Genomic DNA, 122,674 nt, shown 5'->3' with positions numbered 1-122,674 from the left:
AAAAAAGCTCAAAAGGGGCGATATTCGCCAAAAAACGCAATAAAGGGCGGGAGAAACGGGCTTTGCCAAAAAGGGCCAAAAAGGGCGAAAAAAGGGCGAGCACCTTTGGGAAAGGGCTAGAGGTTGCTCATACATGTACTTCCGAAGTAGTCCCATACTGGGCCATAGGTTCACCATGTGGCTGAGCAACATGAGTTACATGACCACAACAGATGCACTTGCAGCATTATGATGCAATTCGAGTCGGTTCAGAACTGTATCGGGCAGATGTTATTACTACAGGCGATACACTTTTTACTAATCTGGCATGTTTTGCTACACAAAGTCCATTCTTAGGACCGATATATTCTATTACACGATAACATTGCTTGTAAGAACAAATATACACATGAAACCCATGTTATGATTATGAAAATAGGAGAGTTCATTCTTGTAGGCAGTATATTCTTTTACACGACCACACTATAACCGATACGCACTGTACATGTAAATGATTCAGCATTACTAGAACATGTATGGCTAATCGACTGTGGTTAAATGGACAACAGCAGCTGATGGCATACCAGTCGACAAAGGCATCTGCCTTTCTAACAGCTAGATCAACATCCATAGTAACAATACAGAATATTTTCTTGCTTTGTAACAATGAATATTAAATTATTCCACTGTCACAAAGTAATAAATGAAGGTAAAGGTCACTGCCCAACCATCGTGCTCACAGTAGGCATGGGCGGGTAATGCTAGCATTATGGTCCCTTTTTCCAGGTGGCATAATGCTGGCATTACAACACTATTTCGCATGCAAAATTGGCATTACAAGCATAATTGCCGGTCGACAACTGTGTCATGCATGAAGCTGGCTGGCGGCAGTTCCGAGATTCGTGCATCTGAACCCCGTCCGGCTTCGTCCCGAGGCTTGACGTTGCGAATTAACCTTCTCAGTGGATTGTTTCAGACAACATGCTCACTGCTGTTGAAGTTTTGTTCTTCTACGCTTTGGCCTTGATCCAAGACGGCCTCCTTAAATCGACTTTTCCAACTTCCAAACTGGCATAATGGAGTAGTGTGAGCATTATAAGTGGCATTATATCCTCATATTATGAGCATTGCCATTAGCATTATCGCAGCAAATAACTAGCATTACCCGCCCATGCCTAGCTCAAAGTAGGCTTTTCATATCTGCACAGAAAGCATACAGAAACTATCTTGAATGGAGTTGGTATTGTGTGCAGATTGTCAAGGTTCCTGTTCTATATATTTAATTTTTTTGCTTGTTTTTGTTTTGCTTTTTCGGTAGTTGTTGTGTTAGGCCAGTTATCATGTTCTGTGATTGCCCCTATAAGAGGCTTATTCCAATACCCAAGGTCAAAAGACTGCGACCTACTGTGTGATGCAGGGTTGTCAAAATTGCTCTTCATATTCCATAGTATTGTTGAGTTCGAAACAGGACGACTGACAACGGGAACAAGTTAGTGGGAACGACATTTATTATAGACGACGAGACAAGAGACCAAGACGAACGAAACGACTACATGGTGATTATTGACGAGTGAGAAAAGAGAGAGAGAGAGATCAAGTCTAAACGGCAAGATAAAGGGCCTGGGTAGCTATGGCAAATATGGGCGCGCAAGTAGCTACCCAGGCCAACGGAGCAAAAGGAGACAAAAGGTGCGTACGCAAGTGCATGCAGGCCAGCTAGAAAAGGTACGGGAGGAGGTACCTAACATACCACCCCTCCATGAAAAAAAATCCCGCGTCCTCGCGGAGAGAAAAAAAAGAGAGAAAAAGATTTAAAAAAATGAACTGGAGGAGAAAACACACACACACACACACATACTGCACGCGCGCATGGATCTCACGAAAGTGTGTACTAAAAATGCACTCGTACACATCATTCCTGTACTACTTATTGTGTGTAATAACTATTGGAGTTTGACGAGGAACGTGAATTACTAGTATTTTGCACGGCTAATACAGCCTAGTTACACTTTTGCTAAACATCCAAAAATTAGAGCGTGGCTCACCATGATCGGACCCCTAACTTGGTTATGTTTTACGAACACACGCGCGCGCACACACTGCAAAAAAATTCACGAAAATAAATTTGACGAAGAAGCATACAAAAAAAGAAAGAGAGCAAAAAGGTAGCTGACCTGCATGGCTTGAACGAGAATAGACGAGGTAAGGTTGGCGTAGGAGAGACGAGGTTGATAGAGACGAGACGAGGTTGGCGTAGGAGAGACGAGACTGACATGGACGAGACGAGGTTGACATAGACGAGACGAATGGTGGTTGAGGACGGCTGGGCATGGGATGATCTCAGGGTCGTGGGTCGATCAATAATCGGGCGCCAATGTTGACTTCGAAACAGGACGACTGACAACGGGAACAAGTTAGTGGGAACGACATTTATTATAGACGACGAGACAAGAGACCAAGACGAACGAAACGACTACATGGTGATTATTGACGAGTGAGAAAAGAGAGAGAGAGAGAGATCAAGTCTAAACGGCAAGATAAAGGGCCTGGGTAGCTATGGCAAATATGGGCGCGCAAGTAGCTACCCAGGCCAACGGAGCAAAAGGAGACAAAAGGTGCGTACGCAAGTGCATGCAGGCCAGCTAGAAAAGGTACGGGAGGAGGTACCTAACAGTATGTCATAGCCAATCATGGCAATGTACTTTTTACCGAAGTTTCAATGTACGCTTGTACAGCCAACTATGGCATCAGTGCAGCAACTACGATTGTCACCAGCAATACCACTGAGTATGGAAGTACATTTTTTTGGAAATTAGAGGCCACATGCCATGTACTGCTCTTTTCTCTCCGAAACTGAACAATTGCAAGCCAGATATGAAAGAAAGAAAAAATCGTCAGTCAGTCACTTTGAAATTCTCCGTTAAGTCCAAATTTGAAATTGCAATATGGAAGTACATGTACGATTTAGAGAGCAAAACATATGTGACAGTGTGAAAGAACCCAATATTTCGGATAGAGCCACTGGAAGAAGAACATACAGTGCAACGCTGCTATCAGCATAGGAATGCAGTGCAAGTCAAATTTCGATGTGTTTGCTGCACGACTGAAATTATCGCTGTCAAAATGGACATAAACCTCATAACTGTTAGGTTCGGTAGACAAGAGACAAGTAGTTTATTGGTTAGAATATACGAAGTAGAAAAACTGACAAGATTCAATCTGTAAACGACAGAGAAGACCTTCAAAGATATGCGTGCGTGCAACCACAGTAGAGCTAAAGTTGTACGGCATTACGTCATAACATAACACGCCCCTTCGAAGATAAAATTCCATGGGTGTCAACCGGACACAAAATAACAAACACAGTACAGGTCAGACCTCGCTATAACGTAATCTCTGGGGGATGGGAGAAATTATGTTATAGCGAGGTTTATGTTATAGTGAGTTGGGCACACCAATTATGTATGTCAAAATGACACTCTTCACTTACCGATTACAACTGTACTGTTTTACATACAAGTATGATGATGACTAGCAAAGATGTGTACATGTGTACAGGCTTGTCAGCAAAGGGGCGACAAGAGCGTGTACTTGTACATGTGAGTCGTGATGTGACAAGATTAGAGCCTAAAAAAGTAATGGGAGTAGTAAAATACCGGTATTTTACTACTCCTGCTTCCGAGGTGGACGGCTCAGTCTCGAATTCGTCGCGAGAAGGCATGCATGCCGTGTACATAGTCATTTTTATACGAGTTTTTACGTTATGCTGAGGTCTCCGTGCGCGGGACCCAGCAAACAGTGCGTGATAGCGAACATTACGCTATAGCGGATTATGTTATAGCGAGGAAATTTTGTACAGAAGTGATGCGGTTTCGGCAGGGACATTCACATTTGTACGTTATGGTGAGGTTTATGTTATAGCGGGGGTCGTTATAGCGAGGTCTGACCTGTAACATAATTATTATACTCTCACGCCCCTTCTGAGATAAAACCTGGTTTTGTCTCAACAAAATTAAATAAATAAATAAAGTCATAACAGACGAGATGAAATGACATAGGCATGACAAGATGAGACCAAATGCTACAGACAAACATTGTCACACATATGACTGTCCAGACGTAGATGTAATGGTGAGACGGTCAGGCGTCTTGGCAACTCTTGCGAATACGAGTGCTACGACGAACAAGCTGGGTAGCGGCGTCAGTAGGTACACGTACTGATGAAGTTGGGGAAGGGGTATGACTAGCGGAGTCAACACATGGGGGAACGTACGGACGAAGAAAGCGGCGGTTACGCCAGAGGACACGGCCACTAGGCATCTTGACGAAGTAGTAGCGCCGACTGCCAATTGCTACAATGACGCCACGCATGGACCAGAGCTTGGTCTAGTGGTGCTGAACATCAACATGGGTGCCAATCCGTAGAGAATGGAGAGAGCTTGCCGATTTGTCATAATGTGTTTTCGGATCTACAGAGTCCACAGCTTCAGCAGACGCAATCCAGTGTCGATCAAAGCTGGCACGGGGGGGGGGGGGGGGGGGCGAACACAAACGACTGGAGGGACTGACCGAACAACACTTGGGCGGGGCTGCTGCCATTAGGGCGGGGAGTATTGCGCCACTCCAACAGGCCGCGTTGGAAGGAGTCTACATCCAGATCTCCATTCCGGGTCGTCTTCTCAATGAGCAGTTTCACTGCTTTCACTGCTGATTCCGCGTGGCCATTGGATTGAGGGTAGTGTGGGGTGGAAAAGCACTGTTCTACACCCCAACGCTCACAGAACTCACGTACACGGGAAGCGGCAAACTGCGGGCCTCCATCAGTGAATATCTTGCGCGTTTTTTTTTTTTTTTTTTTTTTACTATTGAACACTCACTGCATGATGAACTAAAATGAGGAGAAGAACTCGACACAATGGTACATATCCAGCAGGACGGAGTGGGTGGGACCTGTGAAGCTCAGCCCACCAAGGGTCTCGGCATCACAGCTGCACATGTGCACCAAAGGAAACAAAATGGGGAGTGGAAGGGCGGGGAGGGGAGCAGGAGAGCAAGAACTCTAAGGGTAGGAAAGAGAGGAGGGGGGGGGGGGGGGTAGGAAACCAGGAAACTTGTTATTCCAAGATATGAGTGCAAACAAGTACGCAAACAAGTACAAATATAGCAGTATCAAGATCATGATGCTGAGGCGAAAGTAGAGGCTGATTGCCGTGCAGATTTGACGAAAGATTAGAGTTAGAATGGAGGAGAGTTAGAGAGAGATAAAGACAGATGGATTGGGAGTGCTCCGAGAACATGAACAGGGTCGTACTGGCAGTAGCCTAGGGGGCGATGTCCGTGGCCAATGACCAACCCGACCGTTTCAGGTAGCGGTAGGTCTGAACCTTGAACTGCTGCATCCCTTTGGCAGACGGTGCATCGCGGAGGAGAGTGGCTGGCAGTTCATTCCAGGCTTCGATGAGGCACTCCGGGAAAGAGCGCAGCGCAACATTGCACGATCTGGCAGGTAGGGCTGTCTGGAGTTGAAGCTCGTGCGTAAGGTTGGCTGCCGAGCGGCGACGTGTGGCAGGCGCGATGGCGGGTGCGATAGCTCTGGCTGGGCGTGTCGCAGCTCCCATCCATACAAGTGGACAGTATTCCATTAGAGGCCGAATAAACCCCCGGTATGCTGTGGCCCGGCCCGGTGGGTCCAGGACATGGCACGCCTTCCGGAAGAAACCAATTCGCTGTGTGGCACGCACTGCAGTTCCTCGAAGATGCTCCGAGTATGTAAGATGGGCATCAAACGTCACTCCAAGGAGCTTCAGCTGCGAGCATTCCGGGACCGCTGTGCCGTTGAACCTGATGGGTGGTGTCTCCCAGGGTCTGCGGTGGCGGGACACAGTCATGGCCTGTGATTTCGTTGGCTCAAAAGTGACGCACCACTGAGCACCCCATTCAGCAAGTGCATCCACACCAGCTTGGAGGTTGCTGTACACTTCTGTCACAGCATGTGGCGTTGGGATGTGGGCATAAAGCGTGGTGTCATCTGCGTAAACAGCCGGAGAGATCCCTTCCGGTAGGACGTCGCAGGCGTCATTCACGTACAGCAAAAACAGTGTGGGCCCAAGGATGCTCCCTTGTGGGACCCCAGCATCAATCTTGTATGGTTCTGAAGATGCTCCGCCGACTACTGCCTGCAACTTCCTGTCATACAGGTAGTCAGACAGCCAGTTGAGGAGGGGACCAGTGATGCCATATGACGCAGCCTTGTGGAGCACGCCTCGGTGTGAAACTTTGTCGAATGCTCCTGCTATGTCGACAGCCAGCACGCGGACTGCGCCACCACGGTTGACTTCGGAGACCCAGGAGTGGTTGGGAGACGTGAGAAGGTCAGATGTGCTGAGCCCCTGCCGGAATCCGTACTGGTGGATGGACAGAGCCTTTTCATGCTCAAGATGATTGATTATGGCAGTGTTGACAATCTTTTCCATGACTTTGGAGACAACAGATAACAAGGACACAGGTCGGTAGTTCTTAACAGCAGAATGAGATTGCTTCTTGTGTATCGGGACCATACGGGCTACTTTCCAGAAAGAGGGCTGGACATGACACCAAAAACAGAGTGAGAACAGCTTGGCAAGTGGTGCAGCCAAAACTTTTGAGCACTGCTTCAGAACTCTGGCAGGGATGCCATCGGGTCCGGTAGCCTTGGTTGGATCCAGCTGGCGGAGCTGGCGCTGGACTGTCGCTTCCCGAAATCAGACAGTTGTCAGGGCAGATGTACACCTAGGAGGAAGGTCAGGAAGGTCGGAGTGCTGTAGATCTTGATCACCTAGACTGCATTTGCTCGCAAAGAATTCTCCAAAGCAAGTAGCCTTTTCCTGGTTGGTGACATATTCTCTGCCCTGGGCATTGCGTAGGACAGGGATAGACGAGCTGCGGCCAGAGCCTGCAGCTTGCTTCAGGAGTGACCACCATTGCTTGTTTCGCAGTGATCCATGTTTGAGCCGATCTCGGATGCGGGCAGATTCTGCCTGCTTTGCGAGACGAAGGCAATTGGCAGAGGCTCGGACTTTGGCATTGTAGTCAATGAGTTGCTGGTAGCAGGTGGGGTGTCTCCTGAGACGGTTCCATGCATTCTTCTTTGCCTGGGTAGCGGCTGAGCATTCCGGCGTCCACCAGGATGGATCTGTTGGTTTCGTCGAAAGTTCTTTGTGTGGAATGAAGCGATTCATGCCTTCCATGACAACAGCGGTTACTACGGTACGCCAACATCTGCGAACCAACGGCGGAAGTGACAAATGATGTCATGGGAGGTAGCGGTACGGCCAATTCGAGCTACACACGGCCAGCCGGACAGACGGTCAGAATATACCAGGAACTGCCAGCCTTGACAGGAGAAGAGATCTGCGCTGGCATACTCGAATGGAAATGTCGGCTGTGGCTCGCGCATCAATGGCTCCTTCTGCTGCGAACGTTGGAGCTCACGACAGACAGGGCAGGCACAGATCAGGGCTGTGATGTCATCACTCATCCTCGGCCAGTAAACCACTTGACGCGCACGACGCTTGGTACGTTCCAGGCCCTGGTGAGACGAATGCAGGTCAGTCAGTACACGGCGTTGTAGAGACTTGGGCACAACAAGACGAGAGCCACGGAGGACGGTGCCGTTATCCAGGGTGAGGTGCTCACGGCCATTCCAATACGGAGCGAGAGCAGGTGGCATGTGACGTCTGGCAGAAGGGAAGCCGTCACAAATATAGGAGACTAACTGCACGTAATCAACGTCAGACTGAGCGGCATCGCGGAGCTCGTGGAACGGGAGACCAAATAGCGCTGATCCGGAGTCATCCTGCTGAAGGCATGCACGGATGGCTTGTCCAGATAGCGAGTCAGCTTCTCCCAGGAGATCATCGGCAACCGGGTTCTGCACTGGAGCACGCGACAAGGCGTCAGCAAAGGCATGCTCAGAGCCCTTGCGCCACGAGACGTCGAATTGATAGAGTTGTACCTTGGTCATCAGACGTTGGAGCCGAGGATTCTCAACCTGGTCCAGTGTGTAGGTGTTCAATATTGGAACAAGGGACTGATGGTCAACATCTACATGAAACGACATGCCAGCAAGATAGGTGTGGCATTTTCGGATGGCCCAGGTGACACCCAACATCTCCAGTTTGATCATTGCGTACCGGGATTCGGTGTCGGTGATGAATCTGCTGCCGCACTGAATGAGGCGCCACGAATTATTCTGGTACTGCCAGAGGCCAAATCCAAGACCCTTGGTCCTAGCGGCGTCACACTCGAGATGTGTCTGTGCTGACGGGTCGAAGAAGGCCAATAACGGTGGGTCAACAAGTGCTTGCTTCACAGCGTCCATAGCGACTGTGTGCTTGGGTAGCCAGAGAAACTCATTCTTGGCTTTCAGCAGACCGCGGGGAGGCGCTGCGTGTTCGGCGATGGTTGAATTGAAATCCCTGCACTGGTTGACGAGACCCATGAATGATCGCAAGTCAGTGCAATTGGCAGGGATCTCAAAGTCGGTGATAGCGCGGGTCTTTTCCTGGTCTGTCTTCCAGCCGGACTTGTTTATCACGTAGCCGCAGAAATTGATCTCGGCCTCGGCGAAAGCAAACTTCTTGGCTGACAGGGTGATACCATACCGACGAGCGCATTGAAGAACTTCACGAGTTCGTTCCAGGTGCTGCTCAAAGGAATCAGTGAAGACCAGGCAGTCATCCACAACCTTGGAGAATTGCTCAATACCAGCGAATGCTGCATCGGTCCGCTGATTGAATTCGTCGCCAGCAGAAATCAGACCTTGTGGGTTCCGCAGGTACTGATATCTGCCCCACTGTGTGATGAATGTGGTCAAGCTTCTGGACTCCTCGTCCAAGGGGACCTGCCAGTAGCCGTGGCGAGCATCCAGCTTGGTAAAATACTGGGCGTTACCAAGGTAAGAAACGACATCGCGAGGTGCACGCATGGGATGCGCGGGCCGGGCGACTGGCTTGTTAAGGTTAGTGAAATCCACCGTCATCCGGACTTCTGCAGTGCCTTTCTTTTTGGCTATGACGATGGGGTGACACCACTCCGTTGGCTCTGAGACCGGTGCGATGATGCCATCTGCGACCATCTTGTCCAGCTGGAGTTTCACCTGGTCACCATAGGCGTAAGGTAACCAACGGGCATTGTTCAACTTGAACGGCTGGGTGTCAGGCGCGAGTTGGATGTGCATCGGCTGACCGTCCATGGGTCGGAGCGTGTCCTCTGCAAATACGTCAGCGAACTCGTCGCTGGCGGATACGTACATGCTGGTCTGGTGTAGGGTTGCTGTGCTCTGCAGAACGGGATGTCCGATGTGTCACTGAAGCGATCTGTGGCCAGTTAGGCGGCAAGAAACCTAACGCCTTGAGCGATGAGCGCGACAGCAATGCGCTACTGAGTTCGTCATACACATGTAGACGAGTGGTGTGCGTGACATCACGAGCGACAACCCTGGCGGGAACAGTTCCCAAGCTGGTCAATGGCTGACCGTTCACGGCGACAACATGGTCGGGGTCAGGTTCCAGATCAGCTACACTGCCACTAAGTCTGCGGAGATGACTAGCACCAATAGCATCAACATCCGAGCCAGTATCTGGCAACCACTCTAACGTGCACGACCGGTCGTTGTCGTCAAGACGTGTTGACAGCATCACTTTGTCACCAGCCTGCACTGCGTGAATGGTGAGGCATGCGATGGTCTTGCGGCACATTGCCGCGAAGTGGTCCCTGCCCTTGCACTTACGGCACTCTTTGCCCTTGGCAGGACACATTGACTTCGTGTGCTGGGATCGTCCGCACTGCGAGCACTTCGCCGGCTTGTCAGCTGCAGCAGATTTCGGCTTACTAACCAAAGCGGATTTGCTGCGTTGATACGATGACCTTGTTGCGGCATTCACGGATGCCGGTACCATGCCGTCACCGGTCTGCTGTGCGGCTTCTTCAGCCCTGCAGATCTTGGCCGCGGTTTCCAGGGTGAGGGACAGAGCTGCCAGGAGCTTATGGCGGTTGTCGTCGTGGGCTATGCCAACTACGATGCGGTCTCGCATCATGTCGTCCGTCACCTTGCGGAGGCTCTGGGGACAAGTACTGCATAGCTGAGGTGTACATGGTCTGCACAGCTCCATATCAGGGAAATCGCACTGTGCAAACAGCTCACGTCAGGCGAAATTACTGGTCAGTCGGCGACACGCATTTTTCACAAAAATTTGCGTTTCACCTGCTGGGATCCCGGGAGAGTATGCGTGTACTCGAGTCTCATCCTGAGCACGTTTTTTTCTTCTTTTTTTCAGCTCCAGTATAGCTGTATTTTTCATTGCAAAGCCGCCCTCGATTGTTGTGTTCGTTGTTCAAACGAAGTGGACATTCAATCATGAAGGCAGAGGACATAGGAGCCTGATTGGAGTTTCTCGTGGCATAGGCCGGCCACACAGAGACACTTTGGGATTTTCTGAATATAAAATACCGTACGCACGATGCTGAGATCAATTTGTGCGATATCAAATTGTTTGTGATCTACCACATCGAGCAGAACAGGATCCAAACACAAGCTTACCGACGGTTAGGCTACCGACCTGACTGGACAAATGATCCCTGGCTTCACCAGACGCCAGAAGTCGGACACCATGTCCTTTGCCGCGACGTCCATCTCCAAAAAGAACTCCATCTTCGTCGTGAAAAGGCTTGAAATACTCCATATTCAACCGAGATTCGCGGACTCGCGCTTTCTCGGATCGATTAATTTCCTATTGGAAAAGTTGCAGGGCAGCTTCCCGCCGCGCCACTGTTTCAACCAGGCGATGGATCCAAAGCATGCCTGGAACAAGCCATATCGAGGTTGCAAGCCACCCCTCTCAGCAAAAAATTCGAACTCGGAAATTTGAAATTTCAATGGTGGAAGATATACTATGAAGAGAATTTCAAAAAGTATGTTTCGCGGAGCGATCGCTCAACCAGTTACCTACGTCATTCAAACTTTGCAGGATGGTTCAGACGTACATGCTAGGCATCATGGGCATGGAAAAAATTAGTTAGTTGATGGAACCACAGGCGATGATGCCATACTAGCTGACACACAGAGTAACACACACAGCAGATTCGTGTGCACAGATACTAAATTAGTGGACGTCGTCATCTTCTTCCCGCTGATCTCGAATGTACTATGACGTGCTATTTCGCCTGAATGAGGGGCGCGCGCCCGGGCCCTCAGGCTCATCTCATTGCAGCAAAGAAGGAGTCAAATGACTCATTGCGCTGCTGCTTTCAAAACGCAATAGTCCTTTTGCGCATTACGTCATTGGGCACGCGTAACGGAAAAATTTGAACCTAATGGGTGTCGAGGAATCTTGGCCATTAGGCGATTGTATTACTTTAGATGGTTTTGCAGAATATTTTATGGCTATTTGGTTCTTTGGCTCTTGGCGAAGCCTTGTTTTGTAGATTTCGACACCTCTGTTGTCCTTTATTAGTGGCGAAGCTGTGTAGGCTATGAGCTGGAGCCGTGGAAGTCGCGATTTTTGACTGATTTGGAGCACCGATGGCTGTCCAAAGACACAATTGTACTTCTTGAACCAGTCGAGTGTCGTCGGTGGAAGAATGGAGGACCTGTACTCTTTAGTCGAAGCAGACGTTCCCGGTGCTTCTCTGAGTGGTCGTAAGCCAAGGGATCTGCACGTACCAGAGTTGAAAAGGTGGCTGGCGTGCCGTGGTGCGTCTCGTCGTGGAAAGCATGCGGAGCTTGTGAAAAGGCGAGTTTCTGATACATGTGCTGACATTTCGTGAGATTTATTTCGAAATACATATCGTAGCCCTTCGATCCATGGATATTCCTTGTGAATATTGATTATTATTGGCTGTTCGTAATACAAAATTTGAGAAAGCCATCGACGATGTTCGACTCTGGTGCTCTGCAGGGTACAGCAGTTATTTATTTTACTTGTCACTGTGGAGAACTGTGGAGAAGCTTTGTCATATTTCGTACTAAGGCAGTTTTATTGGACGGTATGAGATGATTATGAAGCAACTTGTCAGAGAAATTGAGCATTAGTATAATAATCAGGATAATAATTTTGTTTCCCGGCGACCTTTCGTTTGCTGTTATTAATCGAGCAACTCAGCCCTAAGACTTACTACGAATTGCATTTCTCTTTTCTTCATGTCTCTCTTGGTGTAACAGGGTTGAAGACTATGTCAAGGAAGGATTGGACAAGAAAATTATCGATCCAGACAATGGTTCCAATATGGAGCGCAAGCGGCGCCGACTTGAGCAGGATGGAGACTCAGGCAAGATACCAGCCGTAAATCTTGATAGTTCTGTTACCTTTCCAGAGTCGGGTTGGCAGTGCAGCTTGAAACAGCTCCCAACAGTCAGCTTTGCCTCGTTGTACAACCACTTTATCGAGAAGTCTGTACTGGTAGCAGCCAGGCAGTCCATGGACGTTGCTGTATCAACGTCTCCAGTTGATGCCGAGTCATCGTCTCGCGGAAGCGGCAGTCACAGTGACGTGTTCTCATCGTTCAAAGGTGTAGATAAGGGCTACAAGTTCTTCAAGGATGGCCATGTTCAGAAGATTGAACTTGTGACTCAAGAGAATTTTTCATTTGTTCGATGTAACGTGCTGCCATCTATGAGAAAAGATGCGATTTACAAGTGTAAGCTGTGCCTGCGTCCAGATGGCATGGTGAACCTTGCACTATGCACATGTACTGCTGGCTTGGGTGGTGTGTGCAACCATAACTTATTGCAGCCTTGCTCTATGCACTTGAGGAGTATGTGCGCATTGGGCTACGTGAGGAAGTTGACGATTCCCCAACGTCCCGGCTTTGCAGGTGGAACTGACCCAGGCCTAGGAACGTTGTTGCTCAGCCAATTGTCAACGTCAGGCTGACAAAGGCTGCATTTGGCTCCCAGCGTCAGTCTGAAAAGCGTTAACCCGTGTATAACCCCATCTCACCGAACAAGCGTCTCGTCAAGCCTTCAGAGTTGGCAAAGTTTCGTGATGACCTGGTTGCAGCCCACGATGATGCCATATATCCGGACAAACAATGGCCATGCTGCTGTGTCTGCGCTGTTCATATACTGTATATCATAATAATACATCACTCCGTATCTGTCTTTTCATGAAATGTTATCACGATAGTGTGACTCCACCGAATTATCTGCATGTATTTTTTTAGTACTAGTAAATGCTTGGCTAAAATTCCCAAGCTCAGCTGCAGCTGTGTATAGTAATACAACTGTCTGATGAGTGTTATTTTCAATCACGAAGTTCTGAGTATCGAAAAAGAAAGACTTGCTTGTGTCATTGCCTTGTGAGAATTGTATTTTTAGTACATATATACAGAAGTACCCATCGTAGCAAGTACCGGCACGACAGAGTAAACGTTCGTCAATAAGTTCAAATGTATATACATGTATCAGCCATAAGCTGTACTATTATGCAAACAAGTTGTGATAATAGTGTCCGGATGAAGTTTTTATGCCACCAACGAGCCCTGGAAATTAGTCAACATTGCGCACACGTAAATAAGCTGGTCTAGAATGTCAAACATAGTATTATCAACTTCCTTGCCAACGATCTCAAAGCACTTGATCCTCTGCATTTTCCTTTCTACATGAATCCGTACAGCAGCAATTTTCTTTGTACTTGCAAGATCTTGAGGGGTCATTTGGCGTCCTCCTTGGCGAAATGGGGGGATGTTCAGGCGGACCCCATGGCTAACAAGAAGATCTTGTATGTCAAAACCTTTGTCTGCCATAATGGAATCGCCATGCTCTAATAAACTGATTAGGCCGCTCTGTTCTGTGATGGCACGATCCGACACAGATCCTTCGAATACTTTCGAAACAAATGTCACATGGCCATGCGGTGCAATGCCGATAAGGCATTTTACCGTGTTGTGGTTCTTGTACGCCGACCACGTAGCACTCTGCCGCGCCAGCGATGATGGGATGTTAATGAAAAACTCTGTGCAGTCAATCACAACGCAAGTTGTTGCATACCACTGCTTGAATGCAGGTGGCATCAATTTGTCTATTCTTCTCCTTGAAAGACAAGATGGAAGTTGACGAAACTTATGGTACATTAAATTTACCCAGGTTGTGACAGTGCGCGAGACAGTGGATGGGTGGACTTTAAACCTGTCGGCAAGGTCAACTTCTTTCAGTCCAAGACGAAGACGGACGAGGACGAGAAAGAACTGCTCCATCAGCTCTAGCTTCGGTTTACTGCCTGGTTTGCTGCCGTGTTGCATCGCGTCATCAGGTGCCGTCCGTGAACCCATCCACGTCCGCACCACCTTGGCGGAATCGTGCAGAAAGTTGAAGCACGCCATGAACATAAGGAACGATGAAAATCCAGTGTAGAAAGACAATAATTTCTGGTTATTTTTTACTCTGTGGATAGAGAACACATGTCTCTCTGCATCATTTAACTTGGCTTCCATGTCCTCTGTGGCCAAGCAACGACTTTTGAGGACCTCGTTCTCACTCTTGAGCAAATCCACTTCTGCTCTCAGCATTTCAACACATTCACAGTGCTGGTGTTCAACTGGTACTACATATACGTCTGGGGAGTCATCTGAAGAAGGGACAACATCAGTGGCAGTTGCAAACTGGGTGATGACACTGGAGGCGCCTTGAGCTGATGGCTTTGCCTTCTTTGCCGAGGGCAGCGCGTGTCTTTCTGCTGGTGGCTTGCGCTTAGTCACTTCAGCCAAGTTCAGGGCGAAAATGGAAAATCGTAGGTACGGCAGTTGGCAGAAGCCTTCGGCGAGTCTGTTGTGACTTCTTCTGCTCGGACGGTCGCTTGTGTGCTCCTGCGTGATATACCTCATCCGCGAAGTGCCGAGAACACACTTTCGTGTGCTTCGTGATGGTGAAAGCGGCTCCTACATCCCTATGAATGTTGGCGATCCAACGCTTTCTCAGGTCTTTGTCTTCAGGAAAACTGTGGAATGCGACTGCGTCGTCTCCAGGTTTTCCGCTGTTGGAAACACACTGCGGGACACAGCAGTGATGAGGCATACTGTCGACAGGCTTGTACAGGATACAGATCCACGCAGAACTACAGCAAGCCGTCAAAATACGACCAACCTATCAAACAAAATCAAACCACTTCAGCTTCTTCTCCAACTCGAGTCATGTCAAGGACACCCATTAGGTTTGAAAATGACCGTTACGCGATGATGTCATCGTCTAACGCGCAAAAGGACTATTCGATCTACATTGTACAAAAGTTTTGTTTGTAGGAGGGGGTTCCGTTGGCGTCGGATGTACGCTTTTACTGCTATGATGATCTCCGGAGCATCGGCACTGCGGGAGATGACAATCACATCTTCGCGCATGAAACGACGAATGTCGGCATCGAACGCCTGGCGAAAGCGGACACCCGAGTCTTACGACTTTGGCTGGCGAGGTGCTGGCACACAGCATAATCTCTCCAAGCCTCCTCCCATGCCGTGAAATCGGCCATGGTTGCAGTGCTGAGCAACACCGGTCGCTCGACAGAAATCGGCTTCTGACTGTAGGATGTCGAAGTGCTGGGTGGTGCCTGGTTGTCGCGCGTTGCGTTTTCGACCAGTGTGGTGAGGCGAGTCTCGCGTGCCTCAGCCGCTTTCATCTGCTGCTGCATCAAGGCGAGCAGGGATACAATTTCAGCACTGATTGGGGAAATTCCAGGTTCCGCCATCACGACAATTCTACAAATTCTACAACTACAAGACACTTATGCTCCACGATCGATCGTTTGAAAATAAAAGGCTACAGAATTCACGGACAACTACAGGCTGTCAAATATTCCGTACTCAGGTTACTAGTAGTTCACTGCGCCATGTTAGGTTCGGTAGACAAGAGACAAGTAGTTTATTGGTTAGAATACCGGTATACGAAGTAGAAAAACTGACAAGATTCAATCTGTATTAAAAAAACGACAGAGAAGACCTTCAAAGATATGCGTGCATGCATACACAGTAGAGCTAAAGTTGTACGGCATTACGTCATAACATAACAATAACTATGCAGGGTATAAAATATATAGTAAGAAAATGAGGATGAGCATAAGGATTATAACCGGCGCTGAGTGTGAAAGGAACAAGGCAACAAAAGATGAATTTTTGGTCGCTATACATGGATGTCATGACCTCATGCCTGCAAAGATACAATTGCACAATCTGCAGGGAGTTACATATTACAGACAGAGGATAACAGCTACACCAGAGCGGGTGCACGGTTGTGTGGTAATGTGTGCGCTGCTATATGTTGTGCATGTGTGTCTGTGTCCGTGGACCTGCTTGCTAGTGCAGAGAGGGGGGGGGGGGGAGAGATGGGATATATATTAGTAGTTGGTCAAAAGGAGGTGAAATGCCCGTATAATAAAATACCAAACACCAGCTGTTGAAATTGATGCTTGGCAAAACATGAAACTACATGAGAGTCATAATAATGGTTAAAGAGATCTTGGGATATCAAAGGCTTACGCGATGTGAGAAGGCCAAGATGTGGAGTGTTATTTGAAGATGGAGGGATTACTACAAAAATTCCGACCATCCTGGACTTCCTGGTTGACCGCATCTACTATGAAGGCAAACGAGGTGAAGTCGCTCACCAGCATAAGAGGTATAAGGCGCGTGTTGTAGTCACCTATTGTGGTTCTGACGCTGTGTAGCTCCTGCAAGTTGACGTTGTTGCCGACTCCGACGGGAAACACCTCCACTCTCTTGTCGAACTTGAGGTCCTGGGCAACCTGTCGGGGCGGCTCACCTCTGTTACTTCTACCGTCCGTGATCAACAAGACTCTCCTCATCGTATTGTTGGACGCCGTCATGCCGGCTGATTCGGTGAAGATATTGTTGTAGCAGTACCGAAGGGCAGGACCAGTTGCAGTGAGGCCTCCAGTGTAGAACTGTTCCGCTGCTAAGACGGAGGCTTTAATGGCCTCCTTGTTAAGATGTCCCAGGCTTGAATGGTGGAAGTTGAAAACCTCATGCACTGCAGAGCCATACACGACCAATGCAAAGCGGTAGTTTGATGGTGCATTCTCCTGAGTGAAGTTGGTGCAGAGTGCTTCCAGGAGATCCCCTAGATTCTGTAACATGTCGTTGAAGGCCGATCGTCCTACACTGCCAGATGCATCGAGCACCAGCACGATTTCTCTCGTCACGTCTGGACCGGGAGTAGTGGGGCCACTGTGGAATGATTTCCATGTGACATCCGGTCGCCATGGCCGAAAATCTGAGGTGGGAGGGCAGCGACGGCTGGGTCTATATCCTCCTGGTGGGCCAGCCGGTCCTGACGGTCCTGCTTGTCCTGATGGTCCCGATGATCCGCTGGGTCCTCCCTTGGGTCCCGGCGATCCACGTCTAGGGGCACTACCTTTGGGGCCGGGTCGGCCGGGCGAAAGGTGTCGAGGATAGCATGGGTAAGTGGGCCGCCGGCCGGGAGGACCACTCTTACCAGACGGACCTGCCTGTCCTGGACCGGCACGACCACCTGGTCCCTGGACCTTCCTGGAGATCTCCTGACCTAGAGAACCACCGAGTGCAAACTGCAATGAGTTGATTTGCTCTTGTACTGATGGTGGACCTGTAGTTTAAACCAACACAATAGCACATCACAGTTAGGAAATTCTTTCTTCTAGTTTGCTTTAGCAACAGGAAGAGCACCGATCATCAACTCATTACAACAGAATGTGATGAAATGACATGATGATTACGCTTTTGTTGGCCTAAGTACGTTTTTGCAAAAAATCGGCTCTTTGCAGCTGCCAACACTCGATAGCATGAAAAACTGATAACACGTGGGTCAAACCTGAAACCGTATTGCTTCAAAAGCACTGGGCAGGCGGCATCAGAAGACCTCAAAGACAACCAATAGAGAGGTAAAGATGAACGTTATTTTCGACGTGAGTTGCAGGTCACTCGGGTTGTTTTTCGACGCGCGAGCCAAATAGCTGAAGGTTCGCGTCATGTCAGAAATAACGTTCATCTTAAGCTCTCTATTACCTGCTTGGTCACCTAGGTCAAGGAGCTTCCAGTGCGTGCATGTACACGTGACAACATATGTCACGTATGCATTTACTGCTTACAGGCATTGCGGTTAGCTTCGTTGAAATTTGCTCCATACAAAGGATTTCAATGTGAAAAGCATTTCAATAGAAGCATATGAGAAGATTGCTTGACCTGCATAGTTGTGGGGATACTAAGTTACTAGCAATTGAATAATTATGCTCCTAAAACTTACAGCGTAGCGATCTTTCCACCAGTAGCTCTTTGCAGTAGCTTTTGTCACCCCCGGAAAGAGTACGGCGTCTTTCCGCTTCGACTGCAGAGCCTGTTGGGCAGGATTTCTGGCCTGGCCGGGCAAAGCTGAGCTCCTGCCAGTCACCCCACTCACTATATGTACAGGGCGGCAGTGTTGTCGGGGCCTCTGTTGTAGGGGCCTCAGTTGTCGGGGCCTCTGTTGCCGGCTGGGAACAAAACTTGAGTATGGCTCGCAGAGCCGGTTGCTCACACAACTTGAGCAGTGAGGCAGGTACAGCTTGACTTTCTGGGATGAGCACTGCAAGCACCGCCATGACAAGCAACGAATGGCTGCACAGCTGCCGAAACTTCATCATTGTGACCATTTTCAGGGCCTTCGCCTGAGATCTGGCTCCAATGGACAGTGCTACCGCGACTTCTGAACTTGCGTAAACTGTCTGAAAAACTCCTGATCAACTTTGTTCTTCGGATCTCTGCACCGTTGACTTTTATACAGCTCACGCTGGCTGATAAAACCAGCAACCTCACTTTGATACCTGATGTACTGCAGTAGTGTGTAGTAGATCTACATTGAGAAGCAGCAAAATTCGCCAATGATGAACTCCCATCGAGCAATAACCCTTCACACGAATCTCTCAATGCCATTGAGTCAGCTGATCAGCAGGAACGACGCCTAGTTGATTGATGATACGGTTGGTGAATGAAAGATGTCTTGTTGCACAGGACTACTACTAGCGCCATTTGGAAATCTGCATGTTTGACCTTGCCACGCCATTCCTGGTACGTTACGAAACACCTCCCATGGGGCGCCGCCAGGCCGACATGCGATCAAAAGGCATTGCTGGAAAGCAATACATTGCTCGTATCGATTTGGATGCAAACACACAATAACTAACGGAGCCATGGTCCGTTAAAACCTTGATCAATCCATCGAGGCCGATATCTTGACAGGGACACAGGACCTTTTCGATTGTTGTGGGTGTGTAGGTCTACAACTCGGTGACTTTTTGTTTTTTCTAAACTTCGAGTCCGATCCAGTACGTGCAGTACTGTTCATTGATTTTGCTAATGCTTCTTTTCGTCTTTTGTCGTTTTGAGTCATTCACACCCGCTCGCCCACACGCGTACATGATGTAGATCTACACGCCTTGCACGCAAGTGTCGACAATGGATAACTGCGAGAACAACGGAAATTCTGCACCTGACACAATCTTGCGAGAATCTGTCGTCGACTTGAAGCACGACTGACGAGAAGTCCGTGTGACAATGTTGAATACGGCCAGTGCATGAACCGCAGCTTGACACTGACATGTTGGACACCTTGAATGAAGGGTCACAAAGAGATCAATAGCATGACACCTGAACTACAGAGATGTCGACTGTGAACACTAATTGCTTCAGGTCTTTGATACGATCGAGCAAGGGAAAGGGAGAGATAGAGAGTGTGTGTGTGTGTGTGTGTGTGTGTGTGTGTTTGTGTGTGTGTGTGTGTGTGTGTGTGTGTGTGTGTGTGTGTGTTTGTGTGTGTGTGTGTGTGTGTGTGTGTGTGTGTGTGTGTGTGTGTGTGTGTGTGTGTGTGTGTGTGTGTGTGTGTGTGTGTGTTACTAAGAACTGTGAAAAAATACTGATGGAAGTTCTTGTGACAAAGGTCATTGCGACTACTAGTATATCATAAGCATCGGTTGTACATGACTTGTCAACGCTTCACTACAATGGGATTCATGGAGAATGATGATCTCGGACATGTTCGTTACGTGTCACGTCATCACCAACCGGTCATAACAGGTGTGAGTGAAGGATGTCATCAGACTCATCACTCCAGTAGTAGTGGCAGTAGCTAACTGATACTGGATTGTGGTATCAGAACAGTACGAGATGTATACTACTGACGAACACTGTAACTCTTTACAATCTACATCTACATCTACATGTACATGATTGTAGAACTTCTGCACCCCTTTAGAAAGTAACAGCACAAAATGATTCGTCACACCATGTTTTCGTAGTAAGAGGTTCTTCATTTGACCAGGCGAACAAAAAGATCTAAATCGTTGTTTTAACTCGGATACTGAGCCAGTAATAAAATGTTTTTTTTAAGAGAAGAAACACATGAGAACGAGTTATGCAGCAACTACCCACGACTGTAACATCTTGATCATCTTGTTACAGTGGTGGATAGTTGCTGCATCACTCGTTCTCATGTGTTTTCTGCTCTTTTTTAAATCGTTGTTGCCATCTTTTAAATACATGTACAGTAGGTATCGGTTATAGCGTGGGTGTTTGAAAAACGACTTTCTATTCTTATTTCCGATATTTCTTACACACGATAAATATATTGTGGCGTGTCATTATGCATGTGCGCATAGCCAGGAAGATCATCATACATGCAACGACTGTGTATGCGGTTGTTAGCCCTTTCCCAAAGGTGCTCTTTTAATTCGCACTTAGTGCTTTTCGCGTCCCTCAAAATATGCTGAAAAAGTGCTCTTTTTTCAGTGAAAACAGGCAAAAAGTGCTCTTTTTCAGTGAAGCATAGCCATGATACAATGTACATGTTCAGATACATGTACATGTACATGTATATATGAACCCAAGCACTCTTCCATTAAATTTATGAGTCCACGAAAGGCAAAACAGGTAAAGTTCAAAAAACCCACTTTTTACAGCATGTGTAATAGGTAGCCGAGTGGTAGGCGCGGTGAAATCAACAACAAAATTAATTACTTTTATTCTACTTTCAGGTACACACCTGAGATATAATCGTTCGTGAAAGAAGAAGCGGCAAAATAACTGACTTTCTCTCCGGTGCTCACCTAGAGGCTGAATCCTTATTCTTCGAGTTAGCTTTCATTGCTATCCAATCTAATCTAATCTTCTCTTCCTCAAAACAGAAATGCGCAGCCGCCTTTATGCAGCAGACGACGTACGCTTACATACGGAGATACACTAAATATACATCAGGCAAGCTCCGTATTAGTTCCGTACTGCTACCGTATTGGTCGGGCAGGGATACTACACATGCTTGCATTGTGTACACCGGGTACAAGCCTCACCAACTACTTGTTGCCCCCAAAAAAGCGGCGTACCAAGGCCCATCAAGAACTCGGAAACTGTGATCGCATGCATGAGCAAACAGATTTTAGCACTTTTTCAGCTAAAAAAGCTCAAAAGGGGCGATATTCGCCAAAAAACGCAATAAAGGGCGGGAGAAACGGGCTTTGCCAAAAAGGGCCAAAAAGGGCGAAAAAAGGGCGAGCACCTTTGGGAAAGGGCTAGAGGTTGCTCATACTTCCGAAGTAGTCCCATACTGGGCCATAGGTTCACCATGTGGCTGAGCAACATGAGTTACATGACCACAACAGATGCACTTGCAGCATTATGATGCAATTCGAGTCGGTTCAGAACTGTATCGGGCAGATGTTATTACTACACTACAGGCGATACACTTTTTACTAATCTGGCATGTTTTGCTACACAAAGTCCATTCCTAGGACCGATATATTCTATTACACGATAACATTGCTTGTAAGAACAAATATACACATGAAACCCATGTTATGATTATGAAAATAGGAGAGTTCATTCTTGTAGGCAGTATATTCTTCTACACTATAACCGATACGCACCGATACGCACTGTACATGTAAATGATTCAGCATTACTAGTACATGTATGGCTAATCGACTGTGGTTAAATGGACAACAGCAGCTGATGGCATACCAGTCGACAAAGGCATCTGCCTTTCTAACAGCTAGATCAACATCCATAGTAACAATACAGAATACTTTCTTGCTTTGTAACAATGAATATTAAATTATTCCACTGTCACAAAGTAATAAATGAAGGCAAAGGTCACTGCCCAACCATCGTGCTCACAGTAGGCATGGGCGGGTAATGCTAGCATTATGGTCCCTTTTTCCAGCTGGCATAATGCTGGCATTACAACACTATTTCGCATGCAAAATTGGCATTACAAGCATAATTGCCGGTCGACAACGGTGTCATGCATGAAGCTGGCTAGGTGCAGTTCCGAGAATCGTGCATCTGAACCCGTCCGGCTTCGTCCCGAGGCTTGACGTTGCGAATTAACCTTCTCAGTGGATTGTTTCAGACAACATGCTCACTGCTGGTGAAGTTTTGTTCTTCTACGCTTTGGCCTTGATCCAAGACGGCCTCCTTAAATCGACTTTTCCAACTTCCAAACTGGCATAATGGAAAAGTGTGAGCATTATAAGTGGCATTATATCCTCATATTATGAGCATTGCCATTAGCATTATCGCAGCAAATAACTAGCATTATTCGCCCATGCCTAGCTCGCAGTAGGCTTTTCATATCTGCACAGAAAGCATACAGAAACTATCTTGAATGGAGTTGGTATTGTGTGCAGATTGGCAAGGTTCATGTTCTATATATTTAATTTTTTTGCTTGTTTTTGTTTTGCTTTTTCTGTAGTTGTTGTGTCAGGCCAGTTATCATGTTCTGTGATTGCCCCTATAAGAGGCTTATTCAAATACCCAAGGTCAAAAGACTGCCACATACTGTGTGATGCATGGTTGTCAAAATTGCTCTTCATATTCCATAGTATGTCATAGCCAATCATGGCAATGTACTTTTTACCGAAGTTTCAATGTACGCTTGTACAGCCAACTATGGCATCAGTGCAGCAACTACGATTGTCACCAGCAATACCACTGAGTATGGAAGTACATTTTTTTGGAAATTAGAGGCCACATGCCATGTACTGCTCTTTTCTCTCCGAAACTGATCAATTGCAAGCCAGATATGAAAGAAAGAAAAAATCGTCAGTCAGTCACTTTGAAATTCTCCGTTAAGTCCAAATTTGAAATTGCAATCTGGAAGTACATGTACGATTTAGAGAGCAAAACATTTGTGACGGTGTGAAAGAACCCAATATTTCGGATAGAGCCACTGGAAGAAGAACATACAGTGCAACGCTGCTATCAGCATAGGAATGCAGTGCAAGTCAAATTTCGATGTGTTTGCTGCACGACTGAAATTATCGCTGTCAAAATGGACATAAACCTCATAACTGTTAGGTTCGGTAGACAAGAGACAAGTAGTTTATTGGTTAGAATATACGAAGTAGAACGCCCCTTCGAAGATAAAATTCCATGGGTGTCAACCGGACACAAAATAACAAACACAGTAACATAATATTATACTCTCACGCCCCTTTTGAGATAAAACCTGGTTTTGTCTCAACAAAAATAAATAAATAAATAAAGTCATAACAGACGAGATGAAATGACATAGGCATGACAAGATGAGACCAAATGCTACAGACAAACATTGTCACACATATGACTGTCCAGACGTAGATGTAATGGTGAGACGGTCAGGCGTCTTGCGAATACGAGTGCTACGACGAACAAGCTGGGTAGCGGCGTCAGTAGGTACACGTACTGATGAAGTTGGGGAAGGGGTATGACTAGCGGAGTCAACACATGGGGGAACGTACGGACGAAGAAAGCGGCGGTTACGCCAGAGGACACGGCCACTAGGCATCTTGACGAAGTAGTCGCGCCGACTGCCAATTGCTACAATGACGCCACGCATGGACCACAGCTTGGTCTAGTGGTGCTGAACATCAACATGGGTGCCAATCCGTAGAGAATGGAGAGAGCGTGCCGATTTGTCATAATGTGTTTTCGGATCTACAAAGTCCACAGCTTCAGCAGACGCAATCCAGTGTCGATCAAAGCTGGCACGGGGGGGGGGGGGGGGGCGAACACAAACGACTGGAGGGACTGACCGAACAACACTTGGGCCGGGCTGCTGCCATTAGGGCGGGGAGTATTGCGCCACTCCAACAGGCCGCGTTGGAAGGAGTCTACATCCAGATTTCCATTCCGGGTCGTCTTCTCAATGAGCAGTTTCACTGCTTTCACTGCTGATTCCGCGTGGCCATTGGATTGAGGGTAGTGTGGGGTGGAAAAGCACTGTTCTACACCCCAACGCTCACAGAACTCACGTACACGGGAAGCGGCAAACTGCGGGCCTCCATCAGTGAATATCTTGCGCGTTTTTTTTTTTTTTTTTTTTTTTTTACTATTGAACACTCACTGCATGATGAACTAAAATGAGGAGAAGAACTCGACACAATGGTACATATCCAGCAGGACGGAGTGGGTGGGACCTGTGAAGCTCAGCCGACCAAGGGTCTCGGCATCACAGCTGCACATGTGCACCAAAGGAAACAAAATGGGGAGTGGAAGGGCGGGGAGGGGAGCAGGAGAGCAAGAACTCTAAGGGTAGGAAAGAGAGGAGGGAGGGGGGGGGGGTGGTAGGAAACCAGGAAACTTGTTATTCCAAGATATGAGTGCAAACAAGTACGCAAACAAGTACAAATATAGCAGTATCAAGATCATGATGCTGAGGCGAAAGTAGAGGCTGATTGCCGTGCAGATTTGACGAAAGATTAGAGTTAGAATGGAGGAGAGTTAGAGAGAGATAAAGACAGATGGATTGGGAGTTTGATGAGAAGAGAGTGCTCCGAGAACATGAACAGGGTCGTACTGGCAGTAGCCTAGGGGGCGATGTCCGTGGCCAATGACCAACCCGACCGTTTCAGGTAGTGGTAGGTCTGAACCTTGAACTGCTGCATCCCTTTGGCAGACGGTGCATTGCGGAGGAGAGTGGCTGGCAGTTCATTCCAGGCTTCGATAAGGCACTCCGGGAAAGAGCGCAGCGCAACATTGCACGATCTGGCAGGTAGGGCTGTCTGGAGTTGAAGCTCGTGCGCAAGGTTGGCTGCCGAGCGGCGACGTGTGGCAGGCGCGATGGCGGGTGCGATAGCTCTGGCTGGGCGTGTCGCTGCAAGAGCTGGCGGGCTTGCGATGTAATGGAGCTTGTACAGAGTTGTGAGGCCGGCCACACGGCGCCGCAGGGACAGAGTGTCCATTGCAGCCCCTGTCCCAATCAGGGTGAGGGCACGATGCTGGACTCGGTCCAGCTGTGAGAGATGGGTAGCCGCAGCTCCCATCCATACAAGTGGACAGTACTCCATTAGAGGCCGAATGAACCCCCGGTATGCTGTGGCCCGGCCCAGTGGGTCCAGGACATGGCACGCCTTCCGGAAGAAACCAATTCGCTGTGTGGCACGCACTGCAGTTCCTCGAAGATGCTCCGAGTATGTTAGATGGGCATCAAACGTCACTCCAAGGAGCTTCAGCCGCGAGCATTCCGGGACCGCTGTGCCGTTGAACCTGATGGGTGGTGTCTCCCAGGGTCTGCGGTGGCGGGACACAGTCATGGCCTGTGATTTCGTTGGCTCAAAAGTGACGCACCACTGAGCACCCCATTCAGCAAGTGCATCCACACCAGCTTGGAGGTTGCTGTACACTTCTGTCACAGCATGTGGCGTTGGGATGTGGGCATAAAGCGTGGTGTCATCTGCGTAAACAGCCGGAGAGATCCCTTCCGGTAGGACGTCGCAGGCGTCATTCACGTACAGCAAAAACAGTGTGGGCCCAAGGATGCTCCCTTGTGGGACCCCAGCATCAATCTTGTATGGTTCTGAAGATGCTCCGCCGACTACTGCCTGCAACTTCCTGTCATACAGGTAGTCAGACAGCCAGTTGAGGAGGGGACCAGTGATGCCATATGACGCAGCCTTGTGGAGCACGCCTCGGTATGAAACTTTGTCGAATGCTCCTGCTATGTCGACAGCCAGCACGCGGACTGCGCCACCACGGTTGACTTCGGAGACCCAGGAGTGGTTGAGAGACGTGAGAAGGTCAGATGTGCTGAGCCCCTGCCGGAATCCGTACTGGTGGATGGACAGAGCCTTTTCATGCTCAAGATGATTGATTATGGCAGTGTTGACAATCATCTCCATGACTTTGGAGACAACAGATAACAAGGACACAGGTCGGTAGTTCTTAACAGCAGAATGAGATTGCTCCTTGTGTATCGGGACCACAAGGGCTACTTTCCAGAAAGAGGGCTGGACATGACACCGAAAACAGAGTGGGAACAGCTTGGCAAGTGGTGCAGCCAAAACTTTTGAGCACTGCTTCAGAACTCTGGCAGGGATGCCATCGGGTCCGGTAGCCTTGGTTGGATCCAGCTGGCGGAGCTGGCGCTGGACTGTCGCTTCCCGAAATCGGACAGTTGTCAGGGCAGATGTACACCTAGGAGGAAGGTCGGAGTGCTGTAGATATTGATCACCTAGACTGCATTTGCTCGCAGCAAAGTAGCCTTTTCCTGGTTGGTGACATATTCTCTGCCCTGGGCATTGCGTAGGACAGGGATAGACGAGCTGCGGCCAGAGCCTGCAGCTTGCTTCAGGAGTGACCACCATTGCTTGTTTCGCAGTGATCCATGTTTGAGCCGATCTCGGATGCGGGCAGATTCTGCCTGCTTTGCGAGACGACGGCAATTGGCAGAGGCTCGGACTTTGGCATTGTAGTCAATGAGTTGCTGGTGGCAGGTGGGGTGTCTCCTGAGACGGTTCCATGCATTCTTCTTTGCCTGGGTAGCGGCTGAGCATTCCGGCGTCCACCAGGATGGATCTGTTGGTTTCGTCGAAAGTTCTTTGTGTGGAATGAAGCGATTCATGCCTTCCATGACAACAGCGGTTACTACGGTACGCCAACATCTGCGAACCAACGGCGGAAGTGACAAATGATGTCATGGGAGGTAGCGGTACGGCCAATTCGAGCTACACACGGCCAGCCGGACAGACGGTCAGAATATACCAGGAACTGCCAGCCTTGACAGGAGAAGAGATCTGCGCTGGCATACTCGAATGGAAATGTCGGCTGTGGCTCGCGCATCAATGGCTCCTTCTGCTGCGAACGTTGGAGCTCACGACAGACAGGGCAGGCACAGATCAGGGCTGTGATGTCATCACTCATCCTCGGCCAGTAAACCACTTGACGCGCACGACGCTTGGTACGTTCCAGGCCCTGGTGAGACGAATGCAGGTCAGTCAGTACACGGCGTTGTAGAGACTTGGGCACAACAAGACGAGAGCCACGGAGGACGGTGCCGTTATCCAGGGTGAGGTGCTCACGGCCATTCCAATACGGAGCGAGAGCAGGTGGCATGTGACGTCTGGCAGAAGGGAAGCCGTCACGAATATAGGAGACTAACTGCACGTAATCAACGTCAGACTGAGCGGCATCGCGGAGCTCGTGGAACGGGAGACCAAATAGCGCTGATCCGGAGTCATCCTGCTGAAGGCATGCACGGATGGCTTGTCCAGATAGCGAGTCGGCTTCTCCCAGGAGATCATCGGCAACCGGGTTCTGCACTGGAGCACGCGACAAGGCGTCAGCAAAGGCATGCTCAGAGCCCTTGCGCCACGAGACGTCGAATTGATAGAGTTGTACCTTGGTCATCAGACGTTGGAGCCGAGGATTCTCAACCTGGTCCAGTGTGTAGGTGTTCAATATTGGAACAAGGGGCTGATGGTCAACAACTACATGAAACGACATGCCAGCAAGATAGGTGTGGCATTTTCGGATGGCCCAGGCGACACCCAACATCTCCAGTTCGATCATTGCGTACCGGGATTCGGTGTCGGTGATGAATCTGCTGCCGCACTGAATGAGGCGTCACGAATTATTCTGGTACTGCCAGAGGCCAAATCCAAGACCCTTGGTCCTAGCGGTGTCACACTCGAGATGTGTCTGTGCTGACGGGTCGAAGAAGGCCAATAACGGTGGGTCAACAAGTGCTTGCTTCACAGCGTCCATAGCGACTGTGTGCTTGGGTAGCCAGAGAAACTCATTCTTGGCTTTCAGCAGACCGCGGGGAGGCGCTGCGTGTTCGGCGATGGTGAGTTGAAATCCCTGCACTGGTTGACGAGACCCATGAATGATCGCAAGTCAGTGCGATTGGCAGGGATCTCAAACTCGGTGATAGCGCGGGTCTTTTCCTGGTCTGTCTTCCAGCCGGACTTGTTTATCACGTAGCCGCAGAAATTGATCTCGGCCTCGGCGAAAGCAAACTTCTTGGCTGACAGGGTGATACCATACCGACGAGCGCGTTGAAGAACTTCACGAGTTCGTTCCAGGTGCTGCTCAAAGGAACCAGTGAAGACCAGGCAGTCATCCACGACCTTGGAGAATTGCTCAATACCAGCGAATGCTGCATCGGTCCGCTGATTGAATTCGTCGCCAGCAGAAATCAGACCTTGTGGGTTCCGCAGGTACTGATATCTGCCCCACTGTGTGATGAATGTGGTCAAGCTTCTGGACTCCTCGTCCAAGGGGACCTGCCAGTAGCCGTGGCGAGCATCCAGCTTGGTAAAATACTGGGCGTTACCAAGGTAAGAAACGACATCGCGAGGTGCACGCATGGGATGCGCGGGCCGGGCGACTGGCTTGTTAAGCTTAGTGAAATCCACCGTCATCCGGACTTCTGCAGTGCCTTTCTTTTCGGCTATGACGATGGGGTGACACCACTCCGTTGGCTCTGAGACCGGTGCGATGATGCCATCTGCGACCATCTTGTCCAGCTGGAGTTTCACCTGGTCACCATAGGCGTAAGGTAACCAACGGGCATTGTTCAACTTGAACGGCTGGGCGTCAGGCGCGAGTTGGATGTGCATCGGCTGACCGTCCATGGGTCGGAGCGTGTCCTCTGCAAATACGTCAGCGAACTCGTCGCTGGCGGATACGTACATGCTGGTCTGGTGTAGGGTTGCTGTGCTCTGCAGAACGGGATGTCCGATGTGTCACTGAAGCGATCTGTGGCCAGTTAGGCGGCAAGAAACCTAACGCCTTGAGCGATGAGCGCGACAGCAATGCGCTACTGAGTTCGTCATACACATGTAGACGAGTGGTGTGCGTGACATCACGAGCGACAACCCTGGCGGGAACAGTTCCCAAGCTGGTCAATGGCTGACCGTTCACGGCGACAACATGGTCGGGGTCAGGTTCCAGATCAGCTACACTGCCACCAAGTCTGCGGAGATGACTAGCACCAATAGCATCAACATCCGAGCCAGTATCTGGCAACCACTCTAACGTGCACGACCGGTCGTTGTCGTCAAGACGTGTTGACAGCATCACTTTGTCACCAGCCTGCACTGCGTGAATGGTGAGGCATGCGATGGTCTTGCGGCACATTGCCGCGAAGTGGTCCCTGCCCTTGCACTTACGGCACTCTTTGCCCTTGGCAGGACACATTGACTTCGTGTGCTGGGATCGTCCGCACTGCGAGCACTTCGCCGGCTTGTCAGCTGCAGCAGATTTCGGCTTACTAACCAAAGCGGATTTGCTGCGTTGATACGATGACCTTGTTGCGGCATTCACGGATGCCGGTACCATGCCGTCACCGGTCTGCTGTGCGGCTTCTTCAGCCCTGCAGATCTTGGCCGCGGTTTCCAGGGTGAGGGACGGAGCTGCCAGGAGCTTATGGCGCGTGTCGTCGTGGGCTATGCCAACTACGATGCGGTCTCGCATCATGTCGTCCGTCACCTTGCGGAGGCTCTGGGGACAAGTACTGCATAGCTGAGGTGTACATGTACATGGTCTGCACAGCTCCATATCAGGGAAATCGCACTGTGCAAACAGCTCACGTCAGGCGAAATTACTGGTCAGTCGGCGACACGCATTTTCACAAAAATTTGCGTTTCACCTGCTGGGATCCCGGGAGAGTATGCGTGTACTCGAGTCTCATCCTGAGCACGTTTTTTTCTTCTTTTTTTCAGCTCCAGTATAGCTGTATTTTTCATTGCAAAGCCGTCCTCGATTGTTGTGTTCGTTGTTCAAACGAAGTGGACATTCAATCATGAAGGCAGAGGACATAGGAGCCTGATTGGAGTTTCTCGTGGCATAGGACGGCCACACAGAGACACTTTGGGATTTTCTGAATATAAAATACCGTACGCACGATGCTGAGATCAATTTGTGCGATATCAAATTGTTTGTGATCTACCACATCGAGCAGAACAGGATCCAAATACAAGCTTACCGACGGTTAGGCTGCCGACCTGACTGGACAAATGATCCCTGGCTTCACCAGACGCCAGAAGTCGGACACCATGTCCTTTGCCGCGACGTCCATCTCCAAAAAGAACTCCATCTTCGTCGTGAAAAGGCTTGAAATACTCCATTGAACCGAGATTCGCGGACTCGCGCTTTCTCGGATCGATTAATTTCCTATTGGAACAGTTGCAGGGCAGCTTCCCGCCACTGTTTCAACCAGGCGATGGATCCAAAGCATGCTTGGAACAAGCCATATCGAGGTTGCAAGCCACCCCTCTCAGCAAAAAATTCGAACTCGGAAATTCGAAATTTCAATGGTGGAAGATATACTATGAAGAGAATCCGCGATAATTCATGTTAAAACAAAATGGCGTCACGATTTATTGAAAGTGGTATAGTTGGTGGAACGAGTGTTCAAAACCATTTGAACTTCATACTGTTCGTCTTCTTTTTGACATGCTCTCTTTCCATCGTCCTTAGCTTTTGTTTGTTGTGAGCTGTTTTGGCTTTCTCCTGTACCTCTGGGGGATGCCAAGTGATGGTTTTGAGAGGCTGGTGATGGCTGTGAGCGAGAGTTTGCCGATCGGCGTCGTCCTCGCTGTAGCGATGAAAATATTAGTTACTGCACACCTGGCAGATATCACAACACGTCGGAGCGTCCAGGAGCAAAGGAATCTTGGGTTTTCACTGGAATCTAGTTCCTCCAGCATCGTGTAGCCCACCGTCGGTGAATGGCGGTCCAGAAAGGTCGAACCTGGTCTTCTGCAGCACCTCGCAGTCCTGCGAGGCACACCGTGTACGCCTGCCATGTATTGTACAAATATAACTCATGCAGTAGTGGACTCTACAGTGATGAGTCTCAGCCTGTATGCTGCAAAAGACACAGGAAATGTGACTGGTGTCTGTACACTCAGTGACTGGACGCCAACACCCCAGTCTTCTCCTGCAGGATCTGTTTGACATTGACATTATGCAGTAGGTCGGCATTGACCTGGTTTGGCAGCTATTGTAATAGTATCTGCCTGGTTGGATGTAGCAGGTTGGCGTTTGCTCGTCGTCCAGTCCGGAATTTTCTTGTAACTCACGGTGGAGTACGCGCAGGGTTTGTGATCATCCCTGTTCACTTCAATATTATCAAACACAACGTTCCCTTTGTCACTCAACTTATCCTAAGTACTGAATTTGCTGACAATATTGCACCACACTTGTCACAACCTACCGCCACTGCTGGCGGTGGCGACTGGTTCGTCAATGGCGGTGACCAGGCTGACTGACTAGCTTCGAGACAGCGGCCTCGTTGTCAACCCCGCGACAGCCTAAAGGTTGATTTTATTGATCCAGCCTCAGCGCCATGTTGACGATGCCCTAGTGACTGTGTGTTATGGATTGCCTTGCCATCAGCGGTCATTGCCGTCCACCTTGGTGTAGCCCTCAACAGCTGGCTCAGCCCATGGGAGTCTCAAGTGGACAAAGTTGTTGCCAAAGTAGCTCAGAAGATTGGTGCATCGTGGTGTAGGTGAGCACATAACTAGGACTTCCCAGCACCTATTTGTCCAGGCTGCGATACTATGTGACATGCTGTACTGCACATTATTTTCAGCACTGCAAGGCCGGCAGCTGGACCGACTGTAGGGGCCGCGCACATGCAGACCGCCTGTTGCCAGTGCAGCATTCTGGAACGTTCCTTCCTTCTGAGATCCGTGGAATAATAACTTTCTTTGCTTCAAAGCAAGTTGCTTACCTTTCTGTTGTGCTCCCAGTGTCCTTACAACAATAACCTACAGCAATGTTTTATTTTTCTTTCCATTCCCCAACCAATGAATACTACAATGTCGATTCTATTTCTGAATACTTTAGTGTGTGCCCGCGCACGCACGTGTGTGTGTGTGTGTGTGTGTGTGTGTGTGTGTATACCTCACTCGCCACTCGAAGTTCTGTTCCCCATTACTGGAACACTGCCTGTTCTTTCAGGACCTGCCATCATCTGCAGATGGGCATTCAATGATTGTATTGTGTGTGTGTGTGTGTGTGTGTTTCATTCAGAATCAGATCCGCTATCGTTGCTATAAGAGAAAATCTGTGGGTTCACATCCAGTGCATTTGTAGATTTGCGTGCTTTTCTCGCCACGGGCGCATACATGGGACATTGTGTGTGTGTGTGTGTGTGTGTGTGTGTGTGTGTGTGCGTCTGTGTGTATGGGGATATTGTCTGTATCGGCTTTTGGTACTAATGTTCAGGTCTGTGCTTGCATGTGTGAACATGAAATTGTTCGGTTCTGTGCATGCTATTGCTATGTTGTATATTATTGTATGTATGTGTGCATTTCCACGAACAGTGTAGATGAGCGTGGAGAGTGCATTCATCCCTCATCAACCACTTCCCCTTGGGCTTACGAGAGTTTTTTCTGCGTACCTCTCATTTTTGTTTGTTTCTCTCTGATACTGTATTGATGCCGGTACCTGTACCTCGATGTGTTCCTCTATCTGCAGTCGCCTTTATCCTTCGGTCAAGTTAACGTTTATTGTGCTCTATTTATCGTGCGAATCAAAATAAACAATAATAACACAAGTCATGCTAGAGTGACGACATGTGCGTGTAGTAGGGTTGATGTGATGGGACGTTATAATTAGGTGGAACAGAACACACATTGGGCAGATTGATTGGGCATCATTGATTGTGCTCAGTCTAAACAGTGAACATAATAATTATCTCCAGTGACAGACTGTAGCGGCTAGCCTCCAATAGGTAGCTGGCACTAGTCGCTACTGCTCTTGTTTGACAGGTGCTGCCAGAACCCCTGTTGTGTCATGCTATAGATGCACATGCCCTATTCTGGGGCATACTGAGGTACTTTGATTTTGTTGACTGCATGTAGACAGCATCCAATAGTAGTACTCGTAGACCTTGGCTCTTTGTAGGTCAACCACCATCGCATAGATCGATCGGTGACTATGCACTTGGAGGTTGGAATAGCCCGCGCTGAACAGATCTTGCCATGACCCAGGGAGTAAACTCGCTTACTCGACTATCCCGGTTTTAGTCATCCAGCATGAGTGGCGCAATTTGTCCATACCATGTTGCGAGCTCACAGTTGTTTGGGCAGGTTTTGAGCTGCACCACGAAACAAAGCGAAATAAGCGCGACTGTAGAGCAAGGAAGCGGCGAGACGGCACTTCCAGGACGAGACAGGCAGTAGAGATGTGTTCACAGCATGAGCAACCTCTCAAACCCTGCTGGTACTCCACAGTTACAGGAAAATGTCGGACTGGACGACGAGCCAATGCAAACCTGCTACATCCACCCAGGTAGATACCTGCCAAACCAGGCCAATGTCGACCCACTGCATACCGGTATGTCAATGCCAAACAGATCCTGCAGGAGAAGACTGGGATATTGGCGTTCAGTGTACAGACACCAGTCACATTTCCTGTGTCTTTTGCAGCGTACAGGATAGACTCATCACTATAGAATCCACTACTTCGTGATTTTTATTTGTAGAATACATGACAGGCGTATTCAGTGTGCCTCGCAGGACTGCGAGGTGCTGCAGAAGACCAGGTTCGACCTTTCTGGACGGCCATTCACCGACGGTGGGCTACACGATGCTGGAGGAACTAGATTCCAGTGAAAACCCAAGATTCCTTTGCTCCTGGACGCTCCGACGTGTCGTGATATCTGCCAGGTTCGCAGTAACTAGTATTTTCATCGCTATAGCGAGGACGACGCCGATCGGCAACCTCTCACTCACAGCCATCACCAGCCTATCAAAACCATCACTTGGCATCCCCCAGAGGTATAGGAGAAAGCCAAAACAGCTCACAACAAACAAAAGCTAAGGACGATGGAAAGAGAGCATGTCAAAAAGAAGACGAACAGTATGAAGTTCAAATGGTTTTGAACACTCGTTCCACCAACTATACCACTTTCAATAAATCGTGACGCCATTTTGTTTTAACACGCATACGGTCCATTTCAAAAAGTATGTTTCGCGGAGCGATCACTCAACCAGTTACCTACGTCATTCAAACTTTGCAGGATGGTTCAGACGTACATGCTAGGCATCATGGGCATGGAAAAAAATTAGTTCTCTGTCCACCTGCACTCACTCGTTGCGCACACATCCGCACACTCACTCATACGTGTACACCACTATTGAACACGTGAACACTGCCAGTGGGGGCCACCACAGCACAGCGCCCCAACTTATTGTCTTTGCACACAATTCCGCGGTCATGACTATACAGAACCATTGCCTAGTCTAACCAAAAACTCCAGCTACGTACAACCAGAAAACCACGCCCGACCATTATGCATCCGCACACTCTAGAATAATCAAATCAGGCCAAACTAAAGAAGGTGTGTGGTTCGACTCACCCGACCGACCGTACAATTTCAGCCCGACCGTAACTTTTTTTCGGCGGGCTGTCGTGTGACTGACGTACGTGGACTGAACACGTCCACGTCTACGTGCTGTGCGGCGTGAGTCTGCGGACGCTAGGCGGCTCCTTTTGGACTTGACTTGTAGTTGTACTGCAGTGCAGTGCAGTGAGTGGTACGACTGCTGCCTTGTGCTGGTACTGGTAGTACTAGTAGCAGGGAGTCGTCAAATACCGGTATTTGACGACTCCCTGACTAGTAGAGTCTACTCGATACGCGTACGGTATACAGTGTATTTACATGTACTAAAAAATATATTAAAAAAAAAAAAATCCGCCCGCCCGCCCGTAAAAAAAATGTCCATGTTAGTCGAACCACACACCTTCTTTAGTTTGGCCTCACTAGAATAATCAAAGCGATGATGTATGAAATGACATGATGATTACTGGGGTGGGTGGGTGGGCACTCTCACTCAACTCTCCGCACAAAGGCAAAAGAGGCCGACCCTGCACTCGTCACCTCCTTTTATCCCACACCGTGCTCCCTCGTACCCGTTCCCGGGTGGACAGAGAACACTACTTCTCTGCTAATTCTTATACTGTGACGTCAACCGCAGAGAAGTGACATTTCTCTGTCCACCCTCCACTCACTCGTTGCGCACACATCCGCACACTCACTCATACGTGTACACCACTATTGAACACGTGAACACTGCCAGTGGGGGCCACCACAGCACAGCAGCAAAGCATAGCCAGGGGCCTCTAATCTAGTGCCAGCTAACGGCACTAGATGGCAAGAGCATATTCAGGGCTCACAGCATCACACAAAAGCGTGGGCGCCATTTTGGGCAGGCCGCTGTCACACGAGCCAGCCAGCATGCCAGAATCGTGTACATGCGATCAGGCAGATATCTCTGAAAACTTGAAAGTGGGGTGCATTCAAAATGTTCATTTGTACCAATGCTTTTCCCTAGGCCTCTGAAACTCTAGGAACATACTCTCAATACCCATTGTAAGGATTTGTCCGAGAGTTTTTTGTTTTAATCGATACGGTTTGGCATATATATGGAGCCAAAGTATCAGTTGGTGCAGGCGTAATTCTGATTTGGATTATTGTACTAAAATTGAAAAGTCGCTCGGAGAAGTTCTTCTAATTTTCCTACTGAAAATTTTAAGCTATTGGCCATCAAAATCGGGCCAGAGACGGGTACAAACGAACATTTCAAAGGCAACCCTATCTGCAGTGCAGCCGCGAGGAACAACCGCGCGCGCTGCACTTGTTGTGAATGCGGAAACAACACTAGCAGCAAAGCAATTTTTTGAAATGTTTTTGCTACTTGCCTGGCGCTTCATCGCTGTGTCTGGCCGGCCTCCAGGAGTTATCAAGGCTATGGCAGACCGAAGAAATACATGGCCAGCACAACGGCGAAGCCATTGGACTTGTTCTCTTGCAACGAAACGGAGTGGCGAATCAAATAATTCACAACTCCACATCGTCACCACTGCGCTACACGGCTCTTCGCAGACCAGCCGTATATTCACGTTTACACAACAGGACTTCACGGCGGAGAAACTAAAACTAGAACACGACGTGAGTCATTGCTCCATGCCGTCAAGGAATGCTAGTCCTTTCCCTCTCCCGTCACCCGCGCCTGTGCATCAGCGGCGTAGCTGCCCGGCTGTAGATGTTGAACTCTTTCGTCAACGACTGCAGGATTCTGCTCGGGGCTACTTTTCGCAGGACTCCGTGTGCGGACAGTCTGAATGAAGCCTTCGGCCGACAAGGCCAACACTGCTCGCGAAATAATCCACTTGGAAGGAAACAAGAACTACCGAAATGAAATAGAGATAGTGAGACAGTCTCCGGCTATGTCCTTCACCATTCACGACTCAGTCCTTGTCACAGCAACTACAAAAGCCCAAGCAAGTCAAAATCTCCTTGCGCGACTGCGTTCTACGCCTGCGCTTAGCGGTCACGCGAGTTCGTTTCTATGGTGATCAGATCCAAGATGTCCTCCCACGTAATCGAGGTTTTGGCATGGTTGCTGTGAGCCCTGATATTGTCCAGACTCTCTTTGATGTAGGAGTTGACTGATTCACTGTGCCAGCCACCATGCCGTTTCAACAGTCGCTGTGGAACCTTGGCTGCGGCCGCTGCCGTCGTACCCCCGATCGGAGGCTGTGCAGGCCGAACATCTCTGCCTGTAGGCCTGCTCCTGCCACTGCCTCTAGGAACAGCTCTCTTGCTCTGGAGTACTGGAGTGACCCTTTCTTCGTCTTCCAGCCAGACTTCGCTTTCACCAAGTTACTCAGCAAATGATCATCAGCTTGAAGGTTCGTTTCTTCGATCAGCCTCTGCGTCAGAGCTACCGCTCCCAGCTCACCAGGCTGCGTGCTTATGAGGACCAAGCTGCCTTCTCTGAGCTGGTCATTCTTGCGCTTATCCAAACGAACCTCCATGTAGTCTCGACGGAATGCAATGTCCCGCACCCGGATTCTCGCCAAATCGTCCCACCTCATGAAGCCAGCAAATCCAATGGCAAACATAACCGCTGTCCGCAGCTTCAGACAATCGTCGCTCCCGGCAAGTTGACCCACGATCGTAGCCACCTGCTTCTTGTTGAGGGGCTCTTTCCGCCTGGGGGTGCAAGCTAACCTCCTTTTTGCCGCTGCTGCAATCTGCTCCACCATGGCATTGACAGGAAGCTGTACGCATGCCTTCTGATGAGCCCATTTGATTGCGGACAGAGCTGCAGAAATTGGGCTTGCGGATGCGCTCGTCTCTACGAGGTGGATCAGGTACAAACTGACTGCCACCGGTGTAGCGGGTATCGCCACAAACCCATGCTCCATAGCCCAGCTTTTCCAACGCGAAAATGCCGACTTGTAGGTCTTCACCGTAGATGACGCATGTGTCTCCATCACCAAGTCCTTGGCTCGTTCCGACAAACTCACTAGGCCCTTGCCTTCAGCTACTTCCTGTAGCTTCTTCCAGCACCCCTGGTCCCAGATCTCTAAAAATTTTAGCAAGCACATGGAAAGAACCACAATATAAGCCTCGTTATTCAGACCGCACAAGCTTGTGCTCCAGCTACAAGCCTCCTCCTATGCCATGTTACATAATAATGGCTAACATGCACCAGCCATACACAACCACATGACCTGCCAAAAATACAGCTAACAACATTAGTAATAATAATAAGCAAGAACCAAAACAAGACTTCCCTGTGTTGATATGTTGACAGCTCCATGGTGCAAGATCCACCTACACATTCCCTCCGGACCCTCCAGCCTGCCTCAGGCTATGCACCCTGTGCGTCTTACAGAACTAGCCTCTAGATTCTGCAGCCAATCAACAACACATAGCAGAACACAGAACCTTCTGCAGATACCTAGACATCATGTCCCACCGCGCTGACACCCCATGATACTACTGGACCTGGTTGCCATGACTTCACACCTTGGAACATGCAAAACACAGCTAATAATAATACAAGGCAAGTACCAAACCAGACTTCCCTCTGTTGGTATGTTGGCAGCTCCTTGGCGCTGGATCCACCAGCACAGCCCCCAGGACCGTCCAGCCTGCCTCAGGCTATGCACCATGTGCGTCTTGCAGAACTAGCCTCTAGAATCTGCAGCCAATCAACAACCAACACACAGCAAAACACAGAACCATCTGCAGACACCTTGTCTTTAAGTTCAATATCATTCCCGACATTCTGTCTCACAGCACCGACAGCCCATGATACTACAGAACCTGATTGCCATGACTTCACACCTTGGCACCTTCCCATCAAACCAATTCCATTGGCAAGAGCCACTGTCAAACAGACCTGATATTCTAGGCAGGAAAATAAAACTCCTCACCAACGTGGAGCTTTCAGTACCTTTGAATAAGTATGGCCACCACCATGCAGATGTCCATTTTGGGACAACCAATGTCCCATGACTGACAATCACTGAAATTCTGCTAATAACGTCTCCAATAAGGTAAATGGGGGGCACAACCATAAGTTCTCCCCTTCCCAGTACATCGTGAAAGCATCCACGGCCAAACATCCTGGATTCCACCAACGTGAGCAGAAACGAGGCAACTGTGCCGACTCTGCACTGGCAAAGCAGTCAACAGTGTGCGGGCCCCACAAACCGTCTATCTCGTCGAATACCTCAGACGACAATTTCCAGTCATCAGTATCCACTACCTTGGATAAAAAATCTGCCAGAACATTCTCCTCCCTTGGAACCCATTCTGGCACAAGTCGAATGCAATTTTGCCTGCAAAACCTGAAAATCCGACATGCAATCTCCTGCAGTTCTGGAACTTTGCTGCCCACCTGCAGAATACGAGCTGCCGCCTGATTATCCGTCCGGTGCCTACATTCCTTGCCTGCCAATTCTTGGACCACCGATTGCAGCACCAACTCGGTAGCCCTCAATTCCCTCCACGTAGAACTCTTCTGAGCCTTTAACACCTCTTCTGGCCAATTCCCTCTTGCAATCGTTTCCCCGCAGGACACCGCAAAACCTCCCCAGGCTACATCGCTAGCATCTGACCACGTGTCTACAACTGCTGTTATCTTGGGATCACCCACAACCAATCTTCCATGAAACTCATTGAAACAATACCACCAGAAGCTCAGTTCTGCATAAGCCTCATCAGACCACTCCTGTCTATGAAACCAGCTTTTCCTCTTGAGAATCATGTCATACAATGCCCTGGTTCTCAACCTTGCAACTGGCCCAATGGCGAAAGACATTGAAATGATGAACCCAGCCAGCCTAGCACACTCTTTGGCATTCGGTCTCCTCTTGCTATGCAAAACCCTCAAATGCTCCAAAAACCTCAGAACTCTTGCCTCCGCCACACTTACTCTCCCGTGAACCAGGTCCAACACAAAACCCAGAATGGTAGGCTTCTGAGAAGGCACAAGACACGATTTCTCCACATTGATCTTCCAACCCGCTCTTTCCAACGTTTCCGTGAGCACACCTGCTACCCTCACTGTCTCTTCCACAGTGCCCGCTCCTGCAGAGCCATCGTCAAAGAACATCATGCACTTAATGCCCTGAGCCCTCCAGTAACGAACCATCACACGGACCAGTTTGTTAAAAGATACGGAGCAGTGGAGAGCCCAAACGGCAATGACTTGAAACAATAAAATTCACCTCCCCATGAGAAACCCAAATATTTCCAATGGTCCCTTGCCATATCAACATGGTGATAACCACTCTTCAAATCGAATGTTACAACAAAGTCGTCTTTCTGAAAAAGCTTCACTGCCATCCTGATATCCTCCAATTTAAACCTGAATTTTGCCAAGCATTCATTCACTTGCCTCAAGTCTAAAATCAGTCTCAGCTTCCTAGCACCTTCCACCACTCCCAGCGGGCTAACACAATTTAACTCAGATTCGTTTACTTTCATCGCACTCCCGCAGTCTACCAGCCCCTTCACTGCCTCGTCAACAAATTGTACATGCTTCCAACAGCTTTTCTGATTCCTTAAAAAACCAGACGGAGGGTCTGTTACAAACGGCAACGCATAACCGACCTCCAAGATACTAATAATCCAAGATGAAGCCCCCATCTCCCTCCAAAACGGTATGCACCGCTTCAATATCCCATGCATCACAGTTTCACCCTCTGCCCAGATTTCCCCTTCCCCTTCCCCTTCCGCACCATATCCGCTTTCAACCACAACATCTGAATAAGTTTGAACACTCTTTTCATCATCCTCATCCTCATCATCATCATCAACATGCACATCAAACTTATCTTGTTCATCGTGGCTGCTGTTGCTGTTGCATCGGGAATGACCTGGCAGGTGCTGGGCCTGGGGCAGGCTGCATGCAGTCCCTCTGCACGTGCCCCTTCCAACCGCACCGCCAACAGGCCAGCTCCTTGAACGGGGCGCCGAATCCGGGTGGCTTCGGTGCGGCCGGCATGGTCTGAGTTCGAGCAGCCGCTCCGAGCCCGACCCCGGCTGGGCGGCCTCCTGGAAAGGGCTTGCCACTGCTCCTTTTCCCCTCCTTGGCCTCCGCCCTGACCCTCCTCATCCTCTGCTCATCGTCCGTATCGGACCCGCACTCCATTTTACCATCATAAATGTTTGCGGCCGACCACCCTTCGGCGTCCGCAAACAGCAATAACTTGACTCGCCGCTGGAGGACGCTCTCACCTTCCTCTATGTTTCTGGCGATGTCCTTCTCGCCTCGACGCTCCGCCTTCTGCCTTGCCTTGGCTAGAGGCTCCAACGCCTTACTTATCACGCAGAACTGCTCCTCGTGAGCCTTGGCCTTCCAACTTCTCTTTCTTGCCGCCGCCATCCTCTCGTCCTGTCTCTCCCTCTTCACCTGCTTACTTTCCTTGCTCTTCTTGCTCTTCTTGCTGTTTCTCCTCTTGCTACTTCTACTCCTGCCACTTCTCCTGCTCCTCTCTGACTCACTGTCACTGTCACTCCTATCCTCTCTTTTCCTCTTACGACTAGACTTCTCCAACTTCCTCTCCAATGTCTCCAATCTCGCAGCCATCTCTCTCATCCTCCTACTCTCCTCAACATACCCTTCACTCTCACTACCACTACCACTCGGCGACACACTTCTCGACATTCTTTTCACAAACCAAAACTTTCAAATTAAATTATTCACAAACTCTCACTCAACTCTCCGCACAAAGACAAAAGAGGCCGACCCTGCACTCGTCACCTCCTTTTATCCCACACCGTGCTCCCTCGTACCCGTTCCCGGTGGACAGAGAACACTACTTCTCTGCTAATTCTTATACTGTGACGTCAACCGCAGAGAAGTGACATTTAGTTGATGGAACCACAGGCGATGATGCCATAGCTGACACACAGAGTAACACACACAGCAGATTCGTGTGCACAGATACTAAATTAGTGGACGTCGTCATCTTCTTCCCGCTGATCTCGAATGTACTATGACGTGCTATTTCGCCTGAATGAGGGGCGCGCGCCCGGGCCCTCATCTCATTGCAGCAAAGAAGAAGTCAAATGACTCATTGCGCTGCTGCTTTCTATTGTAAAACGCAATTCGATCTAGGAGGGGGTTCCGTTGGCGTCGGATGTACGCTTTTACTGCTATGATGATCTCCGGAGCATCGGCACTGCGGGAGATGACAATCACATCTTCGCGCATGAAACGACGAATGTCGGCATCGAACGCCTGGCGAAGAGCGGACACCCGAGTCTTACGACTTTGGCTGGCGAGGTGCTGGCACACAGCATAATCTCTCCAAGCCTCCTCCCATGCCGTGAAATCGGCCATGGTTGCAGTGCTGAGCAACACCGGTCGCTCGACAGAAATCGGCTTCTGACTGTAGGATGTCGAAGTGCTGGGTGGTGCCTGGTTGTCGCGCGTTGCGTTTTCGACCAGTGTGGTGAGGCGAGTCTCGCGTGCCTCAGCCGCTTTCATCTGCTGCTGCATCAAGGCGAGCAGGGGTACAATTTCAGCACTGATTGGGGAAATTCCAGGTTCCGCCATCACGACAATTCTACAAATTCTACAACTACAAGACACTTATGCTCCACGATCGATCGTTTGAAAATAAAAGGCTACAGAATTCACGGACAACTACAGGCTGTCAAATATTCCGTACTCAGGTTACTAGTAGTTCACTGCGCCATGTTAGGTTCGGTAGACAAGAGACAAGTAGTTTATTGGTTAGAATACCGGTATACGAAGTAGAAAAACTGACAAGATTCAATCTGTATTAAAAAAACGACAGAGAAGACCTTCAAAGATATGCGTGCATGCATACACAGTAGAGCTAAAGTTGTACGGCATTACGTCATAACATAACAATAACTATGCAGGGTATAAAATATATAGTAAGAAAATGAGGATGAGCATAAGGATTATAACCGGCGCTGAGTGTGAAAGGAACTAGGCAACAAAAGATGAATTTTTGGTCGCTATACATGGATGTCATGACCTCATGCCTGCAAAGATACAATTGCACAATCTGCAGGTAGTTACATATTACAGACAGAGGATAACAGCTACACCAGAGCGGGTGCACGAGTGTGTGCTAATGTGTGCGCTGGTTTATGTTGTGCATGTGTGTCTGTGTCCGTGGACCTGCTTGCTAGTGCAGAGAGGGGGGGGGGGGGGGAGAGATGGGATATATATTAGTAGTTGGTCAAAAGGAGGTGAAATGCCCGTATAATAAGATACCAAACACCAGCTGTTGAAATTGATGCTTGGCAAAACATGAAACTACATGAGAGTCATAATAATGGTTAAAGAGATCTTGGGATATCAAAGGCTTACGCGATGTGAGAAGGCCAAGATGTGGAGTGTTATTTGAAGATGGAGGGATTACCACAAAAATTCCGACCATCCTGGACTTCCTGCTTGACCGCATCTACTATGAAGGCAAACGAGGTGAAGTCGCTCACCAGCATAAGAGGTATAAGGCGCGTGTTGTAGTCACCTATGGTGGTTCTGACGCTGTGTAGCTCCTGCAAGTTGACGTTGTTGCCGACTCCGACGGGAAACACCTCCACTCTCTTGTCGAACTTGAGGTCCTGGGCAACCTGTCGGGGCGACTCGCCTATGTTACTTCTACCGTCCGTGATCAACAAGACTCTCCTCATCGTATTGTTGGACGCCGTCATGCCGGCTGATTCGGTGAAGATATTGTTGTAGCAGTACCGAAGGGCAGGACCAGTTGCAGTGAGGCCTCCAGTGTAGAACTGTTCCGCTGCTAAGACGGAGGCTTTAATGGCCTCCTTGTTAAGATGTCCCAGGCTTGAATGGTGGAAGTTGAAAACCTCATGCACTGCAGAGCCATACACGACCAATGCAAAGCGGTAGTTTGATGGTGCATTCTCCTGAGTGAAGTTGGTGCAGAGTGCTTCCAGGAGATCCCCTAGATTCTGTAACATGTCGTTGAAGGCCGATCGTCCTACACTGCCAGATGCATCGAGCACCAGCACGATTTCTCTCGTCACGTCTGGACCGGGAGTAGTGGGGCCACTGTGGAATGATTTCCATGTGACATCCGGTCGCCATGGCCGAAAATCTGAGGTGGGAGGGCAGCGACGGCTGGGTCTATATCCTCCTGGTGGGCCAGCCGGTCCTGACGGTCCTGCTTGTCCTGATGGTCCCGATGATCCGCTGGGTCCTCCCTTGGGTCCCGGCGATCCACGTCTAGGGGCACTACCTTTGGGGCCGGGTCGGCCGGGCGAAAGGTGTCGAGGATAGCATGGGTAAGTGGGCCGCCGGCCGGGAGGACCACTCTTACCAGACGGACCTGCCTGTCCTGGACCGGCACGACCACCTGGTCCCTGGACCTTCCTGGAGATCTCCTGACCTAGAGAACCGCCGAGTGCAAACTGCAATGAGTTGATTTGCTCTTGTACTGATGGTGGACCTGTAGTTTAAACCAACACAATAGCACATCACAGTTAGGAAATTCTTTCTTCTAGTTTGCTTTAGCAACAGGAAGAGCACCGATCATCAACTCATTACAACAGAATGTGATGAAATGACATGATGATTACGCTTTTGTTGGCCTAAATACGTTTTTGTATAAAATCGGCTCGTTGCAGCTGCCAACACTCGATAGCATGAAAAACTGATAACACGTGGGTCAAACCTGAAACCGTATTGCTTCAAAAGCACTGGGCAGGCGGCATCAGAAGACCTCAAAGACAACCAATAGAGAGGTAAAGATGAACGTTATTTTCGACGTGAGCTGCAGGTCACTCGGGTTGTTTTTCGACGCGCGAGCCAAATAGCTGAAGGTTCGCGTCATGTCAGAAATAACGTTCATCTTAAGCTCTCTATTACCTGCTTGGTCACCTAGGTCAAGGAGCTTCCAGTGCGTGCATGTACACGTGACAACATATGTCACGTATGCATTTACTGCTTACAGGCATTGCGGTTAGCTTCGTTGAAATTTGCTCCATACAAAGGATTTCAATGTGAAAAGCATTTCAATAGAAGCATATGAGAAGATTGCTTGACCTGCATAGTTGTGGGGATACTAAGTTACTAGCAATTGAATAATTATGCTCCTAAAACTTACAGCGTAGCGATCTTTCCACCAGTAGCTCTTTGCAGTAGCTTTTGTCACCCCCGGAAAGAGTACGGCGTCTTTCCGCTTCGACTGCAGAGCCTGTTGGGCAGGATTTCTGGCCTGGCCGGGCAAAGCTGAGCTCCTGCCAGTCACCCCACTCACTATATGTACAGGGCGGCAGTGTTGTCGGGGCCTCTGTTGTAGGGGCCTCAGTTGTCGGGGCCTCTGTTGCCGGCTGGGAACAAAACTTGAGTATGGCTCGCAGAGCCGGTTGCTCACACAACTTGAGCAGTGAGGCAGGTACAGCTTGACTTTCTGGGATGAGCACTGCAAGCACCGCCATGACAAGCAACGAATGGCTGCACAGCTGGCGAAACTTCATCATTGTGACCATTTTCAGGGCCTTCGCCTGAGATCTGGCTCCAATGGACAGTGCTACCGCGACTTCTGAACTTGCGTAAACTGTCTTAGAAACTTCTGATCAACTTTGTTCTTCGGATCTCTGCACCGTTGACTTTTATACAGCTCACGCTGGCTGATAAAACCAGCAACCTCACTTTGATACCTGATGTACTGCAGTAGTGTGTAGTAGATCTACATTGAGAAGCAGCAAAATTCGCCAATGATGAACTCCCATCGAGCAATAACCCTTCACACGAATCTCTCAATGCCATTGAGTCAGCTGATCAGCAGGAACGACGCCTAGTTGATTGATGATACGGTTGGTGAATGAAAGATGTCTTGTTGCACAGGACTACTACTAGCGCCATTTGGAAATCTGCATGTTTGACCTTGCCACGCCATTCCCCGTACGTTACGAAACATCTCCCATGGGGCGCCGCCAGGCCGACATGCGATCAAAAGGCATTGTTGGAAAGCAATACATTGCTCGTATCGATTTGGATGCAAACACACAATACCTAACGGAGCCATGGTCCATGAAAACCTTGATCAATCCATCGAGGCCGATATCTTGACAGGGACACAGGACCTTTTCGATTGTTGTGGGTGTGTAGGTCTACAACTCAGTGACTTTTTGTTTTTTCTAAACTTCGAGTCCGATCCAGTACGCGCGGTACATCTGTTTATTGATTTTGCTAATGCTTCTTTTCGTCTTTTGTCGTTTTGAGTCATTCACACCCGCTCGCCCACACGCGTACATGATGTAGATCTAAACGCCTTGCACGCAAGTGTCGACAATGGATAACTGCGAGAACAACGGAAATTCTGCACCTGACACAATCTTGCGAGAATCTGTCGTCGACTTGAAGCACGACTGACGAGAAGTCCGTGTGACAATGTTGAATACGGCCAGTGCATGAACCGCAACTTGACACTGACATGTTGAACACCTTGAATGAAGGGTCACAAAGAGATCAATAGCATGACACCTGAACTACAGAGATGTCGACTGTCAACACTAATTGCATCAGGTCTTTGATACGATCGAGCAAGGGAAAGGGAGAGAGAGAGACAGAGAGTGTGTGTGTGTGTGTGTGTGTGTGTGTGTGTGTGTGTGTGTGTGTGTATGTGTGTGTGTGTGTGTGTGTGTGTGTGTGTGTGTGTGTGTGTGTGTGTGTGTGTGTGTGTGTGTGTGTTACTAAGAACTGTGAAAAATACTGATGGAAGTTCTTGTGACAAAGGTCATTTCGACTACTAGTATATCATGAGCATCGGTTGTGCATGACTTGTCAACGCTTCACTACAATGGGATTCAAGGAGAATGATGATCTAACTCGGACATGTACGTTACGTGTCACGTCATCACCAACCGGTCATAACAGGTGTGAGTGAAGGATGTCATCAGACTCATCACTCCAGTAGTAGTGGCAGTAGCTAACTGATACTGGATTGTGGTATCAGAACAGTACGAGATGTATACTACTAACGAACACTGTAACTCTTTACAATCTACATCTACATGTACATGTACATGATTGTAGAACTTCTGCACCCCTTTAGAAAGTAACAGCACAAAATGATTCGTCACACCATGTTTTGGTAGTAAGAGGTTCTTCATTTGACCAGGCGAATAAAAAGATGTAAATCGTTGTTTTAACTCGGATACTGAGCCAGTAATATATGTTTTTTTTGCTCTTTTTAAAATTTAATCGTTGTTATCTTTTAAATACATGTACATAATTGTACATGTAAATGATTCAGGATTACACTGTACTAGTACATGTGTGGCTGATCGACTGTGGTTAAATGGACAACAGCAGCTGATGGCATACCAGGCGACAAAGGCATCTGCCCTTCTAACAGCTAGATCAACATCCATAGTAAGAATATAGAATATTTTCTTGCTTTGTGACAATGGATTATTAAAATATTCCATTGTCACAAAGTAATGAATGAAGGTAAAGGTCACTGCCAAACCACCGTGCTCACAGCAGGCTTTTCTTATCTGCTGTTCCAGACGTGGGCGAAAAAGACGCATAGTGACTCGACGCATACGTACAGAGCCAGACCGCAGTAAGGCAACATTGAAAATGATTAGTTTGATCGATGCCAGCTTGGGTATAGTCACCGTTCCCATCATTGTTCATGTCGACAAGACAATGTGCCGCACATCTTGCATGTCCCAAGAGATCACAGTGAGATCATTAGGGTCAGTGAAAACATCCAAACTACCTGTACCTGATTTGTGATCAGTGATAGGTCAATCTCATCCGATAAATAGCACACAACTGGGCCATACACGTGACCGTGACTAGTGAGGAATGACACAGTCAATGTCTCACCAACCGGCTAAAGGAAGCTCAAAGTAAAGTCTGATCTCCTCTCTCTCTTGCACAACTGCAGCATGTACATGACTATATGTATATGTCTCAAATATCGATCATTTATTTTGCTTGAACAACGCAATCCTCCTTTCCTGCTCTTCTTTTTTGCCGGCAAGGTCTGGGTGCAAGGTGAAGAGAGCGACCGATTATAAAGACTACCGTTCTTTAGATGCTCAGCGGAATGCGTAGATGAACATCACCCGAAATCAGAGCCGTGTTCTTCAGTCCTATTTGTTGGTTAGCGGTTGCGTCTATTTTAATGTGACTGTGTTCCGATTGAGAGCTGAACGAATACAGCGCAAAGGTACTATGGAAAAGGTCAAGGTACTATTTACCCTATGTTCGTTATGAGATCAAAACCCTTGAATAATACGGTTGTGATTGCTACCTACTGGTAACCCAGTGTCCTAGGCACTACATTCAGCTGGCCTTTACAGTACGCATCATGTAAGGTACATTAGTACCATTAACGTTATAATAATAATAATTATTATTATCATCATACGGTTTTGTTCATTTCGATAACTGCAGATCTTCAGAAGTGTAGAAGCTGGGAGACAGACTCTAACTATCCGTGGAGCCACTAATGTCACTTCCGTGATGGTGATGAATGTTTAGTTCATACTCCTGTTACACTTTTATCCTGCAGCCTTGATTGCTAATACCAAGAGTACATAATGGTTATGTACTCTTGCTAATACCGGTACATGTACGTTAATATGCAGGCCCTGCTCGTGAGTCTCCAGGTGTGTACGTTAGGGGACCGAAACGCTAGTTAGAAATTAAAAATTTAATGTAGTCGTCAGAGACCTGCGGATGTCAGGTGTACCTCAGAGGTGGGAAAAGTCTTGTTGTACGGTGTCACTTCTGATGCCCTCTTTCCCTGATTGTTAGTAGGGGCTGTGTTTAGTAGTAAACAACGCGTGTGTGTGTGAGAGCGCAGCTGTACTGAAGCTAGTTTTCAGATAAATGTACCAAGTATTTTCATCTTCGTCCCATCCAGACGCGAAACAGCTGGATGCTACCTGTACTGTTGTAATGGCCTCTATGCAGAGCCTCGAAGCATCTCGTACTGGCGGTGACCACCTGTGTTTCCATTCACTGCGCATTGTTGGTGGGCATGATATACCACAATCATACCAGATGTCCAGATAGAGATCCGAAACAAATAACGAGCAATGAGTGCGATTGAATGAAACGTCATGTCGTTTTACAGTCATGACTGTACTGATAGCCTTCTCCAGGTACTGTGTGTGTGCCATGTACATGTACTGTGTGTGTGCCATGTACATGTACACAATCAAGAATTTAGCATACTAGTATCATAGTATAGCTTGCAGCAGCAGCAGACACCGTTCAATGTTCGTGGAAACTCTGCTGTTGTGACTTCGTTTAATCACGGGACTCAATATGGCGTCATTTCCAATACAGTGTACTAGTACGGAATTATAACAGAATTATCATGGTTCCTTGTCTACAAACCCGTATCCCACTAGTGTGCGCAGCATGTAAGCAACTGAGGATTTGGACGCTGTGTGTAACCGTACTAACCATCAGCGGGAGTGCTCAATAACTGCTGTGGACCTGGTTGTCAACAAAAAATGTAGAACTTAAAAATTAAATGCAGCTATACCAGTCTTATCGGCAAACAATTACATAATGTATGTTCATCAAGCTTACAGTACTTACCTGAAGTCAAAGATCGGCTGAGATCGTTACATCATTGGGACAGGCGGGTCTTGGACAGCTGGAGTATTGTTTCGAAACCCTACTGGCTACTGCATTTAGGAATTTACCACCCGTATAGAACTACTGTAGGGAGACGACACGTGCCTCGAATCCAACTCGGCAACTGCACTAGAACGAAGAATACTGCGTGGGCGAACCCAAAACACATGGCAGCAGCGTTGTGACACCTTCATGTGCATGCTGGGCCGGGAGGTGGAGTTCAAAGGAAACGCGCCAGTGCATGTTCAGTGTCATGTCAACAGTGAATCTCCGACTGACACTACTGAAATGTGGCTGGCTCCCTGACAGGGTAAGGTCTGCATTATCATAACCAGTTGATGATCCCATTCATTTACGTTGCATTTGACACAAACATTCCAATGATTGAAGTCCTTAATCAGCACAGGTTCGAGGAATTGAGTCAGTTTCATTATTTCATAATCATGTGTCCAAGTTGTTGGTCAACAAGCAAAGCCATAATAAAGTGATGGGGTCTCCTCCACTGAGTCTCGTGTGCTGATCAGAATAGGTTGGTGATGCTATGAATGGAGTGGGCATTGCTCAAAACCTGTGCGAGAGTGTTCTGCAGTCACGTATTTACGTCGCGTTTTCAGGATTGAACTCTTTCAGCGTGTGTCTCTTATCAGGGTGCATGTCACGTGCTTTCCACTGTATTGTAATGGCATGCCTTCATTTCTATGTCGCATTGACATGGACGTGAATTGCCGCTGAATGCACAAGCATTACTATTATTATCACGGTCCGCAATGTCTGCAAGTGAATGATTGCCGAACCTGGCGCGTGATTGGGTTACAGCTGGGAGTTCTGTTATCAATTCATGGACTGCATCGTCTAGTCCATACTACAGTGCTGTACAGTGTTGTACGTGCTGTACAGTGTTGTACGTGCTGTACAGTGTTGTACGTGCTGTACAGTGTTGTACGTGCTGTACAGTGTTGTACATTGTTGTACAGTGTTGTACAGTGTACATTTACACCTAATCCACCGATGACTACATGTACATGTACGTTTCATGCCACTGCACGTCCTTTGGGAGAATAAAAGTTTTAAAAAAAACATTGTCCTTGCCTGCTCCCCGGCCCCATGGGGCTCTTCCCGAATACCAGTATTACAGCGTAGACGTTTATATTTTTCGAGTTTCGCTGAATCCTATTTTGGCGTGTTCTGCCCATAAGAGCTCCAAGGCGTTCGACAATGTTGGCTTCAGCGTGAATGCAATTTCCTAAAGGTGCGCTTCAAAGGGACGTCATCTGTTAGCTGTGTGTGGTCTTGATCACCCAATATCAAGACAACGCGAGGTCTTGCTTGAATGTCGTTGGGCGCTTGAGATGAAGTGTGGCGGGTATCCCTTGGTGATTTGGAGTCTTCGATTGAAGAAGGTTCGCAGGAAGACCTGTGATGGGTGAATGGCGATGGAGAAAATTGGAATCGTTAAGTCCAGGATGGTGCCAACCCACATGGCAATGATGTAGCCTGACCATGCCAACAATGCCTGTAGTATAGCACTTGGATTCAGGAGACGTGTGTAGTTGAGTGGGATCATCCCAGTTATAAGCGCTCACACACCACTGGAATAGATCTACAATATGGCACTCTAGACGTCTCGCAAAACACATGCTAGGTGTACTTGCACGTCTTCGATGGCATAGCACCGCAATACATTCAGAAAGATTGCCGAGCACCTTTTCTTTAAACTGATGAAAAACCATGATGAACCTGCTGACGGTTCACGGACGCCGCGGACCATGATTACGGAGAAACTTTGCCAAGTCGACCAACCAAGAGATAACCGCCGACTCCCATTTCACATTTCCTAAGAAGTCAAGAAAAATACTATAGAATAACAGTCGCAGCCAACTGCCCACCCAAAGCTAGCAGACAGCAATGGATTGCTGTATACTATGATGCGTTGAACATGGCTGGAAGATGGTATATAAAGAGGAAGATTTTGCGACGCAAAGTCACAACGCCTGGCAAGACCAATCAGGAAGGTTTAGGGAGTTGAAAACGGGAAAAAGGTAATAGTATACCGTTCTCTTATCCATTCTCCCACCACGTTGCCGCACTTGAATCAAAATGAATGTGTTGAATGCGCTGCTAGTATGCTCCCTGGTGACCCTGGTCTCAATCGGTCAGGGTACTACAGCCAGTACCAATACCCTTTCCGACGCAGAGATTGCTCTGTGCAAGATCCCCGCTTTGAGTAGTCTCCTCTCCTACTGCGCCTTCATCGACAGGGAATGCGTGTACACGCCGTGGGCGTCATGGACTCCCATCCGCTTCGCCACCGCTAAAGAGTCGAAGGGAAAGCGGTGCTCGGGGCGACCGCTCGTCTACCAGGGCACTAGGTGGGTGTCCATCGGCGAACGTTCCCAGTGTACTGCTTCGCTGACCAAGACTGAAGTCAGATGTAAGTGCGACAGCTGTATGGCTAACGCCACACGTAGGACAAGTGACGATGTATTTCTGTCCCATATATCTATCAATCCTCACGGGTCGGGTCCGTACACGTACAGTCTTCTCATGTTACTGATACATCGTACAGGACGATTGTATGTGTGATTACGTTAATTCCGCATGTCACAGGGAAGAGGAAACAAAGTATTGTTCAGAAGGGCAAAGGATAAACGTGTTATAATGATACGAATAGAGCGAAGGGCGTACCCACAACAAAGACCATAGTATTGTTCTATCGTATGTATTCCTGAAAGCCCCCAAAGCCCTCTCCTCAGAGGAATATAAAAAAGAGTATACATGAAGTGAGAGATCGATGTAGGAGTGTAACGTGAATGTATGCCCCACTAGTATTTCACTCACCTCAAATCTCGCTGACATTCACTGAATAACAATACTATGTACATGTATGATGTGTTTGTTTGTTTATTTATTTCGAGTCGAAGAACAAACAGGCAAATTTGCCTAATTACATGATATCGACTAAAAAGGATGTGTGGCCGTTACATTCACTCATGTCTCGTGTTCTATATAGACATTACGCTGCCCGAATCACCTACACTCACGTTGAAGGACCGCATGAATTATGGAATATACTGTAGGCCTTAGGGGCAGTATTGACTGAAAGGTCGTGACCAGGTGACTACGATTACAAAATCCTGTGCGTGTAGTTAGTATGGCATGCGTTGACTTTGGAATCTTCCCTTCATTTTTCCCGGTAGTCATGAATTGTTCAAGAAAGTTCTTTGCGTCTACATAATTGTTTGGAAGGCACCAAGCCAGTAGTAAGCCATACTGGCACACATTCAACTGCTACATTACGTGTCAGAGCTAGTCCTGTCTGGACACGATGTTCACTTCTTCAGTCATACTAAATCTACACGTGTATACACGCTCCCATGAAGGGAGCCGTAGGGAGAATAGGCTTTTTGAATAGGTTGATCCAGACGAGATCTGCCTGTGTATGTTTGTAAATCTCAGGTCCGCCATCGACTGCGGAGCAGATTGAGCTCTTTCAAGAGGTACTCGGAGGGAACTTTGGTCGCACACCCGCTCTCGCTCCGCAAGGTCCACGACCGAACAAAAAGGGGAGCTGGAGGTCCCCCGCACCTCCTCCGTTGCCCGTTGTCACCCGCGACATAGCTCTTGTCCTGGACGGGTCTAGCAGCGTTGGTAGGGCAGCGTATAACAAGATGGTGGATGATCTGGCTGAGCTGATGGGCCTATTGTGCTACACGTTCACGCGTGCTAATGCTGCCTCGGACGTCCGTATCGCCTTGGTGGTCTATTCCAGGAAGGTGCACAAAGTGTTCGACTTTCGCTTCTCTAAGCTGCACCACACCAGCAGGAATCGCATTGTTTCCTCCATCAAGAGAGCTAAGGTGTATTACACGGGCCAGGTGACTGCCACTGGCCCTGCTCTGCGCTACTGTTACAACAGGATCTTCACACGGGCGGCGGGTATGTCTCAATTCAGCATGAAACGAGTACTGCTGATCACTGACGGCTATTCAAACCGTGGCGAGAAGCCGGTACCCGTGGCGGAGAAATTGGTGCGGGACAAGCAAGTGCAAGTCTTCCCAGTTGGCGTCGGAGACCGAATCAGAGTGAGCGAGCTGGTGGCCATGCGTCAGGCTGACGGCAACGCCAACCTATTGCACACTCTCATCCTGCTACCAACCTTCACAACCCTGTCCGATATTCTTTCCACGGTCCGCAACTCCGCAGCCTTGTCCGTCGACAGGTGCCAGGCGAGGCTGTTCAAGAAATGAAGACATTTTCAAACCTCCACCCAAGATCACAGTAAGATCACTGCCACCGCGTTGAACTGATAATTATAGCTTTCTTCAGACAACATGACTGTGTTGCTGTCCACTTACGGCTGCGGAAAACCCCCAAAGAACAGCTTATGCACAGTAGAGCAATCTAAAAATTATTGATGTTCGAACCATAGCAAAACGAAAAAGTTTAGTATACTTTGCTTGCCATATTGTTGCTCTGATTAGCCCCCCCCCCCCCCTCCTCTCTCTCTCTCACTCTCCCAGCCCACCCTGATGAGCATCAGAGTGGCTTGACGCCTCTGTCGGATTCTTTCGTAATGATCTGCAGACTCAACAAATTGATTTCCTTTTTCATTTCTAAATGTAGCTTGTCCATTCGCTCTTATAATCATTAGGCATTGTTCCCGTTTATACGCAAGTCCAATGCATGTCACAACCTCTGCATTGTTTTCTTGTGCATACACTAACACCATGTTACTCTTAAAGCCTAGCCGTCGCAATCGTATCCACCACTGACAGTGCATCACCACAGAGTATTCAGGTAAAAGACATCAAATTACGATCGCAAAGTACACGATTTACATGCAGAGTGATTCCGTTTCCCCTGACCTTCATACACCAACACCTACCGGGAGCTTGTGATCATAGTAACATCATTGAAGTTGCTTTTCATGCTATTCTACTTTTAATACTTGCATGGCCATTGCCCGATTGGCCTTGCGAAGTAAAATGAAAATCAACAACAACAACAACAGCAAAAAATGTACGAGTGTATTTTGCCTGATGGTTGCATAGCATGAAACTCAGAGTTCCAACAAACTATCCTTGTGCCGTGTTGCTCTGTGCAGCACGCTCTACCTCCGTGGTATGAGCACTCTCAGCACAGTGACACTGCATGCATCCTCCTGCCGAGTCCTGGTATTCTACTTTTGAGTTTTTGTATTAATTCTTCCTTTTCTCTTGTCTGATACTAATCAGGCGCGTCATTCGATTTTCTTCTCCACTTCTTGAACATGCACGCTACCTCTAATGAAGCAACACTACAAGTTCAATGTATGTGCCAATGAAGGCACCGATCAGGAAAAACATTATTAGTTTTACAATACTAGTAGGGAACTGCCAAGCCCAGGTTTTGAGCGTCTCTGTGTATTGCGCCATTCGCAAATCGTAGCTTTACGGAATCAGGAGATGACAAGGAATATCACCATGGAAGTATATTGTTGTTTGTTTCGAAAATGTTGCCATGGGAATACGGTTCTCATAGACGTCACACACAATTGTGTTTCAGAAGAAATTGAATCATCGATACGTGGGTACTATAATCGGTCTGAGATGTACATGAGATGGACACGTAGATCAAAAAAGGCGTTGACAAAGATCTGTGGACTAAACCCGGTCGTGTGGTCAATGCTTTTACACCCATGTGAACAGACCGCTACTAGTAATGGAATAGTAATCCCTGTTTGGTATATGACGGTACTCCTTTAGGACCAATGTTCTCTTCTTGCAATGCAGTCAGTAGGTTACAGAGGCATCTCTCACTAGTTGCACTTGAACACGTGATCTTTGTCCGACAAGATCATATCATTGACATTACCACCTCCCACACAGCGTCACTGATCCCGTCGCAGCTTCCCTGACTGTTACTGACTGTTACCAAAAATACACACACGTAACCCCTGGGGTAACATGACTTGTGTGTACTCATTCTGTTGCTGCAGAATCAACTCACTTGAACTGACTGTATACAATGTACTTGATAAGGTTGACGTCACATTCTGATTAGTAACACTCAGCCGTTCTCAAGTAATGTTAGGCTTGGCATAGTGCTTGGGCCGTGCGTGACAGAACAATTGGCAGAGCGTCCTTCTCTGGACGGCCTCTCAGTTCCATACGGCATCGCACTCACTGGCTGACGTCTTCATTCTTATTCGTACTCTGGTAGAGATATTATTTTCCCTTGCACATCCATTTCAGCGCCTTCAAATGCCCTTGGTTCGCAACTCGCGTTTCGCCAGTTTGCTTGCATCATCACCTTCATCATCATATTCCGCTGCATTCGCTCTTTTGGTGGTCGTTTTCTGCACACATGAAATGGACCAGTGCAGTGTGATAATGCGAATTTACGATTAATTAAAAACAGTGGGTGCACTCGGTTCCTTCGTGCCGTTCGAAGACACAGTGGTCTAGCATAGACAGTGTGCGTGTAGCTCTGTAGTGATCCACTCCTCGCCTCAGCTTATGTTTACCGGCCGAACGTTCGCTCCGCAGTGATCCATGACTGTGCTTTCAGCCACACATGTACAGACTGCAGCCATGTACCCCAACCAGTCGCAGACCCCAAGATTGCATTGGACGTTGACAGCTGTTTGTCCAGAACCAAACCGCAAAGCTTAGAGGGGACTGTTGGCAACAACCAACCCCGTCTAAGCTTTGCGGTTTAGTTCAAGTGTTGGTACCCGTGACTGTGTGACCTTGGTCTTACATGCCCTGGCCTGGAAGTGAATTCATCATTGCTGTTCGAGTAACCTGCTGAAAACAGAACGCAATGACTAGATGTACGTACTTGTACACAAGAGAGATTGGAAGCTGTGTCGCAACTCTGAGTTTCACGTATTACTACTAGTATACTACGATCATCAGGCAACCTTTGTGTACAAGGCTCTGCCCTACATGGGTATGGAGCACTCTTCGGACAGTGAAGCACACCACGTGACTACATGTACATGTACTTACATGAATCTTCCCAACTTTGCAAGCAATAGTTACGTGTGCAGTAGGCAGTTCTCGTGCAATAGTTCAGGACCCTTGCCGACCGATGTGTTTCTCTAGGTGGGCAAGTAGTGTGAGTTGTACGGACGATGGCACTCCAACCTCCCACCACAAACCAAGAGAAAAGGTAATGCCCCCCCCCCCCCCCCAGCCGATCCGCCTTTTCCCCACCGTTGTCTTTAGGACATATTCTTGTGAGTCAGAAGGCAAGATTGTTAGCAGGGTCATACCTTCTTTTGACGGCCATTACATGATACAAAACTTGACGGACAATAGGACTCCTAAACTCTTTATCACATTCATACGCTCTCCCGCCGACCTCGGTCACAACACAAACAACACGACGTCATAAAGGGGAATTTCTACGTGTAGCCGGTGTTCATGAGGTGTTTGTCGAGCTGGAAATACAGCATCTCTCTCTCTCGTATCTGAGTCTGTATTTTCTCCCTAGTGATGTTTTGGTCTGGAGTGCTTGTTCAGGCACAATATTCCTCAGCCTACTCAAGCCAAACTGAGAGGGGTGAATTCCCCGAATCACTGTGTATTGGGCAGAGAGTGGTGCATTCTTGCAGGTTTGTCGAATATTCAATAGGCTTCTCGTGTGCCCTGGATGGGAGTCGTGAGTAAGTCAAGTATCAATACAATATTACTCTTGCTTCTCTAAATGGGCACAGCCTGGGTACATGACTTCATTGCTCTGGCTAGAGAAACTCGACCACCTCTGTCCTCGTCATGAATATAATAGCGCCGGGGGGGGGGGGGTTAGGCGGCTTTAGCAGCACCCACCCACATGACCACAGCTGTTCTTACTTGAACCAGTCGCCACTCTATTCATAAAGTCGGATGATTTCTTTGTCTAGAACTGTACTAACGTTATATGTACTAGGTAGGACTAGGCTATGGGAGTATGGGGTACTAGTATGGCCTATGGCAATATGGTCCTACCTAGCTACCTGCCCCACTCCAAGGAAGGGAGTATTGTGAAGCGCCTTACACATGAACTACAATATAGTGTGTCCTCCGATTTGTTACCTGCTGCTGCTATCGTCCAACATGACATTGTACTAAACTGACTACAATAGCGAGAGTTCCTAGATTGCCTAGAGTGATCAACACCACAAGGATGGAACATTACCACGAAGGCAGAAGAGAACAGAGGCAACCAGCGATGTCATTGTTGTAACGCTTGCGTTTCATGCACATAGCAAAGCTAAGGCAATCCTCAGACAATACCTTTTTTTATTGAAAAAAGACTATGTATATGTACAAGCAAGAGTAAGCTTAGCTTACATGATTGTATACTTATACTCTTAGTATAATAGTCCTACAGTAGGTCTCTACGTCATACGATATTCAGACTACAATCTGCAGCCACCTGTGACCACGTTTCTACGACTCAGACATGTTTGATCGGCGATTCTATCCTTGTCAGCTGAAACACTCGATACATCATTCAATTTATTATTATTCTGATGATGCATCGATGATCCGGCTATGCGGGATGCTGCGTTCTGGTCTTTCTCGCAAGAACAGGGAGAAATGAGTTACCAGATGTTGCAAAATAGCGCCAATTTTACTGCCAGTGCGTGTGTTGTAATGCCCTAGACTTAGTCCAATGCGTAGACGTCTGGGCCTGGGGGCCTCGACGGCAGTACACCTACCCACGACCACAAGGAAGACACTATCTCACTCCTACAGACCGTCTTCTTCGCTGGAAGATGTCGATATCGCTCTCACAGACTTTGCGTACCTTCACGCACCCAATGCGGGGCTAGGGGTGTCCATCATGAACAGGCGTGAGAGGGTGAGGGTGCTTGCTTGCAAGACATGATGATACGTTGTAGCTGTTAGTGGCGATGTACAGAGTAACAGCTCACCTATCGCACCAATAGTGTGTCGGTGGTAATGTACAGGTGTATCTCCACAATTCAGCATGAGGATCTGATCTTTGGCTCTCGACCTCGTGAGACGAAGTTCTCTTTCTTGCTCGGCGGAGGAGCAGGCTGCAAAGACCTTCACCGGATCACCTCTCCTAACCAAGAAGACAGTCATGGCGGGTGGAGCAAAGGTCCCAGCGGGTACTTCTGTACCAATCACGCTACTGGTCACCGTGGCCGCCTGCTTGCTGATGGTGGCAGTGACGAACGTCACCGGGTAAGTTAGTGAGCACATTGGCAGACATTGTTCTGGGGTGTTTCGCGGTGTATGCGTTCTCGACATTATTAAGGGCGAGGGGTGGTCACCAGGGCATACAGGAGGAAATACTCCGAAATAGACAGGTTTTTTCCAGAACTTCGGAGCGGTCGTGGGCATTTATCGCAATATACAATGTAATTTGTACACGTGTTCCTTCGTTGCTTCAACTTGAATTCAGGATAACGAAGTTTCCATGTCAATAGGGGTTATTCGAATGGCCATCTGCATTATGGTTAAGTTTTAGTTTTATTCCAAGCCATACATGGCCGGGGTAGCCAATGACCGCTTTGCGTGGCGATTGCAGGGTTTTATAACCAACCACGGCTAGCAAGGGAAAGAGTAAGAAGTCAAAAGAAAAGGAAAAAGACGCAACAAAGAAAACTAATTGCACAGTAAGCATTTCATAATTATGTCGACATGTATGTGCAAAATGTTCTGAACAAATCCTCGCTTTCCCTTTCGTTGTGTGCCTTGCGATAATCGTACAACATTTTACACATACATGTCGACATACATGTATATGAAATGCTTACTGTGCAATTAGTTGTCTTTGTAGCTACTGGTAAGTAAAGCTCCCACATCCGTGTTACTCGAAATTTCGCTTTCTAGTAATAAGAGCATGGTAAAACAATGGTAACTGCAAACAGTAGGGAGGTTCTGCTATACGTGAAACGTAGAGAAATCACGTAGAGAGCAGGTGTCTAGGTTAGAGTCTACGGCTTCGCGTGTTTTGGCTCCAGATTTCTACGCGGAGATGGGGTTCTCTACGTTGTGGCACACGCAGAGAAAATGCGTACGGATTTGCTGGGTATCGATCAACTGCATGCAGAAAACTGCCAAATATGGAAGGGGAAATTCCCAGTACACATTCCACGTGACTTCTCTAGGTGAAACGTAGAGCAGAACAGCATTTCTTTACGTTACGGGAACGCGAAGAAAGTTCGCGTGATTCTTTGCGTCGCGTTCCCAAAACGTAGAGCAGAACCTCCCTTGTGTACGCGTATGTGTACGGCGCAGATCCAGCACCAGGCAAAGAGTCTTTGTGATTTTGAGCGGCGTGCTAGAGAAAGGTGGGAAGTGCTGTAAAACCGCCGCTGTCAGAAGAGCTGTCCCTAACTACAAAGACAAGAATTAGTACTAGTACTAGTAGTATTATTATTGGTGGGGACAGTCAATTTTTTCCTCAGACTTTTCCCGTTTGTCTCTTTCCCTCAAACTAGTGAAGTATTATTATTACTATTATTATAGGCTTTTCCGCGTTGGCATCGACAAGCAAGCTTGGCTAGCCTTCGCATAAGCTGCTCCATGATGAGACGAAACAATGAATGCATGTACATAAGATCTAGGACAGAACCAAGGTTGAGGATATTTTTGAAGAGAGCTGCAAGTTGTGTTGAGGAACACAAAGTCGCAAACTCTATGAAAGTAAACTGCAAGAACTATTTTGGGGTTGATCTCATGATTATTGTAGTCACAGGTTGTGTTAGTAGCATTAAAGGTTGTGTTTTCACAGGTATGTTGTTTACATTCCTATTCTTTTACAGGATCATATTTTCACGAAATATGTTAGTCAATGAGTTATGTTATGGTACACCGTACAGCCATGCAGCTGCCACAGGTGGAAGCAGTATTAGGCTTTGATGTATGCTTTTATCACATTGCTGCATAGGTCTTTCCAGTCTTGGCATGGAGGTTCTCAAGTTCCTCGCGTTTCTTGAGTGATCCCCCGATACGCTGCAGGTCCTGGTGCAGACTCAGTATAGTCATATTATATAACCCAATACTAGTTCTGAACTAGTATTAGATAAACCTTGTTATAGTTCACGCATATTGTTAGATTGACAGCATGAAACAAGGTGGAGGACACTGTGTTCGGAAACAGTGACCTTACTACAACCTTCCGACACCCATATGGTTCAGATGGTCCGCAGGGACTGGGGCTCTGCCAACCGCGGAAGGTTGTAGTAAGGTCACTGTTTCCGAACACAGTGTCCTCCACCTTGTTTCATGCTGTCAAACTAACAATAGTATAGTATTAGTAGAAAAGAAAAAAGACCAAGGAACTACACGCTACACTATACTGTCCACTAACACCACCAGTTACTAAACAATCAGCTCATGCGATAACATTTCACGACACTGACCGACGGTACTGACGTTCTACAACTAACTGTCTAACACTTCTAGCACATCTTGGATGCGCGTGCAATGTTATCGCATGAGCTGATTCTTTAGTGACTTGTGGTGTTAGTGGACATTTATAGCGTACATGTAACTTGTACTTCGTAGTTCCTTGGTCCTTTTTCTTTTCTATAATAAAATACAATATAATCAAGCTCAATGCCCAAATATGGAGTGTTATTTATTGAATTTGACACGGTTCCTCTTCCCCGATCGCCTCGAGACATAGCTCGTCGGAATCAGTGCCCAGTTCTCCTTCGGAAAGTCATAGTTAATTTTGGCGTTCCGTTTCCCTTTACTCCACAAAGTGTGATACCGAAAGTGAAGAACCATTCGAGGTAAAGAGGCATTGTAAGTACATGTACATGTATGTGAAAGGCTATTATACCATGCCAGCCGTCTATTACCAAGTCAAGTACATGCATAAACTAAGAAAGTTGTGGACATCACGCAACTGCTTTAATACAGAAAAGGGGGTTTGTCAACTGACAACCGCTCTATTCAGTTGCTATTCACAGTACAAGTACATGTCCGAGCCCAGGCACATAATTATTCATATTGTAGCGGACTACTTATTCCGAAAGACATTATGGGATCGCTTGTAATGTTCGTATGTTGTACTACTAACACGAGTCGTAGTAGCGGACTAGCGCCCGGTCAGGTGGAGTATGAACAAGCAATCCAGTTACTGTAGAGGCAGTAAATTTAGTCGGTCAATAATTTCGTCCAACTCCAAAGAAAGGGAGTTCGTCTGGTTGAAAATTTAGTCCATAGACCATAAGACACTATTTAGAATGTATTTAAAAGTTGGGCAAATCAACTTTAATCCGGCATTTAATTTAGTCCAAACGCTCCTTGGAAGAAAACGTGACGAAATTAAACTCCAGACGAATATTTCTGCTGATACAGTATTGGTTTTGTCATGTCAGTTTCTGTCTCAAATTTAGGCCTTGACGGATTATGCTAGCATAATTTTTCGCATGATTCCTACCAAAATCGAATAATCGCAAATTGCGTGGATGTGGCATATCGAGGCCATCGGACTCTCATTCTAGCCAAATTGGTCCAGTGATCGCTTCCTCGTTCCTTCCTCGTTCCTTCCTCGTTCCTGCAGCACATACAGTTACCGGCCATACTTCCCGTACTTCCCATACTTCCGGTACTTCCCGCACCTCCCGTACTTCCCGTATTTCCCGTATTCGAGTATACTCCCCTGTGGGACACTATCCGGCACGTATTCGCCCCCAGCTTGCTGGGTCGTGAGGTGCTTGACGTTGAGCAAGATCTGTTGGCCCTTCCAGCCAAAGTGGGAGGTCTCGGCCTGGCCAATCCCGTTACGTCAGCCCCTGATGCTCATGCCACTTCGAAGCGCGCCACTGAGATTCTGCAGGCTACCATTTGCACTGGTGCACCGGTCGACATGGCTCACCACATCAGCGAGTGCCGTCAAGTCACCAGCGAGGTCAGCCGTGCTCGAGACCTGCAGATGACGGAACGCAGTAAAGTCCTCCGAGCTGCGCTTCCGCATCGCCAACAGCGGACCCTCAACCGCATCGTTGATGGCAACGCTTCCGGCTGGTTGACCGTGCTTCCTCTCAAGCAGGAAGGTTATGACATGTCGGCGGTCCAGTTCCGCGATCAGTTGGTCATTCGCTATGGCCAGGAGCCGAACGCTCTCCCGTCGCATTGCGATGGCTGTGGAGCTGCTTTCTCCCTACAGCATGGTCGGGATTGCATGAAGGGTGGGCTCATCAAGCGCGGGCACAACGATGTCCGCGACTTCGATGCCCGGCTGGCAGACGTTGCATGGGGAGGTGTGGCTGTCGAGCCGGTGATGGTACCTGTGCAGGATGGCAACAACCGTCCCACACTGCAGGCGGATTGGCTGGTCCGGGGAGTTTGGGAAGGAGACAGGGTGGCGTACTTTGACAACCGCATCGTGGATGCTGACGCACCCAGCTACGTCCCCTCGAACCTCTCTTGGAACGCCGTATCCAACAGTGCTGCCTCTTCCAAGAAGAGAAAGTACAAGGCGGCCGCAGAGGAGCTGCGAGCATCCTTCACCCCGCTGGTCTGCTCAACTGATGGTGCACTGCACACAGAGTACCGTGCGTATCAACGGCGACTTGCTATGCGCCTTGCCTCCCGGTGGGACAAGTCCTACAGCAACGTCATGTCCTGGGTGCGGATCCACCATCAGTTTGCTGTTTTCCGGGCTGTCGACCTTCGTCTCCGTGGTCCACGTCGTCGTCTCGGTGGGCTGGCAATTTGCGATGGTGTCGGCCTTGGCGTTGGCCGTTAACATTCATGCGTATGGCACTTGTTGTTGTTGTTGTGTGTGTGTGTGTGTGTGTGTGTGTGTTTGTGTTCTTTCCTTTTCTTTTCAGCTGTCATTTGCCCTGATCATGCCTCATGCGTGTTTCACAGCATAGTACGTTTCCGCTCATTTTCTTCTTCAACACACGCTAGCTGTATTACTTTGTTCTTGCCCGTACAAGAGGCTATACAGGTCGATAACAAAACAAAACAAAAAATCCCGTATTTCCTGTACTTCCCGTACTTCCCGTACTTCCGGGAGGCTCATAGACAACAAGAAGAGCAGCACCGAAAGGATGTCTTCAACAGCGTCTCTCCCGACCTCCAGCGGTGCATGGAGCTTGCGGCGGAGAAGGGCGCATCCAACTGGCTAACCTGCCGCCCTCTGGCACGGTTTGGCTTTGCGCTCTCCAAGGCCGAGTTCCGGGATGCCCTCTGTCTGCGCTATGGCTGGCAGCCCAACAATCTCCCCACCAAGTGTGTGTGCGGGCAGCAGTTATTTATTTATTTATTTACAGTCTGCACTTCATGGCACATAATGAAAATAGCCAATATATAGTACAAGGAAGTGAGGGTGAAACCACAGTTCACAGTCACCCATGCTCTGTCTTGCCCCAACGGCGGCTTTCCCAGCATTCGGCACAACGAGATCAGGGATGTGTTTGCAGAGTGTTTGGTGAAAGTCGCTCATGCAGTGGAGATCGAGCCACATCTAGAGCCCCTTAGTGGATAGCACCTTCAGCCACGCACCGCGGTGAGAGGCGACCAAGCTCGATTGGATGTGGTGGAAAATGGCGTGTACGGCGGTCGTTTTGAGCATTCATTTTTGGATGTAAGGGTTTTCAACCCCTATGCTCGCTCCAATTCATCGTCGTCCATTGCCTCTGTCTACCGCAAACACGAGCAGGAGAAGCGCCGCTTATACGAAGCACGTGTGCGAGAGGTGCAACATGCCTCCTTCATCCCTGTCGTCTACGCCACATCTGGTGGAGCAGGTCGAAGTGCTCAGTAATGCTTTGGTGAAGAGGATCGCAAGTCTCATGGCGGAGAAGAAGTTGCAGCCTTACTCACAAGTAGGGCTGAAACAATTATACTGATAACTCGCATATCGATCGCTAAGGGTGCAATCGATAATCGTTAGTGTTCGAAACGAGTGCTAATGACTTCTTACGCATGCATACCAGCAACAGTATTCTAGCCCTTGCACTCCATCCGGTAGTGAACACGGGTGCAATCATGTACTTTCAAGCGCAGCAAAATTGATTTGTGGCTTTAAAAGAGATCAGGAGAGAAGGCTTTGTCTTTTCGGTTCATTTGTGGGAGAGGTCGGACATGAAAGAAGTTGCCAGAGGGTGATGACAAGATTCTTCACTCTGGAAACAAGATGAAATACTCTAGTTCATGTTGATAAAACCAGCCAGATGTCAACAGTGCGATGCGGCAAGTTTCTAGCGTAGCAAAGGCATTGTGGAATTTCTTCATTATCTGGTGTTCGAGGTACATGAGTAGGGCCAACAAGAATCGATAAAACCAATATATCGATCGTTAATGATATTGGTTGATCGTTAGGAGTTACTGAATGATCGTTTCAGCCCTACTCACAAGTGATTACCAAGTCAATTTCGTATCGCAATCCTTGATTGGCTAGGGTACCCCGTAAGGAGACCATAGGTCTGTGGGGACTGCCCTAGAGAAATATGAATAAATACTATACTACTAAGTGATGGCCTGGCTGAGGTCGAAGATCAGCATCTCTCTCGTCAGAGCCTCTATCCTGTGCCTGCGCGGTTCAAGACGTTCTAGGGCACGCATCCATCTCAACCCAGACAATATTGGTCTGGAGGTGGTTGAGGCTCGGCTTTCCTCATAGACGACTCATCTTCTTCTTTTGTGATGAGTGTGCAATTGAACTGTCTTTTTTCTTTTCTCTGTTTATTCTTTTTACCAGGCGTGGGCCATCCCCTGGACTATAAAAATGGGTGCCTTATTATTTTTCTGTTTTTTCATCATGCATTCATCAAGAAGGATTATGGGATTTTTAATTATACAATGGGACTGAACACGTATGTACGCGTACGCTACTCTAAAAAACTTCCCGTACTTCCCGTGCTTCCCGTATTTCCCGTGCGCAACGCCGACGGTACGGGACGTAAGGGCTTGTCGGAAGAGCTGGGCCTATATATATATATATGGGCTGCATGGGGTGAGCTGTTAGGTCGCGCTCACACTGCGACCATGAGCACGCGTCCATGCGTCAGCAAAACGCAGAAACGTGGCAGTCGTGCTCACACTAGGCCTCGAAGCTCGTACACGCGTAGACGTGAAGTTGTAACACAAACTTTACGAATTGTAGTTCGTATCCAAAAGAGTTCGTGCGTTTCCTAATAAAGTTGTGGCCCGTTTTTGAATGTATTTTTTCGCTTGTTGCATGTTGGAGGAAGTGGCTCGTATTCATGGTATTAGGGAGGTTCTGCTATACGTGAAACATAGAGAAATCACGTAGAGAGAGCAGGTGTCTGGGTTAGAGTCTACGGCTTCGCGTGTTTTGGCTCCAGATTTCTACGCGGAGATGGGGTTCTCTACGTTGTGGCACACGCAGAGAAAATGCGTACGGATTTGCTGGGTATCGATCAACTGCATGCAGAAAACCGCCAAATATCATGGAAGGGGAAATTCCCAGTACACATTCCACGTGACTTCTCTAGGTGAAACGTAGAGCAGAACAGCATTTCTTTACGTTACGGGAACGCGAAGAAAGTTCGCGTGCTTCTTTGCGTCGCGTTCCCAACACGTAGAGCAGAACCTCCCTATTCTTGAAGTCGACGAAAATAATTCATACAATCATGTAGGTTTGGACTCTTGAGGGGCTGCCGCTGACATCCAAGCGCTTTCGCTTTCCTGACCTCGTGGTCAGAGCAAGTGCCAGTGCAGTGGAAATTCCGGTAGTGGTTTCTTTTGTCTGTTGGCGAGATGAGAACTGTATTTTCCGATGATGTGTAACTGAAATTATCTTGAGGTATGGCATTCCATCATCGCAGAAAAGTAGAGAAAGATGATTTCCCAAACCGAAAAGCCAGACCAAAGCTACCATCATATTGAACGAGTACACTGTAGAAAATGGTCACTGACCCGATAAACTGACAACGAAGTAGCTACAAAAACAAAATTGACATCGTCCAAAAAGGGCAAAGATTGCATATATGGCGGTGCGTGCGTGCAGGACCACAACTACAACATTGTAAAAATGTGCAAATGTCGAGGATGACATCGACAACCGCCGAGTTTCATGAATCAACACACCGGAATTTGAGAAATTAAACACACTTCAGGCCAGGTTGTACACAAATACGCTTCGCGTCTATGATCATGTTGCCGCCAAGTCGTGGCACCCCCCTCCGGAGGTCGCAGTCACGATTTGAAACGTGGCCGCGACGTTTTGGTCAAGTTCATGCCGTTGCCATGCAACTTGGCCGCATGGCCGCATGGACGCTGGTTTTGGTCGCAGTGTGAGCGCGCCCTAAAATCCTGTACGATTCGTACGACACGACATGCAGCAGTCGTTGCGACGTTCAACGTCGAACAGCGCGAGTCATAAGGCATAGTCCGTGACGGGGTGACTTTCGGACCTAATTTCTCGTTTTTGGGACTTCTTTTCAATTATTTCTCCTTGAAAGAAGCGGAATCAAGTTCACAATGCCAGTTTTTCATGGAGATAAAAAAATTAGCCCTAAAAGTTGTGGCATTCAAATAATAGCCCCAGGAAATGATAGAGTAGTTCATCTGTCACGCTTCTGAACTATCCCTAAATACAATAAGTGACATGAGATCTTATGTTGCTAAAATTCAACTCAAGTCGTGCTAGCCATTCTGTGAGTTATCATGGGAAGCGCAGTGATCGAAATGATAAAAATATCCAAGTACGAATCGGGAGTAGTCGGCGCACGACGCCGTCTCCTGTTCACACTCGAATTACAGCCGTTTTGTACGCTTGCGCCCCCGTCTACGCCCGTCTACGGTATGAAAAGTTGGATCGATCCAACTCTTCCCGTCGCTTCCCGATCTGTACGGTAGCACGGTTGCGTTCCCGTTCCTGGTGTTCACATTGGACGCCGTCAGACCGTCCCGTCGCTTCCCGTCGATCCTTACGTCGCGTCCCGCCGCGCCCCGTCGAATGTGAACTAGGCTTTACTTGCTCATACAATTACCGCTACATGAAAGGCATCCGAATGGCATTTTAGTAGAGAACACACACACACACACATACACACACACACACCATTGGACCATTGGACGCCCATCGCCAGATGCGATGATAGCGATGCTGCAGCAGAAGCCATAGCAACTTGTGCTGGGATTGCACCATTCAACAGCTTGCAAGGCTGAAGAATTGGCCGCCACTATTCAGCCTGGTCTACACCACACAGCTATGAAGTGGCTTTTTCTGGCCAGTGAATCCCTACTTTTTGGTCTTTTGTATTTTTTCCCACACAAACATCACACCACATACTCCGGCATGCACTGGCTTTTGGTAACCACCCAGGAGAATGAAAGAAAAGTCAGGAAGAGTCTGAGAAAGAGAAGAAAGACGTGTGTGACCATAATCGTCGGGAATCGAACCCGCAACCTATCGATTAGAAATCGCTGCACATACCACTGCACCATATGGGACACACACACACACACACACACACACACCGAAAACGCAGGTTCCATTAACGCACGCGCATGCACATGTACTTATAGAGTAAAGGGGCATTTCCTTTTAACGTACAGATTCCCTTCATATCTTCACCATGTTTACAGGCTCGTGGTGTTCTCTGTTTCTATTGCTCCAGGACAATTGTTCACGGGGAAAATAAATGTGAAGATGAGAACAGCGGTGAAGAGCATGGGTATGCGGAATTCACCAACCAATTGGTTTCGTTCTTCAAATTCGCCAATGACGCAAATGGCTACTATAACAACATGAAGTGCGAGCTGGAATTCAGAGCTGCATCAGGGTGCAAGGCAGCAGTGGAGCTGATGCAATGCCCTTTGGCAACTGGAGGCAACAGTTGCGATGATGAGATTACTATATATGATGCTGAATACCCCTTTCCCATAAGCAACAAGCAACTGTGCAGCGGTTTAGGAGATAGCACTCCGGACCGCTTCTACACGTATACCCAAGGCACAGTGTTGAAAATGACCTTTACTACGGATGGCAACAATCGTGGTGCTGGCTGCTCGGGCGTAATTGTGCAGGATTTTTGCACAAGTAAGTACTAGTAATCAGCAGGAGCGTCTGCAAAATTTATCTGTGATTGGGCGGCAGATGAGTGCATCCGCGGGCAAAATGTTCCTTGACGTGGTTTTGCCTGTCATGTGAATCCCCTTTAAGGGGGCAGCCTACCCATAAATTTCATATGGCATTCAATTGACCGTACCTTTGGTGTTTCTCAATGGATTTGAGTGAAATTTTGACCACACACTCCTGCCACTATGCTGGCCCTCAGGACATGATTTACAAGTTCTTGCGCCTCACTGACAGGCTTTCCAGGCCGGAAAAACTCAAATTTCCGGCATAGTGCCACGGTGTGCGAGCCACCCAGGAGCCAAACAAATGCATTTACAATTTTTTCACATTTTCGTGCTCATTCTGTTCGTGCGCGGGACTCAAACCTAGTACAAGTCCAGAAGCAGCCATGGGTGATGGGGTAAGGCCCCTCAACGAGGCCCTGGAATCTGTCACAACGGAACGAGTGGGCGTTCTCTCACACACTCCCACAGACCCAAGTCAATTTTTGAATTTTTTTAGGTTTAGGGTGTGCTACGAGGTCGTACCTTTGATACAACATCCAGTGCTGGGACCTCCACAGCAAGCCATTTCCACAGCGCTGCACACCAAATCCAGGATACCCTCAGAAACCGGCAAAGACTTCCACTCACGTTTCACGACTGCCTAGTACTGAATCCTACCTGACTTCTTGACACGACTCAAAGTCAAACTTGCCAAAGTCACTAAATCAACGTCAACTACAATAATCAAGCCACATATCTGCAACGTCACGAGGGTGCTGGCAATAGTCCTGCTGCACGGCGGCGGGCTTTGCCCGCCGCCGTGCAGCCCAATACGTGGCTCAAAAACCTGATTTTTTGGACTTGGAGCAAAATTCTGCACACTTTCACGTGTTTCCATGATACGACAAGTTGCGCACGGTCTGCTCACATTCAAATACAGTGCTGCCAACAAATGACAGCGTGCAACAAAAAAATCTTTCCTTGCAAGGGCACATTTTCGGCCATAACTCTTGAACGGCCGGTCAGATCGGGACACAATTTTCAGAGAATTTGCAGCTATTCACGCTCTTTCAACTGACGTAGCAGTCAATATGAATTTACAAATTCGATTTTTCAGCGAATTTTTGGATAGTCTGACACCAAAGGCAAAAATTTCACAGGAGGAAACGTTCAAGCCCTATCGTCTAGCACCCCAATAGAATTCCCTCATGGCAGTCTTAAAGGGGAAGTTAAGGCAAAAATTAAAATTTCACCAGTTGTAGTCTTCGGGATGCTGCGTCGAATGGTCTTGGTCCGAGAAAGCTGAGACGCTCCCTTCCTACTTGAATCCCAATCGAACTCGCGCACTTCCACCGAAACTGGGTGACTGCGCCCTACTAGATGGGGATTTGTATGCAAAATGTCACTAAAAGCGCCGTTTTGTTCTTATAAAAGCACGGATGACCGCGATTGGCCCATATGTTGTAGTCTTTTGGACGCTGAGTCGACTGGTTTTGGTCCGAAAAGGCTGCGATGCAGTGTTCCTCCTTTATTCCCAATCGAACATGGCTGAACAAGCGGTCACGTGCTCTTGGGTGCCCAAATCACCTGGTCACCACGCCAGCAGGCGAGAACTTTCACACCAAGGTTCAACTCGAGTTCAACTCGAGTGACAGGACTGCACCCAAAAAAGGTCAAACAGGCTAGTAAGTTGTACCCTGCAGGCACGGTGACCAGCTGACTGGTGTACGCAGGAGCACGTGACCGCTTGTTCAACCATGTTCGATTGGGAATAAAGGAGGAACGCTGCATCGCAGCCTTTTCGGACCAAAACCAGTCGACTCAGCGTCCAAAAGACTACAACATATGGGCCAATCGCGGTCATCCGTGCTTTTATAAGAACGAAACGGCGCTTTTAGTGACATTTTGCATACAAATCCCCATCTAGTAGGGCGCAGTCACCCAGTTTCGGTGGAAGTGCGCGAATTCGATTGGGATTCAAGTAGGAAGGGAGCGTCTCAGCTTTCTCGGACCAAGACCATTCGACTCAGCACCCCGAAGACTACAACTGGTGAAATTTTAATTTTTGCCTTAACTTCCCCTTTAAGTCATTCTAGTCTCAGTCTCGGTGGTGGGGTGGGGGAGGGGGGGGGGGGCTGATGTGAGTGTTCGACGTGTTTGTGTTGGCTGCATTCGCATGAACACAGCCCTACTATTCATCTTAATCCGGCACACCTAATCCTACATGTAGGATTGACTTTCGTTCGTTAAAATTGAACTTGGTATGTGTGAGCAAATCGATTTGGCAGCAGGGCATGCACAAATATGGAAAGCATGGATATGTGCCAACCAGGAAAAACGAAATGAAGCAACATTTAACTTGGAAGACATCTATTCTAGTCAAGGCGGAGGCCGACGTTGCCTCTCCGGGTGGGGTGGGATATCCGGCATCAAAAAAATGGGAACTGATCACTCCCGAGTCCACAACCATGATAGTCTTGGTGATGGGTATAACTCAATAGAAACACATAATGCCAAGCCATCCATACATCTTCAGATTGGTCAATAATATAACCAACCGCCGGGCACTTTCGCCGACATCAACAAGAGCAGCTACATGTATGTCGTATCTTCTTCCTATTGATGAACAAGGAGAAGGGTTTTATTGGGGAGACAAAATCCACATCAGTTACGTCCACTTTCACTCCTGGTGTCCCGAAGATTGCCGGAGAGGGGGGGGGCATTACAGATCCTCTTACCCAATGCTCCATTTGGAACTTGAGCAATAGTGTCTACTCTGTGGTTCTGATCACCAATAACAACTACATGTACATTTTATGTCATTGCCACCACCTTCATTCTCTTGATCATCCATGGTCACAGAAATTCCAGAAAACAATAACGATATACCAAATCCTACATGTAGGATCACAAATTAAATTTTGAGAAAACTTCACTTCCAAAATTGGACTGAAAGTTCACCAGGTGGCATTTCTAGCATTTCACAAGATATCGGCAGCCATGCCATTATCCACAGCAACACCATGAGACTGAAAAGAAGAGAAAAAATATGTTTATGACAAAGTCTTGATGTTTTGAAGTGAAAATTATGCCTTCAATACTAGGCCACATGTAGGATTCGCCGGACTAAGAGATAGGCGTTTGGCTTCTGCATGATGCTTATGTCGAAGTTAATGACTGGTGTGTTCACCGTTCTCACATTTGCTAGTGGTTTCATATTCAGTGACTGTGTGGGTACAGTGAGGGCTGTGTCTCACCAGCCTGTGTAGTTAGTTGCTCAGGAAGCGTGCGTGTCGAAGTCTGAGGAGGATGTGGAACAGTCTCTGCTGGGATGACAGCTACACCATGTGGTTAGAACATCGCTGGCCTCAAGCGAAGGTCCCCGGTTTGAGTCCAGGTGGTGAGTAGTAGGTTCGAGGGGGGGGGGGGGGTTCTAGCACAAAGTTGAACCCGGAAGTGACCTTTCCACGGGTTGATGTGACCTTGTCACTTTTTGACGTGGCCATGTCAGAAATGTGACAGGATATTTCGACATTACTTTATTTTGACATGTTGACGTGCTTCTATCACGTGCTTGTCGGAAATGTCCTCCTCTTCCTCGGTGGAGGCGGATGAGGCGGTGGTCCACCTATCCTGGAACACCCTCAGTAGCTCATCCAACGTATCGCTTGGGACGACCAGGGTGTTCAGCTCATTTACCTTACACACTCGCTGCCTTGTACTGCCACTACTGGCTTCACCCACACGGTTGCATGGTATGACACCAAGCGTTCATTTATACGTTCTGTTTTCCCTCCTCCATGGCGCGCCTGGTTGTGATGAAGCCGAGACCCAAGGTCGGCAGAGCATTCCAGACCACGCCACCACTCCCCTTATTCATGGCTCACACATGACGGGTTTACGTGGCTCTAGTAAAAAATAAAAAAATTAAAAAAATGCAGCTCCCGGGAAGACGTAGTACTCGTCCAACGCTCGGAGCTTGAAGATTTCAGGGCGGATTGTTGAGCTCCCATTCACGTATAATTTCACAGGCGTTCTTGGTAGGATCCTCGCCATTCTTCAACTTCGTGGGGTGAAAGTTAGTTGCGATGCGCTCGACTCTCTCAGATTGAAGCGCTCGCCTTATTGACGGCGAAACGCGTAGAAGCGCTTCAACCACACTCCTCAGCTCCCTCGTGATCTCCACGACGACTTTGCCATACTTTCCCTAATCCCTAGCTTGTGCCTGGTTTGTAGGCCTTTCGCCACGCCATCGACTACGAATTCCATTGAAGACTTGGCGAGCATTTTTGGAAAGCTGGAAAACAGGACAGAGGGCCACTAGACACTAGCAAGTGTACAGTAAAACCTGGTTTAAGCGACCACCCCACGGTGCCAGGAAAAGCGGTCGTTAAAGACAGGTGGTCTTTAGAACCAGGTCTCACGGTGTCTGTGTAGAACTGTTCGTGCATGGAAAAACGGTCGTTGAGAGCAGGTGGTCGCTAAAACGAGAGGTCGCTTACACCAGGTGTTACTGTACCTACTGTACCATGTCGCACTAACACATATTCACACTTACAGACACAGCTCTCCACTTGTCTCCTTCGCTCCTTCCCATTCTACCAACACACTTCACCATTGCTGCTGGTAACCACACTTCTCGTGCTTTCCCTTCACGTCGCACTAACACATATTCACACTTCGCTCCTTCCCTTTCTACCAACACACTTCACCATTGCTGCTACCCTCCACACATACAAACATTTCCATCACTCCCGCACCACACAGTATAATACTCGTTTCAGTTTTTGTTGGCTTTAGTTGAATGGTTTTTCACCCTGAAGATGGGCCATGCCCGAAAATTTGGTGCATTCCATTTGTATCTACCGTACTGGCAATATATGTTGCCGCGTAACGCGTAACGCAGGGGGGTGCGGCGTAACGCGCGACCAGGCTAGTGCGACAAATTTTCGTTGCGTTCGTAACCAGTAACGCGCGTCCGGCGGGGTGCGGCGATCTTTTCATTGCAAAAAAGGCTGAAAACTGTGAAAGCACGTGTACCGCGTGGTGAAAAGTTCAAAACTGGACGCAGCAGGAAGTCCTGCAATAGCAAAAAAAGGACTGCGGCAATATAGAAACCTGTGTAACGGCTCCTGTGCGACTTTGCATGTAACGCCCTGCGTGCGGTAAACATGTGCCAATGTAACGCTTCATGGCCTCACCATATTGCCAGTACGGTAATATTATTTTTATTTTTTTTGGAAGTGAAGTGAACTTATGCAGCGAAGAGACCGAACGTAGTTGGAGAGTTTGAAGTGAGGTACCCTGTGATGTGTGAGTGGCTGCAATGGAGTCTGCGAGTGCTTAGAAAAGTTTACCTTATAAAAGTGTTTCTAAAAAACCGACACTGAGGGTGAACCTACCACCATACTAGTAGATAAAACAAATTCAATGTGCTCCTAGTCTGTTTGCAGTCTGTGGGTGTCTTTGAGATCGTCCGCCCGAGTTGCCCTGCAAAGTCTCCTGAGAGGACCTAAGAATACATGTCAGCAAATTCAGTATGCCTCGAGTCTGCTTGCAGATGTGAGCGGTGTCTTTGCCCTCGATTTGTGATGCAATGTTTGCAATTATGGAGTTGCATTCTCAAGATATATAAAGAGGTATATCTCGAGGCATATGTCGGAAAAATCACTATACCTCGAGTCTGCTTGCAGATGTGAGCGATGTCTTTGAGATTGGCTAGATTTACATGTATGATCGAATGTGGTGACAGTCAGTTTTTCTTCAGACTTTTCCCTTTTCCATTCCCTCAAGTAGTCAATATTCATTGACGCTTATTATATTCATTACAGCAAGAAAGCGACGTGATGCGGGTGTACCTGACAGCACGGAGAAGTTTCTACTAACGATGCTGAAGAAGTTTCCACTCAGTAAAGCAAAGACATACAAAGAGAGGAAGAATCTGCTGAAGATTCGTTCCGGATTGACAAAGAAGCTGGTACTGCTTCGCCAAGAACTGCAAGCGGAAATGGACGCCGAAGAGCATGACATAGCGAAACGCCAAGCCGGCACGCCCAGTGGAGGAAGCAGCGATCCCTGCAACTGTACGGTGAGTTCAGGGGCATGGTTCTTCACTGAATACTATGAATAGGACTCTACAGAACCGAAATGGTTTACGGAAATAGACGAAACGAGCAAGCTCCTTCCATGATAATTATGCAACTGCTTTAGCCTGCCGTATACGTTACCATGGTTACGCTCAGTCAAAGAATACTGGCCAACTGTACTTCGAATAAGATACTGAACTACATGTATGTATTCATGGCAAGAGTCATGGATCAGCCGAAATACTCTAAATCTAGGACAGGACCGCCGGAAGCAGTTTTCGATTGGTCCGGTAGTAATATGGCCGTTCATACAGTTTGTGTATGACATGGTGGGTACACATGTCACATGACCTCTACAGTGGGAAACATGTATTGGTGGTCGAAAGGTTGGTCCGGTGATAACCTGACCAATCAGACCGGCTCTTGCGGGCCTCTAGGATATCTGGGCATCTTTGAAGTTCTTTTAGTCATTGTCCATAGGATCTGATGAGACTGGGGATGTGAGCGCATCTGGGAGGTGTTGATTGCGCAATGAAGACAATCATTCACCTTGTGACAGTGCCTTGATGCAGCAAGCTCTGTGATCGTCATGAACCATGATGTACAGGTCGGGAGAAAACCGACTGTAAACAATTATACTGGGGACATTGGTGTGAGAAGCACCTACTTGTACCCTGATAACACTGTTTTATCCCGTATATATTGTGCAATGCAGAGCACAGCCGCGTCGGAATGCCGCGTGTTGATGGACCGACTGGGGGTGATGCTTCACGATCCGGACTACAACCGGCAGAGCCGCACTGAAAAGATGTGTGAACACCATCAAAATCACGAGTTCTGCTTCCATCGCTATATGTCTCGCAGCCAACTCGGATGCAACCTGTGCCCAAACATAGAAGACCTCATGGAAATGCATGCAGACGACCCCGTAGTTCTCAAGCAACTGAAGGACGACTACCGGCGATTTTGTCAGGTGATGTATTAGACAGCACAGGATCAAGATCAACACAAACGTAGCCTCCAAGATTGTGCACTGTGTGGAGAAACGGCATGATTCAATCCATCCTGATCATTGACTGCATTGGCTCAATATGCCGGTAGACTGCATTGTCCACACTTTCTGATCCTAGTCTGTCCTCATTGGAACAAGAAGTTGTCAGAGGCGATGTTGCTCAGATTTATCAACTGTATCAAACCACTCACTAAGATCTAACTTCCTCTCTAGCTATACTCACCCTCACCCTCTGTGCTCCGCTATGCCTACTGGCAAGCTGACAAACATCACTCAATGATGTGCGCGTAGATATCTGGCTGGTGGAGAAACCAGCTAATGCTGCCAACATATGGAGAAACCAGCTAATGCTGCCAACGTATACAATACGGACACACAAACGGTGGCCCTCATGGCAGAAAGGAAGACTGCCGGGAAGAATAACGGTTATATTATATTGGTTCTTTGGCATGTTGACTTAGAGCATATGTAGAAAACAACTACAACAATTTGCAGTGAGTATGCAAAGAATGATTAGGTCATCATTTGTTTTATGTACATGACCGTGTAGACCTCGTAGCGTGCCACAGTTTTCCTGTGCATTGCTAGGTGTGTGGCCAACATTGAACATTCACACCAGATACTCTGCTTACACGTTGTATATGTGTGTGTACACGTGTGTGTGTGTGTGTGTGTGTGTGTACGTGTGTGTGTGTATGTGTGTGTGTGGGGGGGGGGGGGGGGGCGAGTGAGTGTGTGTATGTGTGTGTATGTGTGTGTGTGTGTGTGTGTGTGTATGTGTGTGTTTGTGTGTGAGTGCATGTGTGTGTGTGTGTGCAGAACACAGATGTATTGGATTGCCTGTGTTGAAGTTGTTCGAGTGTAGTGTAACGCTCCTACCGTTGTAGCATGGTAGTCATGCTCTAATGTGAAAACTGTCCGAGATTAATTGGGTCAATGGGGTCCGGGCGTGGGGAACATCAATCCAACTATAGCCATCACTTGCAATCCCACTGACCCTCAATTCTCCGGACGTAGCCATCGACGTAGCCATCGGCCACGTCCATGCGCATGAGAGACGAAATTAGTCGCCGTGGATTTTTAGAAATTCTGAAAAAATCACTGGCGGTAGGGTTGAACCACTCATTAAGATCTAACTTCTCACAAGGCTTTCTGGTAGTGGTCAACCGGGTACCCACCCGAGACCCTAGCTCCCTAGATGATCTGGCCCCGGGAAAAATTGCGGAAAAAAATCGCAAAAAAACGCGAGGGAAAACGCGGCATAATATGGCATAATTTGCGGTGAATTTGCGGTAAATATGCGGTGAATAATATTGATGTGCGGCAATTTTCAATGAGTATGTAGTGAAATCAATCAGTTACAAGTCTTTGGTGTACGCACTCGTCATATTTGAGTAAAAAGCCGCCACGATGAGACGTTGCTGACCGAACAGTGCACTGTGCGTACGTGTAGTGCAACAAAAAAGTTCAAAAAACGCGGGAAAACGCTGTCTTTTAAAAAATCGCAAAAAAGCGGGAAAAAACGCGGCCGCGGAATCGCAATTTTCCCCGGGGACAGGATGATAGACCCAATAGCAACCGGGTCCCACCTGGAAGTGAAAAAAATCACGCATTTCAACAGTTTGCAGGAAAGAATTCGCTTACTTCAGATGAGAAACACGACCAGCCAGTGCATGCATGGCGTGCGTAAGGCTGCTTGCACCAAGTGACACACGAATGCGCAGACTCCTTTTCTGATACTAGTCAGTGGCTACATGCATGTCAGTTAGTTCTAGTCAGCCTTGTACACCATCAGTATTATGTACAGGCATCAGCTGACTAAACAATTCACGGTTCACGTGAGACTCGGCTGGAGGACCAGTTTTCCGCATCCGTAGGAACGCCAGTGTGTGTGCTACAAACATTGGATGTGAGTGTGATTGTGGTGTAAGGCGTGACTTTCATCGTTACATACTTGCATATTTCGGCGCAATGCATGAGCTTTTGGGAACCCGAAACCCAACACGATCCTGGTGGGACCTGCCCGATAGCTGATAATTGTGGTACCCGTTTGACCACCACGTTCTAGCAAGGATCCTAACTAGTATGACGCATGGGTAAGAGATCACTTAAAAAGAGCATGATAAGTGACGCACTGATGTACATTTCCATGGAGATTCACCTTAGCGTGCGTGTTTGACGTATCTGTTCACCGCCCGACTTGCATCGAGAGAAAGCCTCGGGAATCTACTCAGCTTGGTCCACGTACAGACAAAATGCTCGGTAATGTTTCGCATTTGATTCTTAGAACTTGAATATCGAGTGGTATAGCAGTCATGTCATAGGGCACACATGACTTGGAATGACATGTACTTTGACTGGACGGTGTAGTCTGCAGTCTAAAGTGAGATGCTTGGCAGAATGGGCCCTGCTACGCATGCTGATTCGTCTTCATAAAATATAGAAATGTCTGATAGAATTGTTACTGTGGAAGGCATTTTGCAAATCTGATTTGTAAGCAACATTGCATGCTCAAGTGAACAGAAAGGAAGATTTTGATATGTCTTCAGGGATGCCTTCTTCAGAATAATGGGATCTTGCAAAGGAAGCAAATGCTTTCCATCGCCAAGACAACAATGACCATCGCCAAGGCAACAGTGTTTATCGCCAAGGGAACAGCGTTTATCTCCAAGGGCACAATGTTCATCGCCAACACAAAAAATGGTTAAACATTCGGATTGCACCTTTCAGCAAAGTTCCTACTAACGAATGGATGCTCTTGCCACCTTTTGTTCGGCGTTTCGGTCGAGTTTCTTCCTCTCAAAGAAGCCACACTGCAGACACACAGAATGAAGCATGTAACAAAAAGAATACTAAATGGACAGGCTTGATTACGCTCACTCAGAGAAACCTGAACATGCCTAGAGGGAAAGGGAGACATGTCTGACAAGTGTCTAGTGTTTAGTCGTGGAAGTGAGAGAGCAGTTCATGCATAATGCTCTGTGACAAGCTGACCTGCAGCCAACATAGCCCTTCTGCTGTGACGCACAAGGCACAATCTCTTTACACCCCAGTGCACTCGTCACTTGTCACAATGTGCAGCAAGGAGTCGCAGTATCTACTCGACAACATGGGCGACAGGAATGTGAAAGGAGGTTGGTTTCACTCTCGGCCACCCAGTCCAGTCGACTTTGGGGCAGGGACAATTTATGACCAATCGAATTACTACAGGTTCTAGTAATTTCACGTTCATGCGCGCTTCTATAAGAACGAAGTCAACGCTTTCAGTGAAATTTTCCAAAGTCTAGCAGGGCACACAACGAAGAGAGTAGTGCATCGTCGCCACAATTCCATTTCCCAAGTGTTTTCCTGAGGACAACAGTGCTGGCTGTGGAGCAAGTGAATATTACACACAGAACCTGAGCCTGTATAAAGTGAGCTCGTATCACAAGTTCAGGGACATTTGGGATGGAAGTGCATCAATGAGACAAAGCTGCATGCCTCAGTTTGACCGTACAGTCCAAGCACTAAGATTGGCAACGATGCAGAGAGTGCCTTCGCAACTCTTATACAGTATTCTACTTGAGCTGTGCAAGTGTCTGTAGTGATCCTCACCTTATACATGATGTACATACAGATAATGATGAGTAGAAAGCCGATGAGCACGGCGATCAGTATGATCCACCACTTCACCTGCCCCGGTGGCTTTACATACACTTCATAGATAGTTGTAGACGCCTGTTCAGCATCAAACGGCACAGCCAGGGCAGCGGCATGCAATGGACAGAACACAAGAACACAGCAATGAGCACCAAGCAATACAACTCCATTGCCTGGGAATTTAAATACAGACTTGGATTGCTTACATAGGCAGAGTGCTTTTCAGTGTGGATATGCTGGAAGCCTTCAGACTTCTCCACGGTCAGCAGCTGGACAGTAGTGTTGATTGTCAGTGGTAGCTTCTCCCTTTCCTGTAGCAGAAACAACAGGATGCACGTACTCGCACATCAGATTTACATTATCACAGTAATCCTCAACATTACTTGCAATACCCTAATCGTTTCCAGCTGCCGTTTACCAAACACGTCATCACTTCGATCCCGTAATTCAGGGCAACATAGTGCAGTTGACATGTCAAGTGCCAGTCAGTCAACTGTAGCCTTTGTGAATGGATCTGCCGCCCTTTCATTGCTTAACGAGGCAAAGTCAGGGATTGTTATTGAACAGCCGCGAGTCTTTTGTTCACCAACAAAGAGGAATATGCTTTCAAGACAGCTTACCCGCTTCAATACATGGGGCAAGGTGCTAAGATTTAGCCGGAATGCATGTGTTGATTGAGGCAATGTCTCAATGTCCTGCACCTTACTAGCTTTGAGAGTTGTGTGTTGACGCGCCAAGAGGCCAGGATGATTGATGCTGTCTTTCCCGCCATGGCTGGCACGGTGCAGTGAACAGTGACATGACACAGACCACCTCGTGAGATGCACTGCAGGCAAAACACATCAAACACACATCCTCAGTCATACATCTTTACATACACAACTTAATTGCAGCAGAGTGCCAACAATCCGCATCCCTTATGGTGCTGGATAGTCTCCAGGGGGGGGGGGGGGGGGTTCGGATGGAGAGTACATGATGTTCGGGAAAAGGATGGGCCCATGTCTGTCTCAAACCTGCACCATTTTGTCATGTTTTGGTTATATCTCATTCCATTGTGCAGAAAAAGACATACTCCAGATTCTCTGGACCTGCATGTACACACACATGCGTGCGTGCACGCATATACACACATGCATGCACACACACACACACACACACACACACACACACACACACGCGGGCGCACGCACGTGCACACATGCATGCACACACACATAGTCACACTCACCCTAGTGAAATAACATACACGCCAATGGACTGATAGGTTGCCAAAAGGCAAGTACACCAGCATGTGAAGCAAAAAAAGGCATTCACTTTCAGCTTCATAGATAATCGGGTCAACCGGAAAAACCCAACAGCAAATGGTCATCCTGCTGCGAGCACGAACCGACAGCAGAGCTGGACTCGTAGCAGGGAAATTATGAACTAGGAAACTAGCTGTGCTTTCCTTGACACATTGACCTTCTGAAGAAAAGCCATACCTCTCTGGGCGCTTCATTCTGAGAGTCACTTCTTGGCAGGGCATTCAAGCTGTATGATTCATTGCCGACTCCATTCCCAGACTCGGCCTGAAAGGAATAAACAGTATGAAATAAAAGGAGTGCTATTGAGGTGATATGCATATAAACTGCACTTATCTCTCTGGTCCGATATTGTTCACTGCTTCCCCCTGAAACAAAACTTCGTGGCTTCATACTATTATTCACATTCTAAGGAGTTACTTTGCTCAAGAAATTGTTTTACTGGAACAAAAACACTTCAGCACAATAAGTGGATATACTTTCTGAAGTGCAGGTCCTCCCTCGTTATAACGAGTCCGGTTAGTACATAAACCCTGTTAGTAAATAGAAATCTGAAATCCCGTGGCGAAACGTGGTCTATACAACTGTTTACAGGTCCGGTTACAACATAATTCGTTAGTACATAAAATTCGTTATAACGACCCTTTGCCCAGGTCCCTGGAGTGCCAAACCCTCAGTATAAGATAATAATGACTATGCAGGACGAAGACCACAACACATAGGATAAAGCACAAATGCACACCGTATTATATTATATCTATGTATTCGTTGATATGTACGATCTTATGCATCCAAGGAAGAGCTATGTTGTAATTTTTAAATTATCTTATAACGAGTTGAAGCGTCGATAATTTATCTTGTATTGAGGGTAGCCCCGTTGAGTACGAATTAATACCTATTGCACCTTCAGCTGCAAGTCCCGTTACAAGATAAGTCTCGTTACAAGATAACTTTTTCGATGGCCCAGGGATTATCTACTAACGAGGGAGGACCTGTATTTGCACAATCATACAAATAAAATTGACACTGCTTTAGTCTCACTTAGAGTCAGCATCATTCAATTCCCAAGAGCTCGGCTCCGGCACCAGAACTGAGAATTCAATCAAAGTCACAAAGTTCAAGGTTCGTTTCCAGAGTTCGAACAAATACAATCTTGCCAAACATGATTGTGATACAGTTGGTTTGCTGAAACTGGTCAAGTAATCCTTCACTAGCAAATTGCCAAACCACAGTGTACAGTTCGCTTTTGAACCAAAGGTGCCATTGTCATAAGCAACCAGCATTGTGCTGATGTGTCACTACAAAGATAGCAGTTCAGTGAAGACTAAATACTGCAACGATAATGAAGCGTTGATTAAGTGACACAGTAGGTAGCACAGTGCAATTTCGTCTGCAGTTTTAGAACTCTTGTGGATTCGCTCACCGTCTCCCACAAAGGATCCACCAGAGAACTGTGATTGCACACCAAGGACTTCATGTTGCTCTGACACAAGAAGAGCACAGAGAAATACAGCACAGGCTTATCATAACCTGGCTTCCCACGACTGTGCGATAATCACAAGTGACAGTACAAAAATGTACCCGCAAGTCACATTCACGACTAACAAGGGCTGAACATGTTCCACCGTCCATTCACGTTGAAACAAACCTTAAATCAAAGTTTCGGTTGAGCTGAGTGCCATACCTGGATATCCATCAAATGGAGCAGTTGTGAACCAGCGTCAATCATCAATGGCCAGTTGAGTTTAATTGATGACTTTGGAATAGGGCTAGGGCCTTCATTGTATATCTATTGTCGGTAGAGTAGATAGTTAGAAAATGATACCAGATCAACCAAAGGAAAGTTGAATAGCACCCCCCCCCCCCCCCCCCCACACACACACACAGACCCTCACCCCTCATTCACCCACACACACCTTTACCTCCACCCCCCCCCCCCACCCCACCCCACCCCCCCCCCACCCCCCCCCCCACACACACACACATACCCTTCCCGGGAACTTGGCATGAATAAAGTCTCGGATCATCCGCTCTAACTTCGACCATATGGTATATAGATAACAGACTGATACCGAGCATTTGCGATACACATTGTGTATTTCTAGCAGCCGTGACATCCCTAGATGCTTGATTTTCGACTTAATGGACTCGGTGCTTCACAGCTGCAATGTGTTTAACCCTAGAATGTTCATAATTAGAACAAACACTCACCAGATACTCATGGCCGACCAGTGGTCCAATGCTACTGCCTCTATCTGCACTGCCGATGTCTGCGGATTGTTCGGTGTTGCTATCGTGACCGGATAACTCCACTTGACGCTGGTACGACGTTCTATGCACAAAACAAAACCTTCAAGTTTCATCTGCCCTCAAAATTGATGTGTGGGTACACTGCCATCCGAACTATAATCAAAAGATTCATCAGAAAAGTTCACATTCGTGAGGAAGGCCCAGGCCTGGCAAATTCGAATATCATCTTTTAGTTACTGCAGCCCAGAGACCACTTGAAAAGTGAGAATATGGTTATATGGATTTGGGGGACTGTAACTCGTAGCCATCATATCAACAGTTTCACTCAAGTAACGGTAAATAGAGTAGTGGTAGATTTTTCTTTTGACCAGACGAGACCAGACGACGCTTGCAGACACCAGCACGAGCACTGCACCAGTCACACTCCACAACAGCTAGAAGTTGCTCCTGACAAGCCTTGTTTCGTTCCAATATGATGTTGGGAACTCATCAGAGGAGAGGTAGATGTTCAACGAAATGGGTTGAACTAAATGATATTGTTTTATGGAAGATATTGGTGCAATGTGAGTACACTCTGATGAGTTCCCAAAATCATAATGGAATGAAACAAGGCTTATCAGGAGCAATTTCTAGCTGCTATGGAGTGTGACTGGTGCAGTGTTCGTGCTGGTGTCTTCAAGCGTTGTCTGGTCAAAAGAAAAATCTACCACTACTATTTGACGGACCTACTGAAGATGGCATCACCAAATAATGGTAAATAGAGTGTCACGCTACCCCCAAACACTACTGTAGCTCTCATGATGACATTACAACAATCATAGCAATAATTATCAATGTCGCACCAATCTTCTCTTTTACTGACCAGCCCACTCACCCAGATATTGACAAAGAGGCTTCTCTGCTGACCTGTTCACGCAGCTCCTGCAGGTTATCCTCCAGGTTGCGGAATTCATTCTCGCTGAAAAGGGGAAACAATCAACAGTGATTGAAAGCTTTTAGCTTGTTGAGTGAAAAAAAACTATATTTCACTCACGAAGCAACTGTCAAATACAATGGGTCATGCTCTACCAGAGTCCATTGCAATAGACTTCCATATGTACACAGCAACAACTTCATTTGCAGTCAAACACCAGTAGAATGTCTGCAAACAAATTCCAGCAAGCATATCACAGTCAAAGAGTTGGTGGAGAAGCCGTTGATTATCCACTCTCATTGTAATATCAAAAAGGTATTCTTTATCCACTGACGATGTTGTTCAGAACAACGAAACGTCTGGAGAAGTATCGTAAATATTTCTATCTTTATTAATATACCACTCTTTGGTCTAGAAAGAATACTTTTTTCATACCACATACTGACCAACCACCACAATCTCAATCCCTTGACAAGACGTGCAGAATCCCTGGATTTCTCTCAAAATCCCTGGATGGCACAAAAACAAGTGAAAAAGAGCTTTTCCCCGCCAAAAAAACGTTCGACTCTGCAGCTGTGCGTACAGCACAAATCGACCCTGTACTATAGTCTGTTTCAAAAAGATTTACAATCAGGTTTGGGTCTTCAAAAGTATGAAGATAAGGGAAATTTGGACAACAAAGTACATAGAATGGCTTGTTAGGACACGGCAAATTGTTCTGTGAAGGTTTCGGAACAATTGGATCAGCCGTTAAGGAGTTAGAATTTCGGCCAGGTTTCCGGCCTTTTCCCATGGTTTACAATTTGCCCAGGAAGCCAGTATCGATTTTTTATCAAAACCCACGATTTATCCTTTCCTTTTTGGCCTTGTGGTTATGAATGCTGTCTGCTGATCATGAAGTTGTGAGTTCAAATCCCAACCTATCCTCAAGTCAAATTTTTTTCTTCATTGTTTTGGTGATCAAGCTGGTACGAGACAAAGAAGATGGCTGTACCAAACGACTTGTTGTTATTGGAGCTCGCGCTTCCTGCCGAACTGACTGACACTTGACTGGCTCACGTCATGTGAACACACCCACAACATGTAACATGTTAACACTGCAATGGTGTGAGTGAATATGGAAGTCATCGCGCTGTAGCTTTTTTGAGATTTATTCTAGTATTTCAAGATCGCCAATTTATTTGAATTTAGCAGTCAACGCCGTCTTCTATCAGCGTTCACAAGCGTCTGCTTTTCTCAATGTCGTCGAAGTCACACGGATAGCTTTGCCAAGTCATGGCCTTGGGAATGAGTCCGTGTCGATGTCGTTTTCGTCACAAGGTGAGTAAATTGCATCGCAGCTCAAAGAAACTATTTTGGTCACAAAACGAATTGGGACCCATGCCGCTCGTCAACATTTACAACACTTTCGTTTCGACATGTCCTCTCTGACTCCATTATCGATACGAGGAAGAACTCGTTTTATTTGTTGTAAACCAGACGACAGACGTACATGACTGTATCAACGTGAGTGAGTTGTCATTTTTCCTGCTTTCGCGCGGAATATTTCTTCGAGTTCACAGTGAGTTTTTCCAGGCAGCGCTCGAGTGCTCATACGGTAAGACGCCAAACTCCGCGGGCGATCGCCAGGATTGCAAATCTTTTTGAAACGGACTGTAGGCTGTAGTGCAGTTTGATCAGTCGGCGCCCGCCTGTCACTTTGTCAGTGCAGATCTTGCATGGTCAGGTCTTCAAAGTGCTGTGCACAGTTCGAAGTGCGAATGAGCACCGTACATACCTTTGAAAAAAGTTCAAAAAACCGGGACATTCGGGGAGAAACCATGGAGTTTTCAGGAAAATCCTGTATCAGACAAAACTTTGGTTTTTCCGGGAGTTTGCTTGAAATCCCCGGGACCCCGGGAGGAGTGTTGATTTTCCGGGATTTTCCCGGGAAAAACGGGAGGGTTGGCCAGTATGATACCACAGTCTACAACAAGGCAGACGCCGGACAAGCAGTGTGACGGCAGTACAGTTTGGGTGACTGGGCAAGCAGCGAGCACATGGACACAAGACTGCCTAACGTCCTAGCCATGACCGCTGCACAAGAATACGGGCAAGATGGGCTTCGCAGCCAACAAAAATCCATCTGCTGTACTGAATTGTTACCTGCCCCACTGCCAGTCCAAAAACAAAACAGACGCCGGGAAGCGAGACCCAAGAATCTAGGCACTGTACTTCGCCTGCAGTATGCTTGGGACCACCAGGACAATCAGAGGCAACACGTGTACACTACTGGGGAAGGTGGATGGGCAGCTAGAACTGCCATGCACCAAGTGAGACAAGACCACAATGACAGGATCTAGGCCGGAGTAGTACACTAGAAGAGAAGCTGTATGAAAAACCTGATCAGTGAAAACTACTCTTTAACCTCTTTAGCACGACGCTACCTGAGCGCGCCCCACGACAACACCTGTAAAAGTCGCATTTTCCCATGAAAGTACTAGCTGCTCAAGGATCGATAACTTTACCTTCCCTTGGACGAATTCAACGATCTTGAGCTTCCTGGAAAGGTCTTGAGACGAGTGACAAACTGGTGTCAAACCTAGCTCGGAGCGAAACCAAAACCCCGTGCTACAGTCTGGCAAACTTCATCCACGCGCTCGACAGACTTGAGCACGGCCAAGACTAACCAAGCTCAAATATTCAGCTGCCATTTCGGTCTCCTTGCTCGTATCGAGCTCAAATTTTTTGTGAGGACTCACGGGATCCACTACCATCATTTGAATCTTGTTTCCATGGCAGCAGGTAGCGCACAAATGATCCATGATGGAAAATACGCGTTCTGCAGACTGCGCAAAAAAATCGAGTTGAAATTTGCCGTGTCGAGTCGCATATCTCAACAACCGGTGGTCGCATCGCTTCGGCGATTGTTTCTATCGCCAGCTGAGAGTTTTCTCTTGCAGATACATGTTTCGATTGTGAGAATCGACCAAGTATTGAGTGAGTTACGATAGATTGAACAAGTCACTATGGACTCAACACGGACCCCACGACTATGAGATGCAGGTTCACTGTACAGTGTACAGCGCGCGTCGTACTAGTACGACGGCCGTGGGGCATGCAACTCATGTGCGTCGTACTAGTACGACGCTCGCGCTAAAGGGGTTAAAGCACTGCTTCACTACTCAAAGCCATTTCGGAATCCGTGCACTCGGACTTGGAAGCAATGGCAGAAAAATGGGTTCACTTCTCGCAAATTTTTCATTTTCTATTTTTGACGGGTAGTAGTGGTGCAAGCAGCTCCTTAACCCAACCCCTTCCCTCTCTTCTCCTGTCCTCTCTTCTCCCTGTAACGAGCCATGAAATATATCAAAATTGAATTCTACCCGCTGCCCCATCAACCATCCATCCATGATACGATTTGCACCGTAAGGAGGCATTTCCCCATTACCAGTCTACGTTCAGCAACCGTCTGATGCTTACCTTCGCACAAGAACGCCGACGCTCAGATAGCGCTCAAGAGAGTTGGAAAGGGCTTTGTCAACGTTCAGCTGAACTTCAAACGTCTCCTGCATGGCCGGCCAACAAGAGAAGGCAACGTGAGAAACATTTGCTAACAGCTGACAAGGAAACCGTACGCAGTTGATGCACACAATGAACTGAATCTATCATGGTAACTGTATTGATATGTGTTGATGGTTTTATTGCAGGTTGTCCGTGGTGCTGCCTGCTAGTACTACTGTTTGCATGGTCGGATTTCATTGCTTTAGTTTTTCAAGAACGACATAATTTTACCTCTGCATGTTGAGTTAAAATAGAAAACGGGGTTATAAGAGACAAAGTCGGGTCCATTCGCAACATAGAGCATGACATGTGTGCTCAGAACCATGGAAGACTATGTCCCAGTGGTCATTAGACAGGGCTCTAGAAGTATGGGTAGGCTGACTGGCTGATTTGCTGGTATTGCGCTGTAACTCACCGTGGTGCCCGGTGGAATGATGGGTCGTATGTGACACGATGCACTGCCAGCATCGACATCCGCACTACAAGCACGGATGTGACCTTGCTACATAGGGGAAAATAACACATAAGAACATAGCATGAATGAACACATGCACATACAAACACACACACACACATACACACACACACACACTCTCTCTCTCTCTCTCTCTCTCTCTCTCTCTCTCTCTCTCTCTCTCGCTCACTCACACACACTCACACACACACACACACACACACACACACACGCACTACCTCTCTCTCTCTCTCTCTCTCTCTCTCTCTCTCTCTCACACACACACACACACACACACACACACACACACACACACACACACAGGCGACTTAGAACATAGATCTCAAAAAAGAACCAGAGCTGGATCAGAGAGGAGAGTAGAATTCGGAATTTTTGTCTGGGAAAACGTCACCAAGCCTAGCCATCAGTCAGTATAGACAAAACCATACTATATGAAACACATGTATGAGTCAATTGAGCAAAGACAAGCAAACTGTTTTCGGGCAGTACAGTCATGCACAAGCATACTGCAGGACTTTCTGCACACAAATGTTGGGTTAGCTTTTGGGCTAACCCTAGTTAGCGATAAGACCGATGCGCTGCTCTCTATCTCATGCTAGCTGCGATCGAGCTGGCTTTACACGTGCACTCAACTGCTGCGCATGCGCGCCCAAATCGCCTTGGGTAGCTCTTGCTGCGCTGACTTTGGCTTGCGCTTTCCTTTGCAGTGTCACTGAGCAGCAACCGGAATTTGTTTGCTTTCCTTTGCAGTGTCACTGAGCAGCAACCGGAATTTGTTTGTTGAGAATAGAATTAATTATTCAGACTCCTTGTAGATTCCTCGCAGCCGTTTACTGCACGACAAACATGTTGTCTACCTCTGAAGCACGCCGTATGAACGTGTCGGACTTGCGGGCCGAGCTGGAAGGCCGTGGGCTGAATTCGAGCGGAACAAAGCCCCAGCTTCTTGCCCGTTTGCTGCTCAGTATCCAGGACACGTCGAGCTCGGCGGCACGGGAACCTCGATCTCCGTCGGCCACGCCATCCTCGCGGCAGGAGCACGAGCAGGAGCAAGAGCAGGATCTGGAGAGTGCTGCAGCAGCTTCTCCGACTCCCCAGATCCCGGACCGGAGCAGTAATGACGATTTGCGCCAGTTTGTGCGGCAGGAAGTACATTCCGCCGTCACTGTTGCCTTGTCGGAGGCGATCGCTCCAATGCTGGCCACCATCACTGCCCCTGGATCCGCTGGAACTCAACCTTCGGCGCAGTCTTCCAACGCTGGTAATCTCTCCGTTCCCCAGACTATACGAGAGAAAATATTGAAGGGTGACTTTGTAGATTTCACCCAGCTGCTGCCCGATACTATCGCCACCTCGTATTCTGCCCCACGCCAGCTTCAGCTGCAGTTCAACAGTGGCGGCCAGTCTCTGGAGGTGGTGGAAGGTGGAGCGGCGCAGCCCGTTCGTCGACGCGTCCACGACTTGCCGACATGGCTGGAGGCATGGACTCTCTTCATGAACGTCGTGTGTTCTGCCAACCCGTCCCGCCTGCAGGAGATGCTCTCCTACCAAGCCACCATAGTTGCAGCCAACAGGCAATACTATCCGGAGGCTTGGCTGTCGTACGACACCCAGTTTCGCTCTGCCATTTCTGCTCAGCCAGGCAAGCGCTTTGACGTCATCGACATAAATCTGTGGCAAATGTCCGTGACTAGCCGATCAAGGCCCACATGTGAGTCCTGCCGCCTCATCCATCCTGGAGGCGGCCAGTGTCCCTTTCGTCCGCAACGTAACAACCAGCAAGCCTTCAATGGAGTCCGTACGGTGTCTAATGGCCAACCGATCTGCCGGAACTTCAACGCTGGGCGTTGCAGTCTCAGCACGTGCAAGTACGCCCATGTCTGCAACCGCTGCGGGTCCAAGGACCACAACGGGTCTAAGTGCGGTAGGCGCCAGTAACTCTGCTGCTTTGGCTGCAGCTCCCGCGATTGTACATATTTCTCCCTGCACTTCACGTTCTACTGATTTCACAAGCGCATCAGTGTCCTACTGTCCACACACCCCTCTCTGTTTCTCGCTTCGAATCACTGCTCCGTAACCACCCTGACAGTTCATTGGCTTCGTATGTTATTAACGGCCTCCGCTGCGGCTTTGACATTGGCTTTACCGGCAACCGCATAACTAACCAGCACTCGTCCAACCTCTCATCAGCATTCCAGCACTCTGCATTTGTGTCTGCACAGCTCACCGCTTCCTGCAACGCCGGCTACACGGCTGGCCCATTTGACTCGCCCCCATTCCCATTTATGTACTGCTCTGGCATTGGCGCTGTTCCGAAAAAGAATGGCAAGCTACGCTTGATACACCACCTGTCCAGCACTGCCGGCTCCAGCGTTAACGACGGGATCCCTGCCGAGCCTTTCTCTTTGCAGTACATCAGCATTGATGAAGCCATTAACATCATTATGTCCTCCCCGTCTCCTGTCTATCTCTCTAAACTCGATGTGAAGAGTGCTTTTCGTCAAATACCTGTCCGCCCACAGGATTGGCATCTCCTCGGCATCCTGTGGCAGGGGAAGTACTACTACGACCGTGTCTTGCCATTTGGGCTCCGCTCTAGCCCGGCGGTATTTGATGCAGTGGCAGCCACCATCGAATGGATAATGCACCACGAATTCTCCATCCCTAATTTGCTGCATTTCCTGGACGACTACTTGTGCGTGAGCGTGGGCCAGGCAGTGGCGAATCGGCAGCTGGCCATTCTTCTCCGTGCATTCTCATACCTCGGAGTCCCGCTCGCGCCTGCAAAGGTGGAAGGCCCGTCTCGTACCCTGACATTCCTGGGCATTATCCTGGATTGTGAGAAGATGGAAGCCCGGCTCCCTGACGACAAATTGGCCGACACCAAGCGCCTGTTGACTGCAGCGAGCATCAACCCCACCATGTCTCAGCGCGAACTCGAATCTCTTCTGGGGAAACTCTCCTTCGCTGCAAGAGTCATCGTACCCGGCCGGACATTTATGCGGCGCCTGTAATCTATTTGCAGTCGCTACCAGCAGCCTCACTACCGCATCAGTCTGACTACCGAGTGCCAGGAAGATATCCAATGGTGGCTACGGCTCCTGGAACAATGGAACGGAAAATCATTCTTCCTGTTCCCAGATTGGACACCATCTCCAGACTTGGAGCTGTTCACTGATGCCAGTGGCACCCTGGGCTGGGGCGCATTCAACAGCGGCCGCTGGCTTCAAGGGACCTGGTCGCCTGAGCAACTCACTCACAGCATTGAGTGGAAGGAGCTCTACGCGTTGGTCACAGCGTGCTGCACGTGGGCCAAGGAATGGCGCCAGCTTCGTATCACAATGCACTGCGACAACAAGGCTGTGGTAGATTGCATCCGCTCCGGCACATCCAAGTCACCGCCAGTGATGACCCTGATCAGGGAGCTGTTCTTTGTGTGCGCCCGCTTCAATTTCACCGTCACTGCTGCTCACATTGCTGGCCAGTCTAACTGCATTGCCGATTCGCTGTCTCGTTTCCGCATGGAGGAATTCCGACGTCTCGCTCCAGCTGCTCAAGCACAACCAGACCGAGCAGTGCTGCCATTCCAGTCGATGTAATATAGCCTTGACATACAGGTACCGATTGTCATTGCTAAATTGCCGTATTGAGAACCTGCGTTGGATTTCATCCATCTGCATGCCTACCTTTATCCATCTCGTGCCTTGATCACTTGTTCTTAGCTCTCGTGCATTGGTGGTGAACGCTTGCTGGGGTGCCGTGTGCTGGTTTTCTGGGAACAGCTTCCTTCAACTGGTTGCTTTGCTGCTACTATCTCTGCTTAAAATTGCATACTATTGGTCGGCTGTTTGCGACGCCAATCAGTAGTCATTGCACCCGGTCGCGGGTACTATTGCCGCTCAAGCATGAGCGATTGCTTTGGCCGTTTGCAACGCCAACTGCTTCACCCTGGTTGGCTGTTTGCAACGTCGATCAGGGAACTTTGCACCCGGTCGCGGGTACTGCTGCAGCTCAGTCGTGAGCGATCACTTTGGCTGTTTGCAACGCCAATCGCTTCACCAGTTGATCGAAACCAGCACACTGGTGTACCCCAATCATCCTTGTGCGGTGTTGTGAGAATACGTGGGTATGCATGCAGCTTTGCTCTGTGACTTTCCATTGCATGTAGTCACTTGGCTCTCCCATTTCCTATACACTGCTCTGATGCATTCGGGTGCAAGCGCTAACGTGTCTTACCAGTACGTATTTGAACGTCAGTCCGGCTGGAAGGGAAAGTTTAAACTTAGCACCGCATGCACCAGATATGTCAGCACAGTGTGTATTCTGGTTTGCCACCTCAAACTTCAGGAGAAGACGTTTCTCCCTGCCCAGTACGATCGGTCTCTGACTAGTCCTGTTCAAGCACAAAAGGAAATAGCATATATACTACGCAATGAGACTTCATAACCAAGTAGCCTTTCTTAAAAGTGTGTGTGTGTGTGTGTGTCGGTGTGTGTGTGTGTGTCAGTGTGTGTGTGTGTGTGTGTGTGTGTGTGTGTGCGTGTGCGTGCGTGCGGGCGGGCGGGCAGGCGGGCCAGGCTGAATAGTGGTGGTCAAATCTTCAGCCTTGCAAGCTGTTGAGTGGTGCAATCCCAGCACAAGTTGCTATGACTTCTGCTGTAGCATCGCTATCATCCGGCGATGGGCGTCCAACGGTCAAAAGTGTATACTTGTGTGTGTACTTGTGTATGTCACTGTGTGCATGGCCTGAGAGAGAATGTGTGTACGTGCATGTGTGTGTACATGATTGTGTGTGCATGCGTACATGTGTGCGCAAGTTCACGTGCATGTGTGCGTGTGTGTGCGTGCACGTCAGAAAAACAAGCATGGTTGCAAATTTCTGAAGCACCACTAGCACAGACATCCAACAGCAGCAGGAGTGTGAAAACATTTTGCTCCTCCACCGGATCAAGTTCCATTGCCATGCACCTTACCCTGGCTCCAAGCGCAATCTTTGTAGCCGCAAATCAGGTTGACAGCCGTCACAGGGTCGCACAAACTCAACCTAACGCGGAATTAAAACATAAAGAACCATGAAAACAGGTTTCAGACCCTGGTGATTCAAAAACAGCATAGATATGCAGACAGTGCGACGATCTCATGGGGATAACCGGTTGATGTGCTGCTACGGCACGTTGGCACTAGAACTCTCTTTCTCCTCAGCCACTAGGGTATGGTTGAATTGCTCAGCTGGAACATACCTATAATACAACAAGCTAGCATTGAGCGGTCATGGCCACAAAGTACGCATGGACTCACTGACTTACCACAGCTGGAGTTGGTAGTTTGTGTGTGTTCTGCTTCAGAACGGGGCTCAAGTTGGCGCGAGTGCTGCGATGATCTACAAGATGCCATTCGCTAACGGACACGGTAGTGTGCAAACATGGGCTGCGTAAGGCCTGTAAACGCACAGTTGGACACACACACACACGTACATATGCACCCTCGCACACACTCACACACACACACACACACATACATACACACACACACACACACACACACACACACACACACACACACACACACACACACACACATACACACACACACACGCACGCGCACACGCGCACACACACACACACACACACGTGCGCTCTCTCATGCTCGCACGTGCACACGCACACATGTACGCATGCACAAATGACACTACTGCGGACGCTATTGCAACTTGTACAGGGATTACACCATTCAACATCTTGCATGGCTGAAGAATTGACCGCTTCTGACGTTATTCAGCCTCTTCTACACCACAAAACTTTTCAAAGTGGTACTTGGCCAATGAATCCCCAGTTTTGTTGTTGGCTCCTTATTTTCGTCCATACTCGTACATAGATTTTGGACACCGGCTACAATATTGCGTATTTCATCTCCTTGACAAGCATTGAAATGGCGTACTTGAACTAGCCACACCAAGCACCTCTACCATTCACAGCATGACATTGTCACGATTTATATACAAACACTTACAGGTAATATTAAAATATGGTCAAAGCATTTGCGTGCCGGAAACTGTTCTGCCAGTTTCAGAGTGCCTCCAGCCGATGTACTCAGTATTAGACTGTCGGTGCTGAAGAGGAGAGAGCCTTTCACCTTGGCAACATACCGGATCTCTACCAGAAAACAAAATGCAATGGTCGCATATAAAGTCGACTCCTCACATAACGAACGACATTGTGCAGGAGAATAATAGCTCTTTACAGCCGAAGTTTGCTATTACTGAAATGCACTCACACTACACAAGCATCAAGTCATGACTGGCAAGTAGCCCATGACAGTATGAGTGCACTTGGTTTACATGCGGCCCTGCGAGATAGTTGTGGACGGTAACTGTTTGCTATAGAGGGTCAATTTGTTATGGGTCCAATCAGAGACATGGTCATGGGTTCGCTATATTACGAAATTCGCTATATGCGAGTTCGTTATAAGTGGAGCCGACTGTAACTAGACGAATGTGACTTCCATATGTTCCGATTCTTGGCGGGTCTTTATAACCGCCCGTCTGAAATATGCGCCACATAGCTCTGAGGCTTCGCTGTGGATTGTGCTCAAATTGGATACATGTTCAGGGCTCGTAACATACCAAGCACCTCGGCTTGCTAAGTACCCTGTCCAGTATCCACAAAAACACTGTAGGTACCAGGGGAATGGAGCTGTGGGATAGGGCATAGGCAAATCCTTCGCAGTGGACATCAAGCTTTTGGGATGATTATTATGAAGCCAGACTCTCCCATACGTATGGTCTTTTTTCTAGAGGACGAACAATTATGGTTGTGCTGGCATTCATTTAGCAGTGTTTCTGATCGGTTGGATGGTGAAGTGAGCTCAGATGTGGAACATGGTAGTTGTCACATACCTGCCTCAACGTCAGCACCGATATTCGTATAGCTGGCACACACTGACACCTTGGTGCTGCAATCAACCACAGGGAAATAGAGAAGGTCAGCTATATCAGTGTCAACATGCCATAGTCCGCGAATACAGGCATGATGAAGAACTGCGGCAAAATCAATTCACTCCCTGCATTCAGTCACGTGGAGAGGCATTCATTTGGCAGTCACCGTCAGACCCATTATGATGTGCATCATGCCATCCCAGCTGTTCTGGATTCATGCATTTACCTGCAACTTGCATGTTACAGGCTTGCTCGTCGAATTCAATACAGAGGTAGACTCCCGGGCCAGCAATGATTTGAGGGAAATCTTTCAAAGTATTTCCTGTAGTGATATGATGCATGCTATGGCAAAGTCCCACTTAAAATGCACTAGCCCAGACCATTTCACTGACCACACAGAGGTAGACTCCCGGGCTGGTAATGATTTGAGGGGAAATCTTTCGAAGTATTTCCTGTAGTGATATGATGCATGCTATGGCAAAGTCCCACTTAAAATGCACTAGCCCAGGCTCTTGCACTAACCATAGGACGTTGGTGAGCTGTGCAGCATCACAGTACGTGTGCTCGTTGGCCGGATGACGTGGAACAATGATGTGCATGGTGACCACAATGGCCGGGCGAGATCTGCCCAAATCACAGGTCACAGCAGACAGCAGATGCCATTGAATACCATACGATGAGAGTCATGTAGGTATAGTTCTAAGATAGTAGCCTTCAGTTGGCAACTTCTGCAAATAGGGTTCCACATCAGTCACTCGTTCACTCCCCCCCCCCCCCCCCTTTATAAGAAAGTCATCATAATCTGTTTGATGATGGTGCATGGTTCGAGGGGGGGGGGGGTTTCAGTAGAGGGGGGGACAACATTATCTAAAGCCCCACCAAGCAGCAAAGGAAGGTAACTCGCACCTCCACACCGGTTGGCACTGCTCTCCCTCTCTGCCGGACTGGTCACATTCACAATCCTAGATAAGTAATACATAATTGATTCACTGAACTTCACTTGCAAGTTGCAACATGCTAGAGTACCACCACGTGCTTGGCAGACTCCAACGGCCAAGACGTAAGTCTGCATTGTGTTTGCTGCGTGACCAGGGCTATCCAGCTGTTGACCAGGGCTATCCAGCTCTCACTGAGCTATGTTTCTGTTAGCTACTATAACTGGTACACAAACATGCCAACACATGTACCTGAACACAGTAGCTACAGATGAGAGCGGAGCACCGATTGCAAGGTCTAGAGCACGAAACCACATAAAGACATCAGAAAACTAAGTGAATGATCACACGGAAATTCACATATCAGAACATTGAAATACGAGTGTTGGGTTCAGTTAGAACAGATCAGTATTCCTTTGCCAGTGCATTGGAGGCACTGGCATACTGCTAGGTCAGTTATCTGCACAAGATCTCAGCGAAATCTCATTGTGATTAGAAAAAGAAAAGAAAAATGGCACAGAGACCACAGTCAGAAAACAGAGAGTACCACACACATGTACATGTATAGTGAATTTTATGACATTGGGACTTGCCCTACTACTCAAATTTACTAAACTACTCTGTTTTCGGCAATACTGGCTGAGGTGTTTAGTGGTTCGCGAGCCCAAATGTTTCACCCAGTTTGAAAATATTCCCTTTTTTGGGAAAGATGTAAACGGGAAAACTCTGAAGAAAAATTGACTGTCCCCTCCAGGACTCGAACCACTGGGACTTTCGCTTGAGGCCAGCGATGCTCCAACCACTGGGCTATGGTGTAGCTGTCATTCCAGCACAGACCATTCAACATTTTCTGCCTACTTCGAAACTCACACTTCCTGTGAATCCACACAGGCGGGTGGGGCGCAGCCCTCACTGTACCCAACCCACACAATTCACGTACAAACTAACACGCTGGGAGCCCCAAGTCATAAAATTTTAAAATCCACACAAAAGCCCTGAAATGATGTAGCGCTTGTTTCAGACAGGCGGCAATATAAGACCGGCCCCATATTCAGCAAATACAGTATCTATAATGGCTGAATCTATTGCAGCTGATGTATTATTTCCTCCGTGCAAAAATCTCACCATTGAATCCATTGGCATCGATATCCCAGCGCCTGGATATGGAGAATCCAAAACCGTGCATGGCTGCTGTGTGGTGCGCAACACTTTCTGGTGTCAGCTTCTGCTTTGCTGTTAACTGCAGTCCAGCGGCTGAACCAAAGTGGAGATAAACAGCACCCGTGGAACCTCCAGGAATCTCCTCAAATGGAGCTCCAATTGCTATATCTGGGCAGCAACACAAAAGTAAAATGCAAAATGAACCATTTGAAACTCGGGTATTGAGCCAATAATAAAAGTAGAAAGGAAAAGGACCTATAGAAACGAGTTAAGAGTAACTCTCCACCACTGTAACTAGATACTATATACAGTCAGAAAGTGCAACAACGAGGCACAGAACTGACAGAGTACTAGCTAGGAAGCTAGGTGTCAGGACGTCGAATGTCTCAGTACTTTGTCAGTTTTGTGCCTAGTTGTTGCACTTTCTGACTGTATATAGTATCTAGTTACAGTGATGGAGAGTTACTCTTAACTCGTTTCTATAATGTCCTGAACCATTTGACACTGGCCGGCTTAATATCAGGAAGTTACGACTGGAGACTCTATGGCAACCACGCTTATGGGGTATCATTTTTCAGGATTCCTAGTTAACCGTACCCTCGTATCCATCTCTGTCCATGTCTCCCATCGATACGACGGTAGCTCCAAACCATGAGCGTCCCTGGCCTACTATGTGACCTCCATCGCCTTCAGCTGCCCGCAGCTTGCTGATTGCACTGGAAGCATGGCGCTGAGCAATTAGCTACAACGAGAAAGACGCAAGAAACATGGTTTTAAAGTCCGTTTCATACATCATACTGGATACTGAATATGCAATGTAGCAACCCCTCGTTTACACGTATTCACCATAATAGCGAGAATTCCCAGATTACCTAGGGTGCTCAACACCACAAGGATGAAGCATTAACACAAAGGCAGAAGAGAACAGAGACAACCCCCTAGGTCATTGTTGTAACGCTGCGGTTCACGCACATAGCAAAGCGAAGGCAATCCTCAGACACCTGATAACCTGTACATCATCTGGGTCCAAATTCTGGGTCCGTATTCATCATACACAATTATGATAGCAAATGGGCTTGGGAGAGCTTATGGATACAGTGTTATTACTGTGCACCTGAGAGATTGCACATCATTGCCCTGTGAAACATTGGGACGGTCATCCTCATCTATTATAAAGTCATTGTTTCCCGAGGCCAGCTTAAACTCATATTCTGTGTCACCGATTGGCAGCTGGTATGTGCTGTGCAGGTCCATTCCTTACAGTACAGTCTTGATGACATCATTGACAGTCTCGATGACATCATTTTCTGTGTTGATGACATTATTCTGGAGCAAACCATTTCTTATAATATTTATATAAATATTGTTGTGTTTTTAACTTGTACACTGTTAGCACTGCGGGGAGTGCGGTACCATCTTACTTCTGCAAGCTGTTCACCTCCAAAGATGTAAACATGCCCGGCGTCATACTGTCTCTTGTGCTCCCCATGGGAGTCTGCAGTGGAGTAGAGCGGTGCTCCAACAATCAGATCGCTAAGCCTGCACAGGGGATAGCCAGAAGATAAAAGAATTCAGTGTTTAAAAGTTAGTGATCATTGAGATCTTCCGAAAACGGTGCATGTTCTTTTCTCCGGCACACTAAGCAACTGTGGATAAGTAATGTCAACTGATGTTGGTGCCATTGCACACAAGTCCTGCATGGCAAGAGAACAATGATTGATCAGTTCAGACGCAAAACGCGACATCCATTCCATCACTTGTCGGTTAATGACCAAAAAGGGACTCGTTTTATGTGAAGTTTGTATCTAACCCCACATTTGGCCACCATTTTTGAAATGGTTCTAGTCCGAATTTGAATGGGAATTTTTTGTCTGAAGGTTCCTCTAGACCTTTTGGTACAACTGAGCTGAAAATCTCAATTTCTCAAATTTGGCATTTGTCGGTTCTTGGATCTAAACTCTTCGAGTGCAAAGCAGATGACAGAACAGTTGATGACTTACCCATCACCATTGACATCAGCCAAGGCCATGCTGTAGCCAAAGTACTCTCCTACCTGGGAATTTCGATGAAAGAAGAGCAAAAACAAAAGGAATGGAAAAGGAGGAATGAAAATGCCAAACATAAGTTTGCTGCCTTCTATAATGACACTTTGTGTGAACGTTTTCATTCAGCAATGTTCGCGTGTGCAATGATATTGTGAGATATGTCATTGTGCAGCAGACTACTGTACCTCCTCGCGCGAGCGTATTATGATGAGTAGGTTGGCTGGGTTGAAGTGAGTGGAATGAAACCGCTTATAGTCTGCCTCTCCGACCAGGATCCAGACACAGCCGCCTTCATACTCCCGTGGACGCGATGAAACCAGTTCTGCAAAGCACGCAAGGTGAATTACAAATATGACAATAGGCGCTGCACTCAATAGTTGAATTTGAGGATGTTTGTTGCTGCCCAGAGAGAGTACAGACATAGGGTGCTCAGCCTTGTTCATGGGTCAAGCACCTCACCGTGTTGCATGTGTTGTGCATATGAGCTATGGGTGCAGAAGAACCTCGAAACAGGTGCTGTGCACAGCTCGATAAGAGATCAAAATGGAGTCAAGTTGCCAAAGAATAATACACGCACTCCCCTCTGTAAATATCACAAACCGGCGCTACGATAGTCGAACCTTCAAATCACACACACTATGGTAGTATGGCAAAACTAGGGGCAAAGAATGCTGAACCGTTTGTATGTATTCAGCTATGGCGGCCCCATGTTGTTGGCTACAAGGTGGACACAAGGTGGACTACTGGTATGTCACTTGGTCCAATTTCTTCATAATAGCTGTATGCATGTCTAGTCCTATGCACAATGTCTGGTGGTTTTAGCGACACATTCTGTTGACGTCCAGTTAGAACGGTATTCCTCAGCGAACAAGAATACCTGTTCGTGAGGAATAGACTCTAGCCAGGATTGTCTGATGAAAGCCAATCAGTACTTCCAAATAGTCGCACGCTGAACACTGGAATTTTACAAAACTGGTATGGCCATGGCTGTAGCTGGTCTGGCGTATCAGTGGCACTGGCCCTACAGCACACAAGCTACTATGTGCATGTATGTAACAATAGGAATGCACAACCGTGCATATCACTGACACCATGACCGTGTGATCTCTTCTCTCACCCACAGTTCCGTCGCCGTCAATGTCGCCCTGCGTCAGGCCGTATCCCATGTACGTGTCTATAAAGTTTTCCGTGTGCGGGAAACCGGTGGTCCGCACGTCTGCATTGCCATCAGCGGAAGTGTTGTACTCCACAAGAAACGTCTGCCCTGCTCAACAAAAAGTTAGTTCAGAAAAGGAGAACAATGGTTTGGAGGCGGTCAAACTAATTTCGCAATCTAACTTCGCATGCAACAACGCAAGTCCACACAGTCAAGTCATAAGACAGTTACTTTCATCTACTAGTATAAAACGTTTCTTTCTCTTCTCTTGTGTTTGTTGTTGTATACTTTATTCATAGTGGAAATCAAAACAGGCATATGCCTACTAACAATGGACCGACCCTCTTCAGGATAGTACGCTGCTCCCTTTACTGAAATAGAAGTAAACACTGTGTAAGCAAAAACATGGCATTTCATCAGCCACACAGTGCCGCGGTATGCAATCAATCTAAGCATCTTCAGTACCCAATAACAACAGAACATACTTGTAAACAAAAATCATCATGGTACCAAGCATATTTTCATGTCAGGCTGGCATGCATAGCAGGTTTCATATTTTTTTGGATAGTTGGAAGAGGTCCAGAGATCTGTGCAAGAGGACACACACACACACACACACACACACACACATACCTCTGCCAATGAGTTGGGATGGTCCTCCGATAGCAAACTGATAGTGTTCTATACTCTGTGCTGTTTGGTTAGAGTCGCTAGGCTGTGCTTCCTCGGTCTGTAGCTGAATGGCATCTATACGATCTCCAACACCACACTGCGATAGCCAGTACTTTCCTGGACCCTTTTCTGGAGAAGGTGCAATGACACACATGGGCACAGCATACAGCAGATGATGCATAACAAGCATTCATGAGTGATGATGCGAAACATGGGGGCTTACAGCAAAAGTCACGCTAAGCTGGGCGCATCTCATCGCCGCCAGCTGAGAGCCATACTTGGGATTCCATATCCGATGGCAATAACTAATGAGAATCTACATGACTGTATACAATCTCAGTCACTCTTGCTTACCACCCAGCCACTGTGCTACCGATGCTGAACACAGTATAAAGAGTGCAATGCAGTACAATGCGGTATAGGCTACAGTAGAGTAATTATCCAAAATTACAAGGATATGCCGTATGTGAAGAGAAACTGTTACGTGGACAATACGATAAGTATAGGATATTGACCAAGACGAGGTCTATATTTCCCATATAGACCGAAGTCGAGGTCAATATCCTATTTATCACGATTCCTTTGCCATAACCCCAGAATTTGAACCTTTAGGAGCTATTTTAACCTTTTTAGTATAGCATTTGTACTATAGTGTACATAGGATGTTGCCTATTTTGGGTACAAGACTGTAAGAACAACAGGGTTCAGCATCTGCAGCACAGTGGCTGGGTGGTATAAGGGGTTGCTTGAGATTCATACTGTTGTGGGTTCAAATCCTGCTTGTTCTCTTCCTCTGTCTTCTTTCTTTCAAATTTTCTTTTTGAAGTGGAGAGAAATTTTCTAAGTCCCTCCAGAGTCGAAAGATTACAATGCCTAAGTGGTCGATACAAGCGGCCGATATTACGGCGATATGGGTAATATAGGACCAGTCAAGGATCACGAGAATTAGTGGAGGTCGATATAGAAGAGTGATAAATAGATTATAGACCGATTAGGAGGTCCGTATGTCCTGTATAGACCTCCTAATCAGTCTATAATCCATACTTATTAAAGGGGAAGTTAAGGCAAAAATTAAAATTTCACCAGTTGTAGTCTTCGGGGTTCTGAGTCGAATGGTCTTGGTCCGAGAAAGCTGAGACGCTCCCTTCCTATTTGAATCCCAATCGAACTCGCGCACTTCCACCGAAACTGGGTGACTGCGCCCTACTAGATGGGGATTTGTATGCAAAATGTCACTAAAAGCGCCATTTCGTTCTTATAAAAGCACGGATGACCGCGATTGGCCCATATGTTGTAGTCTTTTGGACGCTGAGTCGACTGGTTTTGGTCCGAAAAGGCTGCGATGCAGCGTTCCTCCTTTATTCCCAATCGAACATGGTTGAACAAGCGGTCACGTGCTCCTGGGTGCCCAAATCACCTGGTCACCACGCCAGCAGGCGACAACTTTCACACCAAGGTTCAACTCGAGTTCAACTCGAGTGACAGGACTGCACCCAAAAAAGGTCAAACAGGCTAGTAAGTTGTACCCTGCAGGCACGGTGACCAGGTGACTGGTGTACGCAGGAGCACGTGACCGCTTGTTCAACCATGTTCGATTGGGAATAAAGGAGGAACGCTGCATCGCAGCCTTTTCGGACCAAAACCAGTCGACTCAGCGTCCAAAAGACTACAACATATGGGCCAATCGCGGTCATCCGTGCTTTTATAAGAACGAAATGGCGCTTTTAGTGACATTTTGCATACAAATCCCCATCTCGTAGGGCGCAGTCACCTAGTTTCGGTGGAAGTGCGCGAGTTCGATTGGGATTCAAGTAGGAAGGGAGTGTCTCAGCTTCCTCGGACCACGACCATTCGACTCAGCACCCCGAAGACTACAACTGGTGAAATTTTAATTTTTGCCTTAGCTTCCCCTTTAAGGACGTTTAGCAACGCGAAAGTTCGAAAGAAAATTCGAGTCCGGGAATGAGTACAGGAAAAAAGCTCGAAACTTCAAAAGCTTGGACGCGAAGTTGCAGTGATTTGCGAAAGTAACTTTCTCTTTTCTCGGTACGCATTTGACTACAGGGAGTAGTAATTTTACAGTCTCCTGCTTGAGACTGACCTGCATATACGGTACGGTACTATAAGATTCAAATAACTTCGAGAAAAAGTCATTTCGCATTGCTAAACCTCACAAGTTTTCTTTTTCGAAATAGATTTTCGCGAAATATCACCACCACCAAAAGTTCAAATTTTCGCATTGCTAAACGTCCTAATTATTGTTATGGATAAAAAGGAGAAGGACAAAGTGTTACGAGTTATGACTAACTGTCCACCAACGTAACCAGATCATAATATACAGTCAGCAAATGCGACAAAAATGCACAAGCTGACAAGGAGTACTGAGACATTTGATGACCCGTTGGTGGGCAGTTAGTCGTAACTCGTAGCATGTTGTCCTTTTTTTTTTTTATCCATGATTACTTTGGCTCAGCATAAGAGTTCTAATTATCATCATTAATGAAAAAAATATGTTATAATTATGCAGGGTACTTGGTTGAAGTTGATTCTGAACTGTTTCACTGTGCAGACAGCAATATACCCATGCTGCACAAAGCATGCTCGTAATTATATATGCACTTTCGACAGAAAGGCAAAAAGATTTAAAAAATAAATAAAAATTAAAAAATAAGCCCATATAGCTGTAGGAATAAGCCTTACTAAAGAGGAAAACAGAGAACGGGAATCCACATCCAATAGGAAACTATCGCTTTCTTAGTTCTTACCAACATTATTGCTGAAGTAATGGCAAGCCTGGATGGTCTGAATAGACTGCTCGTCATCAAGCTGACTTGGAAGTAAGTAGCACCGACCCACATCATCATAGATGTCTGTATCACCGGATGAATCAGCAAGCCGTGGCCAGCGCCAGATCTGTTGGTATGCTCTGGCACACACCTGTAATCACATGTTCAAACAGCAAGAGTTTCGTGACAGGAATTCCATATCGACATTCCGTACTACACTTGCTATGGAGTATAAGCTGAGTGTGTCTAGTATATTGTGCATAACTTACTGAAAAGATTCTGAGTGGATCTGCATACATTGCTGCCAAGCCAAACTAAGGCTGCTAGACGCCACTCAATAACAGGACCACTTCATCCGACTCCCCTAGCCAGTGCTTTTCGCTGCCTTACACATTGTGCATACTGGTCTTTCTTAGGTGGAACTAGGCCTGCAAGTAAGCAGGGACTGCCTGGAAATTATCCTCTGTCTGTCTCTGTCTGTCTCTCTCTGTGTCTCTCCGTCTCTCTCTGTCTCTGTCTCTGTCTCTGTCTCTCTCTCTCTCTCTCTCTCTCTCTCTCTCTGTCTGTCTATGTCTGTGTGTGTGTGTGTGTGTGTGTGTGTCTCTCTCTCTCTCTCTCTCTCTCTCTCTCTCTCTCTCTCTCTCTCTCTCTCTCTCTCTCTCTCTCCCTCTCTCTCTCCCTCTCCCTCTCCCTCTCCCTCTCCCTCTCCCTCTCCCTCTCCCTCTCCCTCTCCCTCTCCCTCTCCCTCTCCCTCTCCCTCTCCCTCTCCCTCTCTCTCTCTCTCTCTCTCTCTCTCTCTCTCTCTCCCTCTCTCCCTCTCTCCCTCTCTCCCTCTCTCCCTCTCTCCCTCTCTCTCTCTCTCTCTCTCTCTCTCTCTCTCTCTCTCTCTCTCTCTCTCTCTCTCTCTCTCTCTCTCTCTCTCTCTCTTTCGCTCTCTCTCCCTACCCACCCTTGGTGCGTCTAGGTGGCTATGAAGTCGGCGGAGCTCCCTATACTATACCACCACTACCATGATTCATGCTGTGCGTCTTCCCCAGATGTGGTCATGTTGTGGTCTTTGTAAAGAAATAAAAATAAAAATATAACCTGCTTACCAAGACACGTTGATCAGGACCCGCGCTCATCACGGCACTGCCTAGCCACATATTGCTCTTCTCCTCCTTTAGCCTTCCATCTGCAAGACGATCATTTGCTGCATTAGACCAAAGCCGATGCAACAAAAACAACACAATATGTCAGTGAATACTATAATTCATAAGCAATAATCCAATGTTGGATTTTCAAAATTATCATTCTACATTCTGGACCCTTAGGAAGAGAACTAACTGCAGGCTCATCACAAGCCAGATTATTCTACTTCCCTCAAGTATACTTTTGTGCTTTCTCACCATGTGTAATACAAGCAAAAAGGAAAAGGAGCAAGGACAATGAAGTACAGCAGAGAGGTGATGCAACAGCGCCAAGAAGAGTGGCACCAAACAACGGCAGTAAAATGCGAGACCTTGTACACACAGAAGGAATGGCAAAAGGGAGTAAGTGTGAAGAAACCATGACAAGTGTGCAATATAGTGCGACAACAATAGACAAAATGAACACAGCTTACAGGTTGTATGACAATCTACCTGACAGCCTAAGGGTGAATATAACCTGCTTCTGTTCGCGCAGGTTAGGCTTCTGTGTGTGAAAATAAACAGCTTGAAAATACTTCTTGATTTAGCACTACTTATATGACGAACAGTATCCATCAAGGACACTGCCCCGAGCTGGCGTCATGATGAAGTCCGCCAATAGCCTACGTCAGTCCAGATGTCTCGCAATGGATAAGATCAAATGGAAAGGACTATTTCAGAAACACATACCCTATTTACTGCGGTACTCAATGTGAGACAGAAGCGGAACAGGCATACAATTTTCATTGTTATGTCCTATTACGCGCGATGTATTATTATTATATGACGAATGGAAAACAATTCAAGATGCTCCAACAAATCATCAGCAATGGTTGACATTCATCTAACATCAAGAAAATTGGAATTTGTGGTGGAAAATTCTGATAATTATCACTTTGCCAGAAGCTGTGGACTCCGTTGGTGCCTGAGATCCCCTGCCCCCGTTGCCGATCATGTCAACCATATCCATGGTATTATATAAGTAGACCTGGACAGTATGCTTGGGCATGAGTGGTTGACAAGCATGTGCAGTTAACCAATGCGTGCATAACCAACGGCTCCAAGTGAACAGCGATGAGAAATTACACACAGGGCCAGTGGAATTGTCCATCAAGCGGTGTCCCTACCCCAATATTTTATGTCGCCACACTCATGTTTAGAGGCCAGTTCTGTCTCTCTTTCAAATTGTATCATCCATGCCAGGACTGCCGGAAGCAGTTTTTGATTGGTCCGACCATACCATAGCCTTTCACACAGTTTGTGTATGATAAAGCGGGTACGCATAACCTCCTCAACAGAAAAAACAAAAAAATGTTGGTGGCAAACAAGTTGGTCTGGTGATGACCTGACCAACCAACCGCTCTGGTCCCAGCCGGCCTGCATGCCAGTGAGAACAGTAGTGAGAACATTTCCATTCCACTCAAGGTGAGTGCTCTGACCTGAGCTGTCGACCGAGACTTCCTGACACCCTTCAGTTGACTTGATTTGAAATGGACACTCAAAGAGCGCACCCGATTTCGTCACAGATCGGTCGGCGAAAACGCTCGATGCCTTCGGAGCACCGACTAGTAACCTGCACACACAGGATTCAAATCCACCACAGAAATGGACATGCCGCATGCAGCACTGTGTGAGCACAATGCACCGTGACGTAAACGACTATGATATCCTTCCACAATAATAGCAGCTACAGCTAGAAACCTACCCGCTCTGATTGCCGTAAGTGTGAAAAGACAGGCTGAAACCAAAGTACGTGTCGGTGTCGTCTTCGCCCTTCCACGTGTAAGGCACATCCGTAGCAGCCAGATACGCATCCACCGCTAAATGCTGTTGAAGCTGGTCCAGGCACATGGAGTATAGCAGTACTGAGTTGAGGAAGCTCACCAGCCTCCACCATGGCAGCTCAGCCATTGGCCACTAGCGCTGCCCTCCTGCAGAACACTGAAACTCTCCAACAAACGTCTTTCTGCTTCTGTGTGTCTTATTGCGTGGACTGATAGAATACAAGGCTGCTGGAGACAGACTAAGCTCTATTTCCTTTCTGCACGCGTCCCAGTCCTGATTCGGAACACCATACAACTGACTCTTCTCCAGTCAAACCTACTAGTACCACAGAACTAGCTTGCGCTGTAAAACTTTCCAGAGAACTTCAGGCACCGTTGCTTCCACTAGAATATGCTTTCGACGTTCCCGACAAGACGGAAAGCTGGTGTTGAGGACAGTCACACTGCTTCTCATCTGAGCTCTCGGGTCTCTGACGACGTCGTCGAATTTGCTGCTCGATCACTTGTCCCCGCGTGTCCACAGAACTATCGCCACTCACGGAGCGCGCACCATTCGTAGTCTTTGCAGGGTAGATTGATCGACATCCTTCGCTTTCTTACTTCTGCAGTTCGTCGACAATTTCCGTCGTCATACACGAGTCAGTTGAGGCTGGCGTGGGAAACCATCGTCAGCGTTGTCGAAACCACGAACGGCAATCGAACGGTCTGCAGCATTCGTTGAGGCATTGTCCTCCGCACAGGTGCAGCTTTGCGGGGCGCACTGTTTGCTTTGCGAAAATCACCTCGTCCATCGCACGCCGTGGTGAAGTCCAACTGCAGCCACCACTCGCCATGCTGACCGTGTCCTTGTTCAGCAGGTCGTTCACGGCAGTTCTTGGCCTTCGTGCGGGGTACAAGCGTACACTGACCATAATCAATGCTCTGACTCTCCTGGACATGAATCAGTTGGCCATGGCCTGCAGTAAAAGCACCGGTGCATGCGGAAACGCTCACACCGGCTCAGGAAGAGAGGACGTGGCGAATCCCAATAAAAGGAAGGTGTCTTTGCGTTTCGGCCAATGTACTCTCGATCTCTCTTCCCAATGGAGAAGAGCGGTAGCTTCCTTCCAGTAAAGCAGTCTTCATCAACTGCCCCTCCGAAGATGGAATGCTAGTAAGTCGACATGCAAGCGCAGGGAAGTGTTTCCAGCCTCAGCAAGCGGAAAACTCATAAGTCATAATAATATTATGATGCCAGTACCAACACAGCAACAACCAAATCCTCTTGCTGCAGTGAAAAGTCTAGGAATGCCGAGAATACACCTGCTGCCTGCTAGTCTGTTTCGGTGCTTGTGTAGATCTACGTTGAGTCAGGACGCTGCCAAGAACCTTTGCCTTGGCAAGGCTTGGGCCTGTACCGCAGGAAGTCCGTCACCGAGTCTGTAGCATTTGCGGCTAAACTGTGACCATGGTGACATGTGTCTGAACAGTGACTTATCCGGAGGTAACCCAGGTACACGTAGATCTAGTGTAACTGTAACAAACTAGGTGTATCGGGGGACTAGCGACGTGGCTTTAGACAGCAACAAGCCGCTTTTTCATGTCGGTATTTTTCCTCGAGCTGCACTAGAGCATGCACTATCTAATATTTGTCTTTCAGAGATTTCCCACACTTCACAAAATTAAGACCATCCGACAGCGTCACTACAGCACCCCCCCCCCCCCCCCCCCCTACACACACACACACACACACACAGCAGTAACAGCGTCAGCCGCGTAACCAGCACCAGCTCATGAAGGAATCCACAGAGACCAACTCTTCCATGATAAAGACCAAGAAGGCCAATTATTTTATTCCATCATTTTCTAGCACTCAGCATGGAGTGCTGCTGCATGCATGGTGTCGTACATGGCATGGCCAGTCTTGCACACAGACCAGTGCAACAAACAATCAAACCGCTACAAGTAGTGCAGCAGCATACATCGCAAACAAATCATCCCCTTCCATGAGAGTGCTGTGTGTGATGGGAATGCATCGCACAAAGTTTGACTTGGGCAAACGTATGCAAGCTGTAGTGGCATGCCTATAGGGCTGGATCTACGATAGCATGGCATACCAACTTGGCTGGATCCCCTATAGCGAGGCATAGCTACATGGCTCGATCCACTATAGCGTGGCATACCAACTTGGATAGCGAGACATAGCTATATGGCTGGATCCACTCAATAGCGTCACGGGTATGCCTCACGGTTGGTCTGCAGCACCAACATCATACCACTTCAAAAGCAGGTAGTGCTTGCCTGGTTGCCAGGACAAGTGGCTCAGCCGACGAAGTGGCTAGGGAAACTCCCTGCCGGAATCATCATGACTGTACCGTTACTGAATACTCATGTGCCATGTTAGTTTCCACAGCGGTCTAACCCCCATGGCTGGCTATCGCCCACATCACCATTTCATTGGCTAGTGCCACGTGATTGTGAATAAATAAAATAAAAATAAATAAATAACTCAGCAAGTGAGAAGGGTGCCATTCTTGCAATAATTATGCCTTTGCAGTATGCTGGAAAGATCCATCGCTTTCTTGATAGAACATGAGCTTCAAGGCGCACCGAGTTGAAGTGTCTTTGATTGACGAGCCTCGTCAACTTGTAAACTGCAGTCTCTTGTGGCTTGCTGGCCAATGGCACAGGGAGTAGAGATCAAACATGTCTGTAGAGACTCTGGGTTCATTGCCAGGCCAAACCGAGCAGGCAGGGCATATACTCCTGGTGGTCCACGCCCAGCACCATAGAATACAGGTGCTCGACAAAGTTGCCCAGATTGATGGCCCGAACATCGCGAGCCATCGACAGAAACAGCATCACATGATCGGCCACACGGCTTGTTACAGCGCTGCAGGGCACATCGATCAGACACGCATGCAAAACAAACAAGCTGTTAGGAAAATATAGCTTTCTTACATTACACGTGATCGTTGCCGGGGCCATGGCCAATAGGCGATCTTCCCGCCGCGGGCATAATCAGGCCATCAGGACCGTTTGACGTCATTTCGGGAGTTTCAGGACCGTTTGACGTCATTTCGGGAATGTTAGGACCGTTTGACGTCATCTCAGGAATAATTTTCGACCTTTGACCTTCCCTAATAATTATGTTGCTTCGCGCTGTAAGAAATCAAATCAAGCACGCTCTGTCTGTCATGATGGCTGAATCTTGCCCTTGCCTGCAGCCCTCGGGCCAACGGCCCTTGGGCTGCAGGCTCGGGCAAGATTCAGCCATCATGACCTCCTGAGCGTGCTTGATTACATACATCCATGGTAGTGTGTCATACTTTTGAATCCAAACAATAAAGCACCAATAGCACCAATAACACGTACAATTTTAAAAGTCATCTAAAGAGCTGATCTGAATAATCTCCTGCCTTTGCTGCGGTAGGTCAAGTGTAACACATCGAATCATAGCCAGGAAAGGCTGGAAGTACCTTTTGAAGATGTCCAATTCTTCAGCAGGCACTAGTTGATTCATTCTGGCATCGGCTGCACATTGCTTCAAGGCTAGGCAGTGTTCATTCTCATCCGCATTGGAATACTTCACAAGCTTGTAGCTAGAGAGCAAGCAACACACATAGCATATAGGGAACTAGACTGACAGCGCTGTTGATGTGCTGCATGTGACAAACCATCGTTACAGTATCAAGGATAGTTTGTTTGCTTCGTATTTCACTTCACCGGATAAACATGCATTTCTTCCTTCTTGTCTAAGCATACGGCTAGACTCTCAATAATAGATGAAGAAGTCGCGTGAACTATTTGACTTCTTTCGGTGGCAAATATTTCAACCTTGTAAAACAAGTACTTCCATGGGTTCTATCTACACAACTCCATTCCCATAAGAGCTGTATCTCTCCCATGATCTAAGAGAGCGGTGGGCACCTACGGATATGGGACGATCCGCTTGACTGAACTCCACGTAAGCCATGAAGTTTATAGGCACAAACGTACAACAATTGCACTAAAACGTTTTTGTTTACAATAAATGTGAATGGTGTACGTGCTTGAGAGCGGTGCACTTCGAGTTCCCTGCCTTACAGGTACATGTACATATTATATTGTCGGGCACCAAAGAATGACAGGCTGAAGATGAACAGGTTAGGAGTTTCCAAGCACAGCTTACCGATATACGTGTATAATAATTACCCATGTGAAGTTCATCCACCGTCAACTCAACTGCTCAACTGCTCGTTCTTCTGTCTGTGTAATAATTACCCAAGAAGTGCTCAGATATACCTAGACTGAAGTACATGAAAAATAAGATTCGCTTTTAAAGCTACGACGCCAATCCCCCGTTCTTCAGCAGCCGACGGTACTGAACTAAAGTATGTCGTGTTGCCACCTGTTGCTTACCGACTAGCCAGCGTGTGCGCCAAAAACACTGCTCTCTCGTCGCTCAATGTCTTGTGCAGGACTTCGTCGACAAACAGCCAGGCCCCATAGAGAAGCTTACACCTGTACATGTACGTGCAATGAACAACACAGGGAATATAAATGCCATGTGAAGTCGCCAAGCACAGGAAAACAGCACAACTATGCACACACAAGATAACAAGAAGAAGAGGATGAAGATTTGTGGGTTGTAAAAGCCTTCTTTCTGGTTGTAAGGAGCTCTGCCCCTGGGCATCGAGTACTCTACTGGAGAGCATGGAACATTTCTGTTGCACAGACAAGATAAGCATATGTACTACCATGGGAACTTCAGAACATGTAGTATGAGTGTGTCATGATACCAGTCACCTGGCCGTGTGATCAGTGACAGGCGTAATCATAACACAGACAGATAGTGCGGTACCTTGGCCAGTCAGACTCAAGGGCGATCGGGAGCTGATAGATCTTTTCCATTGTTAGAAACGCCTCCGATTGACTGAAGAAGAGACAGAACAACAATCAGCCATCGCCAAAACATGAACTTGTGATCAGTGGTATCATACAGGACGAGTTTGAAGCAATTCAAGGTCAGAGACCAGCAGCATGGACAGGGACGTTACACGGTGAAAAATTGTATGGAGATACTCTAATTTCAGAAATTTTCGGTGCTCAATATTTTCGGTATGAGGGCAAAAGGACAGGTAAGGTGGACAGAAAATTTAGGTACAGAGAAACAGTTCCCTATTGGATTATGTGTGTCAGTGTTTAGTTTGGCGTATTCAAATTTTAGGTATGAAACAGATGCACCGAAAGTACCGAAAATAAAAGTGCACCGAAAATTTGTGAAATTACAGTAAACAGTTTCAGAAGCGGTACAAATCAACCTCAATAGTTCAGTACCTCCATGCATTGACCGACATAGATGCCACGTGTGTTTGAACACTGTGGAACCAGTATGGTGGTATGTACAGAGCCTGGTCAGCTTGTAGTGTCACCTGCAGTGTCACAGAAACCAAGTTCATAAATATACTCAGTGCAAATCGGTACGTAAAATAGTAATAGCAGGGGAGCATATGGTGGGATGAGAGCTACTACAAATTTGTGCACATCACATCAAGCTAATAAGGCTGCGCTAGGGCAAAGGCTTTAGACCATCTATGCCTCTCTATTGATGAGCCTAACTACTGCTGCTGATTCTAAAGGTCATAATATTGAAGTTGCAAAAGCAATGCAATTTCAGCAGACCCTGAAGTCAAACTAGATTGCGGCACAGCTGCTCACTGTACTTGTAGACTCCCACTAACACATAAACTTGCAGGTTTCCCATCCCCACTGTCTGAAGAGTTCTCAAAACCTACACTGAGATAGAGCTTGCTCAAAAAGTGCTCAAAATCTACAGGCCGGCAGAGCTTGCTCATGAAGCACTCACAACCTACAGATGGAGCTTGCTCAGAACGTGCTCAAAACCTACAGGTGGATGGCTTGCACGCACATGGAACTGAGACTGAAGGGATCTCTGATCACTGACTGTTTCCTGTCCTCTTTCCAAAACTGTGTAGTTCAACCAACACACCATGTGTTTACCGAGTATTTGTCACCATTCACAAGTTTGCCTCTCGAACTGATGTTGAATGGTACCTGAACAACACATGGATGAAGAAAAGGAGTGAGAAAAAATAGGTATTGATAATCATGGCTACTGCTGGACAAGACACACAGCTATACTGGCATACCCAACTATACACTTGTACAGCTGAGTGCAACTACCCAGAACTAGGGACAAGTGAAACAAGTGCATGCATTCAACCGTCTTTCCCTCGAGATAGGTAGTGCATTGAGCGGAAGGAATAATGATGCTCACATTACAAAGCAGTTGTCTACTTCCGACTGTGTCCAGAAAAATTGCCTGATCAACCTACAAGCAGTTACGTGAAGCCTACACAGAGTCCAATCAAAATTTCGAGTATGGCTCACCAGGATTCAAGACATAGGGGCTTTTAACAATACAACGGGATCAATCCACTGGCCTCACCTGCGCCTGGCGATAGAAGTGGTGTATGGATGGGTACAGGCCAAGCTGTCTGAATGCTGATGGTGGGTACAGGTGAAATGTTTTGCTGGAACAGCGAACAACAACAACAACAACACAAATCAGAAAGAGAGCATGACATGAAATACCTTTAATGATCACCAGATGACCACTGGTACATGTGTGCATGTGCGTACAAATCCGACAAGGTAAATTACATGCAAGTGTGCAGTGGTGGAACAACACATGCATGGCTTGCAATTAGAACTTCAGGTTAGTCTGACATGAATGTCATTTCATCATGTGTAAGGATACACATTGAGGGGCTTTTTTAATAGAATCGGCATGATTTGGTTTGGTGAGACAGACGTCGGACCTTCCCGCATCTGTAGGAACACCGTCACCTTCAAGTGTGAACACTGGGACATGCAGGTGTGGACCTTCAAACTCCAGAATGTTACATATTCGTCTAGTCATCGTGCCAAGGAGATGAAATACTAGTAACCGAGAAGGGATGTACTATGAAAGGGTTTGGTATGGGAAGTGTTCCCGTACTCAAGCCACCCATACATATAGGAATTACCCAGCCATAGCACACCTTACTTGCCGTGAATCATAGCATGTAGGTTGTCTGAAGTATCGTAGTGCCAGTCAGCCGTTACACCCATACTGCCAAACCAGAAGTTGATCTGTGGATACGGACAGCAACATAGACAAAACGGACATTGCCATTGCCAAACCAATGTTAGGAAGTTACTAGCAACACACACGCCCCCCCCCCCACACACACACACATACACACACACACACACACACACACACACACGCACACACATACACACACACACCCATTATATACTCAGTATGTGCGAATCTACATGTACAAATACTCAACCATGCCTCAACCACCAACCTGAGCATCGCTGTGCATATCAGCTGGGAACGATACATCACGCGGGTCACCGAAATCCTCTGGAATGCCTATTGGTGCACGGTGAAGGACATAACACATGTAACGCAAAGCAAAGGGACGGCAATATTCAACAGCATGCCGCAGCTGACAAACACCATAACTGCACTGTTTGACAGAGATTCTACCGTATCCACACGTGCAGCTGCATGCTAAGCCGGCATTGCTGCATGATACTAAGACTAAGGGGGCTAGTTCGTTTTGAATCTACAGGTTTGGGTAGAAACTAGTACTTCTTCCGGTAGATGCGCTCCTTGTTCTACTCAAAAGAGAAGATTCTACCTTTCTCTCCCGGCTCTACTAGGTTTGAAGCTGGTAGAGGTCGGTAGAAGTTGGTAGAGATACGCTGGGATTTCCAGCAGGATCAGGGAGTTGAATACAACTCCGTAGAGAAGAAAAAACACTTCACGTCACAGTACTATTTCGTGAAAACTACCAAATCCAGTAGGGTAGCGTTCGTGCACTTACCTCTGCCTTCTACATCTATCGGCAGAATGGATCTACATGTACTATGCTCTACCAGGTAGCTAAACACAAACACAGCCTTAACATACTAGGTCTAATACTAATGGTTCTTCGTCGTCTAGGCAGAGAGTAGGGTATGTGTAAAGCCACAAACGTACCTAATAGCTCTGCTTCACCACTTGCATATACGTAACTGCTTGAATCTCCATTTTGTAAACTGTGGACACACACATGCAAAGTTGCACACACACACACACACACACACACACATACACACGCGCGTGCGCTCGCACATACACACACATGCACACACACACACACACACACACACACACACACACACACCTGTCCTGTTGAGCCACTGCCATGAAGGTTACGTGGGCCCCGGAGGGGCAGCTGAGAGAGAGGAGGAGCACACAGCCCTGTGACGATCCAGGTGATGCGGTAAGCGAAATCGGCACACACACACACACACACACACACACGGTCTGCTGAGCCCACACCAACTCGGCAGCACCGGCAAGATCAACGGCAAGCTGTAGACCAACCGGCCGCATGCCGCAGGGTTCTAGCTGCCTATACATACATCTGCATCACAGCATTTTGCAGCTGATCGGTGGGCATACCGTTGAGGCTGTGTGAAGATGGTGGTCCAAAATGCACAGAATAGATAATTTTCAAGTTGCAAGTAATGCCCATAGACTGCGAAGAGTACATGTATCAGTACATGTATCCTGTTCGTATACTGCTGGTCAGTGATGATGTCAACAATGCATTGTGCCCAATCTCAAGCCAGGCGTCAGCGGCTGGACAGAAAACTTGATTCCTTCATGCCTTTTTACCTTTTTTTACTGTTTCGGACATTTGCCGTGGTTGGCTATCACCCTTCATTTCACATTCATTTGTCATTGGCAGTTGTTTGACGAGCCAGGAAATGTTGAATAAATAAATTAATTAATTAAAAAACCCACTCCCAGCTCTTGCCCGGCACCTGGTCACGTTACAACAGATTATCACAGCCCTGTAATAGCCGGTTTTACTGCCTGAATCGATCATTGTCCCACAGCCTAGGGTGGTGTAAATAGCACCTTGAAACGTAATGCTGAATTCTGGAGAAAATGAGACTGATGCATTTAATCACGCACCGATGGAAGAGCTTCTTGGCGTTCATGACGATATTGGAGTAGTTCACACGGTTTGTTGCCGCCGCTGAGCCTGAGTAGGGCTGCATGAGAGGAAACAATGAGTGATACAAACCGGCTTGGTAACTGCAAAATATCCATACACTACGTAGTCTATGCACAACTCCCCAGTATTGATTAACTGTTACACGTGACATGACAAATTGCAGGTAGTACATCACCATAGGCACAGGGGATACCATTCGGAAATTGTTCTGGCCAGCGAAATTTTACCTCTTGAAAAAGTAGCGCCGTGCTCAAATGCGCAGAGTGGTGTCTGTGGTGTCAGGGCCACATAGTCCCCCCCCCCCCCCCCCAACCCCACCTCCCGACGCTAATATAAGCATGAGGTATAATTTCTCTCGCCAGGACAACAGTCGCAACAATGCTTGTGGAGGAATCATCTGGTAACTCTCGGCACAGGGATACGTATGTAACTCGAAGGCATGTGCATTGTGCAATCAAAATAGTTCCCACCAGCCATGCACCTTTTTTCGCTCAGTATCAGCCGAAACGGTACATGTAGGATCAAATTAGTCTGTGGCAGCCGCTACAAAATGCGCGGAATACCTAATAACATGTTCTACGTGATATGGTACAAGTGCACAGCGCGAACCTGAGTGAGGCCGGCAGTGCAACATCATGCATTAGCAGCACATAATGGTACCATGCAATTTTAAAAAGTGAATGATACAAGTCCTGGTACCGTGTGCTTTGTAAAAGTGAGTGATACAAGTTCCGCTGCACGATCCCAGAACTGAAAGTCTGGGATGCAATAAAATCACCCAGTGACCTGCTGCAGATGGTTTCCATGCAGATTTTCCTCACCTTACTTGAAGTTGAGTACTTGAACTCGGCAGTGCTGCAAAGCAGTGAAGGATAAAACGCATCCAGTCTCGTGAGCATGAACAAATGTATGCAGTAGATCGGCAATACACCAGTACGGCAGTAGCCTTTCAGAAGATGCGGCGAATAGAGAACATTTTACACTGAGTGTCCTGTGCCCCGATCTCGCATAGATGCAAGAGAAGCCTATTCGCGAGTCAATGTAATGCATCACCAGGGGTGTCACAGGGTTATGGGGAGTGGTATGAGGGGGGGGGGGGGGGGGATCGGATTTTAGGCAAACAGGACACGGTATAGCGCTCTACAGGCGCTCTGGGTGGACCATCCTGGACGAAAAGTGGTACGACCATGGTCATGCCGTGTGTTATACCCCTGATGACTAGACTATGGATTGCTGCTGCATTGGTATGGTTGCCCAACAAGCAACGTGAACCTCGTCACACGCATGTCCTAGTCAATCCTGATACTGATAGGTTCTGTGCGCCTAAAATTATCAACACGAAGTGCAAACTACCCACGGTGGTTGTCAGTACAGAGACTAACCGAGACAGCTTGACAGGTAGATCAGCGTGCACAGAGTTCTGCAGATATGGCCACGTCCAGTCCATGCATGGCCAGGTGGTGAAAGGCGTATTCTCCACGACAATAGGTTTGCCTTGCAACACCAGCTGCACAGCAAGCAAAGGTAGAAGAGAGCGGTGATATGATCTCTCGGCAACATCCCCGAATGCAATCAGTGATGGATGTGTACACTGAGATTAGGCCACCCTTTCTTTTTTCGTTGTTTAACGTCCGCACCCGCGTACCTTTTTGCCTCCGACCGGAAAAAAACCCAAGAAAGTAGTAGTACCAATAATATGCGAAGTTGTAAATACATGATTGTGTAGTTTCATAGTGTGCCGATCATGACCTTAAACTTATAATCTTGCCTCCCGGTCATGCCTTTGTCTTGTGTTCTTTTTCTTTTTTTGTTGGCCTTTAAATATCGTACGGTGTGTGTCCTAGTAAAAATCCAGATGTAATGAATTCATGACATGCTAACTCCATGTTATGTACCTGTTTTGTTGGCTTCATCAGGCATGTGCTCCAATGTACCATCAAAGAGTGTTGTTCTATGCCTGCAAGTGCCGTTAGACCCAGAAATATTGTATATATCACATGCTTTACTGGTCAAAATGTTTGATTGGGGTTTCCAGTCTTTGGAATGGGCTTTTGTTTTTTTCGCCCTCCCGCGTACCTTTTCGCGAAAAAAAGGACGTTAAACAATGAATTAACAAAGGGTGGCCTTACACTGCAATCCCTTGCAGTGGCGGTGGGATCCTACATGCTGCGAGTCCGGCACCGATCAAACGGCTCCAGTCGCCACCAGTCTTTTTATTTTTTTAATCAAAATCTCATAGCATGCCATTGAGACTACCAATAATGTAGAGATATGGGTGATTGCCCGTGACTTGAACCATGGCCACAGAATGAAACAAGAGAAGCGATAAAGGGAGCTAGTCAGAGTACAACTATAACAAGAGACAAGCAGGGACTTGAACCATAATTATGGTATCCTAGGCAGTAACTTGAGCTAGAGGGTCTACTTCGAAGTAGTATTAGCTTCCAAACAATGGCTGGTTATATTCGACCACGTTATTTTATTTATTTTTTACAGAATGCACCTCCTACTGATAGACCATAACAAAGAGAGGAGAAGAAGAAGACAAAAGAAAATAATGATCGAGACAACACAGGAGAAAGACAGACAATGTACTAGTAGGGGCTCTCAGGGAGCCTGTGCCGGTGAGGCGGGACTAGCAACGCCGACCTAGGGTCTCGGCGTTAGCGCTATCCAGCGCACCGTGGACGGGATTACGAAACACGTGTAAATAGATAAGTGAGGGGGAGGGAGCTGATTGTGGATAAATGGGGTGTTACAGCGAGTCTGTGCGTCATCTTTGTATTGGCTTTGGCCATGAGAATGTGTTGTAACTGTTGCTCAGCACATGTTCAATAAGTCTAATACCGGTAATAAATAAACAACCATCCAATACAAAGTGGTGAGCTTTGAATGTTAACCACACACATGTGTTCTGTAATATGCCATATCAAAGAATTTTACTATTTCCACTGGCAAATCCGGAAATGTTTTCGCACAATCTGCTTCGACTTGGGTTCAGTTTTGTGATTTATAAAGAAATTGGCGCTCGTATTATGATCACAGCGCATCAAGGAATGTGCCACCAATGGGCAACGTTCTCAATAGGTTTGGACATGGGCATGCACAGCACACGGTACTGCTCAAAGTCGATCAAGTCAGTGAATGCCACGTCGGCTCTGTGCAGCCCTAGACCTGCGAACACCGGCATATGAACTAGTGCAGGGTGCAAACTTGCACGCGATCGCATTTCATTGAGTGGCACTGTACATGCACTGCACACCGTGCAGGAAAGCGGAGTCTCTGCCGTGCCCTAAATGACCCTGGATGGTCTATGACATTGGATGAAATTTAAAGAGAAATGAACGGCTACGAATGTGCTGCTGCTGGCTGGTAGTGATACCTAGAGCCTAGAAAGTCAGCTGCGGGATAAGCCTCCTGCCTACAGTCTGGAAGCCATCAACGTGTGCAGTGTACAGTACACTCATAGCTCTCTTATCCGGACCTCCACTTAGCTACGGGCGCCACGGGCTAACAGACACGCTGTGGTTGAGTTTAATGGAAATATTACAATTTGTTTTGCCCGATCAAGTTCTTGGTGGAAATAGTGACGTAGTATTCCAGATCTCTGACCCTTCCCCTTCAAACAGTGCATGATTCAGAGTTACGGGCATTTCCAAGTTACAGGCAGTGCCCAGTCCTGGACAGCCCGGACAAGGGAAATATGAGTCACTGTACAGTCAGACCTCGCCTAACCGCACACATCCGTTTTCCACAAAATATCCGGATTGGCGAGGGAACCGGATACTCGAACACACATACTGTGTGTATGCATGACATATGCTGCAAACCGGTAACCAGCGATTTTCTTCCGGATGACGAGGGATCCGGACAAGCGAGGTCTGACTGCACTACATCAGTCATCATTATAGACTACTGTCATCTTCCGCCAGTGTACGCCGAAGAGTAGCCGCTCCCTACCCAGCAGGCACTGGGGATGTGCAAGCAAGACTACGGGGCAATGTTAAGTTAACCGATTCAGACTCATGTACTTCGGAGCCCTGGCAAAAAACAAACAGGGAACTTTCAAAAAATACATGCCAATAATGCAAGGAAGGAGTTACCTCGTTTGGAGATTAACATTCAAATATACATTCCAATGTCATCAACTCCAGAAGATGTATTTTGCTCCTCACTCCTTTGTTTAGAATTGATTGTCACAAACATAGTACAGATCCGAGTCCCGCAACCATTCAACCATTCAACAGCTAGACAAGTATAATTCTAAAGCACTAACAATAATTATGCGTGTGTGTATGTGTGTGTGTGTGAGTCTGTATGTGTGTGTGCTATTGTGTGCGTGTGTGTAGGTGAGGTGTGCGCTCGTGTGTGTGTGTGTGTGTGTGTGTGTGTACATGTGTGTATGTTACACATGTATGTTTGTGTGTGTATGTGTGCGCGCGCGCGTGCGTGTTAGATGTTTGAAAGGTGTCTATACTCACATCGACCAGGGTGGATGAGGACCAAGCAACTGACTCTACTGATACGCATCTGCAACGTAGTCACAATATTCAAAAAAAAGATTCGACAATGTTTACATTTGCGAACAAGTATGCAACATTGTGAGTTACTTTCGCTATAGATTAAATTTTGCTATTTTCGCGACGATCCCACGCTCTTTGCATTGTCAGTGCACTGATGGATAAGCGACAATCAACTGTAAAGAGGCGCAGTTGGTGAAAAACGATAGCACACGATGAGACAGTTTGACGGCGGGGACTGAAGTGTATGTAATGATGTACACTCATGGATATACAGTCAGACCTCGCTTATCCGATCCTCGTTTATCCGGATCCTCGCTTATCCGGATCCTCGTTTATCTGGATCCCTCGCCATCCGGAAGAAAATCGCTGGTTACCGATGTGCAGCATATGTTTGCATACAACATAACCGGACCTACCGATCCGCATACCGGTGCATAATTTTGCGTACAAAAAGCTTCGTCGTATCCGGTTGCACGTGGCTTGCAGAAGCAAGAATCAGGGAGTTGTACAAGCAAGTGAGGTCCTTGACCTGCTGGATGCATGCAGATAGCACTCAGTTGCATGCACTTGTCATTTTTCTCCTTTGTTTTACATACTGTGCACGCTAGTTGTACTGCAAAGGACCCGTATACTCACTATATATGATGCCACTGCTTTTGACATGTCACATGCCTATCCAGTATGTGATTTCAGTTATCCGGTTCCCTCGCCTATCCGGATATTTTTTTGGAAAACAGATGTGTGCGGTTAAAGGTCTGACTGTACTTCAGTCGTACAACTGGCACTTTGAAGGAAAAAAATCAAAACTAAGGTCGTCCTGTCTCTTGTGATAAAGGAAGAGTGAACTGTGGTAAATCAGCTCCATGTGCAGTATTCATACGTATGTAGTGACGGTGGCGATAGTAATCTTTCTGTCCAGCTATCCTAGATACGCGTGCGCGTGTGTATGGTGTGTGTATGTGTGTGTGTGGTGTGTGTGAGAGAGAGTGTGGGTATGTGTAAAGTATGTGTGTATGTGTGCGTGTATGTGTGTGTGTGTGTGTGTGTGAGAGAGAGAGAGAGTGAGAGTGTGTCTGTGTGTGTGTGCATGTGTGTGTGCATGTGTGTGTGTGTGTGTGTGTGGTGTGTGTGTGTGGTGTGTGTGTGTGTGTGTGTGTGTGTGTGTGTGTGTGTGTGTGTGTGTGTGTGTGTGTGTGCAGGCGCGTGCTCGGCGATGGGCACGGGGGGGGGGGGGGGGGGGGGCACGTGCACCCCCCAAAAATTTTCAATCTGGGTAATTGCAATTGTAATGTATGCAAATATGCTCTAAAATTCAAGAAAGGTTGCAAACAAATTGCAGAAAATTGCCGGGGGGCTCCCCTCGGCTCCCGTGCACCCCCCCCCCCCCCCTAGTTGGGGGGCCGAGCACGCCCCCTGGTGTGTGTGTGTGTGTGTGTGGTGTGTGTGTGCGTGTGTGTGTGTGTGTGTGTGTGTGCGCGCGCCCGGCTGGAATGGGCGTGTGAATGTTTTCTATTCAATGTATAGCAAGCTCCGTGCCTTTTACTGGCTTTGAAGTGCATAGGAATTATTCATGCTCTGTTTGCTGTAATCGAAACCTGCACCAATTATTTCCGCTCATTCAGATACAATGCTGCTCAATGAAATCTGATCCGCGTTACCGGTAGTCTAGTTCCCCCCCCCCCCCCCCTCGCGTGACTCGCTTTGTCGGATTTTTTGAACAGCTTTACTAGTACTACTACTAGTACAGGCTAGGCTGCCTGGACGGGAGGTCTACCTACCAGCTCCGCAATGCTAGTGCCGTGGCGTAGATCTACAACTTACTTGTACAAGTAACACAGTCATCACCACTGCTTTCCCCATGCCTGCTCACCTCTCGTTATTGCTTGTTTCAATGGCATCTTCTATACCCCAGACGGTGAGGATCACCACCGTGGCTGAAATTAGCGGCAAGACGGCGGCGGTAAATATTATGAGCAGCCGTGACACATTAGCGTTTGTCCGAGGGGATTTCTCTTCAGACTTCGACCGTCCACTGGCACTGGAGTAGTCACTCTCATCGCGCTTAGCAGCCGGGACCAGCCTGTTGGCAGTAGCTCCGCGCCCGGCTACCATCTCCTTGCTCAGCTCTTCGAGCAGAAATCCGAATCCTCTACGAGACGTAACAAAGTGCCTAGTTGTGGGCTAGTACTATAGTACAGGTCAGATCTCACCGTCAATAAGCATCGTACAAAATGGAAATATCCCTGTAGCTGTCGAAACTGTGTTATAAATTCATTTATAATAATTATTATCATCATCAGTGATCTCCACACAAAATTTCCTCACAGTATAGTATGATGACGCTCGCTAAAGTTAGCCTAAACACATGACAGAGATATTTCCATTTCGTACTACTAGACTAGCGTATGCGCGTAACAAATTGGGTAAAAATTATGCATTCCTGGTCCGTAGATCTACTGTGTGGAGGCCGGACTGAGATTTTGAAGTTGAACATGTAACTAGTACTAGACTGGTACTTCTGTAGTATCCTACCAAGGCATCAGCTGACAAAATATTGGTGTCATGGAAGGTCGGCAGGGCCTGCTGAAGCGAGTTCAATTCGTAGGAATTGGGTGAAATTTTATCAGTAAATTATCGGATACTGTTGACTTCCCCGAGGTCAGTCATGTGGTTGCCCCCTAAAATCGATAAAGCCTGTTACAAAGTTATTAGCCTCTACAACACTCCATTCATTGAAAACTGGCACCCTAACTTGTCAGTTACTAACGCATGCATGGTGGTGATACGAGGTTGGAAAATTTCAAAAGCCTCTTATATTCGATAGAGTAAGACCTCGCCGGGTAATCGAACGCACATACTGTATGTATGCATGCCATGTGCTGTGAATCGGTAACCAACGATTTTCTTCCAGCAAGTGTGTCCAATAACTCCTATTGTTCTTTCTTTTTGTTGCTGTTGGTCCCCTTGGCATTCGTCTACTTCAAGTATGTCATTCTTGTTTCGATAGAACGCCTCACCATGGGTACTGTGGACAGACCATTGCATCGAATGGATGCAATTATCACCCGTGACCCGTGAG

General features: G+C 47.6%; 9 protein-coding genes across 10 annotated transcripts; 3 read left to right on the top strand and 6 right to left on the bottom strand.

Moving 5' to 3' along the window:
* The first annotated feature begins 11,277 nt into the window (after positions 1-11,277).
* On the top strand, positions 11,278-13,305 carry LOC135809625 (uncharacterized). The gene is made up of 2 exons (XM_065323011.1): positions 11,278-11,750; positions 12,179-13,305. The coding sequence occupies exons 1-2, from the start codon at positions 11,599-11,601 to the stop codon at positions 12,888-12,890; spliced, it is 864 nt and encodes a 287-aa protein (XP_065179083.1). The 5' UTR covers positions 11,278-11,598; the 3' UTR covers positions 12,891-13,305.
* Positions 13,306-15,771: 2,466 nt separating this feature from the next.
* On the bottom strand, positions 15,772-18,654 carry LOC135809624 (collagen alpha-1(XXVII) chain-like). The gene is made up of 2 exons (XM_065323010.1): positions 18,242-18,654; positions 15,772-17,584 (listed from the first exon to the last, which is right to left on the bottom strand). Exons 1-2 carry the CDS (start codon positions 18,624-18,626, stop codon positions 16,509-16,511), a joined length of 1,461 nt encoding a protein of 486 aa, XP_065179082.1. The 5' UTR covers positions 18,627-18,654; the 3' UTR covers positions 15,772-16,508.
* An 8,211-nt stretch (positions 18,655-26,865) lies between these two features.
* LOC135810492 (uncharacterized) lies at positions 26,866-27,789 on the bottom strand. Its single transcript, XM_065323983.1, has one exon. The coding sequence runs from the start codon at positions 27,787-27,789 to the stop codon at positions 26,866-26,868; it is 924 nt and encodes a 307-aa protein (XP_065180055.1).
* Positions 27,790-40,382: 12,593 nt separating this feature from the next.
* LOC135810491 (pre-mRNA-splicing factor CWC22 homolog) lies at positions 40,383-41,210 on the bottom strand. Its single transcript, XM_065323982.1, has one exon. The coding sequence runs from the start codon at positions 41,208-41,210 to the stop codon at positions 40,383-40,385; it is 828 nt and encodes a 275-aa protein (XP_065180054.1).
* Positions 41,211-42,183: 973 nt separating this feature from the next.
* On the bottom strand, positions 42,184-45,133 carry LOC135809623 (collagen alpha-1(XXVII) chain-like). Its single transcript, XM_065323009.1, has 2 exons — positions 44,656-45,133; positions 42,184-43,998 (listed from the first exon to the last, which is right to left on the bottom strand). The coding sequence occupies exons 1-2, from the start codon at positions 45,038-45,040 to the stop codon at positions 42,923-42,925; spliced, it is 1,461 nt and encodes a 486-aa protein (XP_065179081.1). The 5' UTR covers positions 45,041-45,133; the 3' UTR covers positions 42,184-42,922.
* Positions 45,134-51,123: 5,990 nt separating this feature from the next.
* LOC135809621 (uncharacterized) lies at positions 51,124-54,026 on the top strand. The gene is made up of 2 exons (XM_065323008.1): positions 51,124-51,591; positions 52,617-54,026. Exons 1-2 carry the CDS (start codon positions 51,258-51,260, stop codon positions 53,405-53,407), a joined length of 1,125 nt encoding a protein of 374 aa, XP_065179080.1. The 5' UTR covers positions 51,124-51,257; the 3' UTR covers positions 53,408-54,026.
* Positions 54,027-58,084: 4,058 nt separating this feature from the next.
* On the top strand, positions 58,085-75,886 carry LOC135809620 (uncharacterized). The gene is made up of 4 exons (XM_065323007.1): positions 58,085-58,342; positions 67,717-68,138; positions 73,993-74,249; positions 74,963-75,886. Exons 1-4 carry the CDS (start codon positions 58,239-58,241, stop codon positions 75,230-75,232), a joined length of 1,053 nt encoding a protein of 350 aa, XP_065179079.1. The 5' UTR covers positions 58,085-58,238; the 3' UTR covers positions 75,233-75,886.
* Positions 75,887-77,510: 1,624 nt separating this feature from the next.
* Positions 77,511-107,442, bottom strand: LOC135809619 (integrin alpha-9-like). The gene is made up of 29 exons (XM_065323006.1): positions 105,944-107,442; positions 105,678-105,811; positions 104,164-104,261; positions 103,049-103,220; positions 100,245-100,412; positions 99,573-99,719; positions 98,641-98,777; positions 98,411-98,463; positions 97,832-97,949; positions 97,008-97,152; positions 96,375-96,578; positions 95,502-95,547; positions 94,837-94,938; positions 94,276-94,331; positions 93,390-93,532; positions 92,687-92,818; positions 92,354-92,424; positions 91,617-91,773; positions 87,321-87,407; positions 86,825-86,910; positions 83,324-83,407; positions 82,411-82,531; positions 81,884-81,988; positions 81,623-81,682; positions 80,380-80,466; positions 79,605-79,724; positions 79,105-79,209; positions 78,854-78,976; positions 77,511-78,072 (listed from the first exon to the last, which is right to left on the bottom strand). Exons 1-29 carry the CDS (start codon positions 106,147-106,149, stop codon positions 78,001-78,003), a joined length of 3,339 nt encoding a protein of 1,112 aa, XP_065179078.1. The 5' UTR covers positions 106,150-107,442; the 3' UTR covers positions 77,511-78,000.
* Positions 107,443-107,820: 378 nt separating this feature from the next.
* Positions 107,821-121,813, bottom strand: LOC135809618 (uncharacterized). 2 transcript variants are annotated; one of them, XM_065323004.1, is made up of 15 exons: positions 121,466-121,813; positions 119,554-119,602; positions 116,455-116,579; positions 115,894-115,927; positions 115,030-115,109; positions 114,043-114,101; positions 113,363-113,430; positions 113,053-113,138; positions 112,453-112,537; positions 112,005-112,058; positions 111,321-111,415; positions 110,845-110,916; positions 110,403-110,504; positions 109,481-109,603; positions 107,821-108,894 (listed from the first exon to the last, which is right to left on the bottom strand). In XM_065323004.1, the coding sequence occupies exons 1-15, from the start codon at positions 121,705-121,707 to the stop codon at positions 108,729-108,731; spliced, it is 1,440 nt and encodes a 479-aa protein (XP_065179076.1). In that variant the 5' UTR covers positions 121,708-121,813; the 3' UTR covers positions 107,821-108,728. The 2 variants fall into 2 exon arrangements, with proteins under 2 accessions (XP_065179076.1, XP_065179077.1); XM_065323005.1 differs by lacking the exon at positions 119,554-119,602 and having other exon boundaries at positions 121,466-121,590.
* Between the last annotated feature and the right edge of the window lie 861 nt (positions 121,814-122,674).

This window comes from Sycon ciliatum, chromosome 2 (genome assembly GCF_964019385.1).
Source record: "Sycon ciliatum chromosome 2, ocSycCili1.1, whole genome shotgun sequence".
Lineage (NCBI taxonomy): Eukaryota > Metazoa > Porifera > Calcarea > Leucosolenida > Sycettidae > Sycon > Sycon ciliatum.
This window is presented reverse-complemented; position numbering and strand designations above follow the sequence as displayed.

Bases quoted from the DNA above. Each gene is read 5' to 3' on its own strand.
- LOC135809625 (XM_065323011.1), top strand. From the start codon at position 11,599: ATGGAGGACCTGTACTCTTTAGTCGAAGCAGACGTTCCCGGTGCTTCT. The intron at 11,751-12,178 runs GCGAGTTTCTGA...TTGGTGTAACAG, and splicing joins CATGCGGAGCTTGTGAAAAG to GGTTGAAGACTATGTCAAGG.
- LOC135810492 (XM_065323983.1), bottom strand. From the start codon at position 27,789: ATGATCGAACTGGAGATGTTGGGTGTCGCCTGGGCCATCCGAAAATGC.
- LOC135809619 (XM_065323006.1), bottom strand. From the start codon at position 106,149: ATGGCTGAGCTGCCATGGTGGAGGCTGGTGAGCTTCCTCAACTCAGTA. The intron at 98,778-99,572 runs GTGAGAGAAGAG...CGTGCTTTGCAG, and splicing joins TGACGGCGACGGAACTGTGG to AACTGGTTTCATCGCGTCCA. The intron at 80,467-81,622 runs GTGAGCGAATCC...TATTCCTTTCAG, and splicing joins TGGATCCTTTGTGGGAGACG to GCCGAGTCTGGGAATGGAGT.
- LOC135809618 (XM_065323004.1), bottom strand. From the start codon at position 121,707: ATGGTAGCCGGGCGCGGAGCTACTGCCAACAGGCTGGTCCCGGCTGCT. The intron at 115,110-115,893 runs GTGAGGAAAATC...CCTCTCATGCAG, and splicing joins AGTACTCAACTTCAAGTAAG to CCCTACTCAGGCTCAGCGGC. The intron at 110,505-110,844 runs GTACCGCACTAT...GTACATGTACAG, and splicing joins CTTGAGTCTGACTGGCCAAG to GTGTAAGCTTCTCTATGGGG.
- LOC135809621 (XM_065323008.1), top strand. From the start codon at position 51,258: ATGAATGTGTTGAATGCGCTGCTAGTATGCTCCCTGGTGACCCTGGTC. The intron at 51,592-52,616 runs GTAAGTGCGACA...TGTAAATCTCAG, and splicing joins GACCAAGACTGAAGTCAGAT to GTCCGCCATCGACTGCGGAG.
- LOC135809620 (XM_065323007.1), top strand. From the start codon at position 58,239: ATGGCGGGTGGAGCAAAGGTCCCAGCGGGTACTTCTGTACCAATCACG. The intron at 68,139-73,992 runs GTAAGTACTAGT...TATTCATTACAG, and splicing joins TGTGCAGGATTTTTGCACAA to CAAGAAAGCGACGTGATGCG. The intron at 74,250-74,962 runs GTGAGTTCAGGG...TGTGCAATGCAG, and splicing joins GCGATCCCTGCAACTGTACG to AGCACAGCCGCGTCGGAATG.
- LOC135810491 (XM_065323982.1), bottom strand. From the start codon at position 41,210: ATGTCGAGAAGTGTGTCGCCGAGTGGTAGTGGTAGTGAGAGTGAAGGG.
- LOC135809623 (XM_065323009.1), bottom strand. From the start codon at position 45,040: ATGGTCACAATGATGAAGTTTCGCCAGCTGTGCAGCCATTCGTTGCTT. The intron at 43,999-44,655 runs GTAAGTTTTAGG...TTTAAACTACAG, and splicing joins GGTGGAAAGATCGCTACGCT to GTCCACCATCAGTACAAGAG.
- LOC135809624 (XM_065323010.1), bottom strand. From the start codon at position 18,626: ATGGTCACAATGATGAAGTTTCGGCAGCTGTGCAGCCATTCGTTGCTT. The intron at 17,585-18,241 runs GTAAGTTTTAGG...TTTAAACTACAG, and splicing joins GGTGGAAAGATCGCTACGCT to GTCCACCATCAGTACAAGAG.